Source organism: Carex rostrata, chromosome 24 (genome assembly GCF_964058835.1).
Source record: "Carex rostrata chromosome 24, lpCarRost1.2, whole genome shotgun sequence".
Lineage (NCBI taxonomy): Eukaryota > Viridiplantae > Streptophyta > Magnoliopsida > Poales > Cyperaceae > Carex > Carex rostrata.
This window is the reverse complement of record NC_135941.1, coordinates 7,315,411-7,458,736: the sequence shown is the minus strand read 5'-3', so window position 1 is coordinate 7,458,736 and position 143,326 is coordinate 7,315,411. Positions and strand designations below refer to the sequence as shown.

The following is a 143,326-nucleotide window of genomic DNA, read 5'->3' as shown; positions in this document are numbered from 1 at the left end:
CCCACACTCCTCATATCAAAGATTAACTTCTTTAACTGCCAATGATTCCACTAATAACTGTCTTAAATAACTTTTGAATTAAATTATACTGTTCCCGCTAATATACCGTATCTCTCTTTCCTGATTCAAATTTCAAAAGTCATTTTCTCCCTGCAATTTCTTTTTTTTAATCTAAGGCGATTTTTCTCACGACGTATCTCTCTTTCCTATTAGAAATAAATATTTATATGTTTATTGATGTTCAAAAAAATATTTATCATTATGTCTGACAATTATATATCATTATGTATGACAAGTATTTATCATTATTTTTGACACAATGATGCATTGATTTTATTAAACATTACTTGTTGACAAGTTTAAGAATAAAATATTCATTTTTGTATTGGCAAGTATTTATCTCTGTACCATAAAATATTCATCCAATTTATTTAAGTCATATATGTTTTACTGAAAGTGCAATTAAAATATTTAGAAATAAATGTTTATTTGTTTATTGATGTTCAAGAAAGTATTTATCATTGTTTCTGAAAAATATTTATCATTATTTCTGACATGATAATAAATTGATTCGATTAAACATTACTTGTTGATAAGTTCAAGAATAAAGTATTCATTTTTGTATCAACAAGTATTATTCATGTACCATAAAATATCCATTTAATCTATTTAAGTCATTGATGTTTTACTGAAATTTGCAATTAAAATATTTAGAAATAAATGTTTATCTGTTTATTGATGTTCAAAAAAGTATTTATCATTATGTCTAACAAATATTTATCATTTTTTCTGACATGATAACATTGATTTGATTAAACATGACTTGTTGGCAAGTTCAATAATACAATATTCAGTTTTGTCTCCTCATGGATTTATTCAAGTACCATAAAACATTTATCCTTTTTTTACCAGAAAATATTTATTTAGTGGTTCCCCATAGTGCGGGAACGATACAGAGAAAAAAGAAAATTTTGTACGGGGATAACTGATGAACTTTTTTCTGCTTACATAAATAGAGTTCATTGCATAGGGATTAATACTTATACCTTCCAGATAAATTCTTTGGAGCTTCATGTTAAATAATCGTCTTTTAGTAATAATTTAGTCGTCCTCCAAGGTAGTTATAGAAGTTAATACGGGAATAAATGTGAAAATTAGAGTGCGAAAATTGTTATCAGGATCCTTTGTTATCAGCATTTTAAAATGTTATTCATAAATTTTATAAAAGTGAAGACAGTAACAAATACAAACAGAGACACTTTAATCCTTACCGTTTATAGATGGTAGACAATTCACCTATTCAAAGGGTCCTATTTACTTGTCTTTTGATTTTGAGGTCAGGTCACTAATTAAGTATTGGGGAGAGATGGTTTTGGCCTGACCAAGTACAAAAAGGTACTTTGGTGAAGTTATTATATTTTAAAACTTAATGGGGGTCTGATAGCGATCTTTGGTAAATTAAGTCGAAGGGATCTGTACCAGTACCAGTACCAGTCTACCTAGATGAAAATAAATGGGCAAGGTACACTGCATTATAGTTGCATCACGGATCATATATATGGTTCTCTTTCAGAGATTCACTTTATAAATAAAGTCCCCATGAAATCTTTTGGGACCTCAAATTGTATATTTAGCTATGGCAAAATAAATTTTTAGTTATAGAAACGGAAGTATAAAATTGAGTTTAATTAGAAGAGCTGAAAAATATAGTATAATACAATTTCTCCCCTTAATATATTTTAAAATTATAAAATTTAAGAGGAATTCATTAAGATCGTGAATTTGCGGATACTATTTTACTAAATATCAACATGTCTTGATGGATAAAATCGATTCCTAAAAATAAAATAGATGATTCTTCAGATCTGTTGATTCTTCTGAATATCATTTTGACTCATGACTCGAGTTAAATAATTTTGAGAAAGTTCAAAGGGAAAGATATTTTATTCATTATTTGAATTTATTTTGTTTCATCTTATTTGATTCCTCCGTTATAAATTCTGCAATAAGATTAGGGTGGCTATAAAGTGGTTCTTAAGCGTATTCGACTAGTTGAATACGAAGTCTTCTGGGATATCTTGTGGGGTATATAGAATAGAAGTCATCTTATTTGATTCCTCCGTTATGAAAGATATTTTATTCATTACTTGAATTTATCTTGTTTCATCTTATTTGATTCCTCCATTATGAAAGATGTTTTATTCAAACTTAAAATCCATGATATATCCATAAGATTCCTATTTTTAAGCAAAGTCCCGAGCAAGAGGGCTTAGCTTATCGTGATTTCTTTTTTATCACAAATTTTCATTTTATTGGGCAGTTTAGTAATTTTTTCTCCACAAAGATCTGCCCCTCTTAGCTATTATAGAATATCTACTCGTCTATATAAAATCGAAATACTTATATTAACATTCGCTATCTTGAACCTCTCCAATTATGCTTTTTTGAAAATCATAAATAAACAATTTTCTTAGGTGGAATAAATACTTATTTATTATTTTTTCTTTGAAATTGGGTCAAAAACGTATCAAGGATATTTAGGATGGAAAAGATTTTACAGTAATTATAAGATTCCTAATATCTATGACAACCAACACACAAATTTATCAATTTAAAAAAAAAAAAAAAATTAAGATTGTAATGCATTTTCTACCCCTTAAATTATAGGGTGTATTTAATAAAAATAAATAAATAAACTGTATTCAACTGATGATATCTGAATGCCAATTGGCCACCATAGAATAATGTAAATATTTTAACATGCCACCAAACAATATTTGATTTAATTCGGATTTCAAACATGACCTATTGAAAAATAGAAAACACATTGGCAATTTTAAGTTAGATGTCAATATATATCAAATCTAAAAAAGGTCTCCTCCTTAAATTCAAAGAACAATATATACAATAGTAAGTAAATAAACATGTCTAATGTGCATTTATCATTTAAACTATCAAGTCTATCATGTAAGTCTTTCTTCATGGTTGAATTTAAATAATGTCACATAGATGAATTTAAAAAATACAAACAGAGAATCTATTCCACTTTGTTTATGAAATCTTTTTATTTATGAAGGATTTCCAGATTACATAACCTGGCAGGTTCTCATATATTATAAATGACAACTGTATAATTAAAGATAAATTAATACTTTTTCAGGGGTTTACCTTTCTCTAAATCTAATGATTTATTTAATGAAAATTTGAAAATTATATCTATTGTTTATATTTCAAAATGATCGGCAAACCACAGATTAATATTTATATGATATAATTCAAGACAAAGCCCATTCCTTTACGCCAAAGAAATGTCATCACAATTCTAAGTATAATGCATATTTAAAAACTAAAAATAACATTTTAATTGATCATACATATAGCATGTTATATTTTTTTTAATTTCCTTGTCTAATTGACTTAATTATAATAGAGTACAAATTGTACAAGTAACGCATTAATTTCAACAACAAAAATAAGAGGTTCAGACTGACAAATGATTTGCAGATTGATATCAGAAGCTAATTGTTGACATTTAGAAGCATCTCTGATATAAAAATCTTGGTGCATTTATTCTAAAAAGACATCCAAACTTTAATTATGTACAATTCATTTGAAGTGTATGGCTAATTATTATACCTTATACAGGTATTGTAGATTGATGCACAACCAACAACAACACAAAACCAATGAAGATATTTAAAAGATATTTACATGGTAATTATTATGAAAGCAAACGGGATCAAGATTTTCAAAATGCACAGTCGAATCGATTGAGACACACATCGAAAAAAAATCAACATAGTTATCTCTGTATTCAATGACAGTGTTAATTATCATGACATTTCAAAAATTGAATGTGGCCATTATGCTCCAACGAGTTAATTTTAAAATGTCTGCTCGACAAGTAATTTAATGCATCTAATGAATTTAATTTAAAGTAAAATTAAAATATCTTATAAGTAGAGTAAAGTTAAATCACTAAAATATCTCCCAATCTGTTCTAAAACCCACTTTCTTTTTTTGTCTCTTCTTAAAAAAATAATAATAATTTCTCCCTCTCATCACTTATCATTTTTTTTCCTCTGTTCAATCTCATCTAAATTTTCAACAATAATCTTGCGAATATAAAACTCTGAACATCTTATACTTGATTTTCTTTTTCAAATGAGATCCATATTCAAATACTTTTGGTTATATTCGCTTTCTAGTTTTTCTTTTTTCTTGATATGCTATGTACGAAAACTTGATGCTAGGTATAAATGTTTCATATGCTATGTATAAATACTAGATCTGTTATGTATAAAGATTGCACTTCGAACTTTTGAAAAATTTGATATGTTATATATGAAGACTTGACATGTTACCTGTAAAAACTTTAAATGCTATTAATAAAAGTAAAATCAATTTTTTTATAATATCTTACACTATCCAGTCCTACTCTTGATATAGATTATTTATGAAAGATTATAATTCAAATTTGCACTAGCTAGTTCTATTTTTCGTTTTAATAATTTACATTAGCTAGTCATACTTTTGATACATAATATTTATAGAATAATCCAATTCAAATTAAAACCCAACTAGCATCAGTTGTCCGGTCTTCATAAAAAGTTAATATATCCAATGTTTATAAAGAGTTGTTATGTTAGATATAAATATTTGATATGTTATGTATAGAGACTTGTACGCATAGGTATAAAATTTGCACACGCCAATTAGAGCCAGCTGTAAATGCACTAGCAGTCTTTTAAAAAATAATCCCGGTCAAAATCACTCACTAATTGGAGATTTGGCTGGAGATTGAATCTGAGGGTCACCATCATGTTCCTCAAATATATGAGAACAGTTAGATATTTCATTTAAAATTACTTCATCAACTTATATACATCATTACAATCAAATACTAAATACTTTCCAGTAATTTAGTATCTAATATGTTTAACTTACAAAATACAATGAAAAAAGTTTAGAAGTTTCGGAAGTTTCACGTTCCTACTATAAAATAGCACAATATGATATGACATATTTAGGTATATAATATGGACAAATATGAAAACTTCCAACAAATACTGGGTCCGAGCTGTACGGCGCACTCTCAGAATTTCGGTGAGTAGATGTTTATAGAAGCTTTCTAATTTTCAGCTGTGTAGCTATGCATGGCTTTCAAAAAAAAAAAAAAAAAAAAATAGAAGCTTTCTAATTTTCTATGAATTTCGAAAAATAGCACTAATCTCAAAATAAAATTAATCGTCCAATTTGTGATCCACTGGAATGGCTACTGATCGACATACATCATGATGCCGTCCATCACCATCATCATCAACATCACATAGGCCAAATTCATACCTCCTCTCATATAAATATACCTCCCCGTCGCCAGCTCATTTCCAAGTCACTTCCGCTAGGCCCTAGAGAAAAGAGAGAGAGAGAGAGAAACAGAGAGGAGAAACAAGGAGCCTTGTGAGAAAGCAGGAAGAGATATGGGCCATATGGCGGAGTCACCACTATCCCCTCCGACAACTCCCCAGAGACCCGAAATTTGGGAAAATCTCGACGATTACGAATCAGATGACGATGAAACAGAGTCGGGATCCGATTCGGAATCAGAATCAGAATCATGTGCATCTCTATCTCTCCCGACGAAACCTGGCTCCAGTCCGGTCTGGCTGCGCAAGCCGAGCGCGGTCATGCTAGAGGGATACGTGGACGGCTCAGATTTGTCCGACGGGAGATCTGACGGCAGTGTAGCGCGCACCAAGAGCCTGACGGACGACGATCTGGAGGAGCTGAAGGGGTGCCTGGATCTTGGATTTGGTTTTAGCTATGAGGAGATTCCAGAGCTTTGCAATACTCTTCCAGCGCTTGAGCTGTGCTATTCTATGAGCCAGAGATTCTTAGACGAGAAGAGATTGGATGGAGAGAGTGACTCTGTTGCCAGTGCGTGCTCTTCTCCTTCCCCTTCGCCTGTTGCCAATTGGAGAATTTCTAAGCCTGGTAAGATTTGATAATGGATTTTCTTAAAGTATCAAATGTTGTCAATTGGGATGAGTTCCTCAATGGATTTATTTAATTAATTGAATTTGCTTTGAGAAGAGGTGATGGTGTTAATACTTCAGAAGGATAAAATTGATCCTTCGATTTAAAATTTGAAATCACGAATCGTAACTAAAGGGCATTTATGTATGTATTTAATATATAGGTGATGATCCAGAGGAGGTAAAAGCAAGACTCAAATATTGGGCTCAAGCTGTTGCATGCACTGTCAGACTTTGCAACTGATGTCCTGGTAAATGAGTTCCAGGAAATTGAAGACCTATAATCTGAGTCCCTGATATTCAAAGGAATTGGGAAGCAGTGGTTGGTGTCTCTTTGGCTTGTCAGACACTTCTGGACACGGTTTGTATGAAGTGTATGATTAATTGAGGAGTGTTTTTCAAGGGATGACAAGTCATTAACGTGAGATATTCTATAATGGTTTCAACTTTCAGCAATTTTGTTTTATGAAGATCATATGAAATGTTCTTGTATATATTATATTCTTGGTTGTATGTTATTGTTAGCTTTCTGCTAATATTTGAGTCAAGGACTCGTTGTTAAATGAAATATATGTTTCTCATGGTGCAAATTGCAAAGCAATGTGCTGTCTTTCTTTTGTATTGGTGTTATTTGTACAGAACCAATTTGCTGTCTTATCGTGTCCGTAAGAGAAAACAGTATAATATTTTGAATCTGGTACCGGTTATTATTATGTATGTTATAAATACTGTACCAATTATTCTCAATTATATTTTCTCTCCCTCTCCGCTGTGTCTCAGATTTTCTTAATCTGTGTAATATTTATGTCACTTACAAACAGTTGTAAATCCTCAATATATACTTTTACTCGGAGACCCTTGATGTTTATAAATTGTGAATATATCTTCAGACTGGGTGACTATAATTTTTAAAATTGTATATACTTCGTTGTAAATTTTGGATTATACTAGAATTATTTTTAAAATGCTCGTCTCATGTTTAAGGTCAACATGAATTTAATATTAAATATATTTTGCTGCTATGTTTGATAATCTATTTTGGTTGTTCAACATGGAACAGAAAAACGTAGATATGTAAATAATGTGGCCCGGTCCACATTGATTTGATAATATCCAAGAAATAAAACATGTATAAATTAACCACTATTCTAAATTCCAATAAAAAAAAGGTGGTTATTGGAACATTTTTATTTGAACTTTGAACACATGTTTGGTGTTACCCTTTGAAAACGTGTTCGCTGAAGAAAATTTAAGATGTCTATATAGCATTTGAACGTTGAATATTTATTCAATATAATTTCCAAATAAAAAGTTTGATTATATGTCTGGCTTTGACGGTGAAAATAATTTTAATTTTCACCGTATGATAATAAGTGATTGCACATAGTGAAATGATCACCTAAAATGTTGCACAATTTTTTTCTTTAGCATAATAAAACACACATTTTTAATTTTACTAACTATAAACCATGTAGTTCCAAAATGGTTCAAATTATTCCTAAAATAAAATTAATCGATTTTAATAGTTGGCTACGTTCTTCTTTATTCAATTTTCGAGTTTCAGTTTTCTAAAATGTATTTTTAACTTTTAAGCTGCAAAAATAACAATCATTAATATAATTAAAGGAAATACCGAATTTTGTTTCTGATTCTGAACTTGTTGTTAGGTAGAAAACAATGAGAACTAGTTTGAGCGTATAATGGCTTTGCCAGCTGTACATATTGCTCAGCCGAATCCATGAAAGTTGAATTTTGCTTTCATATTTCTGAAATTAACAAATTTAAACCTTTAATGTAAGAGAAGTTGCTTTCAGAGAATAATTTTTTTTGCCCATTTGCTATTACCAGTTGTTTTCTATTATGCTGGTGTGCCTTTCTGAATTGGTTTGTAGGCAGGATTAGGTGCTTTAGTATTTTTCAAAGATGCTTCCTTGGTGGAGATATATACTTGTTGCAATATTAATCATGAGAAATTTGCTGTTACATACCAATTCGGTAGCAACCAAAGTTGGTATATTTGAGTTTGTTTTCAAGCTTTTCTACTTTTGTACCTTTTTACCCTTTTTCACTTCCTTTATTCTCTCTGTCATTTTCTCCTTTATTTTGATCATTTGATATTTTGAGTCCAAACTTTCGAGAAATAATAGCTATCAAGTTAACAGTATAGGCTGAAATTTTGGTACTGGAACTGAACTGAAATTGTTACTGAAGTATTTGCTATAAATTCTTGGCTCTGATTTATAGTAAAGTTTGCAGTAGCAAAAATTCCAATCAGATTCCAAAATTTTTAAACTGTGATTGTAACCAATTTTCTAAGAGTTCACTTTAATTTAATAGAAAAATATGAAACAGGTGCTACAAAGTTGGTACTGCTTTATTTCAAAAAGAAAAATTCAATAGAAAATAATTATTACAAGAAAAAATAACTAAATTTTTTCTCAGATAAGCTGATAATTTTTATATGATTTATTTGAGGTATTTGTACACCGTCATCATATGAAGTTCTTGTACTTTTCTGCACTTCTGCTGATATGCTGATAATTTTTTTACTGTTATCTATTTTTTTTTATCTTAATAAACCATCCATGAACAACTCGAAACCCACAAAAAAAGTCGTAGATTTTGTGATCTTATAGAGCAATACAACTATACAAGATATGTTTAGGTGACTGCCTCCTAACATTACTGGCAAAAATGGAAAAAGAAACAAATAATATGTACTCTAGTACCCACAACCTCCTTGCCTGTAATTTGTACTGTGTCTTGCTAATTATAGTAATGCATAGATAACAAATTGTATACATACACTTTATTAGGTACAAATGCATAGATAATTACATTTGTGAATATATATTTATTTTGGAGAACAAATGAAAAGACCAGAGTTTCAAGAGGAAGCAATGTTATATTGTTGAATATACTGGTAAACAATCATCTTCTTCATGTAACATCTGCCAAATCATTGAATGTTGATTAGGCCTCCAAAAGCTTCTGGATATCTTTCTGCAATATTTTGATGATCCAGAGTTAAAATCAGATGATTATTTTGTAGCTACATTTCAATTTTTTTAATATATTCATGTAAAACTTCGTAATTAGACAGAAAAAGTCATATGCAAAACTAACAATAACTATGTTTAGAAAGCCCAATATTTGTGATTGTTGTGTAATAATGAGCATAATGCTAGTTCAAAAGTATAGGTAGCAATACCTCAATCTTCAAGGGCGAAGTGGTTGGTGCGTATCGCTCCAAAACAGTACCGTCTTTTGCCACAAGAAACTTAGTGAAGTTCCATTTGATACCATCTCCAAAAATGCCACCTTTCTTAGCTTTAAGGAACTGGTACAAGGGTGATGCATTCTTCCCATTCACATCAACCTATTATATATAGCAAAAATGAAAAAATAACACTATGGTTAAACAAAGATATTAGATATATCATGTTTTCTATTTTTCTTTTTTAGTTCTTTTGGCAATATTTTTTAAGACCTGCTTTTTCACCAAAAAAACTGAAATTAAGAAATTAACAACATAATAAGGGGGTAATTAAAAATTTGAAAGTCAGAAACTGTCAGTTCTTGTATGACTAAACCAAATAATATCACTGTCTTATTTTATTCCTTTTCTTCCAGTAAAAATCCCACAAAATAATTAATTTGTCAAACTTGAAAAAAAATTATCCCATTATCAAAATTAACTGTTTTAATTGGTATATCTCCACTTTTAGTTTACCTTATCAAAAATTGGAAACTCAGCCTTGAACCTGGTACATGCAACCTCCTTGATTTCTTCATTGCTTCCTGGTTCCTGACCCCCAAACTGGTTGCATGGAAATGCCAATATCTCAAAACCTAAGAAGCATAATAACCAAATATGAAAATCAAATAAATATAGGGGTAGTTATAACTTATAAGAGTACTGTTACCATACTGTACCGGGTCTTTCTTTTTATATTGTGCCTCAGTAGAAATTGAACCCACAATACTAATTGTACCGTACCAGACTATTCTTTCAGGCTTAATTACTGTAGATTTGCACATTACTTGGTAGCAGAAGGATACAATTACTAGATGTTTAGACCGGTACACAACCAGTAAAGTTTCATTGATGGGTAAAGGTAATTCATAGGAGAACAACCGACCTTTGTCTTTGTACTTCTCATACAACACGCTCAATTCCTTGTAGTTAGAATTTGTCAATCCACTGCACATTCCCAAAGTAAAATTGTAAATCAATATATATATGGTCCTTCAGAAATAAAAATTGGATTCTCATTTGAATGAAAAGGATGAAACAAGATGTAATATTACTTAGCTTTTAGAACATAAATTATAGCGCACAGGGTGGATCTAGGATTTTCATCGGGGGGCAAAAAAAAATATCGAATCGGGTTTAAATAACTAATCGAATTTAAACCCATTAACTAATTGGGTACTCGATAAAAAAACAATGCTTTGACTTATATTTTGCAATGCTCGGACTTGTAATTTCTGATGCTTTAACTTATAATTCTAATACCAATCATAATTCAAAAAATATATTTTGATTTTAACACTAAATTTAACCTGAATTATAAATCAAATATCCAAGAGATGGGCAAAAAAATTTCCAAGAAAGGGCAAAGTCGATCAGTACTAATAGATCACCACTAAAACTCAAAATTCAGGGGAGGCGGCTGCTCCCCCTGTTACATACTGGGTCCGCCCTTGATGGTGCAAGGTGAAATTAACTCACAGCCGAGACTAATAACGGTGTTAAAATTTATTACCATTGAGAAGCAACATTGACTATTAGGAGAACCTTGCCACTGTAAGAACTCAAGTCCACATCATTTCCACTGATATCCTGCATAATAAAAGAGATGTAAGCTTAATTTGTTCATTTTTTTAATCCTATTTTGATAAAATTTTCTGATTGATTTAGAAATTTTCTGATTTAATCATTTTTACAAGTAAGAACAACTAGCAGTGATTATTTTGAACGTTCAACAATTTGTATTACGATCAGGTTTCTAGTTTTCTTGGGAGATATGGAATATGCTATGCATAGCATAGAGCCCCTCCATGCAACGCCTTGGATTTCGACTTTTCAAAATCCTAACAGTCGATCCGAACCGTTCATCTTGTTCTCCATATTAATATGTATTTGGGGATCAAATTTTACATTTTTTGAAAATTTTTTACTATTTTTTTAGATTTATTGAAAATTGCTGTTTTCAGCAAATCTGGACCATAAAAAAACAGCGATTTTCAATAAATCTAAAGAAATAGTAAAAAAATTCCAAAAAATGTAAAATTTGGTCTCCAAATACATATTAATATGGAGAACAAGATGAATGGTTCGGATCGACCGTTAGGATTTTGAAAAGTCAAAATCTAATGCGTTGCATGGAGGGGCTCTATGCTATGGATAGCATGCTAGCATATTCCTATATATATATATATATAGGACTTGGCTACGGTGCTATGGGTAGCTAAGAGGCCTCCCGTGCTACGGCTCAATATTCGACTTTTCAAAATTCTAACGGTCGATCCGAACCGTTCATCTTGTTCTCAATATTAATATGTGCTTGGAGACCAAATTTTACATTTTTTGGAAATTTTTACTATTTGTTTAGATTTATTGAATATCGCTGTTTTTTATGGTCCAGATTTGTCTGAAAAACAGCGATTTTCAATAAATCTAAAAAAATAGTAAAAAATTTCCAAAAAATGTAAACTTTGGTCTCCAAATACATATTAATATGGAGAACAAGATGAACGGTTCGGATCGACTGTTAGAATTTTGAAAAGTCGAATATTGAGCCGTAGCACGGGAGGCCTCTTAGCTACCCATAGCATATTAGCCAAATCCTATATATATATATATATATCAAAGGGAAGATACATTTTAACTCTTTGCTTATCGAATTAAGATGACAGCACAATAAAAACAGAAAAAAATAATGCTACTCAGAATATTTTTGTTAACAGCTATATATGCTGATAGCTTCTGAGTTCTGAGGTTAAGCATGCGTACATAATTAAGAAACTTATTAGCTTAAGATAAGGAACAAAAGAGCATGCTCAACAAATGAGATCCCCCTTCTGCTAAAGCCCCTCAGGTACCGCACGAAGGTCTTTGAAATTCGTGCCAGATTAAAATAAATGATCCAGATCTCATTCTACCTGAATGGATTTGAATTCTTCACTAAAATGTAAGAGGACTAGAAGAAAGAGAAAGAAAGTTTTACCTTAACTTTGATGTCATAGATGGAGTTAGGCATCGCTTCAGCCATTTCCCTCTCTCTCAAATAAAATTTCAGAGATGATCAGTTTTAGTGCCCAATGCTGTTATTTGATTTGAATACGGAACAGCGCTAGTTGTAGTTTTCAAGCAATAGTACTATTCATCAAGTTGACTATGGAATGACGATATCATACTTGTAAATTATATGTGTATATAGAGGGCTGATAACTATCGCAAGGAAAATATCCCTCGCAATTGTAAATTCTAAATATGCAGAATTTCTTTTACGTGCTAGATCAAATGAAAACAGAATACATAAATTGTTCAAGAAAAAATGGAATAAAATATATTTTTTAAACTGTTCTAATTTAGTTATTTTATTGATATCATAATTAATATTCATTCAACAAATTAATCATGGGCGGAGCCAAATTTTTGAACTATGAGAGTCAAACGTGAATAGGGATCAATCATATAAAATATTTGTACTACGAATGAGGATCAATTTTACAGTATCCATAATATTTTAATCTAAACTATATTGAATGTCGTGTGTAATTATAAAAATTTTAAAAATAAATGGGGTCAATTGACTCCATTACTTAACTGTGTCTCCGCCTCTGGTATAACTAACACGAATATTTTTTGTTGACATGGATAACTTTTTTTTATTATTGTGGCAATTGATTATTTGATATTAACAGTAAAATTATTCATTAGATTTTGGATGGAGTGCATATTGAAGTGATGCGAATATCGTTGATTTAAGAAAGATATATTAAAGTTTAATGACCAAATATCTATAAAGAGCAATGCAATTTATATCCTCCAAGAGGTTTAAAAGATCATTCCAAATTAAATTATAGTTATGTTACATATTGTATCCATTAAATTTACTCTTTTTTCATAATCTTTTCTTAAAAAAGAATTTAGTCTTAGCTAATTGTTTTTCCGTTTTCTTTATTCTTGATTTTTTTTAATCTTTTGTTGTTTTGGTGCGTCAATGTTTTTAAAAAATGCTTCAGCTAATTTACACAATCAATATCAATATTTAGTATAATCTCTTAAATATATTTTCCTATTTTGTAAGAATTTGAGAATGTCATCAACTCCCACAAATATATTACAATAATTAATTAATTATAATTTTATTCTTAAATAACAGCTGGAAGTTAACATTAAAATATCATAAAAATACATTTTAAAATATGGACCCTGATAACAATCCCCGCAGGTCTATCCCCGCAAAAAAACCCGCACAAACTGCCAAAAATATCATGGGGGGACCGCCCAGTCATTAATGCTCCGCAGAAACTGTTAGTATTTAACTTGAAGCATCAAAGTATTTATCTTGAATTCGCAAAGTATTAATCCTTATGCAATGATCTCTATTTAGGAAAGAATAAATCAACCCATGAGTTGTCCCCGCACAAAATTTCCTTTTTTTTTGAATCGTCCCTGCACAACTGGGGACCATTAAATAAGCAATCCCCTCATAAATACTTGTCATTTATCCCCGCACAAATTTTCCTTTTTTTTCTGGATTGTCCTCGCAAAATTGGGGACCATTAAATAAACAATCCCCTCACCCAATGATAAATACTTCTCAGACATAAGGATAAATACTTTATGATACATTGATAAATACTATATGTTACATGGATAAATACTTATCAGACATAATTGCAACTTTTAGTACAATATCAATGATAAATACTTCTCAGACATAAGGATAAATACTTTATGATATATGGATAAATACTATATGTTACATGGATAAATACTTCTCAGACATAATTGCAACTTACAGTAAAACATCTGTGACAATGATAAATACTTTCCATATATAATCGTAAATACTTGTCAGAACAACGATAAATACTTTCTTGAACTTTGTTCTTGAACTTGTCAATAAGTAATGTTTAATCAAATCAAAGTATTATCATGTCAGGGACAATGATAAATACTTCTCAGACATAAGGATAAATACTTGTCAGAACAATGATAAATACTTTCTTGAACATCAATAAACAGATTAATATTTATTAGCGGGAATTGTTATTAAATGATAGTATAATTAATGTGTGGATTGTTATTAGAGGACAGTATAATTAATGTGGGGATTGTTAATTAATGCGGGGATTGTTATTAAAGGGCAGTAATTAATGCGGGGATAAATGGAAATTCTTAGAGGAATTAGTGCGGGGATAAAAGGCAATTAAGGGAGTTAATTTGGAGAGAGAGAGTGCGGGGTTAAATGGGGGGACAGGGTTGAGGGGATTGTTATAATTATTCTTAAAATATAATATAACCGAAACAATTGCCAACAAAGAAAAAAATAATAATGCATGGAAAACAGTTGTCAAAATGTGTCATCTACTTTGGTGGTGGAAAGGATTTCCTTCTACATATCCTTCTGTTCAAGGTGTGAACGCTGCAATTAATTTTATGTCGGTTCCAACAACCTTACCTGTCACCTATTAAAACACGCCAGTAGTACTGGAATTTTATTTTTCAAACATTCTAGATTTTAATAGAAATCCCAAACTTCCTTTCTTATTGCGCGCACACCATAATGGGGTGTTCAATCAGTCGGTTCGGTTGAAAGTTGAAACCGAAGAAAAATAATCAAATCAAATATTTTTTTGGTTTTTAGAAACAGAACTGAACCGAACCAAACCAATTAAATCTATCAATCGATTAAGAATCAAACAGAATAAACCAAACTAAATTTCGGTTCGTTCAGTTGAACCGAAATAAGGCATTAGAAGAAAAAAAAAAAAACTAAATCTTGAAAATTTTCAAAAAAATCAAGTGTAAAATATCTAGATCCACTGTAACTCTCTACTTAGTTTTCCTCATCTCTCCTTTAATCAATCAGACCTTGAAAATCCGTCAAATTCAGAAAAAAAAAAAAAAAAGTGAGGAAAAGGAGAATCAGCGGTCAAGACACAAAATTACACCAGAATTCAATCAAAATAAAGAAAGATAGGACAAGAATTGAAGAGAGGAGATATATTAAGAATGGAAGCAGTTAGTCGATCGATTAAAAAAGAAAAAGTCATAGGGAGGAGAGAGTGAGTGGTGATTTTTTTTTTTTTCTAAAAAAAAGTGGGGAGCGCAGTTGGTTAGGTTCGGTTAAAAATCAAATAAACCGAACTATTTGAACACCCAGGTTCGGTAAAAAATCAAATAAACCGAACTATTTGAACACCCCTGGCAAGCCCAGTTCGCGATCAATATGTCACAGTAACTGAGTGAGCCGAGATTAAGACTAAGAGGTCGAGCTAGAATCTTAATTTACAATCATGAGTTAGTATTGAGCAGGATCAAACTGGCTCGTTTAGCTCGCCAGACTTTATTTGAACTATTGTCATACAAATTAAAGAAAATAAATAATAAAACAAAAAAAAAACATGAATATTCATTCAATTAATAGAATGAAACAAGTCCATATAACGAGGAAATAAATCTTTTGTGATTCTTCATGAGTTACATAACTCTGCTATTTCAAATCTAATCATTTACTTTAAGAAATGTACAAATCTCAAAATCGGTAATTTTTGTACACGGATCTCGAAATAAATGAAGAGATGGATTTGAAATAGCAGGGTCCTGTGATTCCACAACAGATTTATTTCCATATAACAAAGCATCAAATATAGCAATTAGTGAAATAACAAAAATGCATGAATATTGAATAAAAAATGTAAATCGTAAACTCTAACCTTTCATCCAACAGATAAGATGAAATTGTAAAATATATCTAATCAGGGGCGGAGGCAGAAATTTAGTGAATGGGGGTTAAGAAAAAAAATTTCAATAAGAATAGTGAGTTAGATAAATGATAGAAGAGAGAGAAAGAGAGATAATATAAAATAATAAGTGTCACATGTGAAGTTTTGACTTTTTTGATTAAAAACTTTCTAAAATGCTAGAAATTTCTCAAATTATACAAAAATCATTTAAAAAAAATGAGGATCAATAATATAAAATTTTACAAAAAAATATGGGAATCAATTTCCTTGTACATGTAACATTTTACTATAAATTATAGAACAAAAGTTTATTTTATTATCAGTTTGAAAAAAAAAAAAAGGAAACTCAATTGACCCTCATTCTAGACTCATATCTTTATCATTGTATCTAACGAGCGATCTAGCTCACGAACAAGGTAGATCCAACTCAAAATCATTTAATACGGACCGAGTCAGAACAAATCGTTAGTGATCGAGTCACAAGTTGATTCCAAATTTCCAATCGATCCCGAGCTACAAATTTTTTTGGCAGCCCTTTACGTGATCAATTTTTACATCTTGTTTCTTTATTATAATTTAATTTTTAATAGTTCATTAGTATCTTATATTATTATATTATATGAACTAACTTTAAATTTGAAAAATCAATTGTATGTAATTAGTCACGTATGTACATTAGGTTATTTAAGAAAATTAATCACGTAATTAACGTGACACAGCATATTAGTTATGCATATGTTTTTTTTTTCTCTCTCTCTCTAAATGGAGGAGGTCATTAAAAAAGATGGAGTTGAATTATATTTTTTTGAGATAATGTCATGAATAAAGAAAAGATTCATAATGAATTAATTAATATTGTAACTGCTCGTTAAAACTCAAAATGATGACAACTTGCTACCTTATCTTAAAAAAAATTCAAAATGAAATACACATGAATATTGTTGATTAATTCCTTACGTAAACTAATGATTGGATATCTTTCTTTAACTTTTTGTTATTATTATTTTTTTCTTTACAAGCTACAAGACTGCAAGTCAACTACTATACTAGCAATACTTAGGGTTGAGTAAATTGTTCATGAGCCGCTCATAACTCGCTCATTAAATGCTCACTTAAACTCGCTCATTTATCAACTCTCTTAAACACGCTCATTTAATAAATGAGCGAGCATGAGCGTGCCCCAACTCGCTCATTTAGGATTTGTCACATCTAATCCCTGCCACATTCAATCCTAAATAAATTTCTGTCACACCAGCCTTGCCTCATTAAATCCTGTATAATATTCATAATTTTATCATACATTCAAATTTCTCCCACATCTCTTGGACGACACATTAAAACTTTTTCTAAAATAAGAAAGGGCACTAGGTAGAAATCAAGGTCTTCTTAAATTCGAACCTGATAGTACTATACCTGATGTGAGTATCACTGTTGAAGTATTGATGATACTGTTGATTTTTATAATATTATTATATTTTTGTTAGATTTTTATTCTATTTTATTTAAATGAATTATGATAATTTATTAAATTTTAGTACTTATAACTCGCTCATTTACTAAATAAGCGAGCATGAGCATACCTTAACTCGCTCATTAATCACTCCCGGCAATACTAGAAAAAGAAAACCGAATTATTAAAAACTAAAGTTATGCCTCAGGTGAAGTCTCAAACTATGAATTGATTTCCTATATGGCGATTCATGTAGCAGGTCACATATGATCGAAATAAATCTGCTGCGATTTAAAAGAATCGCAGAATCCTGTTAATCAAAATCAAAATATTCATCGGTTTTGTGATTTGTACATAAAAACTAATTGTTTTTTTTTTATATTCATGCATTCTAAAAAATTAACGGTTTAATTTGAAATAACAGGTCTTTGCGATTTTTTGGAATGGCAGCAGATTTTATTTCCCATAACTGATTAAGTTGTTCAATCCGCATCACCATAAAACCTCTCCTCTCCCCAATCCCCATGCAAAAATGAATTCAGATCCAAATCCAATGCAATACCTGACCGAATAAAATGAGATAAATTGTCGGTTTTAATATAGCACAATCTTAAACGGAGCTTGAATTCTAATTGTCCGGTTGAGAGTTCATTGTAGCTATCAGGTGCAGTAACTGAGGAATACTGTACCAAACTCAAATCATAATAACATTTAATGATTTAGTAGATTAATGCGGTGAAGTGTCACGATAGCTAGCTCTTAGAGAAATAAATTATGCAGTGATAAAGTATTTAAGCTTTTCAAGTACATGTAGACTTTAGATAATCTTTTAAATTAGTGGATTCAGACTGTTCTTTGAAATTTGACACGAATCTCAAAGCCTAATAATACTGTTCTCTGTGCTAGCTCGAATCACAAAGCAGCTGAGATTTAATCTCAAACCGTAATACAATGTGGATTTTGCGGACAATATCTAATAATAATCAAAGAATATTATTGTTGATGCGATTTTGATAGCTTAACAACTTAAGTACTTATTCTTAATACAATTCGGTTGCAAGCGATACAATTTTATTGGAGTGAGTCTATGGTACTATGCATATCACGGGTTGTTACTGTGCTACGGCTCTATATTCGAGTTTTCAAATCCTAACGGTCGATCCGAACCGTTCATCTTGTTCTCCATATTAATATGTATTTGGAGACCAAATTTTATATTTTTTGAAAAAATTTTACTATTTTTTTAGATATTTAGAAAATCACTTGATCTGAAAATTCTGGACCATCCAAAAACAGTGATTTTCAATAAATCTAAAAAAATAGTAAAACAATTTCAAAAAATGTAAAATTTGGTCTCCAAACACATATTAATATGAAGAACAAGATGAACGGTTCGGATTGACCGTTAGGATTTGAAAACTCGAATATAGAGCCGTAGCACGGTAACAAATCGTAATATGCATAGTATCATAGACTCACTCATTTTATTGTGGAGTTTGGTTAGTATAACATTAGTGTCATTTCAATCTATATAACACTAACACTAAAACCTATTAAATCGACTTCAAACGGTGAATCCAAACCGTTCAAACCGATTTACTTCATTAGTTGTGCGTTTACATGCAAAATTTATAACTTTTCGAATTTATTTAGTATTAAGTCGAGTGGTCAAATATGTGAGTTTTTAAATTAATTTTAATACATTAATTTTTCAATATTTTTGCCGCTTGATTTGATACTAAAATAATTAGAAAATATAAAAAAATTTGTATGTAAACGCATCACTCATAATGTAAATCAGTTTGAACGGTTTGGAAAAAAAAAAAAATCTCGGACCGCCAGGAAATTTGGCGGTTCGGAATAAAAATTTCGGACCCCCAAAAATATTGGCGGTTTGGGCATTTTTAAAAATTTTCCACCAACCTGGTTATTTTTAATAATTTGTTTTTATTTTGGGGTATTTTTAAAAAAATCGGTAGCTAGGTCCTTATTTTTGGAGTTGATATTTATTTTAAATAAAAAGCGGATAAAGTTTAATTAATTACCAGATGACTAATTAACATGCGAAATCCCAATTCTGCTTGTTAATTCACATTTTACATTCCCCTAAATGATTTAATTTTGTGTTCATTTAAATATTGGCCTGTGAGCTATTTAATTAAACAAACGCATATATACTTAAAAAGGCTGGAAAGTATGCTCAATCATGAGAGAAAATAATTAATAACTAATCCGATCGAGACATATATATTATGATTCATTAATTCAGACAAGGTATCATCAATAATAATATACCCAAACAATGCAGCCTAGCTAGTAACCAGGCCATAAATGACACTTGACATAGGAAATAAAAGGCAAATACCAAACTTTAAAAAAATATATATGTATGTATGAAAAACCAGCATTATATTCTAACGGTTACACGTAATAACATGAAAACAGTTTAGCATAGAAGAGAAAGTCTACACTTTCGTTGGATACGCATAGACATGCATCGACCTCAAACACAGCATTTTTATTCTTAGTATCGGCCGAATAAGTCTTTAGTAGCAAGTAACCCCTCGCCATTCGAAATTAAAGCACCGGTGCCTCCAACGACAGACAGTTCTCTCACCGGCAGCGCGATTTCATTCCTCCCCATTATTGCAATCGTGCTGCCGTTGTACTCCCCACTCGTCAACACGAGTTCATATAATTAAGTGTAGAAACCTTGGGCCCTACCTAACAAGGTAGAGTTTGAGTCAGGTCCTTCGGTTAACGGGTTATCTAGCTATCACAATTATGTCGCCCAAGTTGTGTGGCCCGACCGGTAAAGGGATGGGGCCCTTGACGACTTCTACCGCAGACGGGTTTGAGTCGGTGATTGTTTTCTGCTGGTAGAAGTGGAAGTGCACCGGCATTTTAGCGGAGGTTATAGAGAGGGTTAGAGAGAGGAAGAGGAGATCAGAAAGGAGGCGCTGGTAAGATGCCATGAAGAGGAAGTGAAATATAAAGGAAAACTTGCAATAGAGCTCTGAGATGAGGGAAGAGAGGAACTTGGATGTGTTTATATAGTGAGTTTAGGCATGTGTACAGTAAAAGGATGAATGTGAATAAAGATAATATATTAAGGTTCATGAATAAATGTTGTAATTGCTCAGAAGTCAGATAAAAATCAAAATGGAATACACATGATTAATTCCTTATGCAAATTAATGATTGGATATCTTTCTTTAACTTTTTGCTATTATTATTTTTTCCTTTGCAGGCTAGCTACAAGACTGCAAGTCAACTACTAATTACAATACTAGAAAAAGAAAACCGAATTATTAAAAACTGAAGTTATGCCTCAGGTGAAGTCTCAAGCTCTGACTTAATTTGCTAGGTCTAGATTCATGTAGCAGGCCATATTAAACTGGAATAATTCGGGTTCAGTTCAGCGAGATTAAAAGTTCGTGATTCAGAAATAATTTAGGTATAATTCAGGAATGATTCGGAATTATTCGGATCAGAGATTTCAGTCCTGCAAGAGATAAAAAAAAATGTTATGGGAAAAATTCATAAAATTCGGGAAAAATTTGTAAAATTCGTGAATTATTCGGATTTAATTCTGTCAAAGTTTGGTCAACCGATAATTCAGCTTTCAGTTCGACATCACCAAAAAAATGAATTATTCTAATTTAATTCGTGAATAATTCACAAATCTTGTGACTATGACTGGCAGGGTTTTCCATCCGGTACTGGACCAAAATCCGTCACATGTCTGATCTAAGTTGTTCGATCTACATCGAGATTTGTGTAAGCAAATTTTAGTCCACAGTAATCTCTTTAGCTCCGTAAATTTAAACTGTCTAGACGAATTGAACAGTTTTAGATAGGACATCGGATGAAATTTGATCTGTTGTCCATCGAAACCTCTCTTCTTCCCATACCAAACTGAATTCAGACCCAGTGCAATTATATAGAATGGGACAGTATCTGCGAGAATAAAAAGTGACTATTTACGAGGGTATACCGACATAAATGTGTTTTTTTACTGTTAGAGACAATAGTATTTGCGACGGTATACCGACAGTCACTAGTGGAAAAACTGGAATCATGATCGGCCTATCTGGATCAGCTATAAGAAACAACCGATACTAATACCTATCTGGATCGTTTTTATTAATAAAACCGATCCTAAAAACTAATAAGATCGGATTTTTTGGTCAACTAATTTATGAATTTTTAGTATCGATTCTTATTAAAAATCGATCTTGATAGTATCAGGATCGATTCTAATAAACAACCGATCCTAATTAGCATATATTAGGATCAGTTGTTTATAAAAAACCGATCCTAATACTATTAGGATCGGTTATTTGAAACAACCGATCCTAATACTTTTTTTTTTCAAAGTTGGTTCTGCAAAGCAAAAAAAAAGAAAAAAATAGTATTAGGATCGGTTCTTTATAAACAACCGATCCTAATAGTATCAGGATCGGTTTTTTTATAAACAACCGATCCTAATACTTTTTTTTTCAAAGTTTGAAAAAAAAAATAGTATCAGGATCGGTTTTTTATAAAAAACCGATCCTGATACTTTTTTTTCAAAGTTGGTTCTGCAAAAAAAAAAAAGTATCAGGATCGGTTTTTTATAAAAAAACGATCCTGATACTAATATATATATATATATATAGTTAGGCTGGGGTGCTATGGATAGCATAGTGGCCTCTATGCTACGGCTCAATATTCGAGTTTTCAAAATCCAAACGGTCGATCCGAACCGTTCATCTTATTCTCCATATTAATATCTACTTGGAGACCAAAATTTACATTTTGCTGAATTTTTTTTACTATTTATTAAGTATTTTACAAAATTGTTGATCCAACGGTGGCTGCACAAAACAGTAAAACCGTTGGATTAGCGATTTTCAAAGTGGCTTAATAAATAGTACAAAAATTCAGAAAATTATAAAATTTGGTCTCCAAGCAGATATTAATATGGAGAATAAGATGAACGGTTCGGATCGACCGTTTGGATTTTGATAACTCGAATATTGAGTCGTAGCATAGAGGTCACTATGCTATCCATAGCACCCCAGCCTAACTCATATAGAGTTAGGCTGGGGTGCTATGGATAGCATAGTGGCCTCTATGCTACGGCTCAATATTCGAGTTTTCAAAATCCAAACGGTCGATCCGAACCGTTCATCTTATTCTCCATATTAATATCTACTTGGAGACCAAATTTTACATTTTGCTGAATTTTTTTACTATTTATTAAGTATTTTACAAAATTGTTGATCCAACGGTGGCTGCACAAAACAGTAAAACCGTTGGATTAGCGATTTTCAAAGTGGCTTAATAAATAGTACAAAAATTCAGAAAATTATAAAATTTGGTCTCCAAGCAGATATTAATATGGAGAATAAGATGAACGGTTCGGATCGACCGTTTGGATTTTGATAACTCGAATATTGAGCCGTAGCATAGAGGTCACTATGCTATCCATAGCACCCCAGCCTAACTCATATTGAGTTAGGCTGGGGTGCTATGGATAGCATAGAGGTCACTATGCTATCCATAGCACCCCAGCCTAACTCATATTGAGTTAGGCTGGGGTGCTATGGATAGCATAGTGACCTCTATGCTACGGCTCAATATTCGAGTTATCAAAATCCAAACGGTCGATCCGAACCGTTCATCTTATTCTCCATATTAATATCTACTTGGAGACCAAATTTTACATTTTGCTGAATTTTTTTACTATTTATTAAGTATTTTACAAAATTGTTGATCCAACGGTGGCTGCACAAAACAGTAAAACCGTTGGATTAGCGATTTTCAAAGTGGCTTAATAAATAGTACAAAAATTCAGAAAATTATAAAATTTGGTCTCCAAGCAGATATTAATATGGAGAATAAGATGAACGGTTCGGATCGACCGTTTGGATTTTGATAACTCGAATATTGAGCCGTAGCATAGAGGTCACTATGCTATCCATAGCACCCCAGCCTAACTCTCTCTCTCTCTCTCTGTATATATATATATATATATATATATATATATATATATATATATATATATATTTTTTTTTTTTTTTTTTTTTTTTTTATTTTGCAGAACCAACTTTGAAAAAAAAAATAGTATTAGAATCAGTTGTTTCAAATAACCAATCCTAATACTATTTTTTTTTTTGCAGAACCAACTTTGTGTGGTGCGCTATATGTAGTCTAAAATGCTCTGTTCAGATTAAAAACAAATTGGCACAGTGACAGCTTCAAAATTGAGATGGCAAATTTCATTTTATAATTAAATTTAAGTTTAATTGATTTATGAATTGAAATTTCTACAAATTAGTTTTTTTTCAATATTTTAAAATATTTATGTTTGTAATTTTAATATTGAGAAGTATATGTAATTAGGCATTTGTGTTATATGTAATTAGTGTGGTGATTAATAGAATATATATATATATGGCTGTTGTATATGGCATATGGTTCAATTATAAATTTTTTTTGATGAAAATTAATGTAATTTATATTATTAAAATTTATGTGATAATATAATTAATTATTTTACATTGATATTTCATTTTGAAGTCATTTTGACTATTGAATTTTTTTATACAATCATGCATGATGCATCAATGACTTGTGCCATATAATAATATACATAGGACTTGAACCCTTGTTGTGTGGGGTTGTGAAGGAACGAATACAAACATCAGCATTTGGTCAATCGGAACCGTTAAAATGAAAGAATGTCATATTAATTTCACCATTATAAAATTTGATACAATTCGGGATTCGTTTACTAGTTCATCAAAGCAAAACAATATAGCAACATCGCACGACCGTAAATAGTTTACATTGGATCAAAACTTACAGTTGTCGGGCCTTCGGCACTTTTACGTTATTAATGTTCCATGTTATATCTTGATCATTTTAAAAATTATTACATGTCATTTAATTACAGACCCACCGTTGGATGATCATGCAGAAATGAACGGTCTGCATTCCATTTAACAATTTGATGCCATTAATAATAATAAAATTGTACAAAATTGATCATAGTAGAGTTGATTTGGCCATACAAACACAAATAAATAATTTTTATATTTTTCACATTTTTCTTAATATTTATCCTTGTACATGCATTACCAAACAGAAAAGAAAATAAATGGTAGCCGTTTGATGGTTGATAGACCATCAATATGAGTGGGGTTTACCTCAGTGATTTTTCTTATATATAGTATTAGGATCGGTTTTTTTATAAAAAACCGATCCTGATACTAATTTTTTTTTTTGGCAGAACCAACAAAACCGATCTTGATACTATTTTTTTTTTTTCAAAGTTGGTTCTGCCAAAAAAAAATTAGTATCAGGATCGGTTTTTATAAACAGCCGATTCTAATGATAACTCCCTATATAACATGCTTAGGGTTCTTCTTATTTTCATTTCGCGCCTCTCATTTTCAACTTAGCGTCTCTCTCTCTGTGTCTCCGTATCTCCCTCTCAAATCCTCAGTACTCTTTGTCTCTCTCTCTCTCTTTCTCTCCGTCTCTTCCTCTCAAAGCCGTGCCTCTCGCACCTCCGGCTCAATTGTGTCAGTTTTTAATTTTTTTTATTGTTTCAAAAATTAATTAATGGTGTTTCTATATTGTTTTACAGTCTTGAGGACATCTCGCTCAAGTTACTTAATCATCCGGCCGATCAACTATCATGGTATTAGTTTTATCTAATTTTCTCATTATTATACTTTTAAAACACATTTTTTTGTATTTTTTATTGGAAAATGTTTTTCCATCTAATTGTTACCTTTGTTTTTGTTTTTAGGGTCTTTTTTAATCTCAAGTGATGTGATTGCAAAAGAGGTAATTATTGATTTTTTTTATTGTTGTGCTTTACATTAATTGCATAAATGTGTATATTGCATAAATGTGTGTTAATTGAAGAAATAGCCCAATTAGTCACTTGTATGTTTGTTAATTATTATTTTTTATTTAAATTTCTTGTTATAATATGTAATGCTTCACAAAATGTTGGTTCTTGAAAAAAAAGAAAAAGAATTAGGATCGGTTGTTTCAAAGAACCGATCCTAATAGTACTATTAGGATCGGTTTTTTGAAACAACCGATCTTAATACTTTTTTTTTTCAAAGATGGTTCTGCAAAAAAAAAAAAAAAATAGTATCAGGATCGGTTGTTTATAAAAAACCGATCCTGATACTTTTGAAAAAAAATAGTATTATAATCGGTTGTTTCAAACAACCGATCCTGATAAAACAACCGATCCTGATAGTTTCTATTTGGATCGGTTAAATAACCAATCCAGATTATTGTAGTATCAGTATCGCCTTCATCAGGATCGGTTGTATTCCGATACTAATATGCGTATATAACCGATCATGATTCCATATTTTCCACTAGTGAGTATCCCTCGTGGATATTGTCCCATTCTTGTTATTATCATTAACTGATCGAATTGTCGGTTTAATATAGCACAAATTTAAAAACGGATAGGAACAAGAATTCTAATCGTCCGGTTAGGAGCTCGTTCTACCGCACTGAGGGATATAACATTTAAATGATTTAATTAATTAGTAGATCAATGTGCTGAGGTGTCAGGATAGCTTTCAGCAAAAATAAATTAATTATATTAGTGATAAAGTATTTAAGTACAATTAGACTTTGGAGATGAGTTCATAATTAATTTCTTTGAAAGAATCTTTCAAAAAAGAAAGACGAGAGATCGGTGAGTTTGCATGTTGCGCGTAACATCTAATAATAATTTTGGTGATAGTATTGTTCATGTGATTTTGGTAGCTTAACAAATTAAGTTCTAGTTCTAAATATAATTCAGTAGCAAGCACATAATTTTGAACTAAATGGATACATTTTATTTCCTTTAGACTACAAATAAATTCTAGATTGCGCAAATTTTAACAGAAATATATTCGTTAAATGATGGAGATGGAGAATTAAGTTTTACTATATCAATTGAAAACACCACTAAAAATGTTGTACGCTGGATTATAATATTGACATTTTGGAGATGTAATGGGCTTTGATGGCCCAAATACAGTAAGATCTAGAATTCAAGCCATTTCTACAATATAAGGCCCAATGAAATCCATATGTCCTAATAAAATGGAACATGGGCCAGGATATAATCTGGCAGGGTTTTAATTAAGCTCTTTAATCATTTTAATCACATACCATACATCTTTTTAGAGACCACATTACTTCAAAGAATATGACATATGGTTCATAACAGGTTAGAGATATTTTCAATTAATTTTTTCATGTATTTTCAAGTAGCCTAGCATTTTACTTTCATTAACCTCGAGTTTAATTACATTGGCTTCATTTGTATAGGCTACTACTATTTCTATACCCATTCTAGTAATGAATTCAAGAAACTAGACTGCAAAATTGAAGTTATAAGACTTGTAGTATTTCACATAGAAGTTTTGAACTACAAGAAATGGATGGAAATGTAAATATTTAAGATCACAACAGTTAACAGTATGCATTTCCTATAATTATTACGGTTGCTACTTATCATTATTCGAATTGGACTATTGCATCGGCCGATTTGGTTAATCTGAACCTACAGATTTTTCAACTAGGTATAAGGTATATATTTTTATCTTTTATCAGGAACAACTAATTCTTGTTTAATCTGATAGTTGAGAGAGGATAACAGAAAATAAATGTCATCACAATTTATAGCAAAGGATGAGAAACTCATGAACTGCCGTTTGTCATTTCTAGTATTGATCAGCAAATTCACAGCATCTTCACCAGTTGCTGTAAAAGTCTGAGATGCCATATATCTTCTATGGAATTTGTGAATGCAAACCATCCTTTTTCAAAGAAGTTGAATATAATATACATTCTAGGAAATAAAGTGGCTTTTTTTTTGGCAAATTTTGCATTCTATGCTTATTTTTTGAAAAATGAAAATATCACATAACCATTAGGTCTAACCTCAAGGATTATTTTGGACATTCTGGTATTTTCTGGCATAATATAAATGAGTATTTTGGGTCTTACATGATGTAAAATTGATCTTTTCAGTTTTTGGGGAAAGATGCATTCTACTGAAATTCTGTGAGTATACACAAATTCTGCCTTTTCTTTGTCCAGTGTAAAAACTGAAAACATCACTACTGCAACAAAATTCACTCTTCCTTCAATATTCCACAAACAAGCCCTTGTGCGCCGGCATTTGGTGGAACTAATGAGTTATTCAGGTTTCTAGATAATCATTTATGTTTTGCAAGTTACATGTTATTGTTATGAGTTTCTTGAAGGTAGATGTTGAATTGAATTCGGCAAATTGTAATATTTCTGATCATGTGTAATATATATAGAGTATAATTTCTACAGAGATCTGATCCCCAAGTGTACAGTATGGTGCAAGGAGTGATTCAGATTAAAAATAGGTTGCTTAGTTGAAGATATGCTGAATTAAAATAGGTCTACATATTGCGAAGTTTAAATTTTGTGCAATATATAATTGCTTGACAATCATGAATACATATGTTATTTGTTATAGAGAGAACCTTCAAAGTTCCATATTGCAGCCATATGTTATTTTTATGTATGTTTCGTTTTGACCGGAATTTGAGTAAGCTTAATTGCTCTATTAACTATTTCTACCTCTTACTTTTTGGAAAATAGAAGACAATGCAAAACAAATTCATTGTTATTATACATTCTGCGTGAATTTAGCTTAATCTTCAACGAAGATAGACAAAACTTTCTGTATAAATAAGTAAAACTGATTATTAAGAAAAAAAGGAGCAATGCACACAAATTTCAATATTGATAATAATAGTAGCATTCAAGAGATGCATCCACACATCTATTTGCATCTTCTACCTCATTACATAACCACACATTATTCATATTGAACATATATATTAATTACTCAATTAATCATGATCACTCCTGCAAATATTTGTAAATAACTGTTTAAACTTCTCAACACAGTCATCCTTGAGAGGGACCAAACAATTCACTCCTTTGTCAAATTTAATGGAAGGAAGAAGTAAGACGATATCCCTTTTCGGATCGGCCACAGGGCACGAATAAATAGGTCTTCCCCATGGGTACTCCACGTCATCAAAACCAAGTCTCCACCATGAAGAAATGAGCACGTCGCCATGAGGCACGCCTATGTTAGTCTCGCCCCAATCAACTACCGACCTAATATATGCATCTGTCATCTTCTCAGCCCCCTCATGAACCCGGTCCACGAGAAGTCCAAATGGAGCAGTCTCTAGCTCAACAAGTGATGCAGATGCATATGCAGTTAGAATGGCATTTCCGGCATATTCATTGGGCAGTGGTGGATTGAGCCGGCGGCGTATGTCCATGGCAAAAGCAACGGTATATATGTGATCTTTACCTTGTTCACACAATGCATCTGATGAAAGCACCTTATGTTTTTACAAAGATTTGTAGTTAATTAGTACATAATAACATTATGTTCGTAATAATGCACGAGCACGAGGGTCCAGAAGTAGACCTTATCTAATATATTATCTATTAGAGTGAGGCTTTGGTACTATCCATAGCGCACAGTGGTCCGTACTTTGTATCAATATTTTCATTTTCAAAGCCTAAATAGTCGATTTGAACTATTATATTCAACATGATCGATCTCCATATGAAAAATATACTTGCGGACTAAATTTTACATTATTTAGAGTGTTTTCTTTTTTTTTTACTATTTGTTAGATAGGTAGAATGTCACTACTTTTGAATTAATGGTCTACCATCTTTAGATTAAGTAACTTTTTTTCTATCTAAAAAATGATCTGTAAGTCCATTTTCACATGATGATCATGTTGAACAGTTCATATAGACTTTTTTTATTTTGTAAACGGAGATAATGTTTATATGTCAGAAAAATGTTGGATACCTTGCATCGCCAGAGATGTGCCGTGATAACATTGAAGCCGGTAGGGTTCTTCTTTTTGGTTTCTTTCTGGCATCTAGACTTCAGGTCTGATATCGTGTCCGGTGCAAGGTGGAAGAGGTGATAACGACGCAAGTCTGATGCCGGCATGTCAAAGAGGGAGGTGGAATCAGGAGGGAGAGGCATCAATTCGGCATGTTCAAAGGTGACTTGGGGTGGCAAACGGGCAGTAAGAAGGTGGCGGTCATTGCAAGGGAGAAATGCCAGGGGTCGATCAGCAGCCATTGCAGCGATGTTGCAGAGGAAAGTGCGAAAACTGAGGCCATCAAAGGTGACGTGGTTGTTGCAGATGCCTAAGGCGAATCCGCCACACTTGAACCATGTTACCTACATATATAGGTAATTAGTTGTTGAGGTGATGTATGGGACTGATTTATAGAGGAAATCAAATAATGACATATAATTATCTGGTTCAATAAAATTAAATCAGGAATGATTTATAGCCAGTAAAAGGGCAATACAGATTGATGAGGTAATAAGCTACATTTGATCAAATTATTTAGCATATAATAGTTGTCAAACACATTGAAAATATTTAGAATACAAAATAATATCGTCAGAAAAGAAAATTCATTTTTCAAGTAACACAAAAACATGTTACCTGAAATGTGGTTAGAGGGGAATCTCCAAGCTCTGCAACCTCGTTGCCATTCTTCTCAGCCACGAACTGTCGGAAAGCAGGATTCGGATACTCCAAATTCTTTAGTTCCTCCAATGTAAGCTCGCTCTCTGCCACACAGAATTTCACACCGGAGGCATTACAGTCAATCGCCAACCTGCAATCAGCCGGGTTCACACCCAACCTGCCGGCCTGGAAATCATATATACCGAGCACCGATTCAATAGCTGAGCTAAGTTTACTTGCAACTTCTTCACGGGATAACCCGGCTGTGGTCCGAAAGAACGTAACCGTTTCAACATCAAAGTTTAGCACTTTGTCTATGTTTGAGAGGAACATCCATCTCCTCTCCTTCTTTTCTTTTGGGGAAATTGTGGTCTTGTTAAGGGTGGTCACCTTAAGGTCTTGGAGGAGAGATGGCAGGGTTTGGTCTAGAGAACCCATTGTATTGTAATGTTTGCTTGGTTTCTGGTAGCAACTAGCAAGTCTTCATGGGCTTATATATAATGGAGTAGAACTAGGGTGTTCTTAAGTTCACCAAGTTTTTTGGTGAACTCAAGTCTAAAATCCGTCAAATCGGTTTCAAATGATGAATCCGAACCATTGAAACCTGCCTACCTTATGAGTAATGCGTATACATGTGAAAATTTTAAACATTCAACTTAATTTAGCATAAAATTAAGCGGTCAAAATTAGAATGTTAATAAATTAATTTTAATGCATTCATTTTTTTGAACGTTTTTTGACCACTTGACTCTATGCAAAAATTTAGACTCTATGCAAACGTTTTTTGACCACTTGACCACTTGACTCTATGCAAACGTTTTTTGAACGTTTTTTGTTAATAACTTACATGTACATGCATCGCTCGTAAAGTAGGTGGGTTTCAACGGTTCAGATTCTTCGTTTAAAGCCAATTAGATGGATTTTAGACTTGAGTTCACCAAGGGAATTGGTAAACTTAAGAACACCCTAGTTCTACTCTATATAATGTAAGGTTTTCAATTGGAGTAGGGTTAAAATGTCTTATTGTTTCCGTGTCTCAATCAATTAATCCGAACTGCTCAATAATTGTGTACCTATCTCAATTATTGTTTTTGAATGATCCGGAATTTTTTGAAAAACAATAATTTTGTACCTATCTAAAAAAATAGTAATTTTTTTCAAAAAAATATAAAATTTGGTCTCCAAGCACATTTTGATATGGAGATCGTGTTGGACGGTTCGGATCGACTGTTTTGATTTTAAAAATGAAAATAAGGATGTGAAACATGATTGGGGGACAAAAACAATGGGAAATTTTAACCCTACTATTTCAATTGTAAGATGAAATTTAATTAGATTTAGAACTTAGTGCTCTAGTAAGACCAGACCGGTAGTAGCTACATAATTAATGATACTAATTAATTAGCAGTAATTACAAAGTTCGACTCTTTGAGAGGCTCAGATAATATTATGCACACAAAAAAATGAGTGAGTCTATGGTACTATGCATATTACGATTTGTTACTGTGCTACGGCTCTATATTTGAGTTTTCAAATCCTAACGGTTGATCCGAACCGTTCATCTTGTTCTCCATATTAATATGTGTTTGGAGACCAAATTTTACATTTTTTGAAATTTTTTTACTATTTTTTTAGATTTATTGAAAATCACTGTTTTTGGATGGTCCAGAATTTTCAGATCAAGTGATTTTCTAAATATCTAAAAAAATAGTAAATTTTTTTCAAAAAATGTAAAATTTGGTCTCCAAACACATATTAATATGGAGAACAAGATGAACGGTTCGGATCGACCGTTAGGATTTGAAAACTCAAATATAGAGCCGTAGCACGGTAACAACCCGTGATATGCATAGTACCATAGACTCACTCCAAAAAAAATTGTAAAAGTTATTCAGTTTTATTTGTACAAATAGGGAAAGTTTGCAGAAACAGAGTAATAACTGCAATGAGGCAGTCAAGCAATGAAATGATGATAGCATCATATGTAATCCACAATAATAAAATGTTTCAATTTTTTGTTTGTTTAATTGATTGCTTTATTGCACCAATCAATTCCTAGTAATATTTAACAGATTATAACTATTATCTGAAACAAATTAAGTAATATATGCCTTTTGAAATCTGTTTATTGTTTCTCTTAGATCTTTATTTAGCAGGAAATAAAAAAAAAATTTGGGTATTTTGAAAAAACAAAAAAATAAGACACTAAAGAAAATGGACATGTACAGAAAAAATTTAAGTTGGCATTTATGTCGGAATTTCAGAGCAATAAATTCAGTTTAAGGACTAGTACATGTTACCTACATTCATGTGTTGAGATGTAAATAGCCTTGTGAGTTGTGAGGTTATATATTGAATGAAAGGTAACTAAAGTTTGTCAGTTCATGTGAAAAAAAGCTATGGCACTATGGCTGTTTTCTCAAGAATCACTCTAAAAAGATGGAGCCTAATAATGAAGAAGGAATGAAATGGATAAATTTTAAAATGTAAGTCAATATGTTTAATTTAGTTGGACTTAGGGTTCTAATTAAATAGCTAGCTATAGCTTTTTCGGATCTCAAAAGCTATAGCGCTATCAGTCGTTTTCGATAGTATAGCTGTTTTTCTAGCCTTTATGCAATGACGCGATAATCACGTTTTAGAATCTTGGTTGGACTACATCCAAAGTAATTATTTGAGTGCATTTGGATAGATAAAAAATAGCATCAAAATATGAGCAAAACTAGCGTGTGTTAGTGCTCACAAAGAGAGTTGGGCCGGTGGAGCTTTTCGTAACGTATCAATAAACTAGAGCCATGCTACAAGTTGTTTCAGACCCTAGATAAACACGAATACTTAAAAAAATATGTTGGATAGGCAAATTCACATCTTTTACAACCTACACAATCTTCCATTCTTGGTGCAGAGGCAATTTGTTTGACTTTACATCCATCCCAAGGTATCATTTCCAATACATCATAGAACAAGCTCGCACATATTGAGTGCATGGTATCATAAATTTTTACGAAATATGACATTGAATTTCTAAATTAAAATTTTGAAAATTAAAAATTTGCACGTGTTTAATGCGTATGATGATGAGAATGAGATACTTCAAGTTTTAAAATATTTTATAGACAACTATGTTTGTTTAGAAAAACATATAACGTCAAATTGAAATATATATTAAGCATAATTAGAAAATAGTTAACATGTAAGGCCTCAATCATTTCTAGAAACATATATATATATAGAGTACGGCTAACGCGCTTCCTCTAGCATATGGGCCGAAATGCTTCCGATGGAAAGTTGAAATTTCAAAATCCAAAAAGTCGATCTGAACCGTTCATCTTCTTCTCCATATTAATATCTGTTTGGAGACCAAATTTTACATTTTTCTGAAATTTTTTACTATTTATTAAGCCATTTTGAAAATCGCTGATCCAACGGTAGCTTCTGATTTTTACTGTTTGGTAAGCCACCGTTGGATCAGCAATTTTCAAAGTGGCTTAATAAATAGTAAAAAAATTCAGAAAAATGTAAAATTTGGTCTCCAAGCAGATATTAATATGGAGAAGAAGATGAACGGTTCAGATCGACTTTTTGAATTTTGAAATTTCAACTTTCCACCGGAAGCATTTCGGCCCATATGCTAGAGGAAGCGCGTTAGCCGTACTCTATATATATATATATATATATATATATATATATATATATATATATATTATGGCTAAATTGCTGTCGGCAGCATTTCGGCCAAGTGCTGCCGAGGCTATATTTTATTATGTGATGTTCAAACAACAAATCTAAACCATTAGATATTCAATCTAAATTAAAATCTACTTGTAGACCAAATTTTACATTTTTTGGAATTTTTTTACTATTTATTAAGCTGGTTTGAAAACTGTTGTTTTTAGTAAATTTCTGCAGCATTGAAAACAGCAGTTTTCAACCCAGCTTAATAAATAGTAAAAAAATTCCAAAAAATGTAAAATTTGGTCTCCAAGTAGATTTTAATATAGATTGAACATCTAATGATTTAGATTTGTTGTTTGAACATCACATAATACACTACTAGAATAATTTTTTATTGCATAACAACGAAAATGGCTTGTTGCATGACATTTGACATGCAACAAGCCCTGAAATGGCTTTTTGCATGACCTTCGACATACAAGTGCAACCATGCAAATACCCTCCATACAAATAGTCAGTATTTATAAGGACAGCTGTGCAATAAGTTTGTTACATGAGCCTTGGCATGCAATAACTAGCCATGCAAATACTTCGAGAGTTGACCCAGTTTGGAGTATTTGCAAGAGAAGAGAGTGTGGGTCCCATTATACTATTTGCAAGGTAAGCAGGCGTGGGTCCCACCATAGTATTTGCATGGCAAGGGAACGCGGGACCCACTAGACTATTTGCAAGGCTATTTAACGTGGGCCCCATATGTTTATTTGCATGGTAAAATAATTTTGTTATTACATGACCAACTATTTGCAAGAATATGATTTGCACTTTTTGCATGCACATAAATTATCAATATTTGCATGGAAAATCCGACGTCTAAAATTAACTACCTAGAGGCAAGAAAACATAATTCAATTTTACAATCCTCACTCTCTGTACCAATCTGGTACCAACCCAATACTATTTACCAATTCCCAAATTCTCATTTAACAAAATTTACATAAAACACGTAAAAGAGTACATAGAAAGCAACTAATAAACATTGACCAACATAATATAATCATCATACATTTTTCCAATATTATAAAAGCAATAAAACAACATTGCTAATAGAAGACTAACTTCTAAATACAACCAAAATATACCCCCTTTCAAGTATTAAAAAAAAATAAACTGACCCCCAATGACCACCTTTATAAGCTCGTGATAGATATGAAGCACAGACCTTTCAGAGTCCATTGACCATATTGCTGCCCAGAAAAAGATATAAATCACAAATCATACACTCAGTTTAACAAAATGTAAAATTTGATTCAGAGATCATGTTGAATGGTTCAGATCGATTGTAGCTGACATATAACCCGTAGTGTTATATATATACATCACCAAGTCAAAACTAGGAAAACCAATACCAAATGAGGGGGTTAAATTTATTTCAACAGAACAGAATCTAGAGAACTTTTTTGCTGCTAGATTGCAACTGATATTGTAGTTGTCTTGCAATATATCCTTCTAGCTTGGACCCACCTACTCCTTTCTGGAATAAAAGAGAAAAACTGCATTAACTGGGTATTTATTTAAGACAAATTGATCTCAGCTTATGTAACTGAGTCCAGCACAGCCATTTATAGAGAAGGAAAAAAAAAGCAGACAAATATTGAACTAAATTTTTAAACACACTTACTTTCAGATAACTACTCACAAGAATTACTACAATTTAATTCCACCACCATACCAAAAGGAGAACCAAATTTTTAGGCATTGGACTACAATATTGAACCAAACTTTAAAACACTTACTACTAACAGAATGACAGAGAGCTATGACAAACCTGAATTGACTGAGCAACTGTAGAAGAAATGATCTTCTCAACAACTGGTGCAGTAACTATTGAGCCTCCACCCTCTTGCCTTCCTTCGCTGCTGGGGCAGTAACTATTGAGCTTATTTGCTTTTGCAAGTCCTTTTGCACCATCATGAGCACAGAAAAAATTAAAGTTAATTTTAGTAAAGAAAACCAAGAGCAAAAATATCTCCAAGTGACCAGCTTTATATTAAAATTGTGGAACAATAAAACCTGAATCAATACTGTTTCACATTCTAGGTAACATTAAAACATGCAATTTTATAAAAAGGATGCATAAAAGTGTTTTGTCAGGTTCAATTAAGTACTTGACCAATTTTATAGAAAAGGATGGTAATATTAATCCCTACTGACTAATACACGAATAATTTGGTACTGTACCAGTGATGCAAAATGCAATTACTCCTAGCAGTGTCCATCCCTTGGTCTTCTGATCAGCAAAGAAATAGAACATGTAGCAAGGCAATATAGCATGAGTCAATATTATTCAAATTATCAAGACACTTTAAGTTAAACATATCATGTCTAATATAACTTAGAGTCAATATTATTCAAATTATCAAGTCATTTCCTATTTTCTAAAAAACAGTACATAAAGAAATTACCCAATGTCAAGGTAATTTGCCCATGAAAGCCAACTAAGACAAATTGAAATTTCAGATAGTATGAGCATGGGCGTATAAGTACATACCAGCCATTAGTTACGCTTGCTCTTTGGTTAATTTTGCAGCGAAACCCCTAAAACCTCCTTGATATGTATATATATGAAATGCTTGCGCTTTCTCTAAACTGAATCATAAACAATTCTGATATCACTGATTTATCTACATGGTATATGTGAAAACTTGTTTGAAAATATAAAGTATAAAACAAAATCGAATTGAATCAATATTGCTAAATCGAATTGGATGTTGCTAAGTCGAATCAGCATAAATATTACAATATTCTAACTTTAAAACAAAATATAATATGCCATTACACAACAGAGTCAAATTGATGGGTAGGTGTATTGTAAATGAGACATGGATTCCCCTTTGTAAACTCTCTGGGACTTGGGCATTTTCATTGCGTCAGTTATATCTCTGAACGAAAATACAGGGGTTTTTCCTCTCCCAAATTTCACTTCCCTCCCAAAGTTTCACTAATTATTCCGCTCCCGCTCTCCCTCTTCCTTACTAAACCTAGCCACCACCTTACCAATTCGATCAATCATTCAATCACACTTGGACTCTTCCCCTCTCTCAGACTTTCACGTGCGCGGACACCCAATGGCGATCTCCTCCTCTCCCTCGCACAGCCTCTCCTCCCGCGCGCCACCCAGACGGAATCAGGTAGTTGTTATTTGTTGATTTAGAGTACATTTTTGTCTTCTGTAGTGTACTTAGGGTTTCAATGTGGTTTTAATTCATGCTATTTGTTTGTTTTTTAAAAGTTGTCCGATTGCAAGCTATTTGAACAAATAATTGACTTCAAAGAACTGCTCCCGTCCGACTTCGATCAAGTAGTTGATTGAGTAACGGTATTGCAATTGATTGAGTCTGATAGTTGGGTCTGACTTCGATCAAATCATAAGTGTTGGGTCTGATAGTTGGACTTGTTTGTAAATTATAATAGGAGGAAATAATGGTGAGGTGTCGAAGCACGGAGAAGCAATTGATTGAGTACCGGTATTGCAAATATATCAGAACAATCCGAGAGAGAATTTCCTTGAATTTATAATTGAAAGTAAGGCTCCCAAGTGTTACTCTTTGCATCATTTAGCTTGCGAAGTAATTTTTAATATCATCATCTATGTTTGTTAATTTTAATGCAGTTCCTGAGAGTAACTGGAACAAATTACTAATTGATGGGTTGACAATTGGAAAAGGAGAAATCAAACCTGAAGATTTAAATAGAATCGAGAGTCTTAATCCGAACAGTTAAGATTTACTAATTCTAATTAACCTTCTTTTAGGTCTCATGATGAAATCTCTGCTAATTGATATGACCCATTAGCAAATTAATTGCCCACAAACTTAATCAATTAATCATTTAATTGCCCACAAGCCTTTTGTGTCACTTCTCTTTGTTTATTTCCTGTTTTGATTCCTCTTACAATTTGTACAAGATGAAGATGTGTGTGTATAGTTTGTGAGTATTAAGACCTTCATATTCCTCAATGAAAAAGTTTTTCTGTTTCAGAATTTATTTGAATGTTTTTAGTTGTTTTTCAATCAACTTTCTTGCTGAAAATTGGTGCTGATTTTTGCCTGTACCAGTACTGGTACGGTTCTGGTTTTCTGCTGCACACAAGATGCTTGAGGTATTGTCTAACTGAACTTAATCACTGGTACAAGGTTCCCAACATAGTGTTTAGATTAGGAGTTATAACATGTGGAAATTTTTAGTAAACATAAGTGCACAAGTTTGATTAATTTTAAGGTTGCTTTATGCCATTCAGCCCTTAATGAGCACTGATCTGCTCTTTTTGAGGTTGGTTGCTAATATTCACCTTCATTTTGGAGTTGTGCAGATGGATGGTATTCCATCCAAAGTAAGAACACTGAGAATGAATCTGACATTGGGGAAGCTATAACGCATATCAAGAAATAACCGTGCTGCCTCCACTTGCTATAAGGAACGCCTAAGGGCAAACTATTGCCAACAACACGTGCAGGTCGTGGTTCTGCAATAGACCCTCAGAGCCTCAGAACCAGTTCCAATTCCATAGATAAAATAGAATGATAGCAAAATTAGTGATGTACTTATATTAGTATTAATGATTGTAACACCATTATTTCATAGGTAAGGAAGAACCAAATCTGCTATTTCAAATCTGCTATAATTAGAAAATTTACTTTTAATTGCAAATTAAGGGAGGTGCTATTTTTTTCCTTTTTGCAAGGAAGAACCAAAATGAATCAAAATATGAAGAAATTAATGAATTAAATTTGTATATGGTTACTAACTTCAAACATTTGTATCTTAGTTATTACATATATGGAAAGAGGAGATGTAAATATCAAACATTAAACACTTGTTTTTTTTTATCAAAATTTATTCTCATTATGTATATGGGATCTTATCAGAACAGTAAATGAGAACTTTACACTTTGGTCCCTATATTATGTCTTTTTTATGTGGGATGAAATAGACAATGAGATTAGTGCAAGATTAGCGACAACTTTTTGAGATGTCTATCTTTTTTTTCCCATTTTTATGTTTTTAATTCGTAATTTTCAAGTAATTTTTCATGAATCAAATTATTGGAGGATATTTTTTAGCACAATTGTATAGTAGTTTTTTTGTTTTCGGTTGGTTTTCATATGAATTGGGACAATCAAATTATTTTGGAGCCTAGTTGCACATTTGAGATAAAAATAAGCAAATATTTGGTTTTTCAGATATTTGATTGCAGGCTCACATATGAAAAGATTATGTCATTGATATAAATTTGTATAATCATTTTCGTTTTCTGAAAAAAAAATCATTGAACTTCATGTTGTTGTGAATTTTAATTAAAAGCTTCATTGAAAATGAGATATCAAATAAACAAAAATGAATTTGTCTTCAATAAATAAACTATTGCATGACTAATCCCATGCAATTGTTTGGAACTTTCAGTCCATATTATTTGCATGGGAATGGTAGTGGACTATTTACATGGACCTTTAATAAAAATATAATATAAACATGGAGTTAAGTAGTTGCATGGCCATAAGGTTAAATAATTGCATGGACCTTTAATAAAATATAATATCTACTAAGTAGTTTAAGTAGTTGCATGAGAAGGGAGTTGAATTGTTGCATGAACCTTTAATTAAATATAATATCTACTAAGTTTTTAAGTAGTTGCATGGCCATGAAATTGAGTTGTTGCATGGATCTCGAATTAATTATAATATATGATCTTCAAAATTTATTTGCATGGTTGAACATCATACAGTTGCATGGTTGCATATCACATAGTTGCATGCGATACTTGTTACATGGAGATTTGCATGCAACAAGTTTAAAAAGTCAACAAACGCCATTTCTTTTGCATGGACTGTCTCTACCATGCAATAAACTGGTGCTGGGCATGCAAAAAACGATTATTCTAGTAGTGATAAAATATAGCCCCGGTAGCACTTCGTTGAAATGCTGCCGGCAACAATTTAGCCATACTCTCTCTCTCTCTCTCTCTATATATATATATATAGATGAGTTGGGCTACGGTGAGTTGCGAAGTAAAGCGACTATTTTACTTCACGCTCATATTTTTGCGATTTTAAAGTTCAAAATGTCGATCCGAACCGCTCAACATGATCTCCATATTGAAATGTGCTTGGAGACCAAATTTTATATTTTTTGAAATTTGTTTACTATTTATTAAGCCACTTTGAAAATCGTCGATCCAGCGGTCCAAATTTTTTTATTGTTTTTACTGTTCACCCGGATTTTCAGATTTTCAAAGTGTCTTAATAAATAGTAAAAAAATTCTAAAAAATGTAAAATTTAGTTTCCAAGTATATTTTAATATAGATTAAACATCTAACGGTTTGGATCGGCTATTTGAACTTTGAAAATGAAGATATTGCGTGAAGTAAAAACGTGTTTTACTTCACAACTCACCGTAGCCTTACTCTCTCTCTCTCTCTCTATATATATATATAGAGTTAGGCTGGGGTGCTATGGATAGCATAGTGGCCTCTATGCTACGGCTCAATATTCGAGTTTTCAAAATCCAAACGGTTGATCCGAACCGTTCATCTTATTCTCCATATTAATATCTGCTTGGAGACCAAATTTTACATTTTTCTAATTTTTTTTACTATTTATTAAGTATTTTACAAAATTGTTGATCCAACGGTGGCTGCACAAAACAGTAAAACCGTTGGATTAGCGATTTTCAAAGTGGCTTAATAAATAGTAAAAAAAATTCAGAAAATTATAAAATTTGGTCTCCAAGCAGATATTAATATGGAGAATAAGATGAACGGTTCGGATCGACCGTTTGGATTTTGAAAACTCGAATATTGAGCCGTAGCATAGAGGCCTCTATGCTATCCATAGCACCCTAGCCTAACTCTATATATATATATATAGAGAGAGAGATGGGCTATGGTGCATTGCAATGCATAGGTCATGGTGTGCATTGGACCATAAATCACCGATTCAAAGTCCAAATAACCGATCCAAACCGTTCATCTTGTTCTCCATATTAATATGTGCTTGGAGACCAAATTTTATATTTTTTGGAATTTTTTTACTATTTATTAAGCCACTTTGAAAATCGCTGATCCAACGGTGACTGTTTGGAACAGTAAAATCAGAAGCCACCGTTGGATCAGCGATTTTCAAAGTGGCTTAATAAATAGTAAAAAAATTCCAAAAAATATAAAATTTGGTCTCCAAGCACATATTAATATGGAGAACAAGATGAACGGTTTAGATCGGTCATTTGGACTTTGAATCGGTGATTTATGGTCCAATGCACACCATGGCCTATGCATTGCAATGCACCATAGCCCATCTCTCTATATATATATATATATATATATATATATATTCTGTAAAGTTAGATCGGTGATGTGCGCAGAGTCTAAACAATATATAAAATTGACAAGTCGTTGAACTGTCAAGGTACAGTTTCAATCAGATTTATTTCCAATACATATAAATAGTAATGTTCTTTATCAGCAAAATTATTCAGAGATATCAAATTTTAAATTAAATGGCTGCAATAGTTAGGTCACAACATTATAATGATGACAGCAAAAGTTCTGTACAACAGTATCCCATATTTAGAGGCATGGTAAACTGTTATACTTATACATGATAGTATCTGTAAGGGGAGCTAATTGCATGTTATGATTTGAATAGAATAAATACTAAACATGGTAGCTAATTGAATTAGCTGATTTGAATTATGCTTGCTTGAAATCATATTCAGTCCAAAATTCAGAAATATTTAACCTGGAAGAACAAAAGAATTTGGAATTAGCATATAACCAATTTTATCATTCAAAGGTGAAGGTCACATCCATTTCATTGAGCTTTTGCTGATAAATTGGGCCTATTGTCAGTACGGCCCAATAAACATATCACTTATTGGGCCTGCACTTAAGTGCCGAGGTAGATATGGTTTAAGATTGAGCCCATTCTTTCAAAATCAAAGTTACATGTTAAACGCCTGAATCTGGTAAAGATATTAACGTGCTTACAGCTTCATGCAACGCTTGAACTTTAGAATCAAAAACAGAATTGCATGCGATTCGTGCACTGCATGAAGTCAAAACTAATCTGTTAAAATCCTTAGCCCTGAATCTCGCTATGTACTACAAAGTGCCAAGTCATTTTCGAAATCTGTACTTTTCTATGTGCAATACGCCAATACGCGTTTATCATGATATGGACTTCCATCCTAAAATTAATTTTATATTATAATTTTTTTTTATTTTAATGATATTGACCGCTTAAATAAACATTGCGTGATCCAATGACAGACTTAATTATTCAAAGTTGTCAAACAAGCAACTTAGTCAATTAACCACATGTTCTCCTAATAAATTTTGGAAGATCAGAATCAGGTTTCTTACAAGGGTTAACAAGGTGGAAAATACCAAATCATTTGTCGGCAGAGTTGGTTAAAGCACCATTTGTTACAGAAAAACAGGCTAAATAGGAAATCCATGCCGAATTTTTTTTAAATACCATAATAAAAATAAAAAATAAATCAAAACACCTTCGTTTTGGGGGAATTCCACCTTTACTCGGGCCGCAGATTAGTGGCTCTGCGACCCCACTTTACATGTTACAACAATCCATAACAACCCCGCAGCCCGTTAAGTGGGGCTATAGATTGATTATGTGGCTTGAATAAAGGTGGAATTTCCTCAAAAACAGGAGTGTTTTTTTTTTGTATTATGGTATATAAAAAATATTTCGGAAATCCATGTTCACTGGTATGATTGTAAGGAAAAAGTTTGGTTTCCAGCTTTTTTTTGCTGTCCAACACTATCTGATCATGAGTGTTTCCGGTTGCTATGTAATTAAATGTAGCAGAAATACCAGAATACCACAATATATTATACAGAGAACAAATTCGCTTCAATTTGCTGCAATTAACGTTATCACAAAAATTATAAAATTAGCGAAAAGAACTAATTTATTCTTTAAATTCATAAAACAATTTCACGTATACCCTTCAAACAATTCAAAACTTTGAAATTTCGTATTTCTTCCTCTAAAATACATAATATTATATTGGGATCGACTAACAATCCCCCTACTTCAGTCCCCTATCTGTCCCCCGTACTAAAAGACCAAAAAAATAGTTAAAACGTGCTAACTACCACCAAAGAGCAAGATTAATGCTATTTTATTTCACTACTACAGAATAAGTGATTGTACACGGACATAAACAGGAGAGCTACACGGATTTCCTGCCGTGTGGACTGTGAGGATGTAGAAATCCTTGAATATTTACACACGGATATTTACCCGTGTGCGATTATCGAGAGCTACACGGATTATTACATAAACAACCGTGTACAAACGCTTGCCAGCGTCGCTCTCAAAATAACCGAGCTACACAGATTATTACATAAACAGCCATGTATGATTACTCTTTCTACACGGACATTTAGCTAAATGTCCGTGTACGATTACTCTTTTTACATGGATATTTAGCTAAATGTCCGTGTAGCTCTCTTATTTTTTTTTATGTTTAAATACCTTTCTACATGGACTTTAGTTAAATGTCCGTGTAGAATTGTTTTTTTTTCTAATTTTTTTTAATGTTTAAATACCTTTCTACACGGACTTTAGTTAAATGTCCGTGTAGAATTGTCCTTTTTTTCCCATTTTTTTTTTTGTGGCTAGCTTCCAATTTTGTTAGCCATTTAAAATTAGAATTCCAAAACAGAGGTCTTTTAAATTCATAATTCCAAAACTATACAACAGTATAAATAATTTATGTACACTAAAATATACAAAATTATACAAATCCATATTGAGCATTACAAAATTTAAATTGAAACCGTCTTGTCCACATACATCTGACATCGTCGATCTGCTCCTTGGTGTAACACTTTTGCTTTGGTCCATACTACAATTATAATTTGGTATTAGTTAGTAACAAGAAAAGGTAGAAGATTACAATTCATGCAACATATATATATACAAAGCCTTTTGTACATGCAATCTCATGTGATAAAACATAACATATACTCCTTAGGATCCAATACAATGTTTGTATAAAAGTTATATCCTTACCACTTAGTAACCACATGATCAAGCTTTGGCCCAAAATTCAGCAAGTTGGGCTCAAATTGCCAAAACTCTTGGTTATGATCTAGTTTGGACCGAAATTTCATACAAACTAAGGCGTATTAGATCCAACATACCAAAAAAGGACCTCCCATGTGATCCATGACATGATGCATCTTGGTTAAAGATCTCCAACATATTGCATCTCCAATAAGAATCCATTGATTAACATATATGTGCATACATAATAGGGAATAAAAATTCTCCTTTAAAATTTTCATCCAAAATTATAAGAAAATATTTTTATATAAAATTAATTGAATCTGTCTAGCTTTTATACGAACCATTGAAAATCAATTTTGTAAAAAAAAAAATTATTGCATCTTATATGAATTTACGATGGCTCTGATACCAAATGATAGTCTTAATAATTCATGACGTGTTTTGCAATTAAAAAAACACAAGCAATCCAGAATCCGTAAATTCAAAATAAAATAGCAAAGTAATTTAAATCTTACAGTTTTGAAGTGCAGACATCTTTAGGCGGAAGCGTTAGTACTGATCTTCAACGGTTTTCCTCAGATCTGATGATGGAGACCTTAGGCGTTTTCTTTACTTCTCACTTTCAAAAAATGGTCCACATTACACTAATTATTTACATTATCTTAACAAATCAAGCATGCATGCATTAATTAATAATTGACCTAAATAAGCAATAATAAGCTAGTAACAGAAAAGAGAATATATATATATATACATGACTAAGCTTAGCAAGATAGAGAGGAGAAATACAAATTAACTTCAAAGATCTCAGATCCTAGCTCCTTGTGCACAGAAATCAAAATGACACTGCTGGAAGGAGAGAGAGAGAGAGTATTAATTGATCAAAACGGCGCTGCTGGAAGGAGAAGGTCTCTTATATAACCAAAACCCTAAAATAACCTTTCTACACGGATTTTTAAGTAAAAAATCCGTGTAGCTCTCTCAAGGCTTTCTATACTGTTATTTAAACAAAAAACAGTGTACAATTTTCACCTTTCTACACGGCTCTTTATTAAACGTCCGTGTTGCTCTCTCAAGCTTTCTACACTGCTATTTAAACAAACATCCATGTACAATTCTTACCTTTCTACACGGTTCTTTAATAAATATCTGTGTAGCTCTCTCAAGGCTTTCTACACTGTTATTTAAATAATAATCCGTGTACAGTTCCTAATAAACGTCCGTGTAGCTCTCTCAAGGCTTTCTACACTGATTCTTTAATAAACATCCGTGTAGAGATCCCACAGATATTTCGGGCTTCCAAAAAATTACAATTTATCCACGGTTTTTAAGTAAAATTATCAAATCCGTGTACAATGTGCAGTGTACAATTACCATTTTTGTAGTAGTGTTTATAATCAAAACATATAGTATTCATACCTACGAATTTATAGTATTCATACTTATTATCAAAACCATTCGTCATATGTAAACACAAGCTGGAGGGGACCAGTAACGACCAGGGGGACCGCTGACGTCTTGTGACAGCCTGGATTAGGGACCGCAACCGTCTGAAAGCGACATTTGCCAAGATTGGGGACCACTACAGCGAATCTATATATTATTCATATCTAAATAAAGAAGTATTCATATCTAAACAAATGAAGTATTCATACTGACGATTATGAAGTATTAATACATGTTTGAAATAATTTATACAATTCAAAGTCAGATTCATTTCTCTCACCCCACCTCTTCCAAGAAGTATTCATACTGATGATTACGAAGTATTCATACATGTTCGAAATAATTTATACAATTCAAAATTCATTGTCAGATTCATCTCTCTCACTCCACCTCTTCCAAGAAGTATTCATATCTAACATGAAGTATGCATATCTAACAAATGAAGTATTCATATCTACTTGGTCAAATTTTGTTGTTACTGTGATGTATATGTTTTACCAATTTTTATGACATGAAGTATTCATATCTACTTGGTCAAATTTTAGTGTTACTGTGATGCATATATTTTACCAATAGTTAAGACATGAAGTATTTATATCTACTCATTTGTGTTATTATTTTTTTCATCCACACATCATCTGATTTATTGATATCTAAAACACTTAATATTCATACTTAAGCGTGAAAGTGTATATTGTTATGAAATAATATTTGACTTTAATTATTTTGATATTTATAGATAATAGTAACCATATTAACATTTGTATTTATACCTATGAATTTATGTACGAATATTAATGTTAAAAAAAAATTTAATAAACCTCAATCATCTCCAATATTTATCAACAAAAATTTGTACATGCATCAATTTTGTAAGTATTCAAGCGTTCATAGTATGAATGATTAATGAGCGAGCATGAGCGAGTTAGGGTATGCTCATGCTCGCTCATTAAGTAAATGAGCGAGTTGTTAATGAGCGAGTTTAAATGAGCGAGCTTTTAATGAGCGAGTTATGAGGCTCACGAGTTATGAATTATGACTCATAACAAAATTATATAGTGTGCCCACGCATAACAAAATTTGTTAAAAGACATCATAACAAAATCCAACAAATTGTCATAATTCATTTAAATGAGCGAGTTGTTATGACTATTACTTGTTTTGGGCTTTAGGCGGAGGTTTTGGTTCTGCCAATTTACAATAATAAATAAATATGAAACTATGAATATTAGTATGTTACACAATATTAAATGTTACATTGTGCTCACTATATTACACATGATTAAATATGAAACTATGCTCACTATCTATCAATCTTAATGAGGCAAGGTTGATGTTACACATAATTACATAGGATTAAATGTGGCAGGGATTAGATGTGGCAAATTCTTAATGAGCGAGTTATGAGCGAGTTAGGTCATGCTCATGCTCGCTCATTTAAGTAAATGAGCGAGTTTAGGCGAGCTTTTAATGAGCGAGTTATGAGCGATTTACTCACCCCTAGTTCATACACATATTCATAAATAAGAATATACATACATAAAATATAAAGTATTCATACCATCTAAATAATCTTGAAAGCACTCTACATTATTCAAATTAAGAACCAAAATCATGAAAGCACTATACATTATGAACCGGAACTCAAGCTCTCTTAACCTAAACAATAACTGGTACATTAATCAATACTAGCACAAAGATTCACATCTCTAAGAGTTTAAAACATAGGAATATACATCTCTAAAAGCTTAAAATATTTAGTATTCATATTTAAGCGTGAAGATGTGTATTGTTATAAAACAATATTCATTGCCACGTCACCTCGTCGTTGCCGTTGTTCCAGATCCGCTCATCTAAAACAATCTGAAAAATCCGTTCATCGTCCTCTTCCTTGCAATCGCCACTGCCACGTCACCTCGTCGCTCTCCTCCGCAAGGCAGCACTCCAATAGGGGGGTGGTGGTGGGGGTGACGGAGGCTGCTGAAGTGAGTCGCGATCTCGGTGGCCGGAGGCCGTCGAGGTTTTTTAATAGAAAGAGGATCATATCTCCTCCTTTATTAGAAGAGGAGTCATATTAGAAGAGAAGACAAGAAGACAAAAGAAAATATAAAAGAGACAAGAAAACGACAAAAGAAAAGGAGAGAAAGGAAAAAGTGGGGTTTGACAGTTAGCGGGGGACTATTAGGGGACTAAAATCTTTACTCTATTATATTTATCCTTGTAATTAAAAAAAAAAACACAAATTTACCTAATTTATATAATTTATAGTCATTTCTATCAAACTTATTTTAATTTTATAAAGTTCTCATTTTACCCTTCATAAAAATAAAAACACATGGACAGTGTAAGAATAGTGTTCAATCTTTTAATTGATTGTTTTCCAATGACAAATAATTTATTTCTCTACTTGTGACACACACATTGTTATTTGGACATACACTTTGGTGTGCATCACAAGTAAGAAAATTAACTATTTATACTCACAACTGGCTAATTTGAAAGATTGAGAATTTCTAATTGACATAGATATTTTTTTTATTCTTTAATAAAAAATAATGTGGTTATTTTATAAATCTAAAATGAGTTGTAATAGAAAAGTAATAAATATGATAAATTTGTAAGTTTTTGAAATTTAAAAAGGCAAATATGATTTTTATGAATTTTAGATGGCCAATACAGAATTTCAAACTTTTTGAAGGGTGTACATGAAATTTCCCCTAGTAGTAAATACTGCATTGCATTTAATTTTAATTTATATATATAATAATTAAAAAAAAACATAGATAAACCTAAATCTGTAAAAAAAATCTATCTTGATTCTTGCCTAACATTTGAGTGGGATAACTCATTACTTATTTACTTACAGACTTACAAAATCGTAGAATCCAATCATCTCACGGCGCGTGTGTATGGCGTGACCCTGAACCCTGTTCTTAGTTCCTACCCACTTCAAACTGTGAGGTTGAATCATGTCCGGTCGTTATAACTAGCACAGATCTTAAAGGACTCCGGATTGGCGATGATTCTTATCTGACGGTTTAGATTCAAAATAAATGATGAGGTATTGTAGAGGATCCGGATCGTCCCTACCAACCTAGGACTGTTGTGTCGTACTCGTGGCATACTGATGTTGATTCCGGAGGGTATTTTGGTAAAACAACAGAATTCCTTGCGATCCGCTCGCAGAAAAGACGCAGACAGCACGAGCTCGGATCAGTATCCTCCCAGGTACCTGACTCAACCCAATTGAAACGGACGGTTAAGATTTATCTCATCCGGTCGGGATTCGGGATAACAGAGGAGCAGGATTATTTGTGCTTTGAGATGCGTGCCAATCCATTTTATGACCGTCCGATTCAATTCTACTCAGTCAGGTAAATCTGAGGGGATACGAATTCCACGGGCTCAAGGACAAAGACTATGCATGAACTACGGAAAAGAAAAGAAAACTTCCATCTCCAAAAATGAAAAGTAATAAATTCAAACGGCTCAATCAATTTTCTTCTCTTGTTTGACTTTTTCTGGATATTCCCTTCGCATCTCTTTCTAGCCTCTTCTATTACTGATTTACTTCTCTCTTCTCGAGTTCTCTTTTCTTTTCTGACCACCGACATCGAGCCACTCGTCGGGTTGAACCAGTTTGAATTTTTCTCCCTTTTTTGTCTGATCGAGGTTAAGTTCTACTATAATCTCACTTCTTTATCGGTTTAATTTCGGTGATTTTCGTTATTAACCTTTTGTTCTTTCTGATTTTGAGCAGTAATTGCGATATTGAGCGGGTCGTTCTGTTATCAGCTCAGGTACTTTACATTATTTTAGTTTCAATGAACTATAGTTCTGTTTATAATGCATTTGTATATTGTACTTTGCTATAGTTATGTTTATTGATTCTGTGGTAACCACATTACTTCTTCCGCTTTTGTTTAATCTTTGTCTAATTGGTTGTTCAATTCAGAAATTAATCGATTGTGGGAAGTGCATTCTGACTGCTTTGATTAATTTGATTTTCAGGTCTCGTTGAAAAGACTTGTTTTGATTCTCCAAACCAGTAAAATTTATAAATTATAAATGTCTAAAGGGGAAATGGTGGAGTGTAGTGTGTGCAACTCAAAACTGGTCTCAAAGGCATACACTAGTCTTACTTCCAAACAGCGTGCCCTTAAAATTTTACTTGTAACTGGTGACTGTATTTTGGTCGGCCTCCAGGTTAGTTCTAAATTATGAAGCTAATTTCCTTTTTCTGATCTTGGATCCTAAAGATAGGGAAAATTAAAAAAGCAAATCACAACTTTATGAGCAAAAAGCAAATTACTGATCTACTAGAAATTTGGTACCTACTTGCACTGGCTGAAGTTCAGGCTTTACCAGTACCTCAATGGAAACTATTAATAGGAGCTTACTGGAAAAGGCTTCCAAATTTAAAACCCCAAAATGGTAACTTGCCATACTGATACTGTTTTTGTTGCAACCATATTATTAGTCGTCCAATGTTTGGTTTACCAGTTCTATCTGAAGTGAATTTGGTAAAAACAGAAATGGTGATGTTCCATCAATTAATTGACAAATTCAACCTCATTAAAGAGATTTATTATTTGACATGTAGATGTCTGACATATTTATTCTCTGTGCTTATTTTCAGCCTATTTTAGTATACATGTCGAAAGTTAATGGGAAATTCGATTTTAGTCCAGTTAGTGTGAATTTTTTGACAGAAATTACAAAAGTTCTTTTTGCAATCATCATGCTTCTATTCCAGGTATATAATAACATTTTTTTTCTAAATTTTTTCTAATTTGTTAAGTTTTGTACTAATTTTACCCCATTCTTACAAATTTTGATACCTTACGTAAAACATTTACTTGTTAAGAACTTAATTAGAAATTGTATAAAAAGGTACAGGCTGAGTTTTTGTCTTTGTTTGTATATTTATTTTTGCGTTGGGTATACTCCTTTCAGGCTAGAAACCAAAAGGCTGGAGAAAAACCTTTTATGACAACATCTACATTTATTCAGGTATGATTTTAGCTAACCCAGGAAAAGCATTTTTTGTTTTCTTTTTTCCCTCCTTTTTGTTTGTTTGCTGATGGTTCTTGAATTTTGCATTTATTTTAGGCAGCTAAGAATAATGTCCTCCTTGCTGTTCCAGCTCTCTTGTATGCTATCAACAACTACTTGAAATTTATAATGCAGGTAGCAACTACAATATCAATAAAAAAAAAGTATAGTATCACTCAACCAAAAAAATTAACTGCTTAAACTTTTGTTTTGTAATTTGTTATTTTTATCTAATTTATGGTTTTATATGCAGTTATATTTTAATCCTGCCACAGTGAAGATGCTCAGTAACGTCAAGGTATATCTATAAGTAGGGACCAATTTTGCAAAATGTAGCCAAAATTTCCCCATGTTTGCAAATAACTCACAGAAGTTGTTATATTTCCACTCGAACTAAATTTTGATTACATGAAATTTTGTACTGATGGACATGTTAGTCTGTTGAGTGTTGGCAATTGTACTATACTAATGAGCAATATTTGTTTTCCTAACATGAGATCAAAGTTAAATCAAGCCAAACATTTTTACTGTTCAATTTGAAGTTTGCAGGATCAGCTGTGAAGCATAAGTTTGAGTAAAAGTTATCACATCGGGATAGTTTAGTCTACAAATGCTTGACTTAACATTGATTTCAATTGGTATGAGTCGTGAATTGACATGTGCCGGATGCATGTTATTGGAGTCCTTTTAATGTTATGAAAGATAATTGTAATATTTGACCTTATTTTTCTCTAAATTGTGTAGGTATTTGTAATTGCGATCCTTCTTAAGATTATCATGAAGCGACGCTTCTCTGTAATTCAGGCGAGTCTTACAATTTTCCATCTTTTGGACATTAGAGTTGGCATTCAAAAAGGATGGAGGGTCATGCCTATCCATGCAAAAGCTGAAAATATCACATATGTGCCTGCAAAATAGAAATTCTTTAGGCCCTTTATAAAAGCATGGATCTCTTTAAGATTGATTACAACTTCATGCATATTAGGAAGTTAAAGTAATATCAACATGGGCTAAATTATTGGGTCCAGTAATGTGATGAATATCCAGGAAATGTTTTCTTTATCAGGGTACATGTGATATTTTTAGGTTTTGCAGGGTGCATATGAATAAAAAAGATCAATTAGTATATGTTTTTAATTGTATTTTATCTTCGGGCAGTGGGAGGCGCTTACATTATTGCTAATAGGAATTACAGTAAACCAATTGAAGTCAATTCCTGAAGGTTCAACTGCTTTGGGTCTACCTGTTGCAACTGGAGCCTACCTTTATACTCTTATATTTGTAAGTACTAAATATGATAGCAATCATAAATGATTGGGTTCTGTATGCTGACTTGTAAGCTTACTAAATGATGTACCTTTGAATGATAAGCTAATAAGATTGATGTGCTAACAAATCATATTCAGTGAGATTCTTGCACATTTTACAATAATTCTGCGTTGTTACACCATTTCTCTATTTTCAATTAGCACCAAATCTCATTTTGGCTAATGGAAAATAGCACTCAATTATTAAATCAAGGTGTATTAGAAAAAAAGAATGATTAAATTTCCCCCATATCTTTGTTAAGTGAACAAAATCTTTTCAGACATAGCCCGTAAGTATTTAAAAGTCAAACATCTAAACCCTGTTGACTTTCTTCTGTTCACTACTTGAATAGGAACTGATTACAAAGATAACTAATCTCAGTAAGAGGTAGAATTGTCAATTTTTAGCAAAACATATCCTGTCATTATTTTAGTCTAACAGGTGTACATGTCATATCTGAAAATGTCTTTACACGTGTTAGCTGCAAATATGAGATATCAGATACCATGTTTAAATAAACTGTTGGGTTATTTGCAAAAACCATTAGTTGTGATGGAAAATAGAAGCAGAAGAAATCAGACTCAACCAAAAAATACTGAGGGGAAGAAAATAACAATAGAAATTCAACAGATCAAAAGTATATGCAGCCCACATTCTATCCAGAGTAAATAGTATAGCATATTCTATTTTTAATTAGATTTAAAAATTTCCAGGTAACGGTCCCTGCACTTGCCTCAGTATTTAATGAATACGCACTGAAAAGCCAATTTGAAACTAGCATATATCTTCAGGTAACTATTTCTATTATTCTGTACTGGGCAACTTGAAATTAGTCATACTTTCATCTTAATTTTTTTTTTTAAATTGCAGAATTTGTTTTTGTATGGCTATGGTGCTATCTTCAATTTCCTTGCAATATCTGGAACTGCTATGGTCAAAGGTAATAACTGAGCACTATATGGGATTCTATGACTTGCAAGTTTTAAATCATATTCCTAAACAATTCATAGAGGTAATATACATTAGGAATTTCCTAACATATTTGAATACCCTTTCAGGTCCAGAAAGTTTTGACATTTTTAAAGGTCACTCTAAAGCAACAATGTTTCTCGTGTGCAACAATGCAGCACAAGGGATTCTTTCTTCTTTTTTCTTCAAATATGCTGGTATCATATTTGGCCTCTACATAACTTTTCTTTCTTTTAAAAAAGATGATAGAATTTCATACATCCTCTACAAAACCAATTAAACAGTACATGAAAAAGAGAAAGAATCTGACAAGAGCAAGATAAGAGGGACAAAAGTGATCTATTATCTGTATTATTTTGTATTAATACTTGACAAGAGTGAGAAAATATTTGCATTATGGTATTTCTATTTTTGTTATTCTTTTTCACCATAAACAACTGGTGCAGATACAATCCTGAAGAAATATTCATCTACACTTGCCACGATATTTACTGGCATAGCATCAGCTGCATTATTTGGCCACGCTCTCACAATTAATTTTGTTTTGGGGATAAGCATAGTTTTTATTTCCATGCATCAGGTACTATTTCTCATTCTAATCCGTATTTTGCATATTGTCAATAAATTGCATACGTATATGGACGTTTTCATTGATCTGGGTAACTTTTTATTTCCCTTGGTTTATTTTTAGTACTTTTCTGGTCAAGTGAAGGAAGAGAAGTCACATAGTAAAACTGAAATGACGGAATATCAAGATCTCAGGTTCAATTCTGTGTTTTATTTCAAGTCAAATGTTTATACTTCTTCAGTCCACATACTCTTTACTTTCAGATATTTACATCAAATTGATGTGACAAAGTTGTATTTCTGAAATTAATGTTGGATAACTTCATTGCACAGAACAAAGGAAGCATCAGTGGTTAATGCTACCTCCAGTGCAATGGATGAGGTAAGGTTTTTTCTTTCTTTCTTTTTCATATGTTAGAATACATACTGTACCGAAATTTCTCCCTTTCAGTTAGATTTTATTGTTCTGCCTACCCCTTGTATTTTTTTTCAGGTCTCCCGTCGGGCTGGACATGAGCATGAAGAAAAACAGCCATTACTCCCTGTCTAATTTTGTGCACAGTTAAGTTTCTTCTCCCTATCATTATTATTGACTAATATGAACACAGATGAAGAGCATGCATCTCTGTGTAAACAAGCCTGAAAGATAATGAAGCCTTGTAATTTGTGTATCTGCCTTTAAGTTTTCATATCAATTAAATGATGTTTCTTTGTTGCAGAGTTAGATCATTTGAACATCTGATTGTACATGACACGGTGCAAGGATAAGTCAGGTAGGAAACACTTGAAAGGGTGATTGAAGAAGAAAAAGTTAGATGCTGACATATGTTGGTCGGTTCTTTTATATGTGCAAAGTGTCATTTATGTTATGTTGGGGCAAGCAATGATATGCTTGCTAAAGGTATTTTAGTTTAGATGTATTCTTGATCGATCGGTTATTAAAGATAGATTGATAGAATTTTTCTTAGAATATATCTTAAGAGGTGTAAATGTTTCCAAAATCTTCTATGTAGGAAAAGATATGGCTTTTCCAGAAGAGAAACTTATTTAATTTGTTCTTAAATTTACTGTCCAGCATTTCAGCTAAGCTAGTTCAATTTTTCAATTTTCCTTGGATACAACATGCCACTTTAGTTTTGTTTTTTTCGCATATGGTATTCTAGACGTAATCACGACGCAGTATCTTTTCTACGTTTTAATAATACTAAAGAAAAGCCTCCCGTCCTTCGAATACATATTAAAATACACTGTGTGTTCATTTTCAATATGAATGTTACAAATTATATCATTTTCGAATACCTTATTAATTATTTAAAAAATAATAATTAATTTAAGAGAGCCAAGTGCAAAATGTAAACGGACGTTATGTAAATTTGCTTTACTTAAATGAACTTATGACCAGTATCAGATCAATATTCAATCCGTTTTCACCCAACATCTACAGTAAAAGCGCTGTAGAGTTACCAGAGTCCGGATTCCCTAAAGTAACCCAGTCTTTGGGTTTTGGATCGAGACCGTTCAATTCGAATCCGTCAATCGAGATTGCTTCGGAATTCAACTTCATGTCTCGGGATATGTGCACTCCGCTTCAGATAAATCATCTCGAATTCTAATCGGACGGCCCCGATTTAAAACTCAAAGATTGAGTTACTTCACTGGATCTGAATTCGAGTTACCATGGGTTGAAAACGAAGCGGATAGTGATAAAAAATCTTAGCCGTATTCGCTTTTATTTTTTGAATATTATTTGACTACGAATATGAATGTAAAACTTGTTTAAATTATATAAAATTATTGATTTTTTTTATAAATTTCTTTTAAAAAAATATCAAAGTCTATAAAATTTATCTAATTATAATGATGATAACATATTTTTTTTTCATAGTATATATTAAATTAAAAGGTGTATATCTACTAAGATACTGAAAATAAAAAATAAAAATCATATCCATATTTGTATCCGTATTCGCACAGATGTTCAGATATCGGATATTACCTGCTCTGTTTTCAACCCAACAGACAAAATTTAGACATGTCAATACTTATATAGATATTAGGGTATATTTGGTTACAACATTAGAATAGCAAAATTGGTGTTTATTTTATTAGAATAGCTTGTTCTAACTTTTGTTCTCCCAGCTTGTTCTAATAAGACAAATAAATTTGACTCTCTATTCTAGCTATTCTAACTTAACTAAACACCGAATATCTTGTTCTCAATTATAGCCTATTCTCGCTGCAACCAAACATACCCGAGTTTGGCTTCCCAATCACATGCCATCCGGTTCAAATTAGGTGCACAGTATGCATGACATACCACAGCTACGCGTGATCTAAATATATATCCGTGCATAATCTGTTAGAGAGATCCCAATATTAAAGAATTCATATCTACAACGAACACTAAAACGGTACTTGTAAACCAAAAAAAAATAGAGTTTGACCGTTATCTATTAAAATATAATCTCTACGATAGCTCTAGGTCTCTTACCCTCTTTCTGTTGTTCGTAGACTATCCGAATATAAATAAAGAGATTCAAGGTACCCACTTTAATTAAACAACAGAATCCGAACACATGATTCATTAACATTGAAAATGCCAGAAACATCTACAGAGATTGCATGAAGAAAATAAGCGCTGGTGGTATTGAGCATGATTTCTCACGAATGAAGAAACAATAATATGATCTCAGTAAACAAAGGAATTGTAGGTAAATTAACTCGGGAGACTTAGAGTTACAAACCTAGTGAGCCTATGGAACACCAGAAAATAAAACAAACTTCTCTTAAAATGGTCCTACTGTGATTGGAGAGGACCTCAGCTGCTGCTATCAGGAGCAGCTCCGGTACCTTCAGTTGCGGCATCTGGCACTGGTGGGGCTGGTTTTTGTACTAGAAGTGGAGACAAGGCCTTCACCACAATGGTCATGTTTGGTCTGAACTCTGCCTCGTATTGCACACATAAAGCGGCAACTGCTGCCAGCTGTAATAAAAACAAAGTTACAACTAGTTATTCCAAGAAATCAAAATTTGTGTATAGGTCTGAGAGAGAGAGGGAGAGACCTTTGCAACACCCTTCGGTGGATATTCTCCCTTCAATCTTGGGTCAACGCACTGTTTGACTTTGTCTTCGCTTAGTCTGGGAGTAGCCTAAACAAAAGCAACACAGTACAATCAAAATTTCTCAGTAACAATTCTAGTATTGCAAATATGTGCCGTGATAATTTTTGTTCATTTTAATTCCTTCTGAGAAAAGACAATGAAATAAAAATAAATAAAAAATAAAAAACTATAAAAATTATACCCAAGTAACAAGACTTTGCTGGCCTCTCGGCATGGTATGATCCACCGGCTTTCTTCCCGTCAGAAGTTCTAGAAGAACAACACCAAAGCTATACACGTCACTCTTTTGGGTCAGCTGACCTGTCATCGCATACCTATATCCAACCATTGCCTCCAGTTAGAGCAGTGTGCTTAGGGGTGCAGAAATTACCCGAACAAAGCAATCCAAAAAGCATGTTGTTTTGTTTACACTTTGGATCGGGGCTCATGTTTTCTTTTTCATTTTTTTTATTTCATCCTATCTATTCTCTGCAATTTTTCCATTGCCTGCTCTTTTTTTCTTTTTTTTTATTGTAGAACAAATTGTGAATTGAACTAAAAGTTTAGTAGCATAATGGGATCTCAACCAGTCTTACCACCCGACGCACGTTGATAGAGGCTACATTATGCTCATATGGGACTCTAACTGGAAATATTTATGAACAGGCACAAGTTCAAGTCTCAGACCTGAACTGTTATACACCAACCATAACTTAAAAAGGAGAAAGATAAATTTACTCTGGTGCATGGTAACCAAAGGTGCCAAGGACACGAGTTGAGTGAAGCCGTGCGGCCATATCAGGGGCCTGATTGGAAAGATTAAAATCAGCAATTTTTGCCTTGAAGTCCTCAAAAAGTAGGATATTGCTGGAACGGACATCACGATGGATGACAGCAGGCTGCACCTTCTCATGGAGGTATTCCATCCCCTTGGCCGCATCAACTGCTATTCTGACGCGCTGCATCCAGTCCAGTGCAGGGCCCGGTTGTGCACCTTGCACCCCTTTTCTCCCTGATTTATTATAGAATTACATGAATTTGCTTTGATGTAATTTCCATACTGTCTCACTGTATTACTAGGACAGGATTTTTTCTTTCCTTTCTCTTTATTTGTTTTTGTTCATCTTTTGATGTATGAGTGGGAGTATTTATACAGGTAAGTGAAAAAAATTGAGGATCAATTGTTTAGTAAAGGTGAAATAACTCCTGTCCTCCAGACTCATGCCTATATTTTGAGTCTTTGTTCATCAGGATTTCCAGTATCTGGTTGCATAATTGATGATGACAAGCCCTAGTCATGATTGAAGATTGATTGAGAAAAATTGTATTTAAATCTAGGATTCTGCAAAGACTGAGAATTAATTGAAGTAACCAGATTTTATGGGGGCTTATAAACACAGCTAATGCAGCCAAAATGAATTATACCATGCAAAACATCGTGAAGAGAGCCCATGGTTGCAAATTCATAGGCCAAAAGACGCAAGTCTCCTTCAACACAATAACCCAACATCTCCACAAAATTCTCATGCCTAAGCCTCGACACCACTGCCACCTGTCACGAGTAAAGATAACATCAAAATATGCTAGACGATATTTAATATATTTGTTGCATAATACGAATAAGAAACTAGGATGTGCACATTTCGATAAAGAATAGCATAAATACAAGTCCCAAAATGTCATAACTACAAAGTTTAACTATGGAATTCCAATACTACACAGCAAGCAATAACAATAATGTATTGCCAGTAAAAGCTTGCTGTACCAGTCAGGTACAAAGGAGTACTGTTTGTGTGATAACAGTATACAGCGATATGATAGTCAACAATGGTGCAATTTATATACTAGGTTAGATGGTATGCTATTCTTGTGCACTTTAGTAATGACAGATCCAGACAGACAGCACCACATTTCAGTAGAGAACCAGAATTTCTTTAATATATTATCAAAACTAAGTTGACCAAATGTTTTAGGAATAATTTCAAGCTCATGAAATTTAGGCATATTTATAAAGTTTCCTTGTGAATAGGAAACTCTGATAAACTAAATGTATGCAAGGATCTTTGAAAAAATTGCCAAATAAAATTCACAATCCAACCAAACAAAATTCAATTTTCGAACTTTTGGCTCAGGAAGTTTATGAGAAACAAATTTGAAGTCTCCTTCAGCAACTGGCATGTATCTACCTGATTTAGAAACTCTGAGTTGGGTTCAGGCTCGGCTGAAACATCGAGCTTTTTAACAGCTGCTTGCTTGCCATTATTTAAGACTGCGAGGTAAACCCTACCATAAGATCCTTCGCCAATTAATGCTTTGGACCCAAAATTATCCGTCTTTTCCTTTAGTTCCTCAAGGGATAAAGAGGGGACTTCAATCTGAGGAGGTTCATTTTGAGCCTCCAACTTAGCACCGCCTGAAAGCCGTGATGACCCCTTTTGCACTGTTTTGCACAGAGAAAGATTTAATAAGAAGTAGGGTAAAGAGTATTTCCTTGATTTCTATGGCAACACACAATTAAGAAAATAAGAAATAAGAAATAAGAGATTGAGGATTTTTCGGTGACTCCTTGAGATTCTTTCAATCATGTTACAACTTCATATTTATCTCCAGAAATGTCAAAATATCATGTGAACCTTGCAAACCATGAAAAGAAATACCATATCTTTCAAAAACAGGATATGTTACGCTCTATACAATCCTCCCCATTTACTTTAGAAAGATGCACCAACATTCCCTCCTTTCTCATGGTTTATCCCACAGAAGAGTGTGTGTGTGTGGTGGTGGTGGTGGTGCTTTTTTTTCTTTTCTTTTTTTTTTTTTTTTTTTGGGGGGGGGGGGGGGGGCGGGAATGCTGGTACTGGTTCTAACCATGAGCTAATTGAGGTTTTAGAAACAATCACAGCTTAATTGAGCAAAAAAGGAAAATACAACATAAATTTAGAACAATAAACCAAAAGAAACATACAATCTGTATTCTTGTTATTATTTTTGAAGTTCTGATGGTCGCGTTCATCATATGACTCGTCAACAGGAGAATGACAACAACACCACCAGCAACCCATTCTACCTTCTTCTACTTCCTAGTTTTCGCATGCACTTTTCAAAATAAATTATTAAGTAGATTAGCAATTGCATATGCAAAAAAAATTCTCACCTCCAAGTAAAAACACCCAGAGATTAAGTTCCAGATTTCTTGCTACTTCGCCGCTAAGGCAAAAATCCAAACAAATACCAATTTGCGTATCTTAGTTGCAAATCACTGGAATTATTAGAGTATAACCTCAAGCAACATAGAAAACCTGATAGTATCCAAGAAAAATTACAGAAAACAAGATCTGGTAACAGAAGCAAAAATAAAATTATTTCGAGCATCGGATGTCACAGTAAAAAAAACTAATCTTGTACGACTATAGAACACGAGAAATTTGGGGAAAAAACAAGGAAGCAGCACAAAGAGCAAGGTCGATAAAACAGCTCCATTCCATACCTGGAAAAATTAGTCTGGTATTAAGTACTGATTTAGCGATTTAGGTATTTCAAAGTAGCAGATGTGAGAGGAGAAAGAAAGGTCGATGGAAAGAGGCGGTGAAGGTGGCTTTTGCTTTCTGTTTCCTTGAGTATGATAATTTCTCTCTCGCACACTCCTTGAGTCTTTTCCTCTCTCACTTTCGGCTCTCCTCTCGTAAAGGTCCAGCTTCACTTCCTCTCCATTTTAACCAAACTGGAGATTTGTGTTGCTATGTTACTCCGTTCAACCCGATGGATAATCCGAATTAAAAAAATAAAACTGTGAACCACTTGTGCCCAAAAGTAGCTCAAATTTTGATTTTGTATCCACACTGTCCGATCTGCATTACATTTGATGGATTGGCCTGAATACTAATCGGACGGTCAGGTTCTAAATTCAAAATTGTGGTACTTTAGAGATCCGGACTTGATTCGGTATGGACCGTTTGATTTGAACCGGGGGAATTTCGAGCTGGTGGCAGTACGCCAGTACCTAAACAAAATGATTAGAGGCGAACCGAGCTGGTTTTGGACCCTATCCAGCTCTACAGTCTTCAAAACTATGGACAATTTTGCGAATCTACCTTCCAATCTTTCAAAATTAAATACGACTACTTATTTCATACAACTTCTTTATGTATTTCTCACCCACAAATTATATTGATGAGATACTTAATTATTCTGATTGGTTATTTATCAAATGTTTATATAATATTTTTAAATTTTATATGTACTATTGTAATTTTTAAAGCTGGTTGAATAGACAATCAAGCATTTAAAAAAATTAATAATATATTTTTTATTTCTATTTGATCAGTGGTCAAATGAGTATCAGACTATCAGGTAATCATGCGCAATCAAAGTTGATAAATTTTTATTCCCAACTATAATGAGAAAATATGTAAGCTCACTTTGATACTTTCACAATTTGATCTCGATTATCAGATTATCAAGAAAAAAATAGTTGTCAATATATTTGTTTATTTTTTTTAATGTCTAATATATTGACTAGTTCATGAAAATTGCATTGTATAATTCACAATTATTCTTACAATAAGTAGAAAAATTATATTTTACAAATTAAAACTAGCGTTTTAAAACTAAGACATCGTAATAAACAATATTAAAATTCACCCTTGTATTTATAATAATCTTTTTAGGCTATTATTTTCTAAAAGTACCATGTGTCATTAATATTTTGAAGTACCAATATCATTTTTTCACTTGGCTTTAGAATTCTTGTTTTAAAAAAATATATATATATTTCTCGAAATGGCGATTGAAAGTAAGAATATATATCGTTCAAGGGCGAATCCGCAAAATGGTCAAATTTCGACATGAGAGGTTTGGTTGTGTCGGCCCCATGCACGTGACATACAATGATTAAAATTAATCAGAAATTAAAGCTTCAAACAATTTATTCAGGCTCTGCGTAACAACTGGCCAATCAAGCCAAACAATAAAATAGATGCCATTATTATTAAAATCGGATCGGTTGAGGAGCCAAGAAAAATAAAAAAAATGGTCAAAATTATTAAATTAGTATATATTTAGATTGGTTGGCTTTCCTATTCAGAAAAAGCCCCACAGATTCATTAATTGTAATTAAATAAGGACAAATAATTCATTAATGAAGTTACTAAAAACAAGAAAATTTCCTGCCGCAAAATTTAATTTGTATGACCTGGTTTGTTCTGATCCCTATAGATTTTCATAATTATTTTTAGTTTGGTGCGTATAAATTAGGAATCCCTTAAAAAGTGTATCTCCATTTCTCCATTCTATTATTAAGCACGTTGGGTGTCCGATCCGCCAACGGCTACGATTGAAAGATGAAATTTCAGATTTAATCTCAACCCTCCAATTACATAATTGTCTTCTTTTGATTAAATACATCTGAATAATGTGTAGAAGTCTAAATTTAACTAAAAACATACTTGCCACACGTACCGTCACACGATGCATTATAATTAAAGTTAAATGAACTCTGAAATTTAGCGATATAATATGTTTCCTTATTTCCTTCATTCCTTATTTCCTTCATTCCTTATTTCTCCCTCTTCAATTTAGCAAGATAATTATGTTTCCTTATTTCTCTTCTATGTTTTCATAGCTATTGTCATGAGAAATTTGGAAATATTATTAAAAAAAAATCTATAGTGCTCTATACATATCATGATGAAAATCAATTGAAAACCTTAGAAGCACAAAACAATGCGACAGAAAGAAGAGAAAGAAAATAAAATTAGAAAGGTCACATCGAGTACAATATCTATACAGATCTAGGTATTGACCGATTTTCTTTTTCATTTTTAGCATTAAAAAAAATCTTACTTTCTTAGTACGGTTTAGATTTAATCTCAGATACAATGTTTTAGCCTGTTGACATCAATGCTTGAGGTGAAAATGCATTTCACTTCAAGTGAAAAGCTTTTCCGGTCAACGTTGTACTTCATTTGTAAAAAAAATATTGTTTATTTTTTTGACATTTATTTTTATTTTTATTTAAGCATAATATTTTTTTTTTGCAGACAATTTATGTTTTATTCCTTTGACATTGATGTTTATTTCTTTTATTTAACCATAATACTTTGTTTGCAGAAAAGATTTCTTTTTTTGACATCAATATTGTTGAATTCTACTCCAGTCATTCGTTCGAAACAATGTCCCAATCGAATGAACTTTCGCCCGACCCTAGATTAGCTTCTTCATTTTGAATTCTCTTTTACTTTTATTTTCTTATTTTCTTACGATTTTCAAAATCCTTGACTGTCCTTCTCTCTATAGTTCATCCGGAATCACTGACTGTCCTTCTCTGGACCCTCAATCAATTTATCTAGGGTCAATTTAGATAGCGTTAGTCCTGATTATGTTATAGAATGCATTCAATCTGGTACAAAACCCTTCTCATTTCTCAAAATTCTCCATTTCAAAGCTATATTTCGCATAATATTTTTATTTTATTTTTCTACACTTGTGTATTTGTTTTGTGCCAGGCAATGAGTTTGATCTCTCCGAGCTGTTCTTGATATCGTACCCATCAACGATTATTGGCAATCGATTTATCTGCTATTGATATCCTAGGTTAGCTTCTTATTTTTTTTTGTTTTTGGACCACATGCATTTCATGTGAGAAAAATTTATAATTTGGATTCGTCTCTTTTGAAGGACAAAGAAAAATTGTTATGTGCCAGTTGAAGGAAACTTCAAAAGAAAAAATTGTTATGTATCAGTTCAAAGAAAAGTCAATATGAATGTAATTAAATAATGTGTTTTACATTTGTATGTGAATATGCTGATCTATTATTCTTTTTTCTTTTTTTATTTATTGTTGTTTCTTTTAGTGTTATTTATTATTAATCTCTTCATTTTTTATTTGTGCTTTTTTATTTTTATTTATATTTTTTTTCTTAATTATGGATGAAATGTCAATAAAAAAAAGTTTTTTTTATATTTTATTTAATCTCATAATGTCTCCGTTGCAACGCACAGGCACGATACTAGTAATGTTAGTAAATAAAATGTGATTTTAGATTTTAGATTTTGATAATTAAAGAAAGAAGGATCCGAATAATATTTAGTAAAATCTTTTATGTTTAATGTTAGTAAATAAAATTATACAAGCAAAGAGTGTCAAAAATTAGCTAAGAACCATCACTAGGCTTCGGTAGGCTTCTCGGTCTGGTTTGAATTCAGTGTCTTCTCGGCAGTGATATGCGTACAGAGGAAACTATCACTAGACTTCTATCACTTCAATCAAGTAAGGAAGATCAAATTTGTGTCCACGGGATGCATATACCCTGTGTGTTTTTACTTTTGATTAGTTTTTCACAGACACTCGTTGTCTAATCTTATATAACAGCTATTTTATAACTTTTTCTATAAATATAATTGCCTACGGATTTTTAACCGAAAAAAATTAGCTAGAAACATGATGAATTAATTTTAATGAACATGTATAATATCTTAACTTGCTTGCTTGCTGTTTCTTACTTGCAAAAATAAAATCTAAATTAAGTAGAGAATAGAAAATAACTATATTGATATTTCTTACTTGCTCGCTTGCTTGAATGATATAATACCGGTACATTACAAATATTTAGATAACAATAAACCAAATTAGGTGGCCAGAAAGAATTATACAATAGATGTGCTAAAGTTGCTTCTAAAAAATAAGATAAAGACACATGTTTAGGTAGTAGCGATAGGTAAAGATATTGAAAATGCAGATATTAGTAGTGTTGATATGGCTTGATGCAGAGCACAACCAATAGAATTAGCATTTAACTTGCAGCGCACAAGCAAGTTGAGAATCAGATCTCTGGGTATGTTTGGTTGGATTGAGGTATGTTATTTTTGAGAACAAGCTATTCAGTGTTTGGTTGTATTAGAATAGTTTATCAAATTTGTTTGTCTTATTAGAACAAACTATTCTCACAAAAAGTTGAAACAAGCTATTTCTAATAAGACAAACATCGTGCCGCCCGGTGGCGGAGCCATAGTGCTGCAGGGGTAGGCAGCTGCCTATCCCTAGATTTTTTTTTTCTTTTGACTAGGTTATTCAATGGGTCTTGCCAACCCCTTGATTTGATTCTGTTTATCTCTGGATTCAGTTCGGAGTAGCGATTGTCAGTTCAAACTTCATAGATGGTTTATGAGTCATTTAATCTAATTAGGAAAGAAATGTATTTTTAAATCTTGGTTTAATTCGGAGTAGCGATTCTCCTCCGCTCAATTAATACTAAGGTTCTAAATAGCGTTTATCGCGTCATAGCGGGGAGCCTCCAAAAAAAGCTATAGCGAATAGCGACGCTATAGCGAAAGCTATGCCACATAGCGTTTTTTTATTTTTATAAAAATTATATTATATATTTATACTAAATATCAATATTATTTAGTCTCATAAAACAATAAATAATACCAAATTGATTAAAAATTATAATATTCATATTGAACCAATACAAAGTCCAAATTGCAACTCAAAATATCCATAGTAATACTAATATCATAAACTATCGATCTTTTTCTATTCAAAATATCTTCAACATCATAACATAATTTATCTTTTTTCTATTTAAATTTCAAAATAACCTAGAAATTGAAAAGAAAAAAAATCATATTTCTAGTAAAATAAACAGATCATCCTTGAAGAAATTCTTGTTAGTCCCTAAAATTTTCATAATTTAGCAATTATTTATTTGATTTATCATCAGTTAAAAAAAATCAAGAGCAAAATGAAAAAATTATTATAGCGGACCTGAATTTGATATAATGTAATATTCATCAAAATTAAACAATATCTTCATCATTTATTTATTTTAAAGCCCATATAAATTGAAAAAAAAAAAGCTCATGTAGCATAGCGCGCGCTATAGCGGACCGTTATTACCGTTATAGCGTCCGTAACTCAAATAGCGTTTGTTAATGCTATAACTTAGCGTTTAGAGTCCAAAAACGCTATAGCGCGCTATTTAGAACACTGATTAATACCAATTGTTTTAATAGTTTTGGTATCAATTAGTAATTTATTAAAAATTACAACCGATTCGATAGGCATAGATGTAATTTGGTAGGTGGGGGGAGGCGGGAAGAGAATTATGAAGGCAGTTTGAATCTAAACCCGTTCAAAAAAAAATACCCGAATCCGATTTCTGCCCACCTCTGATTCAAATTATGGCTACGCCACTGGTGCTGCCCTTGTGTGTGGTTTAGATATCATTTTGTCATGTGAGATATTCCTGCTAAGACAACTATTATGTAACTTAACTTTGTTTCTGCAATGAAATGAGACTTTGACTTTTTATTAAAAAAAAGAAAAAGGAAAAGAGAAACACCAATTTTACTATTCTTATTAAATTGTGAATGAATTGATCAAAATTATTAAATTAGTACATATTAGAATATTTGAATTTAGATTGGTCGGCTTTCATATTCAGATTTCAGAACAGCCCCCACAGAATTCATTAATCTCCATTAAATAAAGACAAAGTACAATTGAAGAGTGCAAGTTACCAAAAACAAGAAAGTTTCCAGCCGCAAAATTTGTATTTGCAATGACCGGGCTTGTTCTGTTTCGGATGCGTTGCTATATATTTTAATTTTATAATTATTTTTAGTTTGCCGAGTAAAAATTGAAGTAAGAAGGATGCCGAATAATATTTTATTTAGTAAAAAGATTTAACTTATTTTTATGTATAATGTTAGTAGATAAAATTATAAAACATCATAGTTGTACTCAATAAGAGCGAACACCCTAGTTCTACTCAATAGTTTATAACAAAAGAGATTTGGCTAATTAGGCCTTTCGTTTAATCTCTCTTTTTTTTCTGAAGAAATTAGAAGTCCAACATTTATTTCTAAGATAAAAATTTGTGCATTGTCATCCAATTAATTTTGTAAGATAAAGATAAAAATCAAAACTTTCGTCTTTTGAATATTCATAAAAAAATATTTCTCTTCTAAATGTTAAATCTGTAACCTTTCACATAAAACACATTGTCTTTATCTACTAAATCAAAGACTAACAAAAAAATATGAGGAGGGTTCAAATGCCTCCATGTTTTTGTGCCTCCATCATGCCTCCTTCTTCCTCCGTCATTTTCAAAGTTCAAACAGTCGATCCGAACTGCTCAACCTAAACTCCATACTAAAATATGTTTGGAGACCAAATTTTATATTTTTAGAATTTTTTTTACTATTTTTTTAGATAGGTAGAAAAATACTGTTTTTAGATGGTTCAGATTTACTGATTTTGTACCTATCTAAAAAAATAGTAAAGAAATTCCTAAAAATATAAAATTTGGTCTCCAAACATATTTTAGTATGGAGGTTAGGTTGAGCGGTTCGGATCGACTGTTTGAACTTTGAAAATAATGGAAGGAGATGAGGCATGATGGAGGCACAAAAACAAGGAGGCATTTGAACCCTCCTAAAAAAATATATATATAAAAGTGCGAGCATTGTAACAATTTGTTCTGTCATCTCACAACAAATTACAGTATTTTTTTTACTTAACATCATAAGTAGCTATAAATATAAGATATAAATATTCCTAAATGAGTTATGTTTTAAATTGTCATAGAGATCATGACATCTCTTTTTAAGATTCTTGTTCTGAGATTTGAGAAAAAAAAACACGTTTGTTCATGTTTGATTCATATCTCTTCATTAGAATCAAATGTTTAAATAGCGTTTATTGCGTCATAGCAGAATGGCTAAAAAAATAGCGCTATGCCGAAATAGCACAGCTATAGTGTGAAATAGCACACTACAACGCCGATAGTGTCATAGCTTTTATGATTTGAAAACACTATAGCGGCGCTATACGCTGTAGCGCTATTTAGAACCTTGCTTAGAATTCATTTTTTTTTTCCTCTATCGTGTGGAGAAAATAGTCATGGTCCCATATTTGAATAGTCAAGATCAACCACTTGCAATCTTTGATAAATAAACGTGGCGATGACTTGGACAAAATTTATACATTTCTCTTTTATACTATGCTAGTTTGTATATTTCACAGGGACCTGCAAGTGAATTGAGTTCTGTAACTCAAAAAAAAAAAAAATGTAATGAGGAAGTCAATTGAGTCTATTTATTTTTAATATTCTATAATTTTACTGTATGTTTTAGAGGAAAAATATGAGTGAGTCTATGGTACTATGCATATTACGATTTGACACCGTGTTACGGTTTTATATTCGAGTTTTCAAATCCTAACGGTCGATCCGAACCGTTCATCTTGTTCTCCATATTAATATGTGTTTGGAAACCAAATTTTACATTTTGTGAAAATTTTTTACTATTTTTTTAGATTTATTGAAAATCACTGTTTTTGGATGGTCCAGAATTTTCAGATCAAGTGATTTTCTAAATATCTAAAAACATAGTAAAAAAATTTCAAAAAATGTAAAATTTTGTTTCCAAACACATATTAATATGGAGAACAAGATGAACGGTTCGGATCGACTGTTAAGATTTGAAAACTCGAATATAGAGCCGTAGCACGGTAACAATCCGTCATATGCATAGTACCATAGACTCACTCGAAAAATATTATAAATTGACTCTCATATATATATATATATATAGAGAGAGAGAGAGAGAGAGGTGGGCTACGGTGAGTTGCGAAGTAAAACGTGTTTCTACTTCACGCTGTATTTTTATTTTGAAAGTCCAAACGACTGATCCAAACCGTTAGATGTTTAATCCATATTGAAATGTGCTTGGAGATCAAATTTTACATTTTTTGGAATTTTTTTACTATTTATTAAGCATTTTTTAAAATTGCTGTTTTGCTGTGAACAGTAAAATTTTCTGGACCATCAGATCAGCGACTTTCAAAATTGCTTAATAAATAGTAAAAAATTCCAAAAAATGTAAAATTTGGTCTCCAAGCACATTTCAATATGGAGAACAAGATGAACGGTTCGGATCGACGTTTTGAACTTAAAAATCGCAAAATATGAGCGTGAAGTAAAATAGTCGCTTTACTTCGCAACTCACCGTAGCCCATCTCTCTCTCTCTCTCTCTCTATATATATATATATTTTTAAAATAACCTCTTGATCCTCATATTTATGCATCTCTTGACAATTGATCACGATTAATACATTTTCATTCGCAACTCACCGTAGCCCATCTCTCTCTCTCTCTCTCTATATATATATATATTTAAAATAACCTCTTGATCCTCATATTTATGCATCTCTTGACAATTGATCACGATTAATACATTTTCATTTGGTCCTTCGCAAGTCGATTACATCTCCTTTTGCTCCTCACTTAAATGCACTCATATGTGTTGAACTCGAGTTATGTCTCTCATATGCAATTCTTCCAATATTCAGGGTGTGCAATATTATTTTTTCTTTTTTTTAGTAAAGTTGGAGATCAAGTCATCCAACTATTTAATACTCTTATCTTATTATTAGAATAAATAATTTCTCCCATCTAGATTGTGATCTGATGACCTCTCACATAGAGACTGTTACACCAAAAGGTATAGTACAAAGTTTCAGTACAACAAGCTATACTTTTTAACCTTAAATATACTTTCGGTTCATACTGCAAGTACACAATCGTATCGTGTAGTATATCGTCGGGTATCAATCACAGGGACGGTTCAAGTCTAAACCGGACTATAATTAAATCAATTAAAGACTAGAAGTGAGAACATGTTGGTTTGGTTGTTTAAGTTTCCTAATCAGTTCAATGACAATGGTTAAATATGAGAAAGTAAATAAACTTGATTTAAATCAATAATATAAAGGAGTTTCCAGGGTTTCAGACTCATCTCAGTTCTGCCTCTCAGTCCCTGACTGTGTAGTTTCCCACACGGGTCGAGTCAGATTACACGGGCCGGATACTTTCGTACACGGTCCGTGTGGACTTCGAGTTAATGCAGCAGTTACTGTTTCTTTGTATTGTTCCTTTGTGTAGGGTTCTACTGACCATACCTAATGTTCCTAAATCTCAACTCTCGTATGTTGGTTCATAAAACTTGGTATGGAGTTGAAATATTTACCCTCGTCGGATTCTAGACCTCAACTTTCATATCGGCCCGAATTACCCAGTTGCTTGTTTGGTATTCTAAAGGTAACTTCTTATCTGTCGATAAGAGGAAATGTTAACATTTCGGCTACCATTTGGTTTCACCTTTCGGATCACTAAACCTACCTCGTGTACTTAGTTTTGGTTGAAAGATTATAATGGGTGAAATGCGCTTTAGATGTGATCATGCATCTAGTGACAAACCAATATAAATCCAACAATTTAATCACAAACTTGCAGCAGTACCACATTCTATAGATATTTAAATGAAATACGACCGATTCAATGATTTAAACACAGGTTTTGGTACAAAATACAGATCGAAAAATAGATAAGTTTGCAAGATATCAAATTCCCCCAAGCTGAAATCTTGCTTGTCCTCAAGTAAAAATCCCAACTTAGGTATCGGGCTGGTATTTGGATTACCTAAATGCAGATTAAGTTCTAAATGCGAACAATTTACGTGAACTTGCTATTGTTAAGAACCCAAGAATCATTTTGGTCAATAACTTGGATTTCCTTGACAACCTTTGATTCACCCCACAGATTGACTAATCAGACTTCCTATTTTAAGATGTTTTAATAGTTGTAAAGACTAGTTACTCGAGTGATCAATATTCCATTCTTTTATTGAAACTAAGCCCTCGTTTGTGGTGATTTTTCCCTTTTGGCCCCCCAAGCTTGGAACAAGCTTAGGTTAGAAAGTCGCGGACTTTGTATGTTGATGTATGCAAAAAAAAAAAATTCTTTTCTTTTCTAAGTTTGGGAGACGAGCTCAAAGGCGTCCAATAGGACTTATTGCCAGTACTCTTATTTTCTTCATCTTTTCATTCATGTTTTTTTTTGCATACATCATGAATACACACATCTACTGGTATTCATTCATACCAATGGATATCTCAATCTTGATAAAAAAAACAAGAATAAAGAACACCACTCCCACAAACCTCCCTCCCTTAATTTTATTGATAGAAAAAATCTGTTACAATTGTATATTTTTGCTCAATGCGCAGCCTTCTTAAATAAAGAGGTAAAGGCTGAATAAAGGAAAGAAATAAATCAGGATCTATCCTATCATTAGGAAGGAAATAGCCTGCTAAATCACACCAGGATCTATCCTATCATTACATATATCTTTCCTATTATTACATATATTTTTCCTAATATTTTTAGACAATCTAATAAGGCAACAAATAAACTAGCTGTGCGCCTCCAGCTTGTATCCTTAACTGGCTCGTGCCAATAAATCTTTCTTTATTTAAAATCTTGTTTTTCTATTTTAAAGGTATAGTTCAGTTTTCAAAATGGTTTTTTTTTTTCGATACGATTCAAGTTTTCATATTTTCAGGTTCTCAAAACATCCCATCCTAAGTAGTCTTTTGACCAACCATGGGGTTAGTTCTAAGTTTTCAAGGTCATCCTAATCATATCTAAGAATTTTCACAGGAATTCCCAATTCAAGCAACTCACGCAAACTGTTCACCTACAAATGCATGAAAAATTAAATATAACCTAAATAAGAAAAAGTAAACAAGTCCTAAATGCAAGAGTCTCCCCCAAGCTAAGTCTGAGCATTGTCCTCAATGCTTCAAGACTAAAGTAGTGAAAAATGTAAAACTCGGGGAAAAGAAAACAAACCTGATCAGTTCTAGGAAGGGGGTGGGCTGGGCCAGTACCCGTGCTCCTCATAGAAGCGCCAGTCGCGCATCTGGCCCTCAATTGTCGAGATCTGAGAGCCCTGAGATGTCAACTCCATCTTTATCTGGACAGATATTCAAATATCGGATATCCACATCTAAGTTTTCGAATATATATAAAATATTGTTCATATTGTTTTCACCCCTATGGCCCTATACCTCAGCCATGCTATTGGCTATTGCTATCTTTTCCAAGCATCATAATAGACTTTACAAAGGACAGAAATGCTTTTGCTTCTTTTCTACTTTACACTTATATTTTTGTCATGTGAACTCTGAAGTTTGTTCACTTAGTGTAACATTTTTATTTGATTCAGCAAAAAAACTCCTTGTGGGAAGTCATCCAATTTTATAGTATATCTGAATCTGATCCCATTATTTATTTCATGGAGATTCAGATCGGATCCGTATCCTCCCAGGTACCTGACTCAGCACACTTAAAAAGGACGGTCCAGATTTAATTTCACCTGGTTCTTGCTCGAAATAGCTGAGGGACAGTATTATGTGCTTTGAGATTCGTGTCAAGTTAAAAAGAACAATTTTGGACCATCCGATTTATTTGTACTCAGTCCAATAACCTAAGAGGATGTGAATTCATTCAGATCGCCGTTCTTTTATTTTTAGAAAGAAATAAATTTTAATGGATTAGATAAATTGACGAAAATATTTTATTGACATGGAAGGAACCGTTTTTTTTTTTCAAGAATTCATTAAGGAACCACATATTTGACACTGATCCTTAACATATCACTAGTATTATACCCGTGCATTGCAACGGGGATATATTATAAGAAACAAATATATCAATGAAAATAATAATTATTATCAAAAAATTAAGACACATGTTAATAGAAAATTTATATGATTTTGTATTTTTAATTAACTTTAATCGTGATCTCTAATAACAATTTGATGATGTGATGATTCTTTATTTTTAAGTACCAATAATATCAAATAATAGCTTGATTCGAATCTAATATCAAATATCATACAACAATTCAATATCGACATATAATATGATATAAAAAAAACATAAATAAAAAGTGTTATCATGTGTATGTATATGATTTATATATACACACACACGTATATTATAAGAGAAATATATACTTACACACACGTTCCAATTTTGTATTCTTCTTCTTTTTCTTTGTTTCTAATTTAGAATACACACACATTGATATATTATATATTGAAAATATATTTTAAATTGCCTACACCAATATGTATAGAAACAAAGAAAGAGAAATAAGGAAATAAAAACAAATTGATTTTCATTATGATCCGTATAGAAACGAAGAAGAAGTAAGGAAATAAATAAATAAGAAAATGGAAGGTGAAGTCTTCTCAATTAAAGAGGAGAAATATAAAAACAAAGAAATAAGGAAATGAATAAATATATCACTAAATTTTCAGAATTTGTTCAATTTTAATTGTAACATACCGTGTGACAGCACATGCGGTTTATATAAAAATTCCTTCTGTTGATCACATTTTTGTTGTAATTCTTTTCATGTCACTAAAAGATATTATATATTTCCACTCATGTAAAAAATAATTTTATTATTCTAAAAGTAAAAAAAAATCTGTTCAGACTTCAGACTCCGCTTGAGCCTGGAAGCCTTGAACGGTTGGGGTCCGGATCCCCTAAAGTAATCCAATTTATGAGTTTAGATCCAAACCGTTCGATTCGAATTCGGGCCAATCCGGCCCAAAATGGAGCGTACGGGTCACCTTTAATATGACAGTCTGATTCGAATCTGACGGTCCAGATCTAAACTTAAAAATTGGGTTACTTTGGGAGATCCGATCTCGAACGGTTGAACCCATCTTTTCTAGAACTCGAGCTCTAATAACGATTCCGGATCATCTGAAGTACCTCAAATTTTGTATTTATATCCATACTGTCCGATATGCTTTAATATTCGATTAAAGAAGATCGGACGGTGAAGTTCTAAAATCAAAATTTCAGTTAACTCAGGTGATATGATCCTCTTGTAACCCCCCATAACCCCTCATAAATTGCGAAGCTAATCAATCAATCAAATCAATCACCTTTCCAAGTATAAAGTATTAAGCCGCTCTTACTCTTTGTCTGGAGAACCTTCACCTTTCAATCGCGCACGCTAGTGGGTTAGTACTGTACACGAGGTTTGATTTGAATTCCCTTTTTTAGATTTATTTGAACTATTGCTATACTACAAATTCTGTATTTCTGATTTTGTCATTTGAATTTTACCGCTGTGTCCTTCTCTCACAAGCATTTTATCAAACACCTAGGCTGTGCTCCAATTAGAGGTACGCGGAGGGAGAGAGGAAGAAATACTGTTTGGAGGAGAGTCTCTCCTCTGCCCGGTGATTTCTCCTGCTCCAGAAGAGGTGAACGAGAGAGGGAGCGGAGGTAAAAGGTTACTGTTCGGAGGGAAGAGGGTTGTCGTGAAACATTGATTTTTGATAAATTGTGTCACCTCCGAATCGGGGTGTAAAAATCCTGTTCTGAGGTGAAGCTGCAGCGGAGGTGTTCCTTCCCTTCTCTTTAATGAGGGATTTAGTACCGTTGTCATGCTAAATTTTTTGGATTTAAAGTACTCATTTACAAATTACAATGGTTTTTTTTTTTTTTTGGCTTAGTTGGATATTTACTGGTAATGCAGAATAACTTAAACGATTATAACGGACATGAAGAATAATATACCATTCGAATCTGGTCAGATGGTTGAATCAAAGAGCTTCATTAAAGGATTTCGCGGTGCATGGTTCCGTGGTAAGGTGAGGTGAAAATTACTGATTTGCCTTAAATCCTAATTTTGGGATTTCTTCTGGTAAAAAAAAAAATATATTTGGGTTGTTTTTCTGTTCAATTATTTTCAAATTGGTCATTTTGTGTTGCACAATAACTCATTAAATTGCCAGATGAAGAATATTCGCACTAGAAGAGGCTCTCATGAATGTTTTTTGGAATACTGTGACTTCCCTGATGAGAGTAAGTCAACTTTGTTGATACCTTGATCATATCAGTTTATCACTATAGACCCTTAAGAATGCAAATAAAATAAAATAAAGGAAAGTTTACGAGAAAGTTTTGAAAAATAATGGAGGGGATGCTTCTAATATTTCTAACTCATTACTAAAGCTACTGGTCCATGATGCCTACAGTCATGGGTGGAACCAGAAAATTGAAATAGGGGTGCTGGATAAATAAGTGTTCTATGAGGGGGGCTAATAGTATAATCTTTTGTAAAAATTCAAAATTTTAGAAGGACAAAACTGAAATTTTTCAATTTATAGGAGGTGCTTAGCACTGCCTACAATCCACCTCATTCATCCCGTGTGTGTTTGTTCAATTATTAAAATAGCATGTATATGTCCAACATGAGTATTATATTCATATATACCCCTGATCCTCTAAGTCAAAGATTTGAGTCAACTGAGATATCTTATGCAGAGACAACATGGACAAATTTTTATGGGGTTTCCCCGAAGGATCCTGGTGAGTTGTCTGATCTGAAGCAGAGGAAGAGAGAGTTGATGTTTCGGCCCTCCTTCCCTCCCTTTCACAAAGAGAGTGAACCGCCACCTCTACATTTGCCAGGTGAGGTAAAAGTAGTTGTGAATGATACCTGGAGAATCGGTGATTTGGTTGATCTCTGGTACGATGAGTGCTTTTGGTCTGGAAAGATCATCAAGCTTGATGCTGTTGATTTGGTTGAGGTATACTATTCGTTCTTTATTTATTTTTTTCTAAATTGATTTCAGGCCATTATTGTGAATTTTCCTTAGATAATTACATTAACTAGTTCAAACCAAATGGTGTTAAAGTCCCAGTATCAATTCAACCTAATGAAGTGATTTATGCACTTGTATCAGGAGGAATGAAACAGATTGATGCACCTGACGGGTTTTTTTTTTGGGCATTGTTAGGTTGAATTGCCTGAGCCTCCAGTTGGGGAAGGTGGGGTCTACAAAGGGATTATTAAGGACCTCAGGCCTTCTCTCAATTGGTCACTAGAAAAGGGCTGGTCTGTGCCTCTCTCACAGGTCAGCATTTTTTCTCTTGCGCTTTTTTTCTTGTGTTGTTTCTTCACAGTAGTGTTCTGAAAATTGATACGATTGCCAATGGCCAAGTTTTTAATTTTTTGATAACTCATCTCCGTTTAGTTTATATGTTTTCCTTCTGTTCGGTTTGGCTTAGTTGTTTTGGTTTGGTTTGAGCTCTTCAAATTCTATATGAAGCTTAGCAAGAACTGAGAAGACATGCTAATGGCCGTTTTGCTGTAACAGGCAAATGGAGAATCTTGGTACACTGCTCGTTTGGTACGAAAACCTTTAACGAAATCCTTGAATAATGAATCAGGTATTTCTGAAAATAACATACTTAAAAATTATTGTATATGCTAGCTTACCCGTAGTTTTTATAAATTTTGTCAGAATTCAGAAATATGCATCCTTTATTTTGTCACGGCATCCAAACTTTCCTGTTATGGTTCACATAGATACATTGCTGGAATGAAGTAAAAAATAAATAGTAAAATAGTGAGCTAACCCAAATTTGAATGATGGCTTTGGTTAGTGAGAATAGTGAGCTAACCCAACTTTCTTTTGGGTTAGTAGAATAGCATGCTAACTCATAAAAGACAAACAAAGAATAGTCTCTTTTTGCCAACCCAAACACATCCAAACATAGAATAGTAGTTCGGAATAGTTGCTAACCCGGGTTAGCACTATTCATTGCCTCATCCAAACGTACCCTTAGTAAAAATGTGTAACGAAATGTGCAAAAGCAGACTACATAATGTCTTGGCACAATTTGTCGTGCCTTAGGAAAAGAAGTAACCATTTTAAACCTTTATTCACAGATCAAAGCACAGGTGCAGCAGACAAAGCATCGGATCGTTACTTGTGCCTTGAAAGCACAAAAGAAGCTCCTGCTACTTATAATACTTCACCCGGGAATACCAGGGCAGTTGATACCTCTTTTAGAAACCACAGTGATCAGGAAAGCAGGGATATAATTTCTTCAAGTGGGGACCAGAAATCAAGAGAGAGAAAATCGCTAGAGGAGCAACCTGACATGATAGGCGAGTCGATCATGGAACTGGAAGAGGTGGCGAATAAGATTAGGTGGCTCAAAGGTCTTCTCCAGTTTGGTTACAAATGGTCGAATGATATGATCCCTTCTTGGAAATTCATACCCGACTCCGAACCGGCTGTAAAACCAAAAACAAGTGTTTGATCTAGTGACAACTGATAAAGTACAACATCTTCTAGGATAAAGTTTCATTGGCAGCGGCAGCGGCAGCCATTGATTCGGTTGATTCTTTATTTGCATGTTTCCTTTGGTCAAAGCACCCTGTAGTAGCCGCACTTTTGGACGCCTATAACAGTCCGCCCGAAGCCCTGCCATAGATGGGACCCGTTGAGGACCTTGAATCGCTTGATTGAGCCATCGGCGTGCCTTTTTACCTTGAAGACCCGATTCATGTGTTCTTTTATTTTTTTTGAGAGAAAATTCATGTGTTCTTTTAGTATTGAGTCTTGAATACTTGTTTGTGGTTCTGCGCTTTAATCCTCTATGCAAGAGGTTGTGGGTTGGAACTTCGGATGAGTGTTCTTAATGGACACTATATGGATCTCAAAAGGAAGTATTGAGTTTTCTATGTATTGATTGTTTCTGCAGATTAATTGTTTGTGTTTTTTATCTAATACTTAATTAGTTATTTAAATCCGATTTGTTATTTTCTTCCTCTCCTCCTCTCTTATGACAATCTTAGATCCGCCTTTTCACATGGATCATCTAATTGCCAGTAACTAAAACTAGCCTTTGATTTAGTAATAAAGACAATGCTATATGTGTACGAAGTTGTAAGTTCGAAATCCAAATAGAAAGGATACTCGTTGATATTAAATAATTTGAACCAGCAACGCACCAACAATCATCTCACAAATAATGAGCAACAGCCAATTTGACTGTTTCATTATAAGAACATAATTAAGAGATTGAATATGTTTATTACATCCATAATTTAGTAATTTTTAAAATTACTAATATAATGTTTATTGTTTATATCATGTTATTTCAATTTGACTGATTTGCAAAGAAAAAATTGTGAATACAAATTACTATTATTTACTCTACATCTTGCAATTAATATTGTAATTGTTACATCAATATTTTTAATTTCTTTACAAGTGAGATCGAGATTATTTAATTATGCACTTTTCCCGTTGCTATGCACTATTGTTAATATCCATAATGAGAATCATAATGGTTCGAGGAAGGTGGTGGTCTTCAGAAGGGGAAAATAAAAGCTAAAGAAGATAATAAAAATAACTTGGTTAATATTTTTGCTTGCTTGAATATATTACATGGTTTTATAGCCGTTGATTTAGACCATTTTTTTTTTCAAACTCGTGCCGTAGATTTCAACCGTTTGTTGTGATAATAATATTTGTTGGTTAATAAAGAGGGAAAAAAATATTTTTAGTTGCAATATCAATTGAATATCTTTTTATATAAGAAAATTTATATGACAATCTCATTAATTTATTTAGAATCTTTGATCGCTAAAATATTTGATCTCTCATTAGTTGTCAATGCAGATAATTATAATCCGTCTCGTAATAGTTAATTTGATGAAAAGAACGTACCACACTAGGATAAAAATGATCACATCCCTCAAATTAAATTTTTATTATTAGATAGATATATACTAAAATAAATGTACCATAAAACTTGGAAATACTTTTAAAAGCAACCAACATAATATTGAAAGCTTTTTACGGCCCATAGCCCCATACCATATGATGCGGATATGATTGAAATTAATACAGAATTAAAACAAATATTTTCTCAATTTATGATAGGAAATTTTCAGTATGATGATACGTAACAGACAATATTTTATTTTTGCTTTCATGCAATAGTACGAACCAATTTAATTCTTCTTTCTTCTTCTCCTTCAAAGCTTTTATTCTCAAATAAGTTGAGGTATATTAGAAATAAAACTCAATCAGAATCAACAACACATGGACTTCCCAAGAGATCACCCATCCTATTACTACTCTTGCCCAATTTGTGAGAGTTTCATTTTTATAAAGAGACTGTTTTTTTTACCGCTGGCTCGCCAAGTCTATCACGAACTCTCTTCCTTTTTCTTGACTTGGAACAAGCTATATGAAAAGTACACAGACGGAGTTTACGAACCAATCTAATTCCATCACAAAAAATAATGAAGTGTACAGTATTATTACATTCCTTAACTAATGCTAGTTCAATACTATAGTCATACAGATGATAAACTACACCGTTTCCTCTCATAGAATAGAACCAATGTCACAAACAGGGCTATTCTAGCTGTCTTAAAAGTATAAAAAATATCCTCTATAACCTACCCTTATTTTTTTTAAGGGAATCCCAAACTACTACTCTTTTGGACTTTCCTAGAAAAGGCAAATAATAAGAAAATTCTTACCATTTTAATAAAAAGGGCAGGGAGGATAACATCCCCTTTTTTGCAAGGTTGTACAGGATACTTCTCATTTAACAAATTTGCTCTGGTCAAAATCGACTTCCTCACTATTTACCTCTCTCAGTTCAACCAACCAACCAACCAACCATGCAACAATCAAATATTTAGTAAATGGAATTTTCAATGATGAGCAGCTTCTCAGGATCAAAAGGCCCATTTTCAGTATTTACGATCCTACCCTTCCAGCTTAATCGCTCAGAGACCTCTTTTACTCGTGTAATAACATCTACATTGTCACGAATTATTAAGGCTCCTTCTGGTCGTAGTATCCGATCAATTTCTAGTAGTATATCTAATACATTGCACCTGCACATGCCAGTGAGGAAAATTATACAAAACTTGCCTTCTATGCCAAATTTCTTTAATTGTTATTGCACTAAAATATGCCTTGCAGGTACTGCAATCAAATTGAGTGTAGCAGCCAGATTTCCAAATAGAGTTTTTTCCCCCTCTTATTATTGCTTCGACAAAAAAATAAGGTATAAAAAACAAATAACAGGGTCAAATATTTCTATCATTTGAAGATAAGGATATACTGAAAACGAATTAAATATTAAATAAAAATAAAAATAAAATGAAGAACGCACTTACTTGTCCATGTACAAGCTGAAAACTCCGTAAGCATGTATGAAATCATATGTGCGTGGATATGTAGAGAATGCTTCGCACCTGGAAATTATTTATAAGAAAAGATAATAATAATTAATACATATATCAGCAAATTTAGTCTTCAAAAACTTTTATTTTTCTATATGAATATATTATCTGTATAAATGTAATACTGGTATGTTATAACAAAGGCTAAGTGAAGGTATAAAAGAAATAATATATACCAGTTCATGAAGGTTCCAATAAGCCCACGTTCATAGATAACACCCAAAGTGTTATTCACCCCTTCAGAAGGGACCACATTCATAACCCAAACAGGATACTTTGCCAAGGCAGTAGCAAAGCCCCCAAGACCCGCATTCATATCAAGAACATTCCTATACTGCCCTTCAGACATCCCTTTAATATAGTGTGAGACGTAATTCGAGACCCTTTTACCCCAAATTAAACCATCATTTTTGAACGTTTCAGATGTTATTCCCTTTATTGCGCCACTTTCTATCCTTGGTGGTATGGCGTTTAATCTCTTTGGCCACTTTTCAGTAGGACCACCAGCCACATCATCAATTTGGCGAGCTTTTGGGAGAGGAGTTATGCATAGCTCCATATTTTCATACCTGTTTGATAAAAAATTATTGAGAATTGGAAGTACAAACAAATGCAAAAAAGTACTGGTACATGACAATAGGTAGATGTAGATAATATATGTTATACATCCACCCAGTACAGTACCAAGTTGATTCAGTCCATGAAAATATAGCAAGTTTGATCCCCGACTAAACTTAACTTAAATAGCCAACATCAAAAAACTAAAACCAAGAGAATTAATATCGAATAAAATAACAACTATAAGCTAGTATCAGAAAGTTGATAGTGGCTGAACAGTACCATGCCTCACTACACTATTTTCGAAATTTCTTACTGGCACTAATGTTCACTGCCCCATATTAATTTTTGGAATTATGTCAATTAGCAAATGATTAGAAACTATACAAAAATGTTCATAGCCAATATGTTGCCTCCTTAATTAACAGTGAATATTTTGGATGCCGGGAAAAAGTTCTTTTTTTTTTTTGTAAAATTCTTAAATAAAATAGAAAACATAAGAAAACAAGAAAGTCACCAAGCATCATCAGGGTCAGAGTCGACACAAAAAGGATGTGATTTGACCATCTTAGCCTTCTTAACACAGTGGATGTGATTGGTTGGCTTTCTCCAAACAGCAATTGTGCCCTTCTCAGCAACCTTTTTCCAACAAAGCCGCCTTGCCAGATCTTCTATGGCCATCTGCTCCCCCTCCAGATCCTGTTTTGTGCGGCCCCACCCCTTGTACAGACTTCTCCAACTGATTGGTGGTCCAGACAGAACCCAGTAGCCACCTGGGCGGAGCACCCGATCGATTTCCAACAGGTAAAGGCCATCTGACAAGAGCAGAGAATAAAATTCATGCAAAAAAAAAGTACCTGAAATATTTGCTTCACTGTTTGATGATTTCAAGTTTTTCAGGTTATTTTAATGCATACTTTGCTCCTGTAACAGGTTTGATTGTGAAGGTATGGCTGCCCTACTACCTAAAACAGCTTCTGAAATCAAACCGTGATATATTACCATATTCCAAAGAGAACCTAACTTTCTTAATAAGAACAAATCATATGAGATGACAGTCAAAGTCTACAGCTCCCCTCCAGTGGCTTGCACTGGATTTCGAATTTGCATCTCCTACATGGGATGTGTGGCCTATCATTTTTTCAGTTTTTTATAAAATATGCCCAATATTTGTTGATATTTTTGTACGACCATAAGCATGTAATGTATTAAAAGCTGGCAGTTTTTACCAACCATTATTTAGTACCCCCAGTGGCTTGCATTGGGCGAACTTGCATCTCTTATCACTTTTCCAAACTTTGAAAAAGGAAAGCCCAATATTTCTTGATATTTTGTACCACTGTGAGCATGGAATGCATTAAAAGCTGACAGTTTTCACCTATTATTCTTTTCCTTACATAAATAAATAGTTCAGAAGAAACTACCCTAATCTACTATTGGTACCATTATCTCAGTAGCAATACCCTTCTTAAAGAAATAATAGAGAATCTTTTACCCTATCTTCCATGAATCCCTTTTTTTTTTATCAAGACCAAATTTAAACAAAATCAGTGTAAATTAAAACGTGTTGTGATCCCCAAGCTTCTAATATTGATAGTGAAGGGATTTGATTAAGTCAAAAGAAAAAAGAAAAATCTAGAGCAATTCACCCATTCATCACTTAATTAAACCTCGGATGTTAATTGCAAATGTAAAGAATGATTTGTTGTTTGAGTAAGGCTATGGTAATATGCATATTACGGATTGACCCATGCTATGGATCTAAATATTAATTTTAAAAGTTCAAATAGTCGATCCAAACAATTAAATATGATCTCCATATCAAAATTGTAATTGGATACCAAATTATACATTTTCTTTATTTATTTTTTACTATTTTTTAGATAGGTAGAATATCACTTGATCTAAAAATTCTGGACCATCCAAAAACAGTGATTTTCTACCAGTAAAATAAAAATAAAGATATGGATCCATAGCACGGGTCGATCCGTAATGTGCATATTACCATAGCCTCACTCTTGTTGTTTAACTTTATTCCACAATAATATTTTACCATGAGCAGTCCACGGGACAAGGCAGCGCGCACAGTGGATCATATCAAAAGACCTGGAAGGAAAAGGAAGCCTATGAATGCTCAACACTCCTAGCATGGCTGGGATGCCACGCTCCAACGCAAATTGAACTTGAGCCTCATGTATGTCCCTTGGGGCAATAGACATTGTCAGAATTTTTTGATCCAGTAGATGACCACCAAAGCTCGCTACCTGATAAAAAGGGCGATACCATGATTTTTTTATTCATAATAGTTATTAACTTTATGTGTAATTTTTGGATCTGTGCAGATTTTTGATCGTGTAAAGGTTTGTTAATTTATGCAAATTTATATTGTGCTTTGGACATGATGTTAGTTTCAGGGTGCTTTTGGGAATGTTCTTTATGTTGTTGTTCTTTTAGGTAGGTGCAAAGACCTCATTTCATTGTCAAATTAACCACTGAGCAAATGAGAAATTAAAAAAATATATATATATCAAAGTTATGTTGCTCTAAGCTTATGCAGTAGAAAAACATTGGGGGTCAGATGAACAATGGCTGATAGTTTTTCCAAACCCTCTAAAGAAGTTTTAAACATTGGTATGTAATTGGAACTGTTTTTATATCAGAAAAGTATGTATGACAGTTTTACCCATGGGTAGCTCATCTGTAAAAATAAATTTCTCAGATTTAAAATGTCTTTATCAAGTTCAATTTGCCACTTGAGGTTTGAACATTTGAATCTCTTATTCTAATAACATAAAAAGAAAAGTACTAGGATGGCAATTTTAATAGGAGAAAGAGCCTCACCCCACAGCCAATATCCAAAGCAGTTCTGATCTCACCATTTTTTAATGGTATGATCTTGGATATCTGATCAACATACCGCTTCACCCCATTGGCAAAGGAGGTCCCACCTCCTGGGAAAACCAACCAATCCCCTTCAATCCTGACCCAATTCTGGTTCTTCTTCGCCTCGCTCAGCCTCTTAGATGGTATATTCTTAAACCAAGCTCTATCCCGGCTCAGAGGCCAGCGTAATGGGGTCCGGTATCCAGGCGGCCGTGGGATGCGACATGTGTAATGGTCAGTGGGAGCTACAGGGCAATGGCGCTGACGATGCTCAAGGTCACGGGTCGGGTAGAGGCGTTCTCGGGTGGGGTCCTGGCAGGGGCAGTGATCTGTGAAATTGGAAGGGCAAAAAGGGAGAGGAGGAAGAGGAGGAGAGAGGGAGGAAGAGGGGAGGGGAATGGTATGACGAGGGAGGAAATGAAGAGGAGGTGAGGAAGGGAGAGTGGAGAGGTGGCAATGGGAAGGGGGAGGGATGAGAGAGAGGGAAATTGGAGAGGAGGTGTAGATGCCTAGGAGGTAAGAGATGAAGGAGAGGGAGAAGGTGGCAAGTAGAAGGGAGAGAGTGCGGATGTTTGGCTTCGGAAGGTGGCCGAGCAGAATTGACATTTTGATTTAGTTCGATCTCAGCTCAGTGAAATGTACTGGTAAAGAGAATAGAGATCCCTCCCCTCCATCAGAGCAGAGCAGCGGAGTGAGAGTGAGAGAATCAAAGAATGAAAGATGATGGGAACCTTTTCTCTTTTTCTTTTTTGCAAGCAGGAAGAACCCAAGGAAGAAATGTGGGATCTGGTCAAATTTTAGGCGCAAGTGCAATACGGCTACGAGGGTGAGACATGAGAGAGTTCGACAGTTTTTTGCCTTTTTGTTTACTGGGATCTTCCTGTGAGCTGTTACGCGAGCTACAGGCTCCTACAGCCTACCGAGCCACGCCCAAGCGGATTCTGTTACGCGAGTTAGTGGATCCGAACCGTTCTTTTAAGCCTGTCACAAATTTTCCGAATTTTTTATTAATAGAAATAAAATAAAATAAATATTTAAAAAGAACACTACTTTAAATTTTTTGCGAAAACTAGGTAGATCGGGTTTTGTAAACCCGTCCCGCCGGACGGGACTACACAACCCGTCCCGATTAATCATCATTAAGTCTTAACCAACATCTCGAAAAAAAAAAAAAAAAAAAAAAAAAAAAAAAAATCCTGGACGGGTTTAAGCGTCCCGTCCCGCTCCGTGAAAAAAAAAAAAAAAAAAAAAAACCTGGACGGGTCCTCTTATCCCGTCCCATCCGACATTCCTTTCCCGTAAAACTAAAACAGATGGAGGGGTTCCTTGTAATTTTGCTTTAAACTCTCTGACGAGCTTCCTTCTTACCAGTAACTTTCCTTTAAAACATCATGAAGGGATGCACCAATTATGTGATAAAATTTTATCCACTGTTGCATATATGCTAAGTTACTACCATTGATTGCCTTGCAGATTCCAACAGATATGCATCCATCCACAAAGAAATCTTCTCTGGAGACAGTTTTGACGGTATTCTCACATAAAGAGAGTATAATAAATTATATTATATTCATGTTGGACTTCTCTAAATATTAAAAAAAATATTTAGGTGTTACATGCAGGCGGCAAGTTTGGTGGGTCCAGCAGTGGATACAGTGTTTCTGGTGGTCTTCATGGTGTTGGCTTGTCTGTTGTGAATGCTTTGTCTGAGGTAATTTCATCTGTACTTCTGTAAGAAAAATTCAATTTTTTGTAGTACCTTTTTGAATTAGGAAGAAATTTGTTTTTCCATACTGGCATATCTTTGCCAGTTTTCTGTGTACCTTTTCCTTGCCACATTAAGTGATAACTAGTTAATTGATATTAGATTTTTCTTAAGAAAATAAGAAGGTTATCTGGAATATAATTTAGCTTTTGTTAATGGATACGGACATAATTTAGGGTCATGCCAAATATTGTAAGGAAAAATTAAGATCAAAGAGGCACCACTTGGGCACTAAAATATATGCCAATCTGACAGGAAAGCAATAAGCAAAGACATTGCTAGTGCAGCATTTATATTAGGCCGTTTTAAATCCACGAATTTTATTTAGTTGATTGTCATTTGATACAAGCAAGTTAGCTTATTGGTGTAAATAATCATTAATAGGCTCTATCTAAATACTGTTAGGCACTTGAGATAACTGTATGGCGAGATGGCACGGAGTTACTGGTAAGAAGGAAGTTCGTCAGAGAGTTTAAAGGAAAGTTACAACGAACCCCTCCATCTGTTTTAGTTTTATGTCGGATGGGACGGGTTAAGAAGACCTGTCCAGGTTTTTTTTTTTTTTTTTTTTTTTTTACGGAGCGGGACGGGACGCTTAAACCCGTCCACGATTTTTTTTTTTTTTTTTTTTTTTTTTTCCGAGATGTTGGTTAAGGCTTAATGATGATTAATCGGGACGGGTTGTGTAGTCCCGTCCGGCGGGACGGGTTTACAAAACCCGATCTACCTAGTTTTTGCAAAAATTTTAAAGTGGTGTTCTTTTTAAATATTTTTTTTATTTTATTTCTATTAATAAAAAATTCGGCACAAATTTTAAAGGACCCCTACAGTTTAAATAGCCATGAGATTGAGATTGAGATTGATTTGACATTTTGACTTGGAGTACCGCCTGATAACCTACTGTTGTACATTTATTTATTTATTTCAATTGAAATATAGTCGTTGATAATATTATGTAATTTCAATTAAGAGTAAAGCTTGGGTGCTATAGATAAGGTCATTCATCTCAAAAACTTATCGTATAAATTTTAGACATCAATTTAAGAAGTTCAATAAATTAGTTATATAATAAACTTGTAAAATACTAATTTTTACTATTTTTGAAATGCTTTTACTAGTTTTTATAATTTATGAAAGATGATAAAAAATAACCTAAAATATTAACAATTTTATTTTATTTTTAGGCTATTTTTATTCATTTTTCATAAATTATAAAAAAATAAAAAAATAGTATTTTACAAGTTTATTATATAACCAATTTATTGAGCTACTTAAATAGAAGTTTCAAATTTATATGATAGAATTTTGAGGCTATAGCACGGATAACCTTATGCTATTCATAACATCCAATCCTTACTCTTTCAATTAAATTAAAATACGTATTAGCAACTGTTTTGATTTTTTACTCTTTTTTTTTTTTTAAATCTACGCTTAGATACACACTCAAGTAATTTATTAATATAAAGAAAGAAGTGTGGAGTTCACTATTTCAGATAGCTTCTGGCAACTCCATGTGTGGTTATTTTGTATAGGAAGTCTGAGGAATTTTTTAATTGAAATTTGTGTAAATATAACTTACATTTTTACCAATATAATTAGCTTTGCCGCTTACACCGTGCGATGAGAAGAGACGAGAAGAAAATAAATGAGACCCCCAATAAAATTTCGCCTTCTCTACGTTCCAATTCGGAGGTGATAAAAAAATATTAATTTATACACATAAATGATAAATCATCTCCTCTTCCTTCCGCGTTCCTTTTAAAATGTTCGGTTCTGAAACAAATAATTTACCTCTATCAGAAGATTCAGAACCGATCACATATAATCCAATTCATTCTAGCGCCTTCAGCAAAAAAAAACTGTTTTGAGTCTAATAATAAAGGTACGCACTCTCATGTGAAAGATTGTGAAAAATTATAGGTACGAAACCCACAAAATTAAAAAGAAAAATCATCTATATTAATAGACATAAATTTGAAATTTATTAGTGGACTTAGACCCCCAACTCAACTCAAAAAATATACCACTTTAACAGTTAGCACTATTTCATAATTTACCAAACATCTCCTTTTCTCATAGCCTCACTCCTAAGATCTGTCCTTTATAGACCAATGCAAATATCAAATTGTCTATTTAGCAAGTGTGGTAAAGGAGAACAAATAAAATAAAGGTTCTATTCTCGCCAAACAAGAAAAAATCTAGTGAAATTGTGAAAATTAGAAAAATGAAATGAAATTTGAACTTTTACAGTTATACTCCTGCTTCGTACCCTTCAGTCCTTACAAGCCAATTCTCTATTATATGAAGATAGTAGAATAAAGAAATTGACCTTTTTCAATTATAACATTGACTCATTTACCAATACACTTCCACCATCAACCGAACATGATCGAAATGATCGAAATAATACCAAGTAGAAGCTAACCAAATTCTATTTTTTTTCACTATTCTTTCACTATTCCGCATGTTCCCAACGGGCCAAAGAAAAATGAAGAAGACGATGATAAAAACAGGAAGCGGAACACTGAGCAACTAAACAAATTGACAAGAACATGATTACAGAAGTACCCTGTAGTGGTCAAGCTAACTGAAAAGAACTAAACAAGCCAATCCGTAAATATCAAATCAAATGATTCCTCTTGTTTTTCGTTTGAATCATTGCTAATCTCATGCTTGATAGATTTAGAGATGTTAGAAAATACCAACAAAAAGATGATTTATTTAGATTAATGTTAAAAAATACTGACAAAAACAGGATTTATTTGGTAAAATCATCTTTCAAAGGAAAAAGATAACAAAGTTAATATAAAAATATAGCACTAGGATTTTCTTATATCATCAGACGCAGTTTGCAAGTACTTGACATAGCTACGAGTGAAAAGCATCCGCATGATTTTCTTTTCAGCTGCCTTTTCATTTATTGCCTGATTCAAAATCGAAATATCTAAGATCAGTATAGTAATGCGCAAACATAACAATTATGGTTTCTATTTTATTTTGTGGGGGTATCTCCAGCAGTGACTTTTGTGATGACATACAGAAATGATAAAAAAAAATAAAAAAAGTAAACCAGCATATAATTTTTGCCACATACTCTTGTATTAAAGGAAAATCGAAGAATCTTCATTTCCCTGCCCAAAATAGCCCTCACATCAAACCCTAGACGGTCGACCCAAATAATCTCAGCTTCCTGTATCATCAAACCAAAAAAATATAATCACAGATAACACTAAAATAAAACAGTGTGCACTTTAATCCAATATGTAAACTTAGTTTGTTTCAGGAAAAAAAAAATCATACTTCCACAACAAGACTTTTCTTCTTGCGGCAAAGAGCCCTTAAAGCAGTTAAATAATGTGTTCCGTGCTCATCAAGGTGTTTTATAATTTCTCGAGCAGAACAGGCAACAGCATCAGGTTCAACTTCGCAGAAAGGAACTCGATGATGTACTTCGGTCTGTGGTGTACTAACATCAAGCAACATTTAGTTAAAAGATATTCAACTTCATTATTGTACTAAAAAGATCTGTTAGATTGTTATACAAAAGTTCAATGTTTTTCTTTTTTGATGGATTTTGTTTATATTCTTTTATTACTAAAAGTGGTTTAGAGTGAGTGGGAGCTCATACGAGGTACCAGTTCGTCAGGCTCGGCAATTTGGCATGAAATAACATTTTGCTAGCTATTTTGACTACAGATATATGTGCTCAAAACTTTTGTAGTGTTTGTTACCCAACAGTAAATACCCATCATAAGAATGTTGATAAAGAGAATGCCAATTACTTTCAGGCCAAACATAATTAGAAGCTTACTTATACAGTTATACTCTTGAGGAAGAATGCTTAACCTACCTTTAAAATTCCTAAGAAAGGTCACCAAGGCTAGTTTTGTTTTGGTGTTATAAGTTTTGTTGCTATCAGGCAATAGTTCCAATTTTTAAAACTAATACCATGATAATTTTTTGGTACAAGGAAAAGAATAAAGCCCTGCCTGGTTTCCATAAACAGAAAAGAGCTCCATCGTGCCTATCTCCAGTCTGTACAGTAAGGAGGTTTTACTTCTTGGTTTCTCAGGGAGACTGTGACTGAGTGGTTCATCATCTAAATGTTTTTTCACGAGGAAATAAATCATTCATCACTGAGAATTTTGTTGTGAACAAAACTACGTTTACAATTAGACCCACTTCCTGTAACAGTCATATGGGCATACTTGCTCTTTAATTTATCACTAAGAAAAAATGTTAGCTAGTGCATAATGTCATTTCAGATTGGTTAGGTATCAGAAAAGTTTTACCAGTACATGCTAATAAGTAATAACCTGTCAATCTGTCCAAATTTCCTTCTGCAAATACTTAATTTAGCTTTAAATAAACCTGATTAGGGTCCATTTACAAAAGAAAATAAAAAAAGAAGATCATAGTAAGGGAAAAATTGCACGGCTACCAGTATATCAGACAGAACCCAGTACATGCTTATACCACCAAACCAAATTCTAGTATTTATTTACTCGAACTGGCAGACCAATAAAACCATGCAGTTTTAACTTTTAAGTAAATATATAATTGCACAAAAAGGAAAATGATGCTGGTCACCTGGTCACGAAGAATTAAATTAATGTGACATCAGCTCATCAGCATACCTCAATACCACAAATTGGTTCTCAAGTGTAAAAGTGGACAATTCTACATGTATCTGGATCTGTGAACAGTACAAGCCAATTGTAGTACGTGTGAAATTATTACAGCATGTGTCAACTAGTAGATTGGAAGACGAGAAATTATCTATATATTCACCATGTCTAGAGCTGTGCCTTCTCATATGGAGGTAAAATTTCTGGCATGTGGGAGGGAACGAGTGCTATTTCAGTATTGTAGAAAACATCCTCATGTGTAACAACAAAAATGATAGTTATGTTTCTCCAGTGTTTTTTGTCTCCTTTTCAGTTTGTTAAATTTTCTGACAGTAACTGATGCCTTGCTAATAGAGAGAAGAAGAAAAAGATTTAACAAGTGGAATAAGAGATAAGAACAGAAAAGAAAAACCTCCAAACAAGATAGTTTTTATTAAAATATCACACTCAAGAGGCTTTTTTCCTTGACTGATGCAGTGCTGATTAATAGAGTTCTTCATGCCCTCTTATTTGCCAGAACTATACCTCCATTATTAAAGCACTACTCTCAGTAAGGCTCTTATTTGCAGCCCTACTACTTTGCACGGGCCCTAATTATTTTACATATTCTGCTGAAAATTTATACTGTTCAGACACCCAGACACACTGATACAAATGCTCCTGGTCTACTGGGGGGGACTTATATTTCAACCAGTGTCGCCATGGCATGATGTGGTGCAATGAATGAATCACTCCGAGCCCAGGTGACAGTGTCATAAAATGGACCAAATATATATTATAGACGTTCTAAAAAAGAAAGGGTAGGAAAACTAAGACAAAAAACTGGAATTAGCACTGCTGAAGTCTAAGAAGCAAACTTGTTAAGAAAAAAGAGACTGTAAACAAACCAGTACCACTCCAGTCCGATTCATAGCCACCATCAGTACATTCCTTATCACGGTCAAGATCATAATCACTTGGATATAATAAGTTTCTCTGTATATATTCTTCTTCTTCGCAAGATTGAAGGCTGCCAACTATAGAAAGTGCATTTGACGGCCATGCCATCTCATTCCCAAATGTACTATTAACAGCCTCCAGATGCACAGAGAAGATAGAAGTTAATAAAACCATACAGCATTTAATTTTTTGGGAGTGTTTTGGCAGTAAGAAAGGATAACCTAAAAAGCACTCTATTTTGAGCCAATAGTACCTCTTTGGTCCATCATACTACCTTCTGCCAAACTGTTAGAATCTCTTTATATTTTCGAACACTCTTTCTAAACTAGTAGAAAGAGGTCACTTTAACTCCCTTAAATTTTTCATAGTTCTTTGATTTGAAGTAATTATGAGGTAGTAAATCTGTAAATACCTTTTTCAGACACCTGGCAAAATGCAAAGGATGTGTCTGTTGCAGTGTTTCTGGCATCCCACGCTCCATGAGGAAACCTGTTATTTCTTCTACCCTATGTAGATACTGTCAATTAAATTTTTTGAAACATAAAAAGAAAATTTCAGAAACACAACATAAGGTTTTTATTAGTTTAAGAGTTCATGACATTTGACTTAATTACTTCTGGCTGAAATCTATTGATGATGGGACAAACCTCATAATAGCACGCTTCTTCTATTTCATCATCTGAAATATCTAATTTGAGTTTGTCATGAATGTCATTGTCGTTTAGGCCACCTATCAGTCTACCTTTCTCATTGTAACATGGACTGTCCATCCCAATTAATACTCTCTGTAAGAATAAATAATAACCCAACCAATTGGGTTGAAATCACTATTTCTTGTCAAAGATTCAGTATTACTAAAAAAGACAGTGACAGAACCACTGATGAAATAAGCTCACCACATGGAAGTCTGTTATATGAACATCTTGCAATAAACCCTCTTCAGGTAGTTCAAATAAGATGTCTGAAAAAAAATCATAGGAGCTATTATAACCGACCAATAATTATACCAATTGATTATCAGATACCAATTTTCTCAATTTTTCTTTTCTGTAATCCATTTTATGTGTTGATGGCCAAAAGCAACAAGTATAATCACTATTGGATTGGTTAGGTCCGGTATCAATACCGGCACATTACCTAGTGGCATAGTAATCCTTAACACAACAAATGTATGGCTCACCTCCATGATCATCAACTCGGTACTCGAACTCTGACCACAAAGAGTGACCATGAGGTTCACAATGTAGCCATCCAGCAAGTTCAAGCACCGCCTTATGGTTAATCTACAAGTCGAATAAATAAATTATCAAGTCAACGCTTGTTATACCATGTAAACCTTAAAAAAAGATCAGAATTTGATTTTTTTTTCATCTACTATTTGATGAATCATGAAAAATAAATCATAAATTGAGGATTTTTAACGAATATGCTTCATTCTTGACATGTAATGCCTATAGAAAAAAGACAATATTTGATTTGAATCACTTGTACCCACTGTATAATAGTACCTCTACTATAGTCCTTGCAAGCTGTATATCAGAGAGAAACATATCTATCTTCCTTTTTGGTTCTTTATATTCTTCAAGAGGATGGTAGCCATGTTTTATGAAATGATTAGTTGACTCTGGCAAGGAATCAGAATAATCAGCCGCCACACGAGCTTTTGATAGGGAATAGTCATGCCTGGCTCTCAACCAAAGGGCCTGGTTTGACCCGAATGGGCTTTTGTATCTAGAACGGAATACAGAAAGAAATGAAATGTTAAAAACAAATGCAATTCAAAAAGGATGACCTGTGTAATGTAGATTCTCACCCTTGTTAATTTTTTTTCTCTTTTTTCTGTGCAACTTGAAATTTAGAGCATGTTAACCCAATTTTTTTGTTCATAATTTCATATGCCCCTGTTGAATACAAAAATTCAAGTGCAAACAACCACATAATTGTAGGTCACTATCTACTTGCTAATGTAAGTATGTACAGGTCTCCTTATCAAATACCATTGTTTGCTCCTTTTGTTTTGTTAATGCTGCACACTTAGGGTTTAACTGTTTTACAGTGTTGCCAGGTTCATTTCCATATGAGGGATTTTCAATTTTCTTTTAATGTGAATAGGTAATTGGACTAAACTGAACCAGAAGTAAACAACAACACACACATATTTGTTGCATTCAAAACCACTCTCACTTATCCAGATACATACCTGAAATTGTGAAATTCCAAGCCTTTTCTTCTGTCAAAAGGAGAACGGATCCAGTTCGCAAAAGCACCAGCTGACATTGAGTCCACACTATAAGCAACCTGTATATAAATTAATATTTTTAAAATTTAAGAAAATTTAAGGAATCTGGCATACAAGAACGGGGGCAGATGAAACTGAGAACGTAGTTTGAGGCAAAATTTTCGATAGTATCACCTTTTACTCAAAAAATAGAATATTAAACCCAGACGATAATTCGATAAAGAGAGAGATTTACAATAGAGGCTAGTATAACTACAAGCTAATTTAGGCTCCAGCTCGGACTCCAATTTTAAAATTAATCCTAAATAGATTCTCTATCTTTAGCTTCTCTCAGATCAATTTCACGAAAAAAAAAACTCCTCTCGCGTTATATTGCGCATCTCGATAGAGAAAGAGGGAGTTACCGATCAAAGAGGGATCAGCAAGAGCTCTTGTCTTCCCAGTCTTGTTTTCAGTTGCCTTGTTTTTATTCTCCTAAGGTTTTCGCACTGAGACTCTGAGAGAGAGAGGAGTCAGAGACTCAGAGAGAGCGAAAAGTAATTTGTCTTCTTCTGGTCATTTTTCGGCTGTAAGCATAATACCAAAACAGGAAAAAAAAAAAAAAAAAAAAAAGTGGAGGTAGGAACTGAAGAACGGGAATGTACATTTCTGTAACTGATACTCTGTGGCAATGTATTGCAGGTTATAATTAAGACGGGTTTATCAAATTAAGGCCCAACACAAATAGGCCTCATTAGAATTGTGGCTACGCAGATATGTCAGACAAAGCAATACAGAGGTCATATCATTTTGGAGCAATGGCACTTGATCAGAGTTGGTCTCCTAAAAGTATACCATGCTCCTGCTTGTCTGGTAAATGGGACCACCGATATGGCCTCTCCAATTCGGAGCCACAATATAAAACAAAGAAAACGTGATAGTTCTGTTAGCTGTGTTGTTGCAGCCAATGTAACAGAATATTTCTGTTTAGATTCGTATCCGGACTGATTCGATCTGAAGTTAAATACACGTACGGATCTCGTTAATATTCATACGGATTCTGATGGGACGGTCCGGATCTAAATAGAAATATCTCTCCTTCTTATTAAGGAGCTTAATGTCTAGATCCTGCAAGGCTCCTAATTTACTTTTTTTTTTTCGGAATGATGCTCAGCCGTTGAATTTTCAGATCGCACATAGATGAATTTTTCAAATTATGAGCTTCAACACTTAAGTATGCATTGGTCGCGCCGCATATGATCCCAGTACCGCGCCTCTAAACCACGCACGGCACCTGCGGACCGAGCCTGTGCACCGCGCACCCTTTTTCTTTTTCTGCTGAAGGCGGGATTCGAACCCAACTTGGTGCCAAAATTTTTACCACTATACTAGAGTTCACATGTGTTATCTTTTAGATAAATATAGTATTTAACTATTTTTCTCTACAAATTTGATTTAAATTATCTCTCATCCTTATTAAGAAGCTTAATGTTTTCTACTACATAATTTGCTTCCGTTGCTATGCACAGGCACGATTACTAGTATTCAGTTATATATATTAGGTGATATGAATTCCATCTTCATAGGCTAAGAAATCAAAATGCCATCATAAAAACAACATATATGCATGCTTAGCAATCGGAATATGGTTTCGAATTCTATCATTATAAACCAGTTCATACTTTAATGAACTTCTAAAGTTGCCAAGTTGCATGTGATTACCTATAATTTGGCCCCTTCGATTTTAAGCAGGGGGATGCAGAATTTCTATCGAGAGGCAGAAATCTAGTTTAAATAGTTTATTGGATTTAAATTCATTAGCTAATTGAATACTAAATTTATGAGAATTAGATGAATCAGTCCGAATTGGCCAAATTGGATCAGAAACTTGTATTTTTTTTTTTTTTTTTTTTGCCATAGGCTTGTTTCGTACTTCAAAAATTTATAAAAAATTATAATGTCAAACTCAATATACTGCCTGCATAATTTGTTTTTTTTTTTTTTAAGTTTAGGCTGTGTGACACCATTTTTGCATCAGTTAGTTTTAATTAGAGAAAATAAATTAGAGATACAACAGACTCTTTGCATGAGGCAAAAATGTGACAACACTGCATAGTGTAGCTAGCTAGGTAAATTAAAATGTATGCACTTGATTGAGTAGCAAGTAGGAGCGGATCCACGTTTGGGCTGTGAGAAAATAAATTAATTTGACATCGTTGTCACTCGTATTAATCCATTATTTCAATAATGTATTCAATGTGAGGTGAATGATGGTAGAACGGTTTCCTTCTGGTACGATTCATGGGCAAGTTCACCAATGGGAGGTGGGTGATGGTAGAAAAAAAAATCTGTCTTCCTTCAAAATTAGTTTGTATCTCTTTGGACTAAATTTTTGTTTGATGGTGTCAAGATCTGAAGATCTCCTAGACGATGATGTAAGCTCTGAAGAAAGAATTAGCTTTTATGGTGAAGGGGACAAATAAAAAGAATAAATCTAAACGTTGGGATCAAATAGAAGCATGGGTTAATAGTTTTATAGACGACTGTATATATATTAGTTAATTAATGGATATTGTGTTTAATTTTCTGTATGTACCATATGACATAATATATTTAATTAGTTACTTTATGAGTGACAACGATATTTTTTTTTTTATTTTAAAGACTTGATAGTACGTAGCTACCAAGTGTACATAAAATTAAATTTGATTACAATTCTTGAACCTATTACATCCACTCAGATTTAATAAAAAACTTGCAATATCCATTTTGAATTTGCCTGTGACCTCTGTTGTTGCCTCCGATACACAGTGCATTCCTCTCTAGCTTCAATATTGTATATCATGGGTCAAGATTTTATTCTGCAGCCAAAGAAATGCAAAAAACTTCACCTTTGGTGGAACATAGCTGCGCCACACATGCATCCTTGTATCTCCATTTAACTTTTCCAACTGTGACCATGATTTTGTATATTGATGAAGAGGAATATATAATTGCCATCCTTACTGCAACGCCAAATCAAGCAGTTTTTATGGTCATTAAAGTTCATTACCAGTTGAATATATGGAGATATCTTGCAAGAAATAATGGTAAATGATATTTGAATTCATGGGATTAATTATTGCCGTACTGCATTGTGTTATGAACTTTAATTTTTTATGCCATCAGGTATTTTTGATGAAATGGTTTATATGTGACTTTGGTCGTGACTAATGTCATGATTAATTATCTTATATTAAAAATGTGCAAAAATTGTTCCTGAAAATGATTCCTGTCAGCATTTAATTTGGAGATAAAAGTAGCGTGTGACAGAAACGGAAGTGGACTAGTATGCTGTCGGTTTAAGACATGTATGTAAGTTTTAAATCCCACCTGGGTTTGAGATTTACAGAGATCCATTGCACGAGATTTACAGGGATCCACCATTAAGACCTCACGCTTCTTTAGCTTTTGAAGTAGGGTTGACTCTTGACTATTGAGGATTAAATGGCGGCCGAAAAAAAAAAAAATTACGAGTGGGTCGACCGGTTTAGCCAATCTCCAGGCTCCAGCTAGGGGTGTAAACGGATCGGGTAATATTATCCGAATCCGTATCCAAAAATTAAATAGGTATAGTTTTACCACTATCCTATCCGTATCCGATATGTTTGCACCCCTACCTCCAGCGAACCCGTATCCTCTCAGGTATTGCACAATTATTGCAGAGGATCACTTACTTTACGGTTTGAGATTAAATCTCAACTGGCTTGGAATTCGGGTCACTGTAGGGGGCCCCATTTTTGGGCTTTGAGATTCGTGCCAAGCTAAAAATTACGGTTCAGATCTAGTAATTGTAAAAGATTCCCTTATCAGGTATTGGAGAGGATGTGAATTCACCTCCAGCACCAGCACTGTCTTGAGTCTCATCTCTTAATCTCTTATGAGACCGGCAAATAAAATATTTTTATGCGTCAGTTGGTAGGTAAAATTCTTCGGCTTTCCCACTGGCACTAAATATATGTGGATCACATGCGTCAGTGGGTGTTTTGCGTCAGTGGGTATTTATCTCAAATCATTATTTATTTATTTTTAAAAAAAATTAGATTTTTATTTTTGAATTACTAAATAAAAAGTCAGGCCCAAGAATCCTTGGAAATGATTTTTATGTTTGACAGGCTCGTTGGCCCCGTTCTCATGGAGCGGAGCGATTCCGGGTTTGACGTAATAGCCTGGTTTCCTTAAACTCAGGAATAAAATAACCCTGTGAACGGGCCCCACATCTCCTCCTTCCGTCCAACTGGATCCGTTTCGTTCCTCGGCCATTTCGAGGAAAAGAGAAACTCCGCCGGCTGCTCCGTCCGACTCCGACGATCTCCACCCCCTGAACGCACTCTCGGTCTCTCCATCTCTTTTTCTCCGACCAAACCGAAATTCTCCGTAAACCCTAACTCCTAACTTCCCCGAACCGAGTCTCTTACCCCGGCTATCTCTAGAAGCGGCGCCACCCCTCCTGGACAATTCAACGTTCGCCTCTAGAGGTAAATTTTCTGTTTATGGCATTCATGTTGAAATATGGAAATGCTTGTCACGCTCCTGCGTTCTGTTAATTGCTTGTAGTCCTAATTCTGCAATTTTCTTAAATTACTAATATTCAAACCTGTTTATTATTTGTGAGTGGAACGTGAACAGATGCTGGACAATCAGAGTTACATGGGTGATGGATATATCACCCAAAATTTTACTGCCTTTTTTTTTAACCCCTGTCGATGAAATCAATGTCTTATAGCCTTACCTCAAAATAAGCTTGAATGCTGCTCATTTATTTGCTGGACATTTAGCATTTGTTTGTAGAGTCAATGCTAAATTTGCAACTGAGGTACTAATTGTGTTAAAAAAGCTCGGGGGTTTGACTTTGTTGAATATATTTTTGACTGGTGCTATATAGAATTGAAGGATAGTATGTTCAAGCCTTGTAAATATCCGTACAAGGCAAAAATGGAAAATATTTTCTCATTTGGTGCTGGCAATAGTATCCTAGCTACCTAGCTATGCTCCTATATATTTTTTTTACTTTATTGCTACATGTGATTACGCATGCAATTACTAAGAATTAGTGGGAATATATAAAAGGCATTGTGATATTATGTGTGAAGGGAGGAAATATTCATCTTTATGTTTGATGACCATATGGAATCCTACCACGTGTAGCGAATCCAAAGCTTAAGAGCTATATTTATCAACTCCAACATTTTCTTTTTACACAATAAAGTAGCATGCTTCTTGCACTCTAGTGTACTCATGTTTCAATAATGCACAGTGAATGACATTTTTTGTAGAAGTAATTCCTTGTGGTTTAAGCCTCAAACAGCTGGGAGGTCATGCATAACCTTCACTATGATGATAACAGCAAAGAATTCCAATGGATTAAACCTAATTATAGGAAATTCATACTGAGTATGTCACCCAGTGGTACAATATAGTGTATAGGCAATCCCCGTGGAGGCTTCTCATGCATATGATTTTCCTGACCATAGGATGAACAAGCTGTACTGGCAGTGGCTTTAGGGTGAGGACATGTGTACACTTGACATAAGAGAAAATGCATTATTGATGCGATACAGCAGCCACTGCCCCCACCAACATTTTATTTTATTGGCGTCAGATGTTGTATTTACTGAAGGGATAACTAAAGGAATGCGTGGTATGTCATTAATTAAAAGATCTTCATTGCTTCTATATGTTTGTTAACTAACCTGTCATAACATAATGCTGATCTCTAAAAAAATTGCAAATTGCAAGGTATTGCAGTTATGAAGTTAATCATCTAAAAGGCTTCACAAATTGTTTATCATGATGTGTTGTAGAGGCTTAGAAGATGACAGTCACACTAATAACTGCATCTTTTGCTGGAGACACATTAACACATTGATTCTCCAGACACAGGAGGTGCGTAAAAATCGCCCCCCCCCCCCCACCCCCCCAACCCCCCCCCGCACAGCAAAGATGTATTTCATTTTTTAATATGCATTAAACAAAACTAATGACTGATGAAACATCAACAAAGTGATAAGGTTACATAATTAAAACCAAAATACCAATGCTTCTGCTATAAATTAAAGAAATACATAAAAAGTCACAACTTTCCTCTTTGGTTCTTTGCTATAATTAACTAGGAAGCAGCAATTTGTAGAGATCCACACTAGGTAATTTTGTTGGTGGTATAGTAGGCCGTTTGCTGTAATCATTAAGAAGTCGGTGGAGGCGTGAAAGCATAAGGTGGAGATATTTTGGGTGGCGACAATGGACTTGCATTAGAATTTACAGGTAAAGGAGAAGGTATTGGTAATAATGGTGCAGGTGGTGGTGGTTTAGACAAATATGGATATAAATTAGGAGGTGATGATTTGTATGTAGGTAACTTTTGGGGTGGGGGGTACTGGTAATTTATTAATGGCGGTACTAAATTCCCTGTTGGTGGTGGTGGAAACTTCTGGGGGTAATTTGGTACTTGTGGTATCAATACAGATGGAGGGGGTGGAGGATTATATGGGTAAGTTGGTACTTGTGGTGTTGGTAGTATAGCTGCAGGAGGTGGAGGATATTGGTTAATTGGTACTGGTGCTATAAATGGATGGGGTGGAAGGAGCGGAGGAGGTGGGGACATGTATTGGTTTGTTGGTGCTTGGGGTACTAATTTAGATGGAAAGGGTGGCGAGTTGTACTGGTAAGTTGGTACTTGTGGTACTGGTATGGATGGTGGGGCTGGGGAATTGTAGTGGTTACTTGGCAATGGTGGAACTGATAAGGATGGAGGAGGTGGAGCCCTGTAGTTGTAATTGGGCACTTTTGGTGCTGCTATCAATGGACTGGGTGGAAATACAAAGTTGTTAGGTGGGACCTGTGGTACCAGTACAGATGGAGGTGGTGGTGACTGTGAGTGGTATGGTGATACCTGTGGTACCAGTACAGATGGAGGCGGTGGTGACTGTGAGTGGTATGGTGGTGCCTGTGGGGTCGGGATGGTTTGAGGCGGTGGTGACTTGTTGTAGTGGTAAGTTGGCACTTGAGGTGCTGCTATAGGTGCAGGTGGTGGCGACGTGTAATGGTAAGTTGGCACATGGGGTGGTGGTATAGGTGCAGGTGGTGGCGACGTGTAGTGGTAAGTTGGCACATGAGGTGGTGGTATAAGTGCAGGCGGTGGTGACTTGTAGTGGTAAGTTGGTACTTGAGGTGGTGGTATAGGTGGAGGTGGTGGTGACTTGTACTGGTAAGTTGGCACGTGAGGTTGTGATATAGGTGAAGGCGGTGGTGATTTGTAGTGGTAAGTTGGCACTTGCGGTGCATGTACAATTGGAGGTGGTGGAGACCTGTAGATTGGAGGCGGTACTTCACCATGTGGAAGCTTGTTGCACTCATAGGGTACAGTTGGTGCAAAGGCTAGTAATTCAGCCTTGAACACCACTGCATCAGTTGTCACAGTATAAGAACTGAGCTCGGCCCATTTGGTAAGACCAGGTACTGGTACTGTGCAATCTGACCCACTTGGTGCGGCATGGAGTTCGACATTGCATATAGAGCCATATAGCCAATAGGGAAAGCCAGAAATTGTGACACTGTACTTGCCTTTGCTATTGGTTTGACCGTACTCAACTATCTCCTTATCATGTGCATTGCATGTGACTTTTACCATTGCATCTGTTCAAAAAATTGATGGAGAAATCAATGACTATGAGATATTATTGGGTTGAGAACATGGGTTTTATCGACATATCTTTTTGATGGGCATGGTTTTTTTATGTCATACTAGAGCGAAAATGGTTGACAATGCATTATGGTCAGAGATCAGGGTATAGCAATTGTGCTGCCATTATTTTTACATTCAAAAGTTTTTGAGAAAAAAAAAAAATTGTTATTAAAGACATGTAGGTCTTTTGCCCCCTACCAAAATAGTTTATTGCCGCTTTTTTTTTGCTCAACCTATTAATTTTATGAAGCCTTTGAAGGAAAAAGAAAAGAAAATGTTGAATAGAAAAAAAATTTTGAATGTAAAACATTAAGAAATGTTCATACTGAACATAGCTGGGTAACTTGAATTATACATGGGAGAAATCCGGACCTAAATCACCTAGAAACTTAAAACATATTGTATTGCCTTCTACATAGTTATTTGATTTGATCTTATCAAAGTAGTAATATGGAAGCGACAACTATATGGACAACTCTTTGAGGACCACAATTAAACTGATCTGACCGAGTTTTAAGCCTCAACAGGACCAACTCATGTACCTTTCAAGGCCTTCTTATCATGTGACATAGCAGGGTCCTGCTGGTTGTAGCAACTGTTGCAATACACCCTTCCCACAACCTTCACAACCGGCGGATAAGGATTCATCGGGGAAGGAAGCAGTTTTAAAGGTGGTGGTGGTGTGTTGATGTATGATGAGGGAGGTGGAGAGATGTCAGTATGGTGGTTCTCGGAAAATGCAACAGTTACATCATTAATTAAGGTAAGAATGACAAAGGCAACCGCAATGGCTTTTGCCGGCAAGGTTTGAGGATATTTCATGAGGGAGATGATGTAGTTGATTTGAGATGAGTTATGACTTTCAGTTGGTACTTGGTGTATATATACTATATAGGGTAGTGGGTTTAGGAGAGTGGTTGTCTTTTGGTAGTTTGGTCTTTGACTCAGTAATATTTTGTTGTATTTATAATTATTCTCCATATATGTCCAAGTTTGAATAAAAAAAAAAATGTTTGTGGGAGTTAAATAACTAGGTTTTGCATCGTAAGGAAAAAAGCAGAGCAGTTAATCCATGTCTAACTGAATGGAATATCACAATGAGAAAACTCATTGAGAAACGTTACCAAGTACCAACTCCATCTCAACTAAAATTGAAATGAACAGTGAAACCATCAAAGAGTCAGAAGAATGCAACAAAATAAATGTTGACTTTCAGAGAGAGGAGTGGGAGAAGTTAGATGTAGGTATAAGAACTCTTTTATTTTCAACCTATATGAACTTATAGGCTTCTTTAAGTATACTAAATACAACAAGAAGCAAGTGCAGTGGTTCAGTTTAATAGGTAGCTATTCACATGCCAAGTTACTGGCACAACAAAAAATTTACTAATTAAACCATGGTTCACTTTATCTTAGGGAATATGTTATGTACTGGCACCAATACATTTACCCGAAAAGACCACCACCTTTACTCATTAGTCATTTCTAATAAATGAAATGCCAGGCAATTTACCTACTTCGTGGAGAGAGAGAGAGAGTGGTTTCAGGACAGATAACCATCACTCTTCTTTTATTTATTTATTTATTTTAATATTTACCCAATATATTAGGGGTGCAAACGGATCCGATATTAACTGGATACGGATATGGATATCCGCTTTTTATAATAGTAAATAACATAATTTTTTTCATAATATATATTAAACTATATAGTATATATTTACTATTCGGATACGGAAAATTAAAATTTAAAACCATATCTGTATCTGTATCTGCACGGATATTTGGATATCGGATATCCGTATCAAATTTTTGGATTCGAATTCAGATACGGTCGGATAATATATGATCTGTTTGCACCCCTAGAATATATAGAGTTGCTCTTTCCTTGAAAGGTAGCTATTTTCTAACAAGTGCACCTGTTATGTATATATTCACGTGACAATATTAGTTTGAAAAAAAAAAAAAAATGTATGCACAACACTTAAATTACATTTGAAGGATAATTCTATCTTAATTCAATTTTATGTACACACATTGGCTTTTTTTTGTTTTGAGAAAAACAAGAATCTTGTCCTCGTTTGCTTTATTTTGAAAGGATTTTACAAAGATGCTGTTACATAAAAACCAGTAAAAACTAGGTATATTGAGGTGACAGATCACTTTGTTCCTACTGAAAGCGTTAAAATGTATACTTACTGGCTTAGTTGCATTTGTTTAGGTGTGTTTTGCATCATTTAGATAGGTGTTAAGCAATATAAAAAAATCGTTCAGCCATCTGTTATGCAATTTGAAAAGTGTAATTGTTTAGGAGTTATTGTGTCATTTCTTCTTTATACATAACTTATTTATCACCAATTATCAATAATTAGACAAGGCTTGGGGGAAACCAGTATTGTGTGGGCCTTGCTATTTTTTCTTATGCATGTGTACCATAGAACATAGAACTACAATTTGTATTAAGTCAAAAATTGTTAATTTGATACATTCATTGAGCAAGTCACATTAATAAGAATTGTAATGTGACCAGAATGCAGTGATGTTTAAGAAAGCGATATAATTCCGCCTCTGGTGGACCTAAGCGAATTCACATCCTCCCTGGTACTGTAATAGGGAATCTTTTACAATTAATGGATCTAGACCGTTCTTTTTAACTTGGCACGAATCTCAAAGCCCAGTAATACTGACCCCCCATGTTAGCCCGAATCCCAAAGCTGCTGGAAATTAATCTTAAAAAGGAAATCTTTTAGTAATGGAGAGGATACTTGTTCGGAGCTAAGCAGAAACAAAATAAAACCTCATCAGCCCAAATAAACCAAGATTGTGATGAGATTTATGTTTCTTGGGCTGATATTTCCACCAGCCCACGGAAAATACGGGCCTTGCAAATCTGGGCTGATTAATTTATTCACAGAGCTGCTGGTAGCTCCATGAGCCTACTAAATACCAAATTCAAACCAGTCAGGCAGGGAAAAGAATGGTGGGGATCACTTGAGTTGACACCCATATCTTTCCTGGTAATTTCAATGGTGCTGTCAATTAACCTTGTTAAATAGACTTTTCTTAATTATATAATGAGTTAGGCTGGGGTGCTATGGATAGCATAGTGGCCTCTATGCTACGGCTCAATATTCGAGTTTTCAAAATCCAAACGGTCGATCCGAACCGTTCATCTTATTCTCCATATTAATATCTGCTTGGAGACCAAATTTTATAATTTTCTGAATTTTTTTACTATTTATTAAGCCACTTTGAAAATCGCTAATCCAACGGTTTTACTGTTTTGTGCAGCCACCGTTGGATCAACAATTTTGTAAAATACTTAATAAATAGTAAAAAAATTCAGAAAAATGTAAAATTTGGTCTCCAAGCAGATATTAATATGGAGAATAAGATGAACGGTTCGGATCGACCGTTTGGATTTTAAAAACTCGAATATTGAACCGTAGCATAGAGGCCACTATGCTATCCATAGCACCCCAGCCTAACTCTTATATAATATATCCAATTTTACACCTGCTTAAGTGTCCTCCACCGAGGATTCAAATCTGTTCCTTTTCTTTCATCTGAATCGTTCAAAATTTATCACATGGCTTTAATTACTTTTTTTTTGTTTTTGTTTTTATATCAATCTAATCCATTGAAATGATTCAAATGTAATTGAAGCCGTGTAATGAATTTTGAACGATTCAGATAAAAGAAAAAGAGGATGCTCTTTTTCTTAAGAATATGATCAGATTTGGATCCCTCTACCGCCTATCATAATATACTGGTAAGAAAAAAGAAAAAAAATAAAGTTATGTCATTCTCAAGTTGTGTAGTTGACCCAGGAGAAAATTATCTATTTTTGCCTACCAGAAAGTTATACGACGAAATTTGTTGTGCCTTCGAATGGCTCCATTTTTTGTGCTTCCATCATGCCTCCATTTATTAAAGGGATAATTTCCAGTGTACCCATGGAAACTTTTAAAATAGCTAATATCCCCATCAAAACATTGAAATTTCTTATTTCCCCATTCTAATTTGAAACCCTTTCTTATTTCCCCATGTGTTGATTAAATTTGATAATTTAAGCTGAATTTATAATTTTATTTCATTTTAAAGATTAAATGTCTATTTTTCCCCTCTTCTCATTCTCCTTCTTCACCCCATCTTTTGTAGAACTTCTCTTAGTTAGAAATGGTGATTTGAAAGAGAAAAATAGAGAGAGCTTCAATGTTAGAGGCGGTCAGAAAATCATCAATATATACTTTGATTTTCTTCAAAAATAAATAATCAATACTTTAATGCTTATTTAAAAAAAAAATCAATACTTTGGCTCTTTTTCTTTTGCTGTTTTTCAAGTGCATAACTGTTCTCAATTTGGTCTTTCTTGGTACCATACTAAACGACTCATACATTGTGTACTTCATACCAATCAAAAGATATCTCTTCAAGCTTAGCTGGGTTCAGGTTAAAATTTAACCCAATTCAATAATTTCAAAATATGCCCATTGGAGATGGTGATGTCCCAATGACAAAGAAGATCTTTCAAATAACATGTACATAGAAGTCAAAGGCTGTGCAAAAGGCAAAACCATTTCCGATGGTGAGAACATAAGCAGTTTGTAGGTGGAGAAGGAGGTCTATATACATCCAATCATACTAGAAGCCCCAGTAGTAGCACATGCAAACGAGTGGTACGGCGAGTCATCCATTTTTCAATAACATTCAAAATCCTCTCTATTTTTCTCTTTCAATTCACCATTTGTAGCTAAGAGAAGCTCTATAAAAGATGGGATGAAGAAGGAGAAAGGAGAAGAGGGGGCAAAATAGGCATTTAAATTTTAAAATAAAATAAAATTATAAATTTAGCTTAAATTATCAACTTTAATCAACATATGGGGAAATAAGAAAGAATTTCAAGTTAGAATGGGGAAATAAGATATTTTCATGTTTTGATGGGGATATTGGCTATTTTGAAAGTTTTGATGGGTACACTAGAAATTTTCCCTTTTTTAAAACTTAAATAACTCAAAGTTTAAAACTTAAATGTCAAAATAAAATCGTTAGATGTAATCTATATTGTTTTCTCTCTGTGTCCATAAAAAATTATCACATTTTGATTTTGCTTTTATATGAATCAATAAGTTGAAAAATCAACGTCTAGAAATTATCCACATTTGTATACATTTTTACAAGCTCAAGATGACAATCAAAACAAAGTTGAAATGTCATAATTTTTTACATGTGCATAGATAAAATAATATAGTTCATATCCAACGGTTTTATTTTGAATTTTAAGATCTAAATTTTGAGTTATTAAAGTTTTAAAAAATAGAGACATGACGGAGGCACAAAAAATGGAGGCATTTGAACCCTCCTCTTATAAAAATGTTATATATAATCATTTTAGATTTTGCTGGTTTAAAGAAGGATATATGGAATAAAATTTTGAATCCAATTATTCTTGACATGAGCAACATTACTTTTTTTTTCAGATTAAAAAAAATAGACAATATATATGTCATGTTTTTGGTGAAACAAAATTAATATTCACCTTAACTATATATTTCAAATATAAATTTACCTAGTTCGGCATTCAAACAGCCCATTGATTTTGGGATGAATATTATGGACTATTTTTGAAAGATAGGATTCTGTTTTTATTGAATTTTAAATTTAAAAACACATTCAACAATAGGAGAGAACTCAAGCGGAAAAACACCTTAATTACCACTTTGATAAGAAATCGAAGTCGGTCTGATATCCGGTCAAAACCATTTCATTCACATCAAAATTCATGCGGGCAAATGTTAATATTTTATGCGGATCAATTGCACACAAATCTTAATACAGATCAAACGGTTTCGATTGAGCATCGGATCATCCACACTCAGTAATTTTAATTACCGAAAAATGGATATTTGAAAAGTTGATGTATATCGCTGATTAAGACAATACTCTCATGTAAGAAGTTGTAGGTTCGAAATCCGAAAAGAACAATTATTTATGAATATTAAATACCTCCAACATTTACTTAAAAAAAAAGGTCTGAGTTTTATAAACGGGAAGAAAATCATTAGAGTAATATTAATTCACTAATTATAGTATGTGACAATGATTGAAGAATGAAAACTACAAATTGAGAGAATGAGAGGGCATTAGACTAAATATTGATTTAACTTCTCTACGATTATGTGAAGCATAACTTACTGTGCTCTCTGTGTGTGTATTGTTATGTTTTTACAAATCAAAACGTCTAATACGCACGGTCCAAATTGCGTTCGAGAGAACATGCAATTGTTAATTAGCCTCGCATTACTTCACTCATTTCCATAGTTATTATTTTTTAATTATTTTTCTAAAAAGAACAGGTAAAACTAGCACAATATATAGCACATTATAAATAAATAAATAGGAAAACAACTATATATAGCGAGACTAATTTGTTAGTATTATTTACTATAAGAAAACGATAGCAACGTTAATAAAACCTGAAAAAAAAAATGTTCAAGTACTACATATTCAAAGGTTGAGCTAAATACTTAATTACATGTTTTTTCATATTAGAAAAAGTAATGAGAAGATCTAAATAAATATTGGTAATTTTTCTTAATATTGAAACATTCTAGTCAACAAATGGCAAAAATTAGAATGATTCGAGAGTATAAAAAGGGAAAATTATATAGTTTGCTAAACTAATTCAATAATAAATTTTAACAAAGTTTTAAAAATGTATGAAGCGCTTAAAAACCATTTAGAGATCTATAATAAAATTATGTTGGATGTTAAAAAAAAAACATCAAGAAGCTAGAAACGTATGTTGGATTATGTTTAAGATCAGACTCATTAAAAGATACAATTAGTGTTCAAATATCTAAATCAAGTTATATATGTTATTTTGCAATTGTAAAAATGTTAGGGGTGAAAACGGTATGAATAATATCTGATCCGTATTTGAAAAATTATATGTAGATATATAATATCTGAATACTTGTATAGATAAGGATACTAATATGATTTTACGTTTTAATTATCTATATTCGAATATTAGATATATATCATATATTTTAATATATATTATGAAAAAATTATATTATTCACTACTATAATTAGATAAATATTATAAATTTTAATAACTTTTAATGACTTTTTATATTATTTTAATAAATATCTGATTAGATATTTGTATTCAAAAATAAAATAAGATGAATATATCTGCTCCGTTGTCACCCCTAAAAAATGTACATGATCTTACAAAAATTACAGTAACCACCAACGGGAAAGGATTCACGTCGCCAATTGTATAACCTTTTGTGTTGTTATCATGAAAAACTAATTTTAATCTTCAACACGAAAGCTACAGAAGATGATACTACAACGGATCACATAGTCGACTGTGTTAACCAGACACGTTTTACATTGTGAATTTGTGATTGGTTTTCAGAGGTGGCGTGGGCCCCACTGGGGCGACTGCTATACGCGTGATGATGCGCTTTCCGAAAGAGTGCGTATCCTCTGAGATATCTCAACTTTTGCGTGACCGACGTGTCCGCTGCCTATTCGGGGGTGATGTAGGGGATCGGTATTATGTGTGCTTTGAGATTCGTGTAGAGAGTATTTAAACGGTTGCAATTTTTCATAAAGTCACGCAAAGTTTGAGATATCTCAGAGGATACGAATTCCTTTCGTTCTATTTTGTGTGCATTTTTTGTGACCTGTAAACGCTGCGTAAATGTAATGAGCGATTTTTGAAGGGTAATTATTTAACAGAGTACTTTTAGCTTCATGCAGCGCACTGACTAGAAAAGCAAAACAACACTTCATATGGTTCCTGTGCTGCATAAAGTAAAAAAATGCACTGTTAAAATTATTACCCTTTTTGTACCTGTTATTTCGATAAGTCCGATTGGTATCACGCTCATCCATAGTGACAAATGAATTATTCGGGTTCGGTTCGGCAAGGTTAAAAATTCAGAAAAAATTCACAAATTATTCGAATTTAATTCGGTCAACCGAATAATTCTGCGTTCGGTTCGGCATCACCCAAAGAACAAATTATCCGGGTATAATTTGGTAGGAAAAAATCAAAGAAATTATTCAGATTGAAATTAATGTGAAATGCTCAATTAAGAAGCATGAATGGCACTGAGAGGCGATTTACGCGTGTTCCCAGTGGTGACGGGAAAGAATTCGAATAAAATTAGTGGGAGAGATTACAAAGAGACGAGACGAGACGAGACGCAGTAATTATTACATTGAAGGCAAAGAAAGCTGAGCCCAAGAAATAAGAATAGAGAATCTTTAATAAAAGGGTTGGTTGGTTGAATTGAGTTGTGAACATTGAACTAAGACTAAAGAGCCCCCATTTTGTCCATACTTGAAGCAACATTTAGTTTAGTAGAAGAAAAGGCCGATCTCACGTGTGCCACCTCCTCCGTCAAACCTGCCACGAGGTCAAACTTGGGAATATAAATTTAGGATCCCAAACTTCATTGGATTTTAAAAAGAATAATGACATAAGTTTTAATATGGAACCAATTGCACTATTAGCAGGACCTCTTCACATAATTACCATTTATCAAACCGTATTTTTGCTAGCACGACCTTCTATTTATTGGAAATTAATACTTTGGAACCTTTTTTAAAAAGCAAGCAATAGGTTTATTTTGCCACTAGCCAATCAACATTTTAAGATGTTTAAATTAACTATTTAGATATAAAAATAAAGTTTAGACTATTTTTAAATTAGCAGAAATACAATTTTTTTTTACAACAACTTATTTAAAGATAAATTGCTATCAACAACTTATTTCCTTCATAAAAAATGTAACTTTTATGGTAAAGATATTGACAGCAATGTTTTGATTTAACTTCATGCAGTGTTTCAATAATAGAATCAAAATGATTAAAAAAAAAATGCAGAAAGCCAAACAATGTTGTCAATATCTTTATCCAATTTTTTTCTCCTCTTTAATAATAGAAATTAACAGAAATTAACGAAGAAAATCTAGTAAAGATATCTTAATGGCTAAACATTAATTGATGGTCTAGATCAGAGGCGGATCTAGTAGGAAGTTATGGGGGTCAATTGACCTCCATTTATTTAAAAAAAAAATTACAATTATACATAAACTTATGTATATTTTAGAGTAAAATACTACAGATCTATAAAATTGACTCTTATTCGAAGTACAATAATTTAATATGGTTGACTCCCATTCAAATTTGATCCTCATATCTTAAAAGTCTGCTCTGTCCCTGATCTAGACGGATCCATATCCTCTCAGGTACCTGACTCGAGAAAATTAAAATTGACAAGCCAGATTAATTCCAACCGGATCAAACTCAATCCAATTCCTGTGGAGACTGTGTGCATCCGTTTTGAGATTAGTGCCAGACTAAGAGAACCATCCGATTGTAATCGTACTCAGTCAGGTAACTTGAGGGGATGTGAATTCGATCTAGACATTACCTTTGCCATTACATCAAAAACTTATCCTCTTAACTGAGACAATTAATTATGATTATTTTAAAAAAAATACTGTTACTGTAGCTATACTCCACTGGGAAAATAAAAAAACAGTATCTATCAAATGGTACGTTAGGCTAGTGTTTATACGTAGAATTAGACTTTTTTTTTTATTTAGAAAATCATGTGTTTAAATTAGAACAAAAAAATACAAGAAGTAGATGTCTAGGACCAGGTTGAAAACCGGTCAACTGAAACCTAGCTACAGCAGACAATCCTAATACTAGTCTGGTTATCTATAAACCGACATCCAAACAATTAAAAATAAATGCATGCTCAATTGCTCATACAAAAAAACATTATTATAAATAATTTGGAGGGATTCCCTCCAATGTAGTGCCACTGTTTAAATAATAAAATAACACTAATTCAAATTGGGGAGACCGTACCTGGCATGGCATGATACTTTTTGTGCGTATAAGGTACTAATTAAATGTTGTCAGTATACATTTTTTTTTTCCCAACATTTCGAGGTAGGTAATGTTTTTTGTTTGGCTACGAATATGAATATGAATATGATAGGTGATATAATTAGAGTTCTGATGAAGAGCAACGGTGGTAAAATCTAAAATCATATCTGTAATTGAATTTCACGTGCATGATATCTTGAATAATTTGTTTGATAAGTACAGAGTATCTTATTAATTGAGTTAAGTATTGATTTTTACGGAGCCCGTGCAAAACCGTGCGATACAATCCTAAAAAGACTACAATATATATATGGAGAATAGATATTTTGATTTTACGTCTTTGACGGTCAAACGCCTGTCTTACTGATGCAGTTACCGAGATAAAAAATAAAAAAATAATGTAAAAAATGTAAAAAAAAAATGTATTAGTATGTTAACGTCTTCTCACTCTATCGAGTTTAGGGTTTTGTACTCACAGTCACAGTCACAGAGTGGGAGACATAATTTCTCGAGGAGGATCCTATGCTACTTTAATTTAATTAATCTCTCTTTGTTTCTACTCTCATTTTTATACATCTCCCAAACTAAATCACCACCAAATTATTAACATGCTTTCCTCCTGCTTTTTGCTTAATTTCTTTTCTTATTTTTTTTTATTTTTTTTATTCAGTAGTAAAAGAAATTACTTTTGCAATTATCAACTACTATATAATAAGAGAAATTATATAGAATAGAAAGACATCATACATCAATTTCATATTATGGGGGACTTATAATTAAATTACAAAGGTATAACGTTAATGATACAATACAGCACGTTACACAAAAAATAGGAATATTGTCATATAAGAAATCTACTTCATTTGTGAGGACATGACGATTAATTTTTAATGTATTAATTATTTATATTTCATAAATAACGATAATAACAACTCTACTAATAAAAATCACAAAAATCAAGTCTCAAATATCTAAATACATTTGTTTAATTAGAAATGGTTTCCAAACATATGCATTTACATATATGACTATATATCACAGATCTACCTATACTATTTTGCAGACGAACTTGTATATATACATAAGTTTAATTAAAAATGGTGGCCAAACATATGTAATCATATATCTATTCACATTATATTTACCATTATATAATATCCACAATCAAATTTTAAAATATATAAATTATGTACCATATTTTTAGAGTGAGGATATGGTACTTTGCAATGCGCAGCTCGTTCTGTGGATTAGATTGATATCTGTATTTCTAAAGTCCCGATAATCGATTTGAACCGCTCAACATTATTATCATATGAAAATATACATGGAGACCAAATTTTATAATTTTTTTGGAATTACAAGTGATTTTCTACCTATATATAAAAAAAAATAGTTAAAAAATATAAAATTTGTCACCATGTATATTTTCATATGATAATAATGTTGAGCGGTTCATATCGACTATTTGGAGTTTAAAAATGAATATATAAATGTAATGCACGGAACGATCTGCACATTGCAATTACAAGTTGACAAACCCATTGTTAAATAGGGAGTAACATGAGGCATCTTCTGTGGGAGACTGAAACAATTGTGCATATTTATTTATTTTATGGGTTCGAGAAAGGCTTGGGGAATGAAAATATGAAAATGAAATGCCCCTTAAGACCCGCAACGCAAGACTAGGGTTTAATATCTCCACTGCCTCTCTTCTCTTCTCTTCTCTTCTCTTCACCTTTAATTTTTTCCTCTACTTTTTCTACTCCTGCTGCTTATAATGTTCTTTTTTGTCTTTAAATCTTTCTTGATCATGTTGTTAAAAAAAAAATAAAGGATAGGGAAGCAATTCTGACATAAAGACTTGCATGTGCGCAAAAATTACTCTAATTACCAACCGACTATGATTTCAGTTCTTCTATGCCCCTTGCTTATGTTGTCAACTGTGCAACTTACTGTGGCTCTGAATGGTGTTCAGTGTCAGAATTTTTCATAGTAAAAAAATTGTTCAAAATAAATGGTATGACTGAGATACGTAGCAAGATTAAAACGGCACCATTTCAGTGGTAATCTAATTTGTAAGCGTAAATATGCAATTTCATAAAAAAAAATATTAATATCAGTATGATACACAATTAATTAAGTGATTGATAAACTACAAACTGTAGCTAACAAGAATATTTAGGCAAGCATTAACTATATAAAAAAAAGACTAATTTAAAATATTTAAACTCACCTAGTTTTTATGATAATTGTGAATAAATGATATGCAAAACATAAGACTTCATGCTTTTGAATTTGCTGATATTCATTTAATTAAGATAGCAACCGATATAATTTTGTCAGCACTCTTATACTGTAAGAAAACAAAATATTTTTTTTGAAATAAAATTTGACCAACACTTAAAAACACTGTTTTTAAGTCTCTTATTATTTCAATTGTCAAGTTGGTAAATGTCATTTTTTGTTAATATATATATAATTCATTTTTTAAGTGAACAAGGTACTTTTAAATTTTTGGAAAATGGTACATGTTGTCTTTTATGTTCAATAATAACTGTTTTTTAGTAAAATTGAGAGTCATCATATATATCCTTCGTTCAGGTTGATACATTTTTTTTTTCATTGAACTAATTAAAGATTGGTTCTGACTTATGATATCTTGCGTGCAAAGTTTTTGAAATTTACAATGCTTTTTATTGCATTTTGCGCCACTTTTGTAATTACTTCATGATTTTCAAATACAAAGATTATTATAAAGGGGGAACATTATGCAAAAAACTTACAAATGACAAATCCATGAAAAATAAGAATAGTCTGAGGTCATAATCCCACCATTAATTCGAATAACACAGTTTACAAAACAAATGCTTGATTGGTAGGGGTGCAAACGGATCGGATAGTGGTAAAACCATATCCGTATCCGTTTTTATTTTCCGGATCCGGATACGGATCGGATATTAATCGGATACGGATACGGATACGGATATCCGCTTTTTATAATAGTGAATAACATAATTTTTTTCATAATTCATATTAAATTATATAATATATATCTATTATTCGGATACGGATAATTAAAATTCAAAACCATATCAGTATCCGTATCCGCACGGATATTCAGATATCGGATATCCGCATTAAATTTTCGGATACGGAGTCGGATACGGTCGGATAATATCCAACCCGTTTGCACCCCTATTGATTGGTCCAAAGTGCGTATATAGTGTCACACAGGGATTGCCACATAGCCTCAATCTTGACGAAAGTCTATAACCTATTAATGGTTGAATTTTGTGCGCTCGTGTGAGTTCTTTTGTCTAACTTTGTCAGATGGCAAGGTTTTTGCTGCCTTGACGATCTGACTTTACCTACGGGCTAATTGCCCAACCAAAAAAAAAAAAAAAGACAATCTGACAAATCAGATTTTTGTTATTTTGTGAATTTTAGATGAACTAGGTTTCAATATCATATGTTTTTCAATGATAGCTACAATTAGGTTGCACAAAAAGTTCGTAGTTCGTGATTCGATTTGAGTTCGATTCAGAAAAAGTTTGTAATTATTTCGATTCGAAATTAGTTTGTTCTAAAACAAATCAAACCAATTTGGTTCGAATCTTATCAAACTCAAAGTCAAACTGTGTATAGTTCGTTCGAAATTGGTTTGTGAACTATTTAGATTCGAATCTCAAATAATGCAACTAATGGCTTCATCCATCAATCTTTAATAATACAAGAACCAAACTTATATTAGATCTCAAAATTGTTAATATAATGTTAACTTATAAATAGGAAAATGCTTCAGCAATGGAAATAAGTTTCATTTGACTAAGTCCATGCTGTGATTTTAATCAATCCAGCAGCGTAAAAGGTAAGAGAATTTTGGACTGGCTCATAATTCATAAGTGTGAATTCATGAAATGTAAAAGGTAAAAGGAAATCGCGTGAATTTTGTTCCGAGTGAAGAAAACTAATGCACAAATTATCAGTGGCTACCAAAAGAATCCGTAGTTCGTGATTCGATTGACTTCAATTTGATTCGGAAAAAAACAATTAATTCGTTTGATTGAAGTTCATTCTGAACAAATCAAACTAGTTCGGTTCAAATCTTATTCAAACTCAAACTCAAACTGAAATAAATTTGATTTGGTTCAATTCGTTTGCAGCCCTAGCTACAATCTTCTTTTACTATCAATATTCAATATCATTACTGTTATAAATATTTGATTATTTTTATGAGAGATGCTTTCAATAAAATTTTATAATTTTTAATTTCACATTATAGTAGATCGAATGAACTAACAATAAACGAAGAATATTATGAATTTAAGATGTATTAATTTTAATGCATTTCTTTATTTTTATATTGATCTAGTATAAATAAACTTAAAAAAAATATATTAAGTCGGCACATCTCTTATAAAAAGGAAAAAAAAAAAATCAACAATTCAACGGTTTAAATTTGACAGTTAAATTTATATAAAGAAAAAAATGTGTGATTTTTTAGAGCACAAAAATCTTGTGAGATTAGAGAACCTTCACCATTTTATATTTACTTGTATACCTTCTTCCGTAAAGATTAAGCAATGGTAATTACTAATTGGGAACAAAGTCAAATTAAGGATAAGTCCAACTTACATGACTAAATTAATTAATAAACTGAATGTCACCGGCCATATTTACCTAATTAATTCATTGTTTTATGTTTTTTCATTTGTCAATTAGCACACTAGTTGTTTTCCTTGTACATAATTTTTAAATAAAATGAAATGCAATTGACATATATGTATAATCAGGGACTGATCCAGAATTTTCGTCGGGGAGCAAAAATATATCAAAGCGGGTTTAAATAGCTAATTGGATTTAGACTTATTAACTAATTGGGTACTCGATTAAAAAAAAATGCTCTGATTTGTAATTTATGATATTTTAATTACTTATTATTCTAATTACCAATCATAATTCAAGAAATTTATTTTGATTTTAACACTAAATATAATTCAAATTACAAATCAAATATTCAGAGGGGGGCAAAAAAAATTTTAGAAGGGAACATAGTCAATCAGTATCAATAGATCACTACTAAAATTCAAAATCCAGGGACTGTTACATGCTGGATCCTCCCCTGTGTATAATGCATTGTATATTAATTATTTTTATCGATTATTTTGAAATAAATGAATTTTATTAATTTTATCTTCTACTTAAGAGAGACACCTGTTGTTGAGCAGTCCAGTCTATAGCTACCTATATATAAGAGCACATCCATTTTTCTTGGAGTAATGTTCCCACTATTATCTACCTATTATATCTCTTTGCCTTCTCTATCTCCTTCTTCTTCATTGTAAAACCGTATCCTTGCAAATGGCCTCTTTAAATTATAATTGGTTAGGCTTCTCCCTTTGTCCCCAGGAGCTCCCATCAGCTCAGATCACACATCTCTCCACAGACTCCGCTCCAAATGCTTCTTCATATGGAATCTTAGAAGGTAAATATACAAAACTTCTCACAAACATATCAATCCCTTTAAATATATATATAGCAAGTGCATATTCTCAACCTTTTGCAATATGTATATATAACAGATTGGAACATGAAGAGCTCCTCTGAGCTATCTGCGCTTGTTGAGTCGAGTACCAATCAGCCGAAACTCGAAGATTTTCTTGGTGGCATCTCCTTCGCTGATCACAATCATAAAATTGCTAACGGATACCTCTACGATGGACCCGTTGTTGCTTCCAATAATAATGCAGTTACCAATGTAAACACCACCAACAATAGTAGCTCTATCGGGCTCTCTACTATCAAGAGCTGGCTCCGGAGCCAGCCTGCTCAGGCACCGGCAAGTCAAGATATAAGCGAGAACAAGAGTATTGATGCAAACAGTAGCTCGGAGAATAATCCGGCGAGTTCTCAGAACCTGTCTTTAACAATGAGTAATGGTGTGGAGTCAAAGCAGGGAAATCAAATCGTTGCTAGTAACGAGCCGGCTGAAGCGGCTCCAAGGAAGGCGGTTGATACATTCGGGCAAAGGACCTCGATCTATCGGGGCGTTACAAGGTGTAATATTGTTGCCAACATATAATTAGCTATTATCTTTTTTCCTTCTTTTTGCTTTCAAACAATCCTCCAAAAATGGCAGCTTAATGTGATTTTTTCATCTTCAGTTCAGTGCTTAATTACTATATATTTGATAATAGCAAAAAATAAATCCAATGTTAAGTTAACTATTGTTTTCCAGGCATAGATGGACGGGTCGCTATGAGGCTCATCTTTGGGATAATACATGCAAAAGAGAAGGGCAAAACCGAAAGGGCAGACAAGGTATGAAAAATTATATTAATTAGCTCATTTCTTGTTCTTTTCCAGTCTCTCTCTCTGCTTTTTTTTTTTTTTTTTTGTTCTTGTTCACATGCATTTTTACTAACTATCTTTTCGTATTGTTTTCATTTTCATTTGGCTTGGAATATCTTCAAAAACTTGTTATGTCGGTGCAGTCTATCTTGGTAAGTTTATATATTAAATATTTTTTATAAATCAAAACAACGTTTTAACTTTGTTTTATCTTTGAAATGTACTACTAAATTTATTTAGTTTATTACATATCTCATACTATATATGCCATTTTTTTTTTTTTATTTAGGTGGTTATGACAAAGAAGACAAGGCTGCTAGGTCTTACGATCTGGCCGCACTCAAGTATTGGGGACCTACAACAACAACGAACTTTCCGGTATGCTAAAGAAAAATAAGCAACATTTGTTTGAAACCAGTAATTACTGGTACAATACTAAATATTTCATTGAAAAAGTTAATACGCAGGAGCATTGTCAGGATTTTTATCAGGAGTAGACAAAACAAAATTTACTAATATGACTAGTGGGTTGCAAACTGCCATGAATTAACTAATTCAGACCGTGAGTTGTCCATAAATACAACAATATATAACAACCAAGAACCTTAAATAATAATAATAACAACTAAGCCTTTATTTCCAAACAATTTGTCCATAAATAAACAAAAATTTCTCCGGAAGTAGGCAACAACTCGATTATACATAGACCTATACCATGGTTTTCAAAATTCATGGATAGGCAAGTCAGTACTGTTATGCAGAATATAAATTAAATGAAGCCTCAATGAGACCAATGTAGCATTATTGGTGCAAGTGTTTGATAATGTTAGTGTACGTCCTTCAAATTAAGTTAAAAAAAAAAAAAAGTGTTTTGTAATGTGTTAGCACTCTTATAATTTCCTATTTGAATTAAAGTTCTGACCAGTCAACCCATGTCGATTGCATATTTCAGGTTAGTAATTATGAGAAAGAACTGGAGGAGATGAAGCACATGACAAGGCAGGAATTTGTGGCATCTCTAAGAAGGTACCATGATTATAAAAGATTTATCTCTAGACTAATGTGTACGTACCATTATTCTCTTGTATTATGTATCTAATTATAAATGGTTCAAAACTTGTATAGGAAAAGCAGTGGATTTTCTCGTGGGGCATCGATCTACAGGGGAGTAACTAGGTAAAAGTCTCTTTCTTTATATATATATATATATATATATATATAGATATACACTTTAGTAAAGTAATCAGAAATTCAGCATACAGCTGTTTTTCTTTTTATTAGTTCTATATGCGTCTGACTTTCTCCTTTTCCTCTTTTATTATTTTTCAGTAGAAGTACTGATGATATTCAAAATATATATATAAATTTATGTATCTTGTACAGGCATCATCAGCATGGAAGGTGGCAGGCAAGGATAGGAAGAGTTGCAGGGAACAAGGATCTTTACTTAGGGACCTTTAGTAAGTCTAATCAAATATATATTTTCTTTTAAGAGCAACTTGGTATCTACCAATATTAATCAAGTGCTAATTAATAGCGAGTTTCAAATGGTGTACTTTTTCCAGCTCATGTTGAGAAATGTCTCCGTTTACCATGGCAGGAAGTCAAATAATTAACTAGAAAATAATTAAAACCTAACACCTTGCATGCATGCATGCACTCATTAATACAATAAGCTTTAACTCATGTTGCAATGTAGGTACCCAAGAGGAAGCAGCTGAGGCCTATGACATAGCCGCAATCAAGTTTCGAGGCCTAAATGCGGTCACAAACTTTGAGATGAGCCGCTACGATGTAAAGAGCATCCTCGAGAGTAACTGTCTGCCGATTGGCAGTGCTGCAAAGCGTCTCAAAGAGAGCTCAAGTCTTGCCAACTCATGCCTTGATAACCACCTCGCTTCTCAACTAACAGATGTATCCGGTAATAATTCGTATGGCTCCGTTCAGGCTCCGCCATTTGGCCTATACTACCCATACAACCACGCGCAAATGGGAAATAACATGCACAACTTTTTTCAATCGGCAACAACAATGGAGCATAGCACAGGTTCCAATTCCCAAATGTTCGATGGAAGTTGTTACCAGAGTTACTCTACGGATGCTGGTGGTAGGTTTTTAATGACAGCCGGTAATTTGGCTACTGAGCAACACAGCCATAGTGGAAGTATGTACGGAGGTCTTGCCGAAGCAAAATGTAATGTTAATAATGTCGGATATATGAACGTTGCGGCGGGTCGGGAGGCTTATGAATCTGGTACAAATGGAGCATGGGGGATTGTTCCAGGTGAAACTCATCAAACCATGGCATCAAGTGTTAATAGTGCGCTTGGTATCGGTCAGGGACCGCCTGTTTTTACTGTGTGGAATGACATGTAGGGTTAGCTAACAAGTCAAGGTACAGTTGTTAGAGCTCACTAGCTAGGTTTTGATCATGAAGCTTACAAATTAATAGGATTTAGCAGGAAGGTAGAAACCAGTACTTCTGTACGTTAAAGATAAAAAGTTTTGACTGATAACTAATCACCGTTCCTTGTTAACCAAGATAATAGATGCTTGATCCTACGTACAACATTGAAAGTAAATCCTACTAGATAAGATAATAGGTGCTTTAAAAAAATGTTTCTTAATTATTGTATCTCTTGTAGCGCTTAATTTGTCAGATGGCAGTTTTGCTTTTCCATATACATTCAACATTTTGCCCATCATATATCTACTGTTATTAGTTGAATTTCTTTCAGAAAAAATTGCCATTACTGAGTTGACACTTTTTGCTAGTGATCTTAAGTTACAGCACTATACAGTCTCATTCTCTACGTAACGTAACATTTGTATGTTTCACTTTATCAGAAGCCCAAAGTTGTTTTTTAACAGAGGAACTAAAATGGGCTCTGTGATTTAGAAGGCCCGAAATGGATAATATTCTCCAAAACCCATGGCCCATTTGTTTACCTATTTGGAGCTTATTCTTTGGATTAAAAAAATTGGCGCTTGAGTTTGACTGTTTGACTGTTTGACAATGAATGGAATTTATCTGATTGAAATCGGATAATTCAACCATTCATAGCAAGTCAATCATGCATTTTCCACAATAAGTTTCAGTCTCCTGCTCTTTTAGCTTAGTCAAGGACTGTTCATAACTGTGACCTTAACACAGAAGAAGAATTTGACCCAAAATATTTGTTTTCGATCTTAATTTGACATTGTAAACGTGATCAAGTTTCCTTCCTGCTAATTTACAGCACCATCCAGTCTGTCTATTAACATTTATCAGACTGCTTCCAATTCACTGTTACTAGTTTGAGACAAGAGTTCTTGGAATATTTTTTCAAGAGATCATGTAGCCAGAGGAGGAAACCCACTGTTACAATTTACTTGAAGATATGAAAGCAAAAGAACAAAATCACATGAACAGTTGTTCAAGTAATCAAGCTAACCATAGAAGCATATCCAAAAAGAATCCAAATATAAACTGGCAGATGATCCAAAGTACCTCCCTCAAAAGGGCTATACTAAAGCTAACCCAAAGTCTAAAGCATCTATAATCAATTCAAGTTATTTAAGGTAAAGAAATAAAAGCATATCTTGAAAAAGCTTAAAAGATGATATACAAGCACAGCAAAGTATATACTTTCCAGAACAGTGGAGTACTCATAGCTACGCAAATCTCCACAAAGTACAACTCATGCAAATTAAACCAAGTATTAGTTTGGCATGGTACCAGAATATCAGCAAAAGATGTACCATTCTATACCTAACAAACTTGATCTTAGTCAATTCAGTATAGTTTGGCATAGCGAAATGTCGACATAGCATGTCAATACAGTATAATTAACTGAACTGAAATAGCAAGGCAAAAGTATAATGCTTAACAAATTTGATCTTAGTCACAAGAGTCAGGAAGTATGTTTGATATGTAATGCATAATGCTACAAATTTTGTCATTACAATGCAAAATGAAATCAAGAATTGCATCAAATTTTTCATCAAAAAAAGGAAAAAGAATTTCATCAAATTGAAGTGCTCTTTAGAGGCCATAAAGGTTAAAGTCATACTTGCTAAGAAAAGAGCCTAAAAACAAACATGCCTCGCAAACTTGTCTTTTATTAAGCGGTTGGTATCGTACTAGTTGTGTCAGGTATGATGTGTAACAGTATTTAATTGCTCCATAAACCATTAAGAAAGCACATCATTAACATGAATTACAAGGGCTATTTTTTTTCCTAATTTTGGCAGCACGAATCAAATTGGAAGATCATAAACAAGCACCAATTAAACTCAAATAATAGAGAATTAAGTTGAACTTAATCTTCAAATTAGTTTGCGAACATTTCCAATTCTCACCTTGCTCTCTGTCAACTCCTAATTCCTAGTACAAGACATAACAGCTAATGCAAAACAATCATTGCATAATAATTCCATAACAATAACACCATAAAACTCAAATCTTAATTATCTTGGCTGCTCGTACCACCGGATTATTCTTCATAATCTCTGCTCTACCAGCGGCCTTATAATCGAAGGAACAATCATGTGAATCGCTGTACCGGTGTGTGCCACAAAAGAGATTGTCACACCGGCACCTGAAACCTGTCAAGCCAACTCTTTTGCGGCATATCGTGCATCGAAGTATTGACTTTATTGAACCCAATAAGGGTTTTGGTGGATCAATTTCTTCGGTTGAGTCTGATTTGGTAAGTTTGGTCGCTGCCACAGGAACGGACACAGAGTTGTTGACCTCAGCTTTCTCAGTTAATTGAGAGAGAATTTCTTGTGGGGGGCTGAGGAAAAGAGAAGGTGGGTTTGTAGGAGGTGCTTGAGCTGGATTTGGTGGTGATGTGGAAGAAGGAGATGAGGGTTTGAGAAGCTCTGCTTCATCTTCTCCAAGATTGCACCTTTCTCCTACCATTTTTTTTTTTTTTTTTGGTTTCCCTTCTCTTTAGATTTGTGGATTCAGAACTCAAATGAAGAAAATAAGACCCAAGATTGACAAGTGTGTGGATTTAAAGGAGATGAGCTGGTTATTAGTTGAGCAAATTAAATGAAATGGGAAAAGGCTAATTTAAGCTCAAGCAAAGACTTTTCTCAGCCAAATGAGGACAGATTGGAAATCCAACGAGGATTCTGAGCGAATTTAAAAAAAGAATCGAACTTGAATTGGTAAACAAGTCAAGAGGTGGCGCTGTATATCACCTGGCTATTTTGAATTTTCTGAGCAAGAATTGATGAAGAAATCGACCAATTAAAGGTGAGATTGCAATTTCCAGGCAAGCTAATCGATCTGCATCTAATCGATCTGGGAATTGGGGGTAAAAGAGGGGGACGATTTGGGGGAAATGGGAGAGAAGGAGAGAAGGGAAAGGTGGAATCGTGGAAGGCTTTGGAAAAAGAACGATGGATGGAGAGAGAAGAATACGAAAATTGGAAGATTGATTGATAAATAAGCTGAATAAATAATATTATCAGATAGCCAATAAAGAATTTCAGTCTTTTGTGTTACAGGAGCAAAACAATGCTGTAATTGTAAACAAACAAACCAATTTTAATCTTTCTGTGCTGAAATGATATTTCGCTCCCAAACTGCTTCCAAACGCCAACGTACTGCTGTTTGGAATCCGATTTAAATTCATTAATTAATTGAATATTCCATAAAAAAAAAATATTTTACTTGTAGTTTTCAATAATATGACTTGTATTCTAATTATCAATCATAATTCAAGAATTTATTGGAAGATTGATAAATAAGCTAAATAAATAAGCTTTGAACTTCAATAGAAATAATGTCAAACCACGAATATGTAATATTCACAACAAATTTATTTGATTACTAGTGTAACATTCATAAAAATTATCAAACAGAACTATAGACATTTTTTAATGACTTGGATAGGACTCATATCAAATTTGGTGCAATTTTAAAAATCAATTGAGCATCCTTTAAACATTTTGGAAGATTCAAATATTTGTTTTATTGACTTTTGTTTCATGACCAACAAAATATCAAATTATATCAAAATCGATAAATATTTTACTTTATCAAAAAAAGAAGGCTGGCTAGTACAACATCGGTGTCATATGACATTAATTTCAAAATTGATTTAATAGACTTCAAACGAAAAAACCAAACTGTTCAAACCGATTTAAGTTTACATGCAAATATTTTAGTATCAAATTAAGCGGTAAAAAATGTTGAAAAATGAATGTATTAAAATTAACAAACTTACACATTTGACCGCTTGACTTGATACTAAAGAAATTTGAAAAATTATAAATTTTGCATGAAACACACAACTAATGAAGTAGATCGGTTTGAACAGTTTAGATTCACCGTTTGAAGTCGATTCGATAGGTTTTAAAGTTGGTGTTATATAAACTGAAATGACACTGATGTTATACTAGCCAAGCTCCAAAAAAGGGCTTAGTTTTATCAATATGTAGGTAGATTTTTTTTTCAATAAATTTCAATGAGTGAATATTTTTTTTAAGCAGCATTAAAATCTTAAAAATGACCATATTCACCCCCTCTCATTATAAAATACATTGATTAGGTAGCTTTTAGGTTCCAACAGTTTGTAATGTATCTCTTTCGAATTTTATATTAGTGGCTCCCCTCCCATTATAAAATACATTTGTTGTAATATATGTAGTATATAATTCATTAATTCTATGAAATAAATTTTTATTCTGCCAAGGATGATATAGTGTTTATATTATATTATAAATTCACAATTATTTCATAAATACAGAGACTTGAATTAAAGTTAATAACATAAAAACTAACATAATTTCAGAGTCATTTCATAAAAAAATGATAATTAGATAATATTGACAATAAATTTACTTTACTAATACGATGTTGCTTATTAAAAAAAAAAATACAGAAATAAACCGAAGATGGCTTCTTAATGATTTAGATATATGACTTGTATCCAATTTGGTGTGGTTTTAAGTATCAATTGACCATTCATCATACAATTTTAAAAAAAAAATCAAAGAGTTGGTTTTATTGACATTGATTGATGACTAATAAAATCTAGAACTGTACCAAAATTGATAGATATTCTATAAAATTAAAAAAGGATTAGGTTTTATCAGTACCTAAATAACTTTTATTTTAAGAAATTTCAAACAGACTTTACAATTATAAAATAAGTTTGTTGAAATATATCTCTTTTTAGCAGTATAGAAGGTACATATGGTTTACAACTCTATGAAATAAAATTTTATCATACCAAGGAAGATATTGTGCTTAGATGATATATAGCTGAATCTACAGTTATTTGAGAAACTTAAAGGTTATAATGGATATTATGACATCAAAATTGACTTTGTTTTCTTGTTTATACATTAAATTATATTTCATTCCCGTACAAAAATATTTTGATTCAAAATTAGAGATATTTTAAAAGAACGGTTAAAAACACTTATATAATAGAAATTAGTGGAGAATTTTTTTTATCCATAAAAATTATTAAAATAAGATGTACGGAAATAGAAATAGTATATCATTTTCAACAAATATAGAAAGATCTAATTCATTGATCAGTCAGATTCAAATATTATAGATCGGACTCAATGATTCAAATTCATGTTTTTTTTTCTTCTTTTTTTAGTTTGGATTTGGACCATCCAATTAGAGAAGAATCCAACTCTGATCCATAGATGATCCCATAAAAACATAACATTTGGATCTGGATCATTGAGTCAGATAGATTCATATATTTTGGATCGGACTCAATGAGTTAGATATTTCTATATCTGTTGGAAACAAGACACTCTTTCTATTTTTGTACGTTTGGATTTAATAATTTCTATGGATTAAAAAATTTCATTAGTGGTTGAAGTACACACCTTCAAAATATATAAGAAAATGAAAATAGATTTTTATATCATTAATACAACACCTATATAAATTTTCACCCAAGGCAATTTGAATTCGCATTCTTTCCGATACCTGATAAGAGAATCTTTTACAATTACTAGATCTGGACTGTTCTTTTTAACTTGGCACAAATCTCAAAGCCCAAAAATACAGTCCCCTATGGTAACCCGAATCTCAAACTAATTTGAGATTAAGTTAATCTCAAACCGTAAAGTGAGGTGATCCTCTGCAATACGTGAGAGGATACGGATTCAGGTAATTTGGTAGCATGATGCATGTGTAAATGTGGGAGAGACATAACAAAGTTGATGGTTGTAATGAAGCACTCGACCAATAAAACCCAGAATTTCACATCTGCTTTGCTGCTTGCTCATCTGTCTTCTGGCATAAAACAGTGACACAATTATAGATTATTGCTGGTGGAAGTGGAAGGAATGCAGTAGCCAACTATTTGCCTTGTGATCATGCATACGATCAGACGGTCTACAATTCCTGTTTTCAAGTCGGCAGACAGGAGGACAATAGAGTAATGCTTACTATTGACTGTTATCTCCAGTTCTCACCAAATGGAGAACTCAAGGAAACAATATTTGTTTTGTTCTACTGTGTAGAAAATTTGTTAAGAATTGGGTTTTGCCCAAATTCCTAAGGGCTTGAGGAAAATTTTATCTAAAATTGGATCGAAACCGTCCGATATACGTTGAGATGTGTGCAAACTACTTAGAATTTAGTTATTTAAATAGTTCTAGTTTAAATTGTCTGCGTAAATTTTGATATCGGTCAAACAATTTAGAACCGGTTTTGGATAAGATTCTATCCAAAATCTTTTAAATAAAATTTCCAACAAAATTTCTATGAGCAAAGTTAAGGTGTGATGTGCTCATTAAGAGAAATTGATGAGCACAACTCTAAAAGTCAATTGAATTGATTTCAAACGACAAATCTAAACCGTTGAAATCTTTCTTATTCATGAGTGATTCATGTACATACAAAATTTTAGAAGTTTTAAATTCATTTAGTACAAGTTCAAACGATAAAAAAATAATGAATAATGAATACATAAAACAACTTATAAAAAGTTCATTTTTTTACCTGTTGGCTTTGTACTTGATTAATTGAAACTTTAAAAAAAAATTATGTACATGCATCACTCATGAAAAAATAAATGGATTTCAACAATTTGGATTCGTCATTTGAAGACAATCCAATGGACTTTTGAAATTGTGTTCATCAACCTCTCTTGATGAGCACATCACATCCTAACTTTGCTCATTTTTTATTGATGTCATTGCAATTTATATAAGAGGAGGGATCAAGTTACAACAAGTTACTACAACCATTTTTATATTTTCAAAGTCCAAATCGTCAATCCAAACCGTTAGATGTGATCTCTACAATAAAATGTGCTCGGAGACCAAATTTTACATTTTTTGGAATTTGTTTACTATTTATTAAGATGGGTACAAAAACTAGTCAAATTCAGACCATTGAATTTTGTACCAATCTTAATAAATAGTAAAAAAATTCCAAAAAATGTAAAATTTGATCTGCAAGCACATTTTATTGTGGTGATCATGTTGAACGGTTTGGATCGACGATTTGGACTTTGAAAATGTAAAAAATAATTATGGTAACTTGTTGTAACTCAAAAATGAGGAGGGATCAAGTTACAACAACTATTTTCTACATTTTAATATTGCCTCCAGCCTTCCAAAAAAAACAAAAAACTCTAATATTTTAATGTTGTTTAAAAGATGATATTATTTATCTTGAACTACTTACAGGTTGAAAAAAAAAATACACAACAATCTGAATTTTCGATGAAAACTGGAGGTACATAGTTGAGTTACACTGGAGAAAAAACCGAAGAGGTTTTAAAGTATGTTTTATATGAGGTATTGGTTTGGCTGGCCACTCTGTACCATCTCAGAGTTTGTTTTTGCTTTATTGTATTTGTTAAGGCAGGAGAAAGGTCTTACATATATATATATATAAAACAAGAGGAGGAAAGGTGACCTGGTTCGTTTCGAGATCAACAATCGTCCGTTCAAAGATCAACGGTTGTGGTTCGAAAGCTCTGTTCGCATTTGGCGTCTGTGGCACGCGGAGATGGCTGCACCGAAAATAAGTTGTGGCTTGTGGGACATACACGAACTGATCGTTAGATAGATTTTCTGTGGCGACAATCGTATGAAATTGAAACATGCACTTGTTTTACAAAGTCAACACTCACAACCATAGTGATAAATGAATTATTCCGGTTTGGTTCGGTGAGGTCAAAAATTTGTGATTTGGGAATAATTCGGGTATAATTCGGAAATTATTTGGATCAGAGATCTCAGTCTTACAATGAAGTAAAAAATAAATTTTTTTTTTGAAAAAACTCAGGAAAAATTCGCAAATAATTCGTAAAATTCAGAAAAAGTTCATAAAATTCATGAATATTCAGAAATAATCTGGTCAAAGTTCGGTCAACCGAATAATTCGACATCCGGTTTGTCATCATAAAAAAATAAATTATTCGCGAATCTTATAACTATCCTCACAACACAAATTTGCCAAACTTTTGAAGTTAACAACTCAAAAAGGGATTTTTTATTTTAAAATAAAATCAATTCTAATTATTTTAATAAAACAAGCACCATTGATTTGTAATTTTACAAAAAGTAGCTCCACCAATCCTAGGAATCGGTAGAGAGAGAATTTAAATTTTGTTCTACAAAATCTGTGTTGGTCATTTATACTTATTCTTCCCTCCACCGATCCCTGCTGTTTTTTATAAAAGTCTTCTTAATGGTGCATGTTCTATTAAAACAATTAAAATTGATTCTATTTAAAAAGACATTATCTTTTGAATGAGGTTCACTGAAATCATTAGTAAATTTAAAATAAATTTAGGCTGACACATATTCAAATTGCATCAAGGAATTAAAACAATCAAAATTATCAAACATAATAACATTGGTAAAATAGTTTGAAAAGGATGAAATTTGATTCATATAATATCACACATGAAAAAATATTGATCAATATTGTCATCATTTTTAATTCTTCAACCATATAACATACTAAGATTGTTTTAAAAGCTTCTCTCTGAAAAAAAAATCTCCTAAAAATATTAATTTTTAAATAAAGTATATTTTTTTTCTAAAGAGGTTTGGAGCAGATTTAAAGCTTAGTCAAGAGCGACTAAGTTATTCTTATGATTTTAAAATTTTAATTAAGTATATTGAAACTTAAATAAATTTTTGTTTGTTTAAAGTTTTTATATACTTTACTCCTTTTATAAAATGACAAATGTATACTTGTAGCTTAGTGGTTAAAGTTTTACTTGGTGTTAGTGAGGTCTTGGCTTCAATTTGTAGTGATAACACTTTTTTTTTTTGTCTTTTCACATATTATGTATTTTATAGTTTAATCTTTCTATTCAAATTTTCTAATTCGGCTTCTAAGTGAGGTTGCAATACTTACTATGCATAGCGCGGTTTTGTCCATACTATTGATTAATATTTCCTTTTTAATGTCCAAACAATCGGTCTGAACTGTTCAACATGATTTCCATATGAAAAGTACTTGTAGATCAAATTTTATATTTTAAAAAAAATTACAATTTTTTTGCAAACATTTTAGATAGGGAGAAAATTATTTCATCTAAAAACTCTAGACCATTTTCAAAGTAGTGATTATCTACCTATCTAGAAAAATAGTAAAAAGAATTCTAAAAAATGTAAAATTTAGCCTTCAATTACATTTTCATATGGAGATCATGTTAAACCGTTTAAATCAACTATTTGAATTTTAAAAATAAATATATTCATCCATAGTACTTATTTTGCATTCTAAAAATTTTGTACATAAGTTGTTTTTTTTTTCAAATTATTTAATAGAAATGCAATAATGAGTAACACAATTAACTGTACAGTAATTCAACAGAGGAATATGATACAAGTTAGTGTATTAATTATACCCCAGTCGGGTATACCCTACCCTGCCTGCCCGTACTCTATGCCCGGGGTATCCGTGCCCGAGCCCAGGTATAGGTCGGGTAAACGGGTACGTGGGTACGGGCAAAAACCGGATCGGTCACTGTTTTTTTTGGCAAATATCTGACCCTACCCAGACCGACCATACCCGTACCCGACCTTACCCGTACCCGACTTTACCCTACCCGGGTACCCATCTACCCTTACCTGTACCCATACCCTTATACCCGACCCACTTTAATTCAAAAATCAAACCCAAATTTCAAATTTCCCCCCACCCTTATACCTCATGCAACTACACAAAAAAAACACAAAAAAATGCAAAAACAAAAACACAAAAAAACAAAAAAAAAAAACAAAAACTGGATCGGACCGGACCGCCCTGCCCCTCAAGGGTACAACGGGCAGGGCACGATTTTTGAAAAAAAATACCCGAGATACCCGTCTACCCGTGATACCCGTGCCCGACCAATACCCTTGCCCCTACCCGGCTATACCCGACCCGCCCTGCCCCTGTCCGACTTTAATCCACTAATATAAGTCCCACAGATAAAAGAAAGAATCTGAATCAGACAGACTAAAATCTTATCACTTTTTTAAGGAGTATCAATCAATCCTTGTTTGAATACCATGTGAGCTTTGATGAGTCAGAGTCATAATTTTTCTTTACAAAAAAGTAACACAAGATGTTTAAAATTGATTTTTTTTTTTCTTATTCTTAAGAGTTGATGTACTCTTGCAAAGCATATTTTAGTACTTGATAATCTATATCATTTTTGTCCTTATTTCTTTCATGTCCTTTTTGCTTCCCACCAAGCTTATATCAATCGCATTGTACTCTTATATTCGTGTTGTCGACTCATTGCTCTCAACCTCTACAGAAATATAAGTGGCAAATGAATTATTCAGATTTAATTCAGCGAGATCAAAAATTTATGATTTAGGAATAATTCAGGTATAATTTGAGAATGATTCGAAATTATTCAAATCAAATATCTTAGTCTTACAAGAGAGCAAAAAAAAAATTTATGAGAAAAATTAAGGTAATATTCGCGAATTATTCGGGTTTAATTTGGTCAAAGTTCGGTTCGACATTACAAAAAAAATCGAATTATTCGAATTTAATTCGCAAATAATTTACGAATCTTGTGACTACAAACTACAACGACCAATAGAACGATATATAGTCTAGAAGGCTTATTTACTTTTTCTTTATTTTTTTATGTAAATTCTCGATCACATGAGGTGCAATTCAGCTCTCTTAATTATTATGATGTTTTTTTTTTTAAATATTTAAAGTCATCGATAGATAGTAATGAACTTTTTTCTCTTATCCTTCAAAAAACTGATGTACTTTAGGGTGACAACGAGTTAAATCCAGTTCACGATCGGTTTGCCATAGTAGTCGAAAGAGCTGAGTGGGTTGGAGCTAAAATCTTAGCTCATATCAAACTAAGTTAGCAGCGAGCTAGAACAAACTGACTTGTTTAGCTCGTTGGATTTTATTTAGACTACTATCATACAATTTAAAAGAATATACAAATAATGAAACCCATCATATATTTATTTCCATGTACAATTATTAGTATGAAATAAGCTCATCAAACAAAACATCAAACATAGAAATTAGTAGAATAACAAAAATGCATGAATATTGAATACAAAACAACAAGACTAAATCTAATTTTACAAGGAGCAGAACTCTATTTAATGAGTGAGCTAGGTTCAGTTCAAACTCGTTTAATCTAGACCGAGCAAATAATGAGCTGACTCTTTAATAGCTCGAATCATTAACAATCAAGCTATTACCGAGCGAGTCATGAGTTGATCCCGATCGATCGAGCTAGGTCCAAATCAAACTCATTTAATCTGGATCGAGCTAGTAATGAGCTGACTCGTTAACAGCTCGAATCAGTTATAATCAAGCTGTTACCGAGCGAGTCACGAGTTGATCCCAATCAATCCACGAGTTACGAGTTATTTTGCCAGCCCTAGTGTACTCTTGCAAAACAAATAATTTTAAAATATGGATAGCTTAATGTTATTTTCTCCTTTCTGATATTTCTTTTTCTTCATGCTTTCCACAACTTCCGAACTTAAATCGCGTAAATTCTCAAATCACATGACATGTCATCTACCTTACCTAATATTTGTTTTTATTTTCAAAAAAGAAATTCTCGGTGAAAAGCATAATTGAGTGTTGCATCTAGGGGTGTTCATCGGTTCGGTTCGGTTTCAACCGAACCGAACTTGGCAAACCAAAGTTATAATTCGGTTTTAAAAATAGAACCGAACCGAACCGAACTGAACCGAAGTTTTATTTCGGTTTGTTCGGTTTGTTCGGTTCAAACCGAAATATATTAATTTTTTTATTTAAAATAATTGATTTATAATAAACCGAAGTATATTAAGAAATAAACTGGAGTATTAAGAAATAAACTAAGATATTTAGAAATAAACCAAGTATTTAAAGCAATTGATTAAGAAATAAACCGGAGTACCGGAGTATTAAAAAATAAACCAGGGTGGTTCCGATCAAATTCATATTATATGAAAGTTCGGTCGGTTCGGTTATTTCGGTTTTGAAATTTTTCAAACCGAACCGAAGTTATAATTCGGTTTTGAAAAGCCAACCGAACTGATCCAATAAACCGAAATAACCGAACCGTTTAAACCGAACTAATTCGGTTCGGTTCAAAACCGATTAAACCGAACTGTTTGAACACCCCTAGTTGCATCAATCTTTAACATTTTTAAAAAGTGTGGTGCTATTACCTGCAACAAAATCTTATGTTAAGTCTAAATCATGTCTGAATATAAACATAATTCACATTTAACTCAAGTATGATTGACACTAACAAATGAATATAAATACAATCTGTTTAATTAAGCGACATCATTTATCTGTGAATTTTTCTGGTATAATTTAAGGAATATAATCAAATTCTTTCTTCTTCTTTTTTGAAATTAATCAGATTCCCTTTTTGTAGCCAAATATTTACTATGATCCAAAAGCACACCTGGATAGTACTCAGCAAATCCAGCAGATATTATTACCCGATCACATGCGGAGATCTCACATTAATGAATATAAAAACAATCTTTTTAATTAATATTCAGTGCACATAATTTTTTGGTTTTTTTTTTTTTTTTTGGAAAGTAAAAAAGCCGACAAGCCCCCTATTATTTTATATTTCTTTTAATTCTAGAAGCTACCTATTAATGCTGTCTTTCTTTATAGTTTTCTTCAATCCCTTAAATGATTAAATAATAAGATAGTATTGTTGACTAGCTGGAATGATCTGTTTATAGTAGAGTATGTACAAATGTATTAAGGATCTCAATTGTAGATTTGTAGTACAACAGTCGTGTTTAGAATCTACACCATAAATGCAAGTCATAAAAAAAGAATCTAGACCATAAATAAACATATATTTCCAATTAATAATCGAACAAATCTTACAGAATTATTCACACAAATCTACACCATAAATAAATATACATCTCCATTAAATAATCGAACTCCCCAAATCTTACAGAAATATTCACCCATACTTTACAAATTACAAAATAGAAGGGGTAAATTAAAAATTACAAATTTACATGGAAAACTCCCAAAACTGAACTTTATATACCAACTTAGAGTATCTATATCCCAGCAACTCAAATGAGATTCTAAATAACTTTTAACTACTTTTTAAAAATTAAGGTCTCTAAAGTTTTTAACTCTCACAACTCTGAAATTAATTTTAGAATGTCTATTAAACCACATGAGTAATAAAATTAAAAGGAGAAATAATTTCAGCCAATTGGTCAGCATAGAGTTTATAAATAATTTCTTAATAAGAAACTTTCATGGATAGTTTCTAAATAAGAATCTTTCCCACATTTCTGAAACTGAATTAGAAACTGCCACATCAGATTAGAAAGATCTATGCAGATGCTCTAATTTGTTTTAAAATGTCTACCCCCGTATAGGCATAGCAATTGTGTACATTATGTAGATTGCTCAGATGCTCACCAGAAAAGATGACATTATAATGACTTTAGACGTTCGTCTCTTCAGAGAGAAAATCAGGATGCTCTTGTCTCTGCTTCTGGGATTCCAATACTTTCTGCAATGCATAGTGACACCTACAGTATCCAATGCGATATAGAAGCACAATTTACCAAAAGGTTATTTTCTTTTTAAAGAAACAAGGATTCACTTGTATATATTAACTTTATCTATGAACTCCATTTTCTTTAGAAATCTTACCTCCAAGGTAGATGATCAAGGAACATATGAGGTGACACCACTATATCCATGAATCTTTCTCTATTCACCTCAAAAGCCTTATACTCTGTGTGTGTACCATTAAAGAGCATCAAACTTTTAAGGATTGGATTCGTATGACCACCCCTCTGGATCCGGACCAAATGCACAACAAGGCCAGGCAGATACACCTCCTCAGATTGCACCCCAGACGGGTTCGCAATAGAAGCCTGAACTTCCTCCAAAGGATTCATGGAATGCTCGAGCCTTTGTGCATTGCTGCTCTCAGTCAAACTGCTGCTGTGCACCACGCAAGACATGGCATGGCCACAGAGAAACACCCCGCCTCTGATTGTGTGTGCCAGATGCCTGTTGTGTATTTGGCCATTGCCGTTTTCTGATACTGTGATTGAGTTGGCAGGTGTAACTGGAGTCATGCCTACATGGTTTTGGTTATTTGGGCCGTCTTTTCTGATGTGTACTATTTTTCTAACCAGATTTGGTAACAGAGATATGTTTGCAGAGCTGTCGCTTGAGAGGGCCCTCATAGCAGCTACACGGAGCCTCATGATTGAGTTAACGGAAAGGCGTGAAGAGAACTCATCATTGCACACAATGCTACAGATTATAGAAGGTACAAAAGAAATGTTTAGCAACTTCCTTGTATACATAGGAGGTAAAAATAGGTGAGGATTTAAAATTTGTGCAACCTGGTAACAAATTGTGAGCATGCTTCTGCTAAAATTGGATCTAAACAAGGAAGAGGTCCATAAGAGTACACATGTAGATTTGGGTAGCGCCCATAAAGCTGCCATTATAATAATTTGTTTTAGTATAATGTTACATTCATAAGCATATGAAGCATAAGAGCAAAGTATTAACCTACCATTATTCCAAGAACTGCTGCAACAGAACCACCCAAAGAGTGACCCACAATCCGAATTCTATACCCATGGCATTCACATCCCTCATCGAGCAAAGAAGAAAGGCATCCTCCAATCTTCAGTTCGGATTTATCTACTAAGATATGAAAACCAAGATAACATTAATGGGCAATGGAAGTATGCTATATGTAGGGATAAGTTATATTATTTGACAACTATGACAACCTGCAAAATTCTTGCCAAAAAAAAAAAAAGAATTTGTAGATATGTTCTCCATCATTTGGATACATTATGTAACAAACATGGTCCAATATGAAGACCGGTTAGTCATCCATCGAAATTAACTATTGAATCGTTCAATCTATCGGCTTTTGATCGAACGACCATACAATTTTCCAAATGATCTCCGATTTTTTTTTCGTATTGGATGAATATCAATATCAACTTCCATTACCACAGTAGTCAAAAGAAAGATTTTGTTTCAAGATATTTCAACCTCCATCTGACGGCTTTCCATCGATCTGGCTGTAAAGCTCCCTAGCTGATTCAATAATTCCTGAATGCCCAAAACGAGGAAAAGAGGACATAAGCTTTTCTTTGATAGAAGGGTCCATTTTGTTGCTACTGCAAAGAGATATATCACCAATTATTCAACAAAAGAGTTGGATAGACAAAAGTAAAGAAGGCAAGAGGTTAAAATAACCTTTTTGTTATATGTATATGCAGCGGCAAAGCCAGGATATGCATGATCTTAAAATTCTTTTCAACTACAAGCATATTTTTGCAATTTTTTATGATACAAGTATTGTAAAGTGTGAAAAAAAGGCACTTTTTTTTTTTTTTTGGGGGGGGGGGGGGGGGGGGGGGGGTTGCAAGTGCCACCCCCTTGTCAGGTGCAAACTGCACTTCTATTTATTTATTTTTTTATCAATACACTCTATGTATTTTAGGTGCCCTTATACGACATAAAAACCTTTGATTTTAAAATAACACATTCAGAGAGAAAAGGAGGAAGGAAGAGAAAGAGGGACAAACAATACTTTATTAATCCATCCAAGTCATCTATGGTAAGGGAGCATTCCTTGCATAAGCCATCAGTGATCAAGTCTTCAGGTGTCTCAGTTCCACGAACAGCAATGACTACTGTTTTCAGGTCATGCAAAACCACCACAAAATAGGCAGCCTCACGCTTTGTCTGGATGATAGATAAATAGATATTTAATATTTACACTTAAAAGAAACAAACTTAAAAAAAACCATCAATTTCTTCAACAATCTGCAAATGATTGGGAACATCTTGAATGCATCATAATTTTTTTGGAAGGAATGTATCACAATTGATAAAAAGATCAACCTAATTATCCAATTTAACAGAGAAAGAGTTATCCTTGCAAATGTGGATAAGTTTTCAGGACAAATGTTCTCTTGAAGCATTTTCCAAAATCTAACTGACAACATTTTTGCATGTCCCAGCTTAAATAGTCATATAACTTGCCGTTTTGTTATATACTACGTTTGAAGTTAGATGGAAGTTGCAATGTTGGCGCATATGGAATCAAATTGGCCCTAACACTGTTCTTATTAGCACATGACGGACACCAGTAGTTATAAAATTCTCTTTACCATTTTAATATAAGAATTTAAGATACACGGGCATTTAGTGATAGCAAAATTAGCTGATCATGTTTCATAAAAAGTTAGAAAAATAACAATTCAAATTGTAAATCAAAATGCTTGAAATTCATGCCACATATATAAGTATCAATGTTTTAAATAGACTGTCATTAGTTTAGTCTGTGCTTTAACACTACAAGTCTACGATGCTAAAAGAAGTACTTGAAAGTTGAAAGCTATTTTGTAAATATAAGTAGTCAGCACTTGATGAAACACTCCTCCAATATTCATCTCTTGCCAAAATAGTGGGTTGGAGCCTAGATTCTCATCACAAAATTATTCCAGTCGTCACAACCCTCCAATTATTCAACTCCAGTTTTGCCAGAGCGATGAAGTACAGATATTTATCTCTTATTAGGTACAGATACTAATTTTCCTGTATAATGCTTCTTTCTTTTCCATACCATCTCTCTCTAAATTCTTAAAAGACATCACACCATCCCTTTCTCAATCAACTGTAGTATCCCTCTTTAAGGAGTAATACTTACCCACAAGCAAAAATAATTTCTTTACCTGACAAACACGTCCTTTACGAAGTGCATCAGGAGGTAAATTGACATACTTGAGAAAAGCAGCTGCATGACCTCTCCAGCAATTATCGCCTTCAAGAGAGGGTCGCCTAGAAGCAAGGAATCACTATCAACACATAGATAAACCGATTCTATATTACAAGTATAATATTAACTAAAATATAATAATATAAGTCTGCAAGAGTGTCACCTGTTGCGGGCCCAGGGACTGAATGTGCCTTGTCTGTAAATCCATACACAGGGAAACAAAAACGGGTGCCTTCCAAGATCTAGCAAGGGGCCCTGAAGTTGAAATTATTCTTTTAAAAAAGGATCAGAACACTTTTTAAGACAAAACTAAACAACGAGAAATTGTAACTTACTGTATAAGCAGCTTCAGCAAATTGATGAAAGAAGGAAGCCTCTTTCATGTGCATATAAGGTGCTTCAAAATGATCATCATAAGAGACAGGAGTTGGCTTATTTTTCTGCAACAATGCAAGGCCTAATGGCAATTATAGTTCGCCTTTTGATTCAAATGCACCAAAAAAGCACCAGCCAGCTCATACCAGTATCTAATATTCAGAATAATACTAGTGGAAAATTGGCCCTGTTGATGGCAGTCTTGGCCAAAACTCAAAAAGATATATCAAGAGCGGCATCAGATGACTGGTACAATACAAAATAAATATGAATACAGAAAACTAAAGGCACCTGCTAGGAGCTCTAGATGGCCGGTTCCTGATGCACGATATGCCATCAGATCACCTAACAACCTAGCCACCATATAAACCTCATCATCTTCCAATACACTCCTATCAACAAAAAAAACAAAATAGGAGTCAAGGTCCTGCAATAAAATGCCTTGAGTTAGGCTATGGAACTATGCATAGCGCAGATTGGTCCGTACTATGGATAAATATTTTCGTTTTCATACTCCAAACAGATAATCTGAACCATTAAATATGATCTCTATATGAAAATGCACTTGTAGATCAAATTTTATATTTTTTAGAATTTTTTTACTATTTATTTAGATAGGTAGAAAATAGTAGATTTCTAGGGAAAAATGAATTGTATATTTCTTTTGTTCTCATACAAGCCTATATAGGCGTTACATCTTTCATTCAAGTTCCTAAACTTTCCTATAATCTTTTTTATCAAAAGGACCCTATAAAACCCAAAATACCGAAAACATACAATAAATCTCAACACTCCCCCTCAAGATGAGCAAAAGATATCCATCAAGCCCATCTTGTCACATAACCTAGCTAGATCTATCGAGCTAAGTCCTTTGGTGAGGCAGTCAGCTACTTGATCTCCCGTAGCTACATGGCTCAGCTCCAATAGTCCACTTTCCAGCTTTTCCTTTATGAAGAACCTATCGATCTCCACATGCTTGGTTCTGTCATGCTGCACAGGATTGTTGGCAATGCTGATCGCTGATTTGCTATCACACCACAACTTCATTTTGGCTCCGTGATTGACCTTGAGATCTTCCAGTAACCTCGTCAGCCACAGCATCTCGGCAACTCCCAATGCCATAGCCCTGTACTCAGCTTCTGCGTCGATCTCGCAACAACCGGCTGCTTCTTGCTCCTCCAGGAGACCAGGTTGCCCCCTACAAACATGCAGTAGCCAGATGTGGACCTCCTGTCATCTTGGCAACTAGCCCAGTCAGAGTCACAATAGCCCTCAATGTTCATGTGCCCATTATGCCTGAAGATCAAGCCCTTACCCGGTGCACTCTTCAGGTACCTTAGGATATGATACACTGCGTCCATATGGCCCTTCCTAGGGTCATGCATGTAGCGGCTCACCACGCTTACTGCAAATGAAATATCAGGACGAGTGTGATCCAAATAGATCAATCTGCCTACCAGTCTCTGGTACCTTTCACGATCAACCTGTTCTCCTGCCTCTGCACTCATCTTGGCCTTCACATCAATTGGAGAAACTGCAGGCCTGCACCCCAACATGCCTGTCTCACTGAGCAAGTCCAGGACATACTTCCTTTGAGATAGAACAATCCCCTCTGCTCCGCGAGCCACCTCAATACCAAGGAAGTACCTAAGTTGTCCCAGATCTTTTACCTCGAATTCCTTCCCCAATTTTGCCTTCAACTGTGCAATCTCCCCCTCATCATCTCCGGTAATGATCATATCGTCGACATACACAGCCAGCATAGTAATGTGACCACCATGTTGTCGAAAGAACACCGTGTGGTCGGCATTGATCTGCTGATAGCCCATGCCTATCATAGCCATCCTGAATCTATCAAACCAGGCCCGATGGGACTGCTTCAGCCTATAAAGAGATTTCTTGAGCCTGCACACCTTACCCTCCGTTTGTTTTGTGCCAAATCCTCCCCCACAGCCGTATCCTCCCTTTGCGGCTCAACCTTGGCCGAATCCTCATTTTCCGGCTCAACCCTAGTCGAATCCATCAGTGGGCAAGGAATACCACTCACACTCACCATCCTCCTCTCACCATCACTACTACTCTACCCCTCTCGCCTCATACCTCCTGTATCGAGCGAGTCTCCAAAGGGTGATGTAGTCTCTGAGGAGTAGTAAGGTTCGAACTCACGAAATGTAACATCCATACTCACAAACAATCTCCTCTCTACTGGACTCCAGCACACATAACCCTTTTGAGTACCAGAGTAACCCACAAAGATGCATTTCACCGCTCTGGGATCCAACTTTCCCACTGTTGGTCTGTTGTCTTTCACAAAGCACACACAGCCAAATAACTTTGGAGAAAGAATACCTCCATTATCTGCTTTCAACATCACACATGGAGTCTGCCAGTCCAACACTCTAGATGGCATTCTGTTGATCAATTGTGCGGCTGTCATGACTGCTTGTCCCCACAAATGTTTCGGAACATTCATGGAGATCATCATGCACTGGGCTACCTCCAACAAGTGTCTATTTTTCCTCTCTGCCACTCCATTTTGTGCTGGTGTGTAAGGGCACGTGGTCTGATGATGTATCCCATGAACTGACAAATACTCCTCGAATGCCTTGTTTGTATATTCGGTCCCATTATCGGATCTCAGTGCCTTCACCACAGCACCGAACTGAGTCTGAGCCGCCTTATGGAAATCCTTGAAGCAAGCAAGTACATCATTCTTGTTTTTCATCAAGTACAACCATGTGACACGAGAATAACAATCGATGAAAGTCACAAAAAATCTATACCCATTTATCGAAGTTGTTGAGCAAGGCCCCCACACATCTGAGTGTACTAGATCAAAGGCATGAGAACTCCTACTTCCTGAGCTTGCATACGAACTCCTTGTGTGCTTCCCAAACTCACATCCATCACACACAAGTTTCTGTTTGTTAGCTTTCTCATACTTTGATGGATACAAATGTTCCAGTAGGCTGAAGGAAGAGTGCCCCATCCGTCGATGAATCAAAAGCAACTCATCCTCCACACTCACTCCAGATCCTCCTGCCTCCACTCTATCAAGCCATGTGTCAGTTCCAAGTATTCAACCTGTCTTCTTCTCCTGAAAGACCATCTTTGGAATATCAAAGGTCGCAATGCATTTCTGCTCACGAATAATAGCACTAATGGACACCAGGTTTACGGGAAAGGAAGGAGCATGCAACACATTTGTCAGAGTCACTGAATTGATACATCTCACAGTACCCTTACCAACCACGGGCCGGACAGTACCATCGGCTATCTGAATGCTATCTGGGACTGCTAGGTGAGTATAGGAAGAAAATTTCCTAACAGCACCAGTCACATGGCGAGATGCACCAGAGTCTACTATCCAATCTGGTGATCTAGTAGTGGGTTTAGAGGCAAGAGCAAGTGTGTCAGCGACCACACTCTTCCCCTTACTTGCTCCTTTCTGCCTCTTCCTGACTATCTCCAAAATCAGATCCTCCTCGGATAACCCCACAATAGCTTCTTTCGCTTCCTTTGCAACCATCAAATTTGCCAGGTTGCCTCCTCTTTCACCTTTTCGGCCCTCACGGCCGCATTCACAGTTCTCAGACTGCCCCCTCCTACCTGTATCTCTCTCCTTTGGTGGCTTAGGGCAAGTCTGTTTCAGGTGACCTACCTCACCGCATCTGTAACACCGTCGAGGCTCGCCTCTGAACCCTGTGTTACCTATGTGACTTGAGTTGGAGACCGCTAGTGCTGACTTCATCCCTGGAAGTCCTGCTGCCCCAGCCTGTAGCCTAATCCGGCTCTCCTCCTCAGTCAAGTACGTAGCTGGCCCTTCGAGTCTCATGTCGATAGATGGCAGCTCAACCTTTTTCACCTTCAGCTTGCTCTCAACAGAAGCTTGGTACACAGCCAACGCTCGTCGCACCATGACAGCCATCTCATCAGAGGTCAGCTTCGCGCAAGCCTTCGCAAATGCATTGCCAGTCTCCTCCTCTGACATTGATCCGAGTCCGAATCCCTCCTATTACTCTCTTAGACCCGATCTTACACTGTTAAGATCGAGATCCATATTATCTCCCCCTTTCTTCTTCTTTTTCTTGATCCGATCTTGATCCCTCAAGACGAGATCCACATTATCTCCCCCTCTTCTTCTTCTTCTTCTTCTTGACCCGATCTTGATCTATCTCATCAAGATTCGAGTTCAAAACCCGATCAAATCTCAATCCAAACCCGCTTCTCGGGTATCGTGGGGTAGAGGCCCCCCACGCCAGCCAAATCAACACAAAGAAGTTACCTTTGGTGGCCGGCCGACTTTAGAAGAAGAGAGCACCGAGCGGTGCGGTACTGTAGCGGCGATGGTACTGTAGCGGCCCGGTTACTGTAGCGGTGCGGGTTAGGGTTAGGTTTTGTAAGGCTCTGATACCAAGTAGATTTCTAGGGAAAAATGAATTGTATATTTCTTTTGTTCTCAAACAAGCCTATATAGGCGTTACATCTTTCATTCAAGTCTCTAAACTTTCCTATAATCCTTTTTACCAAAAGGACCCTATAAAATCCAAAATACCGAAAACATACAATAAATCTCAACAAAAATCACTTGATCTAAAAATATTAGACCATCCAAAAGTAGTGCTATTCTACATATCTAAAAAATAGTGAAAAATATCTAAGAAATGTAAAATTTAGTTTGCAAGTACATTTTCATATGAAAATCATGTTGAACAGTTCAGATTAACTGTTTGGACTTTGAAAATATTGATCTATAGTACAGACCAATTCACGCTATGCATAGTACCATAGCCTCACTCAAATGCCTTTGGATATGGTATAGACATTAGATATGAAACATACATGTATTTGACACGACCCAAGCAGCAGAGGAGCTCTCGAATGCTGCGATCAAATACTTCACGGTAATGAGCCCGCCATGCAGCATCATGAGAGGCATAGAATGACCTCCATCTCAGAACATCAGATCCGCTGATGCATTGCATAACTATAACTACCCACGTGATGACCAAAAATGCAATGATTGAATTGTGTCTCCAACTTTTACCTGGTAAATTTCACATCAGATAAACACTCTTCTAGTGTACTGTAAACTGCAACATAATTGGTATTGGTTTTTCCTCAAAGCTTCAATCAAACCATTTTTTATCTCATTTTATCCACATTTAGCCATAATGGGAATTTTTTTATTTTTTTTTCATTTTGAAAGTTTACTTTAAGTCAACAATTAACCACTGAAAATATATAAGAATGGTATCAAAGGATATTTCTTCTGAGGTCATTAAACTTTGCCCTATGTCATGATTGGTCACAGAAATTTCACTCCTTTTACATGGGGTGGCATAGTAGAGGTGTTTCAACCATTAATTTCACTCCTTAAACAGTGTGTAATCTTCTTTGGCTCCTCAGCTACTATGAGTCTGTGACTTTGTACCAGTTTTACACAAATCTAGCAAAGTCCAGCTTTCAATTTGTATTAACCTGCCTAGCTTTTCAAGCATGTCCATTTAGGGATTTAAGGTTTTTTCAAAGTTAAAATTATTGTTTGCATTCTTTCGTGCTAATTGGTTTCATTAGCTTAACAGGTTTGTACCCTATTATTTGGGCTTAGAGAAGAAAAGATGTGGGAAAAGTAAGGGTTTAAGGGAGGTGTTGTTCTGTACTGGAAGATCAAATGAGAGCAAAGGGTAATTTTGTCTTTTTTATTTTTTTTATCATGGGTAAACAAAGGTTTTTTTAATAATTTAATTAGAATTAATTTGACACGAATTAAATGATGAATAAATAAGAAGAGATTGTAAGAGATGAGAGGTAAATAAGATAAATTAAAGTCTTTAGTGATAAATAAGAAACTACGTAAGTTATGAAAGATATATAAGAAATTAACCCTAAAAATTATATGCCAAATGAGTAGATCATATTCACTTCATAATATAATGGACTAGCTTACCAGAAAAGCATGATTTGTCAGCTGCTGAAGAAAGATCATTTGCCACGACCAACAATAAAAAAACAGCCATTGCAAATTGTACAATAGTAATAACTATTCCAAGTCTCGTCCACCAAAGCCATCTCTTGTATCTCGTCTGTGTTAATAAACATTGGTTTAGTTCTAGTTATTAATTACAGATTTTAGAACTTTTATAGAGCTTTATACATTCACTTGATATTTTCAGCCTACTGAATCATTTATAAATACATCATCTACATAACAAAAGGGCAACAAAATCATAATCCAGTACCAGTATCTCATGGTCCAAAATTGAATCAGATGGAGGAGAGTTTTCATGCTCATGTTCTATATTTGTAACGGCTATTGTACATTTGAGCTGAGGCAATCCCATTTCAAAATACCAATTATGACAAAAGCACCAAAAATTACAAAGAAAAACTCTGCTGCTTCCATTGCAGCTGGAAAGAAGCAGAGACCAATAGGAAAATGCCTAACATTACAAATTCCCAGTAGAAAAGACCAATAGTCTAGAAGCATTGAGAAATTACCCGAGCAACAAGGTGGAAATCACGGTCAGGATCAACCGGAGCGACAATGGAACGGCTAGCAATTGTGGAGGCGACCACTCCCTGAGTCACCCCTGCTCCAATCACGCACACTATCTTGGCAACGGCAGCCGCAGCAGCTCCTGAGAGAGAAACCAGCTCGCTGCGGTGGCAGTCGTCGGGCATTGAGCCTAAAAGGGCCCCACCCAAGGCAGCCACAGCTACGTTGAGCGAGAACGAGATCAACGTCGAGAGACGGAGAGTCTGGAGGATGGGGCCCGGTGTCAGCATTTATTTTATTTTATTTGTTATTTGGTATGGTTAACAACTAACAAGAGAGGTCAATGAATTGAAGCCCCTTTTTAATTTGGGCAACTGAGGTCTACGAAGACTGGGTAGGATACTTTGAAGGGAGAAATATTCTGCTTCTGCGGGATTAAAAAAATTTTGTGGAGCTCTATATACATTATATAGTGTAACATCACACTGACATGTTCTTGCTCAGGTCTGTAGGTCCCAATGCTGAATACTCTCCACATCATTTGGTTCTGAAGATGCCACAGAGGACTCGTACGGGTCTTGATGGTTGCTGTTGGATTTAGAAATAGTGGGTCTGTGGGTGGAATTTGGAGAACAAACAAAAATGGTAAGGTAGAAATCTTCTGTGCTCAATCATCAGTCGCCTTCGTGTGCTCTTGTTGTTGTGGACAGAAAAGTTCATATGTAATGTATCTCATTTTCTCAAAGGTACACATCATATAAATACATGAATGTAATACAAATTATGCCACAGGAAAACATATAAACTCTCATCCTTAGTGCAGATTCCCTCCATGGTTGCGTGCTGAAGCGGGACCAGCCCGTGACATCACATACAGATACAGATACAGAAAGAACATCGATCAGAGGGAACGCCATTTGATACTCTTGCTTCTAGATTGTCTTTGACGAATAAATCGTGATCATGCACTGAAAACTTTACTGGGTTCCGGTTATAAAAATCGTGTAAAATCAGGTATATATT

General features: G+C 33.6%; 12 protein-coding genes and 2 long non-coding RNA genes across 30 annotated transcripts in view; 7 read left to right on the top strand and 7 right to left on the bottom strand.

The window, feature by feature from the left end:
- Window positions 1–6,625, top strand: part of LOC144575398 (uncharacterized) — a 20,027-nt gene extending 13,402 nt beyond the window's left edge. The window contains exons 1-2 of one of the 3 annotated variants that reach the window (XM_078325533.1): window positions 5,382–5,994; window positions 6,200–6,625. In XM_078325533.1, the coding sequence (XP_078181659.1) occupies window positions 5,481–5,994; window positions 6,200–6,279 (594 nt within the window). In that variant the 5' untranslated portion in view covers window positions 5,382–5,480 and the 3' untranslated portion in view covers window positions 6,280–6,625. Of the gene's footprint in view, window positions 1–5,381; window positions 5,995–6,199 lie in introns of those variants that run through there. The other 2 variants (XM_078325534.1, XM_078325535.1) reach the window with 2 other exon arrangements.
- Window positions 6,626–8,785: 2,160 nt separating this feature from the next.
- Window positions 8,786–12,434, bottom strand: LOC144575399 (putative phospholipid hydroperoxide glutathione peroxidase). The gene is made up of 6 exons (XM_078325537.1): window positions 12,269–12,434; window positions 10,805–10,881; window positions 10,178–10,239; window positions 9,769–9,887; window positions 9,247–9,414; window positions 8,786–9,038 (listed from the first exon to the last, which is right to left on the bottom strand). The coding sequence occupies exons 1-6, from the start codon at window positions 12,311–12,313 to the stop codon at window positions 9,009–9,011; spliced, it is 501 nt and encodes a 166-aa protein (XP_078181663.1). The 5' UTR covers window positions 12,314–12,434; the 3' UTR covers window positions 8,786–9,008.
- A 15,859-nt stretch (window positions 12,435–28,293) lies between these two features.
- Window positions 28,294–30,494, bottom strand: GLC (HXXXD-type acyl-transferase family protein). Its single transcript, XM_078325601.1, has 3 exons — window positions 30,033–30,494; window positions 29,375–29,758; window positions 28,294–28,889 (listed from the first exon to the last, which is right to left on the bottom strand). Exons 1-3 carry the CDS (start codon window positions 30,492–30,494, stop codon window positions 28,383–28,385), a joined length of 1,353 nt encoding a protein of 450 aa, XP_078181727.1. The 3' UTR covers window positions 28,294–28,382.
- A 6,707-nt stretch (window positions 30,495–37,201) lies between these two features.
- On the top strand, window positions 37,202–38,270 carry LOC144575318 (uncharacterized). Its single transcript, XR_013518386.1, has 3 exons — window positions 37,202–37,313; window positions 37,402–37,506; window positions 38,101–38,270. It is a non-coding gene; the product is annotated as an uncharacterized LOC144575318 (long non-coding RNA).
- Window positions 38,271–49,245: 10,975 nt separating this feature from the next.
- Window positions 49,246–54,219, top strand: LOC144575589 (CMP-sialic acid transporter 3-like). 2 transcript variants are annotated; one of them, XM_078325785.1, is made up of 15 exons: window positions 49,246–49,475; window positions 49,909–50,025; window positions 50,226–50,282; window positions 50,382–50,459; window positions 50,578–50,622; window positions 51,069–51,128; window positions 51,483–51,605; window positions 52,346–52,423; window positions 52,503–52,572; window positions 52,691–52,798; window positions 53,048–53,181; window positions 53,293–53,363; window positions 53,502–53,550; window positions 53,662–53,729; window positions 53,888–54,219. In XM_078325785.1, exons 1-14 carry the CDS (start codon window positions 49,338–49,340, stop codon window positions 53,716–53,718), a joined length of 1,185 nt encoding a protein of 394 aa, XP_078181911.1. In that variant the 5' UTR covers window positions 49,246–49,337; the 3' UTR covers window positions 53,719–53,729; window positions 53,888–54,219. The 2 variants fall into 2 exon arrangements, with proteins under 2 accessions (XP_078181911.1, XP_078181912.1); XM_078325786.1 differs by lacking the exon at window positions 50,578–50,622 and having other exon boundaries at window positions 49,260–49,475.
- Window positions 54,220–55,722: 1,503 nt separating this feature from the next.
- On the bottom strand, window positions 55,723–60,025 carry LOC144575347 (PTI1-like tyrosine-protein kinase 1). The gene is made up of 8 exons (XM_078325442.1): window positions 59,758–60,025; window positions 59,236–59,366; window positions 58,457–58,710; window positions 57,696–57,822; window positions 57,009–57,282; window positions 56,473–56,605; window positions 56,232–56,318; window positions 55,723–56,151 (listed from the first exon to the last, which is right to left on the bottom strand). Exons 2-8 carry the CDS (start codon window positions 59,330–59,332, stop codon window positions 55,987–55,989), a joined length of 1,137 nt encoding a protein of 378 aa, XP_078181568.1. The 5' UTR covers window positions 59,333–59,366; window positions 59,758–60,025; the 3' UTR covers window positions 55,723–55,986.
- A 13,109-nt stretch (window positions 60,026–73,134) lies between these two features.
- Window positions 73,135–76,728, top strand: LOC144575945 (uncharacterized). Of its 4 annotated transcripts, none has more exons than XM_078326206.1 (7): window positions 73,135–73,156; window positions 73,678–73,792; window positions 73,937–74,006; window positions 74,469–74,734; window positions 74,945–75,061; window positions 75,305–75,377; window positions 75,880–76,728. In XM_078326206.1, the coding sequence occupies exons 2-7, from the start codon at window positions 73,703–73,705 to the stop codon at window positions 76,254–76,256; spliced, it is 993 nt and encodes a 330-aa protein (XP_078182332.1). In that variant the 5' UTR covers window positions 73,135–73,156; window positions 73,678–73,702; the 3' UTR covers window positions 76,257–76,728. The 4 variants fall into 4 exon arrangements, with proteins under 4 accessions (XP_078182332.1, XP_078182331.1, XP_078182330.1 ...); XM_078326205.1 differs by lacking the exon at window positions 73,135–73,156 and adding an exon at window positions 73,273–73,424; XM_078326204.1 differs by lacking the exon at window positions 73,135–73,156 and adding an exon at window positions 73,273–73,541.
- Window positions 76,729–78,220: 1,492 nt separating this feature from the next.
- Window positions 78,221–83,407, bottom strand: LOC144575723 (S-adenosyl-L-methionine-dependent methyltransferases superfamily protein). The gene is made up of 6 exons (XM_078325961.1): window positions 82,609–83,407; window positions 81,821–82,031; window positions 80,285–80,582; window positions 79,386–79,778; window positions 79,144–79,221; window positions 78,221–78,858 (listed from the first exon to the last, which is right to left on the bottom strand). Exons 1-6 carry the CDS (start codon window positions 83,254–83,256, stop codon window positions 78,657–78,659), a joined length of 1,830 nt encoding a protein of 609 aa, XP_078182087.1. The 5' UTR covers window positions 83,257–83,407; the 3' UTR covers window positions 78,221–78,656.
- LOC144575451 (DNA gyrase subunit B, chloroplastic/mitochondrial-like) lies at window positions 83,287–86,064 on the top strand. The gene is made up of 6 exons (XM_078325600.1): window positions 83,287–83,294; window positions 83,410–83,476; window positions 84,124–84,180; window positions 84,260–84,361; window positions 84,821–84,965; window positions 86,015–86,064. Exons 1-6 carry the CDS (start codon window positions 83,287–83,289, stop codon window positions 86,062–86,064), a joined length of 429 nt encoding a protein of 142 aa, XP_078181726.1.
- A 1,050-nt stretch (window positions 86,065–87,114) lies between these two features.
- On the bottom strand, window positions 87,115–92,763 carry LOC144575376 (uncharacterized protein At3g49140-like). 6 transcript variants are annotated; one of them, XM_078325484.1, is made up of 12 exons: window positions 92,626–92,763; window positions 92,183–92,280; window positions 91,491–91,713; window positions 91,163–91,265; window positions 90,879–90,943; window positions 90,630–90,767; window positions 90,395–90,499; window positions 89,931–90,117; window positions 88,405–88,514; window positions 87,716–87,871; window positions 87,510–87,605; window positions 87,115–87,339 (listed from the first exon to the last, which is right to left on the bottom strand). In XM_078325484.1, exons 2-12 carry the CDS (start codon window positions 92,257–92,259, stop codon window positions 87,235–87,237), a joined length of 1,365 nt encoding a protein of 454 aa, XP_078181610.1. In that variant the 5' UTR covers window positions 92,260–92,280; window positions 92,626–92,763; the 3' UTR covers window positions 87,115–87,234. The 6 variants fall into 6 exon arrangements, with proteins under 6 accessions (XP_078181610.1, XP_078181613.1, XP_078181611.1 ...); XM_078325487.1 differs by having other exon boundaries at window positions 89,937–90,117; window positions 92,626–92,759; XM_078325485.1 differs by lacking the exon at window positions 92,626–92,763 and adding an exon at window positions 92,457–92,544.
- A 3,683-nt stretch (window positions 92,764–96,446) lies between these two features.
- LOC144575679 (uncharacterized) lies at window positions 96,447–100,128 on the top strand. Of its 3 annotated transcripts, none has more exons than XR_013518493.1 (4): window positions 96,447–96,717; window positions 97,516–97,880; window positions 97,979–98,125; window positions 98,353–100,128. It is a non-coding gene; the product is annotated as an uncharacterized LOC144575679 (long non-coding RNA). The 3 variants fall into 3 exon arrangements; XR_013518494.1 differs by having other exon boundaries at window positions 96,457–96,717; window positions 97,714–97,880; window positions 97,988–98,125; XR_013518492.1 differs by having other exon boundaries at window positions 96,458–96,717; window positions 97,714–97,880.
- A 15,086-nt stretch (window positions 100,129–115,214) lies between these two features.
- On the top strand, window positions 115,215–118,880 carry LOC144575714 (AP2-like ethylene-responsive transcription factor AIL1). Its single transcript, XM_078325952.1, has 9 exons — window positions 115,215–115,331; window positions 115,429–115,903; window positions 116,085–116,167; window positions 116,341–116,349; window positions 116,487–116,575; window positions 117,150–117,223; window positions 117,323–117,373; window positions 117,581–117,657; window positions 117,897–118,880. The coding sequence occupies exons 2-9, from the start codon at window positions 115,437–115,439 to the stop codon at window positions 118,571–118,573; spliced, it is 1,527 nt and encodes a 508-aa protein (XP_078182078.1). The 5' UTR covers window positions 115,215–115,331; window positions 115,429–115,436; the 3' UTR covers window positions 118,574–118,880.
- A 1,597-nt stretch (window positions 118,881–120,477) lies between these two features.
- LOC144575617 (zinc finger A20 and AN1 domain-containing stress-associated protein 9-like) lies at window positions 120,478–121,608 on the bottom strand. The gene has a single exon (XM_078325823.1). The coding sequence runs from the start codon at window positions 121,101–121,103 to the stop codon at window positions 120,636–120,638; it is 468 nt and encodes a 155-aa protein (XP_078181949.1). The 5' UTR covers window positions 121,104–121,608; the 3' UTR covers window positions 120,478–120,635.
- Window positions 121,609–131,479: 9,871 nt separating this feature from the next.
- On the bottom strand, window positions 131,480–142,675 carry LOC144575468 (uncharacterized). 4 transcript variants are annotated; one of them, XM_078325616.1, is made up of 14 exons: window positions 142,306–142,675; window positions 141,755–141,890; window positions 140,647–140,851; window positions 136,096–136,196; window positions 135,765–135,886; window positions 135,593–135,684; window positions 135,386–135,491; window positions 134,239–134,393; window positions 133,695–133,822; window positions 133,201–133,334; window positions 133,025–133,122; window positions 132,318–132,932; window positions 132,007–132,193; window positions 131,480–131,699 (listed from the first exon to the last, which is right to left on the bottom strand). In XM_078325616.1, exons 1-13 carry the CDS (start codon window positions 142,591–142,593, stop codon window positions 132,106–132,108), a joined length of 2,268 nt encoding a protein of 755 aa, XP_078181742.1. In that variant the 5' UTR covers window positions 142,594–142,675; the 3' UTR covers window positions 131,480–131,699; window positions 132,007–132,105. The 4 variants fall into 4 exon arrangements, with proteins under 4 accessions (XP_078181742.1, XP_078181743.1, XP_078181744.1 ...); XM_078325617.1 differs by having other exon boundaries at window positions 133,201–133,331; XM_078325618.1 differs by having other exon boundaries at window positions 133,695–133,819.
- Window positions 142,676–143,326: the final 651 nt, after the last annotated feature.

Excerpts from the sequence above, each read along its gene's own strand:
- LOC144575399 (XM_078325537.1), bottom strand. The coding sequence starts at position 12,313 with ATGGCTGAAGCGATGCCTAACTCCATCTATGACATCAAAGTTAAG. Across the intron at positions 10,240-10,804 it reads GTCAATGTTGCTTCTCAATG|TGGATTGACAAATTCTAACT; the intron begins GTAATAAATTTT and ends GGGAATGTGCAG. Across the intron at positions 9,039-9,246 it reads CTTCGCCCTTGAAGATTGAG|AAAGATATCCAGAAGCTTTT; the intron begins GTATTGCTACCT and ends AAAATATTGCAG.
- GLC (XM_078325601.1), bottom strand. The coding sequence starts at position 30,494 with ATGGGTTCTCTAGACCAAACCCTGCCATCTCTCCTCCAAGACCTTAAG. Across the intron at positions 29,759-30,032 it reads CCCCTCTAACCACATTTCAG|GTAACATGGTTCAAGTGTGG; the intron begins GTAACATGTTTT and ends CTATATATGTAG. Across the intron at positions 28,890-29,374 it reads CACATCTCTGGCGATGCAAG|GTGCTTTCATCAGATGCATT; the intron begins GTATCCAACATT and ends TAAAAACATAAG.
- LOC144575589 (XM_078325785.1), top strand. The coding sequence starts at position 49,338 with ATGTCTAAAGGGGAAATGGTGGAGTGTAGTGTGTGCAACTCAAAACTG. Across the intron at positions 50,283-50,381 it reads CAACATCTACATTTATTCAG|GCAGCTAAGAATAATGTCCT; the intron begins GTATGATTTTAG and ends CATTTATTTTAG. Across the intron at positions 52,573-52,690 it reads TGGAACTGCTATGGTCAAAG|GTCCAGAAAGTTTTGACATT; the intron begins GTAATAACTGAG and ends ATACCCTTTCAG.
- LOC144575347 (XM_078325442.1), bottom strand. The coding sequence starts at position 59,332 with ATGGGTTGCTGGTGGTGTTGTTGTCATTCTCCTGTTGACGAGTCATAT. Across the intron at positions 56,606-57,008 it reads TTTGGTTACCATGCACCAGA|GTATGCGATGACAGGTCAGC; the intron begins GTAAATTTATCT and ends GGTTGGATATAG. Across the intron at positions 56,319-56,472 it reads AGCAAAGTCTTGTTACTTGG|GCTACTCCCAGACTAAGCGA; the intron begins GTATAATTTTTA and ends GCTTTTGTTTAG.
- LOC144575945 (XM_078326206.1), top strand. The coding sequence starts at position 73,703 with ATGAAGAATAATATACCATTCGAATCTGGTCAGATGGTTGAATCAAAG. Across the intron at positions 73,793-73,936 it reads GTGCATGGTTCCGTGGTAAG|ATGAAGAATATTCGCACTAG; the intron begins GTGAGGTGAAAA and ends TTAAATTGCCAG. Across the intron at positions 74,007-74,468 it reads CTGTGACTTCCCTGATGAGA|AGACAACATGGACAAATTTT; the intron begins GTAAGTCAACTT and ends TATCTTATGCAG.
- LOC144575723 (XM_078325961.1), bottom strand. The coding sequence starts at position 83,256 with ATGTCAATTCTGCTCGGCCACCTTCCGAAGCCAAACATCCGCACTCTC. Across the intron at positions 80,583-81,820 it reads TGTCCCGTGGACTGCTCATG|ATGGCCTTTACCTGTTGGAA; the intron begins GTAAAATATTAT and ends TGCTCTTGTCAG. Across the intron at positions 79,779-80,284 it reads TCTGACCCTGATGATGCTTG|GTATGAAAATATGGAGCTAT; the intron begins GTGACTTTCTTG and ends TTTATCAAACAG.
- LOC144575451 (XM_078325600.1), top strand. Across the intron at positions 83,477-84,123 it reads AGTGCAATACGGCTACGAGG|ATTCCAACAGATATGCATCC; the intron begins GTGAGACATGAG and ends ATTGCCTTGCAG. Across the intron at positions 84,181-84,259 it reads CTCTGGAGACAGTTTTGACG|GTGTTACATGCAGGCGGCAA; the intron begins GTATTCTCACAT and ends AAAAATATTTAG.
- LOC144575376 (XM_078325484.1), bottom strand. The coding sequence starts at position 92,259 with ATGTCAGCTGGTGCTTTTGCGAACTGGATCCGTTCTCCTTTTGACAGA. Across the intron at positions 90,118-90,394 it reads TTGCCAGGTGTCTGAAAAAG|GCTGTTAATAGTACATTTGG; the intron begins GTATTTACAGAT and ends GTGCATCTGGAG. Across the intron at positions 87,606-87,715 it reads AGAAAAGTCTTGTTGTGGAA|GAAGCTGAGATTATTTGGGT; the intron begins GTATGATTTTTT and ends TTGATGATACAG.
- LOC144575714 (XM_078325952.1), top strand. The coding sequence starts at position 115,437 with ATGAAGAGCTCCTCTGAGCTATCTGCGCTTGTTGAGTCGAGTACCAAT. Across the intron at positions 117,224-117,322 it reads TTTGTGGCATCTCTAAGAAG|GAAAAGCAGTGGATTTTCTC; the intron begins GTACCATGATTA and ends AAACTTGTATAG. Across the intron at positions 117,658-117,896 it reads TCTTTACTTAGGGACCTTTA|GTACCCAAGAGGAAGCAGCT; the intron begins GTAAGTCTAATC and ends GTTGCAATGTAG.
- LOC144575617 (XM_078325823.1), bottom strand. The coding sequence starts at position 121,103 with ATGGTAGGAGAAAGGTGCAATCTTGGAGAAGATGAAGCAGAGCTTCTC.
- LOC144575468 (XM_078325616.1), bottom strand. The coding sequence starts at position 142,593 with ATGCTGACACCGGGCCCCATCCTCCAGACTCTCCGTCTCTCGACGTTG. Across the intron at positions 141,891-142,305 it reads ATTTCCACCTTGTTGCTCGG|ACGAGATACAAGAGATGGCT; the intron begins GTAATTTCTCAA and ends TTATTAACACAG. Across the intron at positions 135,685-135,764 it reads TTGCTGAAGCTGCTTATACA|GGCCCCTTGCTAGATCTTGG; the intron begins GTAAGTTACAAT and ends TTTCAACTTCAG.